The sequence below is a fragment of the Pavona decussata genome, unplaced genomic scaffold (assembly GCF_977016875.1).
Source record: "Pavona decussata unplaced genomic scaffold, jaPavDecu1.1 SCAFFOLD_195, whole genome shotgun sequence".
NCBI lineage: Eukaryota > Metazoa > Cnidaria > Anthozoa > Scleractinia > Agariciidae > Pavona > Pavona decussata.
Genome location: NW_028145604.1, coordinates 852616 through 993026, shown reverse-complemented (window position 1 = coordinate 993026; position 140411 = coordinate 852616). Strand labels below are relative to the sequence as shown.

General features: G+C 39.7%; 13 protein-coding genes and 1 non-coding gene across 20 annotated transcripts in view; 6 read left to right on the top strand and 8 right to left on the bottom strand.

The window, feature by feature from the left end:
* Positions 1-3065, bottom strand: part of LOC146461621 (uncharacterized) — a 5954-nt gene extending 2889 nt beyond the window's left edge. Inside the window, exon 1 of the mRNA XM_085086661.1 lies at positions 1-3065. This exon is cut by the window's left edge and continues 2889 nt beyond it. Coding sequence (XP_084942787.1) covers positions 1-2707 — 2707 coding nt within the window. The 5' untranslated portion in view covers positions 2708-3065.
* LOC146461620 (uncharacterized) overlaps positions 1-3815 on the bottom strand; it is a 13892-nt gene extending 10077 nt beyond the window's left edge. The window contains exon 1 of the mRNA XM_085086639.1: positions 3674-3815. Within this exon, the coding sequence (XP_084942765.1) occupies positions 3674-3695 (22 nt within the window). The 5' untranslated portion in view covers positions 3696-3815. The remainder of the gene's footprint in view (positions 1-3673) is intronic.
* A 113-nt stretch (positions 3816-3928) lies between these two features.
* LOC146461619 (uncharacterized) lies at positions 3929-9752 on the top strand. The gene is made up of 7 exons (XM_085086498.1): positions 3929-3950; positions 4091-4431; positions 4912-5112; positions 5670-5744; positions 6609-6774; positions 7688-7750; positions 9559-9752. The coding sequence occupies exons 1-7, from the start codon at positions 3929-3931 to the stop codon at positions 9750-9752; spliced, it is 1062 nt and encodes a 353-aa protein (XP_084942624.1).
* A 1940-nt stretch (positions 9753-11692) lies between these two features.
* Positions 11693-18367, top strand: LOC146461618 (uncharacterized). The gene is made up of 10 exons (XM_085086403.1): positions 11693-11833; positions 12676-12786; positions 12886-13015; positions 13667-13979; positions 14278-14478; positions 14832-14906; positions 15561-15726; positions 16259-16321; positions 16954-17241; positions 17853-18367. Exons 1-10 carry the CDS (start codon positions 11812-11814, stop codon positions 18047-18049), a joined length of 1566 nt encoding a protein of 521 aa, XP_084942529.1. The 5' UTR covers positions 11693-11811; the 3' UTR covers positions 18050-18367.
* LOC146461617 (tRNA-queuosine alpha-mannosyltransferase-like) lies at positions 17611-24189 on the bottom strand. 3 transcript variants are annotated; one of them, XM_085086405.1, is made up of 9 exons: positions 23617-24189; positions 23227-23394; positions 22792-23071; positions 22248-22330; positions 21653-21762; positions 20685-20829; positions 19493-19563; positions 18842-18933; positions 17611-18695 (listed from the first exon to the last, which is right to left on the bottom strand). In XM_085086405.1, exons 1-9 carry the CDS (start codon positions 23925-23927, stop codon positions 18606-18608), a joined length of 1350 nt encoding a protein of 449 aa, XP_084942531.1. In that variant the 5' UTR covers positions 23928-24189; the 3' UTR covers positions 17611-18605. The 3 variants fall into 3 exon arrangements, with proteins under 3 accessions (XP_084942531.1, XP_084942532.1, XP_084942530.1); XM_085086406.1 differs by having other exon boundaries at positions 18508-18695; positions 18842-18930; positions 22248-22333; positions 23617-24174; XM_085086404.1 differs by having other exon boundaries at positions 18508-18695; positions 22248-22333; positions 23617-24173.
* Positions 24190-24235: 46 nt separating this feature from the next.
* LOC146461615 (uncharacterized) lies at positions 24236-35348 on the top strand. Its single transcript, XM_085086407.1, has 8 exons — positions 24236-24394; positions 25582-25676; positions 26821-26901; positions 27217-27269; positions 27888-28059; positions 28420-28578; positions 29500-29551; positions 33970-35348. The coding sequence occupies exons 1-8, from the start codon at positions 24247-24249 to the stop codon at positions 34011-34013; spliced, it is 804 nt and encodes a 267-aa protein (XP_084942533.1). The 5' UTR covers positions 24236-24246; the 3' UTR covers positions 34014-35348.
* LOC146461616 (uncharacterized) lies at positions 30636-33945 on the bottom strand. Its single transcript, XM_085086408.1, has one exon. The coding sequence runs from the start codon at positions 31623-31625 to the stop codon at positions 30861-30863; it is 765 nt and encodes a 254-aa protein (XP_084942534.1). The 5' UTR covers positions 31626-33945; the 3' UTR covers positions 30636-30860.
* Positions 35349-44268: 8920 nt separating the features above from the next.
* Positions 44269-102351, bottom strand: LOC146461613 (uncharacterized). Of its 3 annotated transcripts, XM_085086412.1 has the most exons (16): positions 102210-102351; positions 100621-100647; positions 99872-100501; positions 90441-91070; positions 88379-89008; positions 87162-87791; positions 83853-84482; positions 75117-75743; positions 60668-61294; positions 52592-53218; positions 51136-51762; positions 49763-50389; positions 48249-48875; positions 46750-47379; positions 45383-46009; positions 44269-44697 (listed from the first exon to the last, which is right to left on the bottom strand). In XM_085086412.1, the coding sequence occupies exons 1-16, from the start codon at positions 102259-102261 to the stop codon at positions 44693-44695; spliced, it is 8253 nt and encodes a 2750-aa protein (XP_084942538.1). In that variant the 5' UTR covers positions 102262-102351; the 3' UTR covers positions 44269-44692. The 3 variants fall into 3 exon arrangements, with proteins under 3 accessions (XP_084942538.1, XP_084942540.1, XP_084942539.1); XM_085086414.1 differs by lacking the exons at positions 88379-89008; positions 90441-91070 and adding an exon at positions 82345-82882 and having other exon boundaries at positions 75117-75205; positions 102210-102348; XM_085086413.1 differs by lacking the exons at positions 75117-75743; positions 83853-84482 and having other exon boundaries at positions 102210-102348.
* LOC146461614 (uncharacterized) lies at positions 97083-99305 on the bottom strand (the record flags this gene model as incomplete). The annotated part of the gene is made up of 3 exons (XM_085086727.1): positions 97083-97815; positions 97922-98043; positions 98653-99305. Coding segments are annotated over 3 exons (801 nt in total), but the record flags the coding sequence as incomplete, so codon positions are not given.
* Positions 102352-105777: 3426 nt separating the features above from the next.
* Positions 105778-105851, top strand: Trnas-aga (transfer RNA serine (anticodon AGA)). The gene has a single exon. It is a non-coding gene; the product is annotated as a tRNA-Ser (tRNA).
* A 4941-nt stretch (positions 105852-110792) lies between these two features.
* LOC146461611 (uncharacterized) lies at positions 110793-111809 on the bottom strand. Its single transcript, XM_085086472.1, has 2 exons — positions 111600-111809; positions 110793-111427 (listed from the first exon to the last, which is right to left on the bottom strand). The coding sequence occupies exons 1-2, from the start codon at positions 111652-111654 to the stop codon at positions 111030-111032; spliced, it is 453 nt and encodes a 150-aa protein (XP_084942598.1). The 5' UTR covers positions 111655-111809; the 3' UTR covers positions 110793-111029.
* Positions 111810-115471: 3662 nt separating this feature from the next.
* LOC146461610 (Golgi-associated plant pathogenesis-related protein 1-like) lies at positions 115472-125521 on the top strand. Of its 2 annotated transcripts, none has more exons than XM_085086466.1 (4): positions 115472-115603; positions 122954-123153; positions 124164-124424; positions 124949-125521. In XM_085086466.1, exons 2-4 carry the CDS (start codon positions 122964-122966, stop codon positions 124978-124980), a joined length of 483 nt encoding a protein of 160 aa, XP_084942592.1. In that variant the 5' UTR covers positions 115472-115603; positions 122954-122963; the 3' UTR covers positions 124981-125521. The 2 variants fall into 2 exon arrangements, with proteins under 2 accessions (XP_084942592.1, XP_084942593.1); XM_085086467.1 differs by lacking the exon at positions 115472-115603 and adding an exon at positions 120579-120715.
* Positions 120623-134532, top strand: LOC146461609 (Golgi-associated plant pathogenesis-related protein 1-like). 2 transcript variants are annotated; one of them, XM_085086468.1, is made up of 4 exons: positions 120623-120715; positions 132071-132270; positions 133573-133833; positions 134254-134532. In XM_085086468.1, the coding sequence occupies exons 2-4, from the start codon at positions 132081-132083 to the stop codon at positions 134280-134282; spliced, it is 480 nt and encodes a 159-aa protein (XP_084942594.1). In that variant the 5' UTR covers positions 120623-120715; positions 132071-132080; the 3' UTR covers positions 134283-134532. The 2 variants fall into 2 exon arrangements, with proteins under 2 accessions (XP_084942594.1, XP_084942595.1); XM_085086469.1 differs by lacking the exon at positions 120623-120715 and adding an exon at positions 128108-128216.
* A 715-nt stretch (positions 134533-135247) lies between these two features.
* Positions 135248-140140, bottom strand: LOC146461608 (uromodulin-like). Its single transcript, XM_085086477.1, has 4 exons — positions 139783-140140; positions 138156-138311; positions 137462-137596; positions 135248-136823 (listed from the first exon to the last, which is right to left on the bottom strand). Exons 1-4 carry the CDS (start codon positions 140105-140107, stop codon positions 136450-136452), a joined length of 990 nt encoding a protein of 329 aa, XP_084942603.1. The 5' UTR covers positions 140108-140140; the 3' UTR covers positions 135248-136449.
* Positions 140141-140411: the final 271 nt, after the last annotated feature.

The following is a 140411-nucleotide window of genomic DNA, read 5'->3' as shown; positions in this document are numbered from 1 at the left end:
GTAAAGTAAAACTTGCGTCCTCGAATATTTCGATGGCATGCTCCTTGCGGTACTGTGCTTCCCCCACAGTCACTCCTCCCGACAGCAAGTCATCCACGTACAAGTTCTTTCGCAGCTCCGTCACCACCTCTGGCGCTCTCGTTTCCCATGTCTCTAGATGACACTCTATAACTCCCCCAAGCAGGAAGGGCGAAGACGTCAGCCCGAACAACGCTCTTGTGAATCTCAGTGTTTCAAGCTTAGAGTGTTCATCTTTCCTCCAGTGAAATCTAAGTGCATCCCTGTCTGATGCTTTGATGCGCACTTGCAGAAATGCTTTCTTCAAGTCGCCTGTCACTGCAACTGGGTAAGACCGCTGACGAACGAGCACATCCCAAAGCTTGTTCTGCAGCGGAGGGCCAGGGTTGAGACACTCATTCAAGGATGGGGCTGATGGGTGTTCCCGTGCTGATGCATCATGTACAATGCGCGTTTTGGTAGATTCAGCATCCTCTCTCACCACTGGCTTGTGGGGTATGTAGAATTCGATCCCTTCAGCTGGCTTATCTGCAACCTCGACCACGCCCTGCTCCCTTTGTTCTACAATGATGGTTTCGTATTCTTCAGTTTTCCCGGTACGCCGCAACTTACGTGTTAAGTTGCGTAGCCGCTGCAGGCTCCCCCGTTCATTTGAAGGCAGAGGTGGGTGGTTCTCCTTCCAGGGCAGTCCGGTCTCGTACCAGCCATCCTCGGTCCTGACTAATTGCTCCTTGAATTCACCGTACACAGCTTGCTGGTCATTGAGAAAGGTGTCAGCCAGCCCTAACACATCGAGTCTGCACAGTTCTTCATACTCCAGCTGGCTAGTTTGAGTTAGCATCATCGCATTTCGGTCGAACTCCTGTCCAGGAGACATAACAAACCAACCAAGTTTGGTAAGCTCAGCAATTGGTTCACCGTCTTTCCCGATGTGCGGTCGATTTTCTGTCTTGATTCTTGCGTATTCCCCGGCCCCAAGTACTATGTGCACTGGAAGTTGTGGTTTGGTGTCACGGTCACGCATTCTCACTCCCTTTAAGTGTGGGTACTTGACAATCACAGCGTCATAGTTAGGGTTGTCTAATGTCAACAGTTCTCCTTTGTTCACTTTAATTAACTTCACATCCATTTTGAAGTTTCCACAAACTGATTCAACACAGGATTGATAGGTTTCAAGGCGGGCTAATGATGTTCCCATTAGCATGTCTACTTGTTTAACTTTCACATCAACGGGGTTTATCTTGAGAAGTTCAATTAATTTCGCAGAAGCGTAAGAACTTCCCGCTCCGGTGTCAATCAACGCACGACACTCAATACCATTGACCTTCACATTCACAACAGGGAAAATGCCATCTCCTTTCTCTGAGGTAGTCAATACGACTTCTTGTCGTGGCCCCGATTCGTCACGTTCACGGTCACAAACAGAGGTGTGATGTCGACGACCACATCGCTGACATGAAGCTTTGCTTTCGCATCTGGAGGCTGGATGACCGCTGCGTGCACAATTAAAACAAAGGCGATGTTGAGCCAAAAATCGCTTCCTTTCATCGAACGTTGTTATCTTTGGGCACTCCCAGGAAAAATGCGATGTGTTATCACAATAAACACATGTACGTGGTTTCGGCTCTTGATGTCTGACGTTGAAGAGCTTGTCAGATCTCTCCCGTCGACGAGGGAACGGATCTGCTCTCTCGGCCGCGTTAGTAAACTCGATTGGGTTGCGTCTTGTCCACAGTTTCAAGGCTTCGCACAGCTTCACAAAATCCCAACTTTCCCAGGAGTCATCCGTACGTACGATATCGCCTCTAATTCCCGGTAATTTATCCAGTGTCATCGATACATTTCCGTTGACCTTGTCTAGTTTGCCCATTGTTTCCAAAGATTGCACACAATATGTCAAGCGCTCGTAGAATTCGTGGATCTTTTTGACATTCACTCCAGAAATGACTGGCAGCTCTAAAATTTCCTTGTTGTATGCTTTCACGATTTCTGATTCCTTGCCATACTTATCCTTTAAGATGCTTAGGGCGCGAAGATATCCTTCAGGTGTAAATGGAAGGGCTTCAATGGACGCTCTAACTTTCGGAGCCAACAGCTCTCTCAAATACGAAAACTTGGTTACACCAGCGATACTCGATTTATCGATTGCCTCACAGAATTGTCCCCAGAATCGTGGCCAATCTTGGAAAGTGCCGTTGAATTTAGTGATAACTAATTTTGGTAACTTCGCTTGCAACCCAGCCACAACATCACCAGTACCACTCCCTGAACCACTCCCTTGCGCTTGTTGCAACTTCCCGGCCTCTTTTAACTCGCTTTGAAATTGTAGGCGTGTTTCGAAAAGCTTCTGTTCGTACTTTAGCTCTTCGTCTCGGAGCTTCTGACTCTCTTCTTTCTTCATTGTTTCAGCCCATTCTCGTAGGCGCGTAACATCTTCTTCTGCCTCATCGATCCTGGTTTCAATTTCGTCGCTCCATTTCTTCACATGGTCCACATTTTCTTTTGCAGCGATCTTCATCTCTTCTAGTTTTCTTTTCAACTGATCGGCTTCGCCTGCCAATTCCTTTAACGCATTTTGATGTCTCTCTACTCTGTCCCATTTCCCGCTTTGGATGATTTTCTCTGTTCGTTCCCTTGAAAACTTCAATTGTGTAGGCTTTGTCTCCAATGCTCCCTCGACCTCTTCCATGTTTGCCGTCACAGTTTCGAAATTACTGCAGTAGAATTACTTCTGTTCTCGTCCCAGTGTTGCGTGTGTCCCGTCGGAGGTGCCAATTTGTCGCGAACGCCTCCGCGTGGCCTCAGAAATCCACGACAATTCTCAGCATAGAAGACGTTTTATTTCAAGTCCCTGGTCCCTGGTCACAATGTTCAATGTTTTCAATGCGTTCACTCTCTCCAGTCCATAGAGAAACCTAATCTTCACTTAACATATTTAATTATTTCATTCTTTGATCTTATCAAGTGATTTAGTTTGACAAGTAGGTAATTAAGTACGACCGATTCTGAAAGCCTTTTATTGCATGGAATCGATTTCCGACAAGAGTTCAAGACTGATTGATCAGTGCAGATTAATCTGCTTTAATTACCATTTTTGGCACATCGTTTTTTAACTTCCAAAAATTCTGGGGGGGCTCAAGCCCCCCCTGCCCCTCCCCCTGCTACGGGCCTGCCATCACAAGTAATCACCCCATGTTACAAGGCAGAGTGCTATATCACATTAAACATTACATTTTCTAAAACTTCTTTTCATGAGAACCAGTGATACTGCGATTGATGTAAAGAAGACTAACAAACAGCCCTAAATGGCGTGCATATTCAACACGATCGAATGTCCTATTGAGGCTGTAGGACTCTTTCTGTTGATGGCGTCAAACTTGGGTCGTTTTGCGATAATCGACAGAATTGACAATAAGTTTCAAAAGTGAAAATTTCTCAGACATGGGGGTCAAACATATACAAGATAATCTTTGATATTTTCTAGCTCTGCCAGCGGGAAGCTTCGTGCCCGACTGAAAAACCAAAACAAAGTCGAATTCTCGTAAGGTTCGTCTAGTTCATTTTAAATCGACTTCAGCATCGCCAGTTTCGAAACCTAAATCTGACTTGAGCTCGCTTCGAATTTACAGTTTGCTGTACGGTTGCAATTACTTACCTTGTTCGGTGCCTTCAGCCATAATGATCACGGCAGTCCGTCGAATAAAACTGGCGGAATAGAACGACGGAAAACGACCACCACCCCAACGAGTGAACTGAAAACAACAGGGTCACGTGTTTAATAGTCACGCGATGTCACGCTCTCCATAGGTGGAATATAGGGTTGTCACACAACTTGTGTCTGAGCGTTACGCAATTGCATCAAGCGTCGACTTCTGCCCTGGTATAACCTGAGTATCAGGCTAGCCCTAGTATGGCTAAAAGCAACACACAAGGTACGTGATTTCAAGTTTGCATCAAATTCCTGAGACAAAATTATTTCTGATAAGGCTGAGTTACATTCAATCACCGAATTTTTCGTAAAAACCCGGTCGCTTTTGTGTTTTGCTGTACTCGAGCAGAACATGTGCTTAAGTTGTTGTTGTACGTTGGTGTTTTTTGTGGCTCCATCGGTGGGAGCCAATTGGAGCATCAAGCGGTAAACTTCAGGGTAAACCAGGGGCCATCAAAGGTAACACATGTGTAGCAGGAGTACCTATGATGAATGCCTCCCTCATTATGGAGGGGTTTGTCCCGGATGTTGACGCCACAGTAGTGTCCCGGATATTGGACGCTGGTGGGCACATAGTAGGTAAGGCTGTCTGTGAGAATTTGTGCGTCAGCGGAGGAAGCTTTACTGCTGCTACGGGTCTTACAGTGAATCCACACAATAAAACAAGGATGGCTGGAGGATCTTCTTCGGGATCTGCAGCTTTGGTGAGGGAAGCACGCTATAATAAATCATATACGGCAAGACTGATCCTTACGGCAGTAAAAGAAAGACGAAAACACAGTGAAAAGATATGTATAGCAATCGCTGATTTTCGGGTTGGAAAACAAGCCTTCCTAGAGAGCCACAATAACGAAATGAGAAATACGTTGTAGGTCCGTTATACATGAAAGTTTCAAGTTGATTGGAATTAATATTTTATAGATTATGAAAGAACAATAGCTAACTGATAGATTAGTGTCATCAATGCAGCTCGTGGTGTCTAGTTTTCTTGCCCAAGCTACTCCAGTGTCTTAGCTTAGCGGTGTCAAATATCTCTGCAAAAGATCCGTCATGTCTCAACGCGTTTTTTCGTGATGGCATGTGCGTTGTTCGTGCCAAATTTTTGGATGACCCCAGTGCCTTTTAATTGAATTATCAATGAACACAGATACTGTATAATATATATCTCTGTATTCCATGTGAAGGTGGCTGGAGGACACGTTGACATGGCAACTGGCGGAGACCAAGGAGGCTCTATAAGGATTCCTGCCGCGGCGTGTGGCATTGTGGGATTGAAACCCACGTACGGATTGGTGCCATATACGGGCATTATGCCAGTAGAGTTCACTCTGGATCATACGGGACCTATGGCGAGGACAGTTTACGATACAGCTTTGATGCTGGAGGTAAGATGTTAGACCAGAAGTTACTTCTTTTTATGTTGAATGAAGGAGGGATGTAGAAACGACAAGTTTACTACTTGATAACATACGCCATGGCTTGAGGTCTGAACTAGCTTCACTTGTGGGATATCCAGGTCCTCCGTCTAACTAGTAACTCATTACCTCTTGTTATAAGTGGATCGACCAAGAGCTTTAGTACAGTTGAAATGTTTACCTAAGTGCTTTCATCGAAGGAAAGACTAAGTCTGGAGGCCTTTCTGGTACGATGATTCGCAACGTACTTCGCAATAGACCATTGCCGAGTTGCTTTGAACCTCATTGTGAAAGCGACGCTAAATGTGAAGGTTTTCATGTGAAAAATTTTTTTGTTCAGTTGTCAGTTGCATATGAACAACTAATTTTCAAACTAAAACTGACTTTTTCCGATGCCTCGCTTTCATAATGAGGCTGAAAGCAGCTCAGAAATGGCCTATTTGCAATGCTCCCGTGAAAACATGATGCTTAGTTAGCGTGAAACGAAATTGTTCTATTGTTTTACACCAATGCAATTGTCTCGATAGGTTATGGCGGGATATGATGAGGGACTGGATCCAAGACAACCACGTGACCTGAAAGTTCCAGAGTATACTGCATCGGTGCGTCACTGATTTCTTGTTTGCTCTACATTGTGGATAAATTTATTTTACTGATTTTATACAACGTATTTTCATATTAGAATAGTACTAGGAAGTACGACAAAAACTTGATTCGTTTCCAGTTACGCCTGCAGATCACTATCTTTTAAAAATACATTTTGAAAGCAGTTTTCTTTGAAAAATTCATTTCAAGTTGGATATGCTTTTGTGTTATGATTTGCCCCATTGACTCTACATTGTGCCGGAGTGAGTTGCTGCTTTCCGCGGAGAGCATCGATATGAGAGTCTGGCTATTCTTCGATATTCTCTTTCGTTTCGTGGTGTAAAATGAGCTGTGAAGTAGGGTGTTGTATCTAAATACTACAAAGTGTGTGAGCCGCGTAGCAACCATGATGTTTTATCTACAATCCTGGCCAATTGGTTTTGGGACACTTGACGTTTTTTTTTTACAAGTTTTGTTGTGAAATTACACAACTACCTACAGTTTAAGGTCCCAAAAAGAATCTTAGAAACTTATTTATCCCGTCCCCCCCCCCCTAAACAATGTTGAAGTTGATAAAATGTACAAGATTTTCGAGCCATGTCTGACTCCTGACTCTCAACATTGTTTAGGAGGAAGGGGGAGAAAGAATTTTCATGTTTTTAAGTAAAAAAAAGTCAAGTGTCCCGAAAGTTTTGGCCAGGATTGTAGATGATATGCCTCAAAATTAGAGGCTTGCTAGTTGCATGTTGGACTCCTTGAGTAACATTGCAGGTACTTTAATTTTAGTTAACTTTCACACAAATACACCGACCATACACCTGATACATCAGGTATAATTTGATTCCATTGGAAACATCTACTTAGAATTTGTCCTTTTGCAGCTCACAGGAAAGATAGAAAACATGAAGATAGGAATCTTGAAAGAAGGGTTTGGATTGAAGAGCTCTGAACCTGATGTCGACAAGATGGTGAAGGAAGCCGCTAGACTGCTGGGCAGCGAGTGCGGCGCAGTCGTCGAGGAAGTCTCAATCCCAATGCATTCAGATGGTAATTGATCAATTAATTAAACACTGGGGAACGCTGGGGGAAGTCACTGATTTTAATCTCAGCCCTTGAACTGGGATTTTTTAAAATTCTAAAATGGACCCTGCGTGTTTTCTTGACCTGGCATTAAATTTTAAAATGCAGTAGGGCATTGCACTAGATAAACCGCGAGATATGATGGCGTTGCAAATTTCACACCAAGTCTTACGTACACACGTTCATAGCAAGGCTACTCTAAGCCAAGCTAGTTTTCTTTTGTAGGTTTCTTAAAAATTGCTGGCATGCACTGTTTAGACAGAGAAACTAACACAAGGTGTTTATGCACCGAAGAAGCAGATAGTCGAATATCACCCCATAGAATAGAGTGTGCTTATCTCCGGGAGTGGGGTTTCACTGAACTACAGTAGCACTGTAGTACTTCGAGAAGGCAGTAGTTTTCCGGCTATGTAAACAACTAGGCCAACAGTAATTACTGTTCACCCTCATTATCTCTCTCGCCGGTAGCGATTAGTAAATTACTGTAAACAGTATCTAAAGGTTATGGCACAGTGGTGAGAGCACTTGCCTCCCGCCAATTTGGCCCGGGTTCGATTCCCGGACTCAGCGTCATATGTGGGTTGAGTTTGTTGTTGGTTCTCATCCTTGCTCCGAGAAGTTTTTCTCCGGGTACACCGGTCTTCTCCTCAAAAACCAACATTTCCATATTCCAATTCGATCTGGATTATTGTCAAGCACTTTATCATGAACCTCTGGCTCGGGAGATCGCGCAAGCACTTCCCGCGCTATTGACATTAAACTTGAACTTATTTTTAGGAAAGACGTTTTTAATAGAGATCTAGATAGCGCGGTCTACTTTACAACCGTTACCAGTACTTCTCAGACTTCAACATACCTGTTTGTATCTATTCCATCGTAGGTAAACAAATTTACATAGTCGTTGGTCAGCTTGGTGGCTATCGAATGATGTTCCAAGGCGCTGGTAAGGCTGAATCCAGTGCTCCCTCTCTAAATAGGGAATTTACAGTTACGGCCAACTTTCCAATTGTTGTATTTTTGATGATTGAGCCCTTTTTGGTTATGGAAAAAATAAGCTTAATTTATGTCTTTGTTGACCATCCACCGTTTGGAAAAAGATAGTGACTCGGACTGGTGCATTTACGCATAATTCGTGGCGTAGGAAAACCCCAAATACGCTCATAAAAACGCACAGAAAACTTCAAAAAAACTTCAAAGCTAGCATATACCGTATATACGCAATGTTGTTGGGACATTGACGAATTTGGGGGGAAAAATATGTGCTATTAGCTGTGTTAGGTTCACAAAGTATTGTGGTAAAATGTACAAACGCCATCTTTTCCGTACCGGTACCGTACGTACGGTGAATAGTGGGCAGATTATAATTTCATAACTGATCTTAACACTTGTGACTCAGTGTTTCCTTGACAACTAATTTTCATGTAAATAAAAACTTTGCACTTTGCCTCGCTTTGATAATGAGGTTCGCAGCAACTCGGAAGTGGCCTATTACATAAATCTCGAAGTTTTTTTTATGAGCGAACCTTCATTACCTAGCGGCGCTGAGATATAGCCGATTTGGGACTTTTCCCTCCACAAAATAACAAATTTAAGAATTATCTCTAATTGCTTTGACTGTCCTGTCAAGTTTCGGTTGTTCTACGAAAATGTACCACGACACAACTCTCCAAGAAGCTTTTTCCCGAGGCCTGAAATGCCACTCAAACGACTCGTCGAAAACCTGTCAAACCACCCGGCTGATTGCAGAGTATTTGAACCAAGATTACAACGGCATTTTCTACGGAAAGGCGCAGAATCTGGGTCGAGTACTTTGCAAGGCTTATGACGAAGCACTCGAGAAGTGTGACCTGCTGATTCTACTGACCATTCCCAAGAAGGCACCAGTCTTCCCGCAATCCTCCTCTGGAAGGTAAGGATTTACCTCATTTACAAACAGCTATGTCACGTTATGGTTGCAAGATGCTTTTCAGGTCACTCCGCGTCGGTGCTTTTGTATGCATAACTGGTTTGAGACTATCAACGAAGTCCTTCATTTGCCTGTGGTGGTGTTTATCTTGGAGAAAAAGATGATTTTGGTTATTTTGTGTATGAAATGATCTGAAATCATGATCCAGCTCAATCCTACCGTGTGACCATTCAAATGTAGCCTGGTACTGTGCAAGGTGGTCTTTTGACTTCGTGGTTAAAACCCTCAGACAAGGACCTGCACTATAAAAGGGACGGCTGCTCCAGTGAGAAAGAAAGATTTAAACGGTGTAGAATTGGTATCTCAATAAAGAAAGCCAAAGATGCCTTTCAAAAAGCTTATTAAAAAATATATTTGACAAAAAAAAAATACAGCAACTCAGGTGCAAAAACTCTTGCTTTTTTGAGTAAATCTTTATGGCGCCTTTCCACGATGCAAATTTGATTATCACTTTCAAATTTCAATATTCTTTGATATTGTGCCGCACGGACTCCGCGATGTTTACAACTCAGTATCTACTTGGAAATAACTGACTGCTTGTGCCAGACCAAGGCTCGTGTTAAAGTATGAGAATGTAGATGGCAGTCACTGAGTCGTACTTTCTGGAAGTACTGTTCCATTTTTAAATTTATTTTTTTATAGAATGGACACTTCGAACCTCCGCTTACGGACACCTCCCGTAGGCGGACACCTCTCTTAAGCGGACACTTCTTCTGGTCCCAAGGGTGTCCGCTTACGGGAGACTCGACTGTATTTTATTTGAAAATTAAACGGTTTTCTTGCAGAGTATCTGGCAAAGGCATCTGTAAGTAGCCCAAACACACGTCCGTTCAACGTGTCAGGTCACCCAGCGGTGTCGATCAATGCAGGCTTCAGTGAGGGCTTACCAGTTGGTATGATGATTGTGGGAAGGAAATTTGATGAAGCCTCGGTTCTTAATGTCGCCTACGCTTATGAGAAGATCAGAGACAACTGCTGACATACTAAACAGCAGGACAGTCAGATTCATGAGTAGGTTGTCTATCAAAAGCATACAAAGGACATTATAATGACGCCATATATATAGTACTAATCACATTAATCAGTAGGAGATCGGAAAAACTTTGGAATTTGTTGCCTTTTGCGGTAAGGAGTAGCCCCTTTGTTACCAATTTTAAAATCTCAATGCTCTTACAATGTACAACAATTTAAGAATACAATATCAATAAAAGCAAATTTGATAAAAGAAGATAATGGGGCAACCATGGAAGGTCATGGAAGCTCAGCTCGCCTGGTAACATAATGTACGATCGTTTCAATCATCTGGATTGCTTCAGATACAAGATCCAAGCCAAAACTCTTAGTGCTGATAATAGTGAGGAACAGGAACTACTGTTGGAGTCCTTCTACAATGTGCTAACTGTTTGCTCAAACCGGCAACAGGCAAATTCAGCGACACTTACTAAACACCTACTGCCTTGCTCAAGTTTACTTATCTGTTTAATTGACATGTGTCTCACCAGGAATTGCAAGGGTTTTCTTCAGATATTTCACCAGTAGCTTCAGTGGGGTCTGGTAACTCGTACAGCTGCTGGCAGGTATCGCCCAGGGTCTTGGCGATAGCCTCTGTTGAATACAACGTTCAATTACAGTGTAAAATAAAGTAATTTTAATAGAACTCTTAAAAATGCTTCTTCAATTTATCAAAACACAAATCCAACCGCGGTAGGCTGTCACTTCAGTTTCTTCCATCTCTAGTCCTAGGCCATGCGCATTTCAGATAGGCGCTGAACGCTTGGTACCCGGACTGCAGGCTCTTTGTATAGGAAGACCTTAGACTGAACAAGGACTGGAACCAAGTTTCGGAGCCCAGTGGTTTTCGCGAAAACACGGGTTTGGTGGGGGTGCCCATTCTCGCGGGCTCACAAACCTGGTTCCAGTCCTTGTTATTTAATGATTTTTGTTTTTCTTTGTACAGCTTTTCTGTAGACGGTCGTAGACGGGAGAGAGAAGATTTGTGGTTCCAGTACAGGCAGAAAACGTCGACCGACCTGTTCGCCCTATACCCCACTTCGCAGCCTGTTCACAGGTTAGGCATAATGATGGGATTAGGTGTATTGCAACTGGTTTACAAACAATAGAAAATTTCCAACCATCAGCCCAAAAAGTAGTCGCGGTAACTTACGAGAGGTGCCAACTAAAGTGAATTGACTGAGAAAATGTTGGCATTTTGGAAAAGTGGTCGCTGAGGTGATCGTTTACCAGGTTAACGGGGGATGGTCTCAGGTGGTCGCACGGGGAGGTTCGACTGCATTTTAATGTATACAAACAGTCATTGATGCGTTTCCAAAATACGATGCAAATTTACATCCCATTCCGACCACTGAACGCTTAACTGAACACTGAACACGTCTACTTGGAAGCCACCACGGGAGACTCTGCTTCATTAACGCCACATATACTTTGCTTGCGACTTGCTGCATGGGTTGCGAGTCTGGATTTACAAAGTGTAGCCCCCAACATTTACCTCGGGTCACGCATATTTAATCAGTTAATCAGTCCACACAAATGGAAATCATCTACCGTGATTCCAATTTTACATTGATTTTAAAGAAAACGATTTTCAAACCCACAAGTGGTCCATCAGGACTGCGAGCAGACATCCAGTTTTCCAATTGGCTCCCACCGATGGAGCCACAAAAAAAAAAACACCAACAACAACAACAACTTAGGCGCATGTTCTCCTCGAGTACAGCAAAGCACAAAAGCGATCGGGTTTTCACGAAAAATTCGGTGATTGAATGTAACTCAGCCTTATCAGAAATAATTTTGTCTCAGGAATTTGATGTAAGCTTGAAATCACGTACCTTGTGTGTTGCTTTTAGCCATACTAGGGCAGAAGTCGACGCTTGATGCAATTGTATAACGCACAGACGCAATCAAGTTGTGTGACAACCCTATATTCCACCTATGGAGAGCGTGGACTATCGCGTGACTCTAACAGGTGACCCTGTTCGTTCTATTCCTCCAGTTTTATTCGACGGACTGCCGTGATCATTATGGCTGAAAGCACCGAACAAAGTAAGTAATTGCTACCGTACAGCAAAATGTAAATTCGAAGCGAGTTAAAGTCAGACTTAGGTTTCGAAAAGATGGTGAAGTCGATTTATAAAAATGAACCAGACGAACTTTACGAGAATTCGATTTCGTTTTGGTTCTTCAGCTTCCCGCTGACAGAGCTAGAAAAATATCAAAGATTATCTTGGATGACCCCGATGTCTCAGCAAATTTTACTTTTGAAACTTATCGTCGATTCTGTCGATTATCGCAAAACGGCCAAACTTTGTGGCCATCAGCAGAAAGAGTCCTACAGCCTCAATAGCACATTCGATCGTGTTGAATATGCACGCTATTTAGGGCCGTTTGTTAGTCTTCTTTACATCAATCGCAGTATCAGTGGTTCTCGTGAAAAGAGGTTTTAGAAAATGTAATGTTTAATGTGATATAGTACTCAGCCATGTAACATGGGTGATTACTTGTGATGGGCTTTCAATGAATTTATGCATGGCCTTTGTTTATACACGCTGTACTGACAAAATCATGTAAATTTATTCCCATGGATATCATGGTCACTGAAATGCGCGTGGCTCTTCTATTTCCTATCGTTCAAATAATATGATTTCGACAAATAACCTGTGTGCAGTACACAATAATAGCCTCTACAACAGTAATGGTCTTCGATAATTTGTAACCGCCTGCTGGAAAAAAAAACCTGTTGAGAAACAAAAAATACATATTCTTTTTTTCTAGGGGTATTCTTATTCAGTATGTATGGCAAAACGTATCTTTATTTGCTGTACATTTGATCGTCTTTTTTGATCAGAAATATCATTCCATCTTCCTCTCTCCCTACCCCCTCACAGAGAAGCTCTACAAAGAGCCTGCTGTCCGGGTACCAAGCCTTCAGCGTCTATCTGAAATTGCGCGTGGCCTGGGACTAGAGATGGAAGAAAGTGAACTGACGGCCTACAGAGGTTGGATTTATGTTCTATAAACTGAATAATGGAAGAGACTTTTTATTATGAAATGAAAGTTTCCGTGAAAACTTAAACAGATTCATTTGTATTCAACAGAGGCTATCGCCAAGACCCTGGGTGATACCTACCAGCGGCTGTACGAGCTACCAGACCCCAAGCTACCGGTGAAATATCCCCGCACACCGGGTTACAGGCCGACGCCTGAAGAAAACCCTTGCAATGCTTGGTGAGAGACACACGTCAATCAAACAGATAACTAAACTTAGATAATAGGAATTAATTTCGAGATAAAAATCAAGGAGACTTGGCTCCAGAAATACATATATTAATTTCATTTTAAGATGTTTATTGAGGAAACAAGACTTGCTTCTGATAGGAAGTGTTGCTAAAATTCTTCAGCTAGTTCAACAAGAACGAACGTTTTCACGACCAAATGAGTAGACATTGTGGGAAAGAATTGTTCAGTGTACTCAAATATAGCCTACGTTAGCCTTCCACGCACTCGTTTCTAGCGCTATGGAAATTAATCGTATCCAGAGCTGCTTTTCACTCAATCTTTCTCCTTTGAAATTTATTTTGGACAAGATTATAAAAAATGTCCAAAAGAATCACCGCAAACACCTTCGATACACTGTGAATCAGTTCCTCCCTTGCATTTTCTCCAGATTGACTGACTCTAACATTGTCATCAACCGAACTAAAGGAGTCATTCTGACCAATGCCAACGGACATAAACAATATCGTAACTTCAGCCATATACATGCAAGCGATACCAAGCGCGGGAGAGAGCGCGCTAGCAAGTTACTGCTGGTTTTAGTTTTACATCTCTGTTGCTTCAACGTTCTATTGAAAGCAGGCTAATAACTTGTTTAAACAGGTACTGGCGGTGTGATATCAAAGGAGCATCAAGTGGTAAACTTCAGGGTAAAACAGTGGCCATCAAAGATAACACATGTGTAGCAGGAGTACCCATGATGAATGGCTCCCTCATCCTGGAGGGGTTTGTCCCGGATGTTGACGCCACAGTAGTGTCCCGGATATTGGACGCTGGTGGGCACATAGTAGGCAAAGCTGTCTGTGAGAATTTGTGCATCAGCGGAGGAAGCTTTACTGCTGCTACGGGTCCTGTGGTGAATCCACACAATAAAACAAGGATGGCTGGAGGATCTTCTTCGGGATCTGCCGCTTTGGTGAGAAGATATTTCAACGATAAGTCGAAAGAAAGCCTGTTGTTGACTGTCTAATGACAGCTCTCAAAACAAAACCTTTCCAGATACATAGGTTTTTGGCCTCTTCCAAGGGTATTTAAGTGTGATTTCTGATAATCAAAGGCAAATGCATGGATATTCACATACATCTGAAGGGCTTGGACGTTTTCATAAACAAAATGAGTTTTCTCTCTTTTAAATGAAGTAATGCATTCTCTTTTTTTTCTGCTTTTTTCCGTTATTTGCAAATATTTTCCACATTACTTTTTCTATTTCTAAGGTGGGTGGAGGACATGTTGACATGGCAACTGGCGGGGATCAAGGAGGCTCCATAAGGGGCCCTTCAGCCGCATGTGGTATTGTGGGATTGAAACCCACGTACGGACTTGTCCCATGTACGGGCATTATGCCCATAGAGTTCACTCTGGATCATACGGGACCTATGGCCAGAACAGTTTATGATACAGCTTTGATGCTGGAGGTAAAATGTTAGACCAGAAGTAATACCTGACGTTTTTGTGTAAATAGAGTGAACGCTAAAAAAAGACAAACGTGCTACTTAATAATTGTACGATCTTAAATATCATAGGATTTGATTTGGTGCGGCCCGCTTAGTACTCCACGAAATAAAAGCTTGCGAGATCTTTTGATAAGTAGATGATATCAAGTGTTTTCATTGAGGGAGTGGTTGGGAAAGGAAGTCTCGATTATCATGGCCGTTTACACAAGTTGCCGCCCAATTTTGCAATGTTCCAGTAATAGCTATTTATAATCCTAATTTTTCTACAATGTGAGACGAAATATTGGCAATATGCTTTTTCAATGTTCTGGTAGGTTATGGCAGGATATGATGGAGGACTGGATCCAAGGCAGCCACGTGACCTCAAAGTTCCAGAATACACAGCCTTGGTGCGTATCTCTTGTCTTCAGTTCTTGTACAAACTTACTCTTTGTAGGGATGGGCCTGATTTGCGTAGCAGTTGTTTCTTTTCCGAGAACTTGGGAGACTCGTGAATGTACAAAGCTAGAAAAGGGGAAAATCTTTCTTTTCGGAAGCTTTCCTTCGCTTTTCGCGAAGACTGGGAAAGAAAACGACCTCGAAGCATGCTACGTATAGGCCCTATTTTGTAGTCTCGTTTCTTTCTTCGGAGCATGTTGAATGGGCGCGCGCGGTCTTGTACAAAATTGTAACTAGAATTATTAATGCCAGAACTTGATACCACGTATCTTGGGAACGTAGGATTATTTCATGGGATCCCATCAGATATGTACTTTTGATACTGGTTAGTTCAACGTTTTTACTAACGTTAGATTAATCTACGCTTGCTCGTGTACTATTAGGAATTACTAATCAACCTTATTTTAGCCCTGGCTTTTCATAGACAGGATAACTAGTGGAATTAATGTAGATTAATTTTGTCTAATTAGCGTTTTACTGATAGAAATTTACTCGCTTTTTAAAGTTATTCGCGCTTAAACTGACCACGGATATGAGAACGACAAAAGTATATTGGCCCATTGAAAGGGCAATTGAAACCTGTTTAAAATATGTTTTTAAATCAGCTTACAGGAAATATAGAAAACGTGAAGATAGGAATCTTGAAAGAAGGGTTTGGATTGGAGAGCTCTGAACCTGATGTCGACAAGATGGTGAAGGAAGCCGCTGGACTGCTGGGCAGCGAGTGCGGCGCAGTCGTCGAGGAAGTCTCAATCCCAATGCATTCAGATGGTAAATGATCTTTTACAGTATTGCATCAGTACTGTGCTAATACAGTTACTTCTCTCTGGGTGAAAGCTCCAGTTACAACAGGGCAACTTTGATGAAACCGAGATTAAATCAATTATGATATTTATCAGAGTCGTAACGGCTCGATTAAGAATCTCTTTTAACATCTCCAGTGAGCGACTTTTTATCTGTTTCCATGGTGATCACGTACGAAGAATTCAAGTTCACTGAAGGTCTTAGGTTCCACTGCTGATAGGAGCACTCCGATGTCCTTTTTCCGAGTTTGCCTGGGTCACTCACTGAATACTACACCATTCCCATGCTTTAATATTGTTTCAGTAATTCAGTGGCCGACTTATTTTCTCTCACAAAGCCAAGGTTTTGCGGTTGCTTGGTAACAATGCCGCATTCTGACACGTCAGATGACGATGTGGCAGGATCCGGAATGTTTCTCACGACAAATGTGGGAAAATTTTGTATTTCTAGGAAAATTGTTAAACCAAGATGTGTGCTTTTATTTTCCTTTTCATGCAAGGTTTTGGAATCTTTGGCGCCATTGTACAAATTGGAGGCGATCGAATGATGCTGGAAGGGGCCGGTGAGAAACTGTTGCCATAGTAACAATAAACATTGTCTATGATGCTAATAGTTTTGCTATACAACGGTTTACTTTTATTTTAGAGGATTTTAGAACATTTGCGATAATCCACTAGTTGTACTAGTTGAAATATTGTTCCAAATAAATTACCCCTGCCGTAGTGTCAGCCCTGCAATCCGTTTGGTTTATTTACACGTAACTGAGGTGACGTCTGGAACGTGCATTTCTACTAAAAGAGATCCAGCAACGAAACGTATTCAGAAGTTTATTTGTGCGTTGTGTGGCCCCCTGTATTCAAAAGTTTCGTATTAACATAGCTTATACAATTTTAGCGCGGTAGGCTGCGTTCCCACGGCAGAAACGGTTGACATTTCAATTTAAATATATTTTTTTTGAAAACGATCATTTGCCAACCGTTTACTGGTGTTTTACTGCAATTTCATTAAAAAAATTAATATGCTAACAGCTTAGCGTTAAATCTATACAGTTCCTTTAAGATTATTTTTGAGTGTGTTTGTGTATGTGTGTGTGGATGGACCAGCTGTGATTAGAAAACGACTTCAATTTGCGATTCGATTGTTTCCGTTTTGTTTAATTCTGGTCCACTGATTTTCACTTATTTACCCTGTCAGGTTTCGGTTCTTCTGCGGAGATGTACTACGACACAACTCTCCAAGAAGCTGTCTCGCGAGGCCTGAAATGCCACTCAAACGATTTGTCAAAAACCTGCAAATTCATCCGGCTAATTGCAAAGTATTTGCACGAAGATTACAACAGCATTTTCTACGGAAAGGCGCAAAATCTAGGTCGAGTACTTTGCAAGGCTTATGATGAAGCACTCGAGAAGTATGACGTGTTGATTCTACCGACCATTCCCAAGAAGCCACCAGTCTTTCCACAAGAGAATCTTCCCCTGGAGGGTAAGGTTTTACCTTATTTACAAAATGCAGTAGAAATACCCTGCAATCGTGAATTTGGTTGGTTAACCCATAACCTTTCAGTCAGTGCTAGTAGGTTTGTCCAATAGATCCCCACTTTTTTGGGGCTAATAAATCAACCTTACAAGAGCTCATTCAGCCTTCGTCAACAAACTGATTTTAAATCGATTAAAATCTATTAACTTTGGTTCAATTCAGGGATTAGGAGTGAGCTTAAAAATACTGGGAACCAACGAAGGCGCAAGAAAGGACTCTGAAGTCGGCCAAAAGTTAGCTGAATCTAATTTCTTTAAGTAGCCTTCAGATAAATCCTAGTAAGGTGTCTAAAATTTCACGATACGTTTAATCCCATTGTTACCAGTTTATTCATTGATAAAGTTATTTATTTTGCATCAATCAAGTACAAAGTCAACACCTTATGCACAAGTAAGCAAAAACAAGTTTGCGTGTGAAAACGTGACCAGCAAAATAGCGTAAAGCACTATTTTGCCTGGTGAAGACGTATTAATTTCATAATATTAAGCCTGTTTGAGAATAGAACAAGCTACCTGTCTGATATTTCTTATATCTTAAACATTCGCCTCTGTCTGCAGAATACATGGACAGAGCTTTTGAAAACGCCGAGAACTGTTCGCCTTTCAACGTGACAGGTCACCCAGCGGTGTCGATCAATGCAGGCTTCAGTGAGGGCTTACCAGTTGGTATGATGATTGTGGGAAGGAAATTTGACGAAGCCACGGTTCTTAATGTCGCCTACGCTTACGAGAAAATCAGAGGTGCTCCAAGTTGATAAAAAAGGATATCTGGCTCAGTTCCAGTGAGATCCCATGTATGTAGGGCGCGGATGGCGGAGTTAAGACGCATGACTAAACTGGACAAAGCATTTGCTATCATGCGGACACCGACGGATGCACAATTTGGTTTCAGTGACTTAAGCTCCGTCAAATGAACACGAAAAAGTTTCGATTCGTTTATGTTTGACAACAGAGTTTGTTTTAAAGCGTGCCTTCATTTATGTTTGTAGTAACGTGTGTTAATGTATCGTCCCCGTGTCCGAAAACGTCAAATCGAAAAAAAAAAAAATTAAAAATTAAGAAGACGTGTCATACTGAGTAGTTTTGCAGTCCACAAGTTAACGAACAATCTCCTGTTCCAAAACTGATTAACACACTTGAGTTTCTTCAAAGAAAGCACCTGGGGCCGGTTGCCTAAATGCTGAATACCTGGGACAATTATCGGCAGGCTGCAGTGCTCATCGCATCCCTGATTGGCAAATTAGAATCGGAAACTCTTCGGGTGTTTTACGAAGACATACCGAGGAAACACTCGACCCTGATGGTGAAGCTTTAGGGTAGGTGTAGTTCTGTTTCAAGTGGTGAAAAAAGTTCATAAAATTGATCCTTAAGTTTGTCCCAACAAAACTTTCTCCAGTCGACCTGGAAAAATAAAAATAAACTAATTTGAGAAATACTATAATCCTAGAGTGTTGTGATAAATCAAGTTTAACGTACAATGTGCTGGACAAAGATATGTGATCCAAATCCTCGTCAATCTTTGCTATATGATCATGTTATTTACTTACTGATGCTTTGCGCGTCCTCACATGTCGAGGATTTCTACAAAAATATCTCAGCTTCTTGGCCAACTGCTGCGGTGTTGAGTACAAATATTCTGCTAGAAAAGCAAGAAAAAGAGATACCTTAAGGTATTCTTTGTATACAACAGCAAGACGAGACATTTATTGCAATTAAGTGGCAATAAAAACGTACAGTCATACACGATGACCTGCTGTTTACTTAATAAACTCAGACAGAGGTTAGAATTAATAACGAAGCTTCGAGCCTTTTCTTAGCTGATAATTGCGAGAAAAAAAAAATAAAAAAATAAAGCAAAGCACACGAAGCTAAGCTACATGTAAGAGTTGCACCCTCACCTCCCCGGGCAATTTTTTTTTGTGCCCAATTCAAGATGACAGATACTTATCGTGGCAGACTGGTAACTAACAAAATTACACTAATTTAGCCTAATTTAGCTTAATAGGTAGCTTAAGGTTAGCCTAAATAGCTCTCCAGTTAGCCTAAATAGCTCTCCGGTGAGCCTACATAACACTCCATTTAGCCAAATATAGCTGAGATAGCTTGTGGTTAGCCTTTATACAAAAGTATTTGAGACTGGGATGGGCACTGCCGGAAAGGACTGGCACATTATTTCAAAATAATAGTTACCAACTTACCAGGAAATATCTCAGGGTAAACAAGCTTATTTGGACAGAGTGGATAACAGCCATATTGCACTGCCTCCAGCCTGGGATATATAAATCACGATATAACAGTTTAGCAAACAACATACTGTACAACGTCCATAAACCTTTCCCACCCAGAGATAAACCTTACTTAAATCTTGTAACGTGATCATAAATGTTTGAGACTACAGATGAAATCTTATGGGGAGGTTATTCACCTTGCACCTGAATATAGGTTGCGAAATGTATTATAAAACAATCAGATGTACCAGGTGTAACTACTGTACAAGAAATCCTAAAATGTTACTTCTCAACACTCAAAAGCTATTTATTTGAGCAGTACAGTGTACTATGATGTGGGCTTTTTATTGTGGTTTTATTATTTTGACTCGAGCCTGTGGGTGACTGACCATTCAAGTGAAAGCAACCGAGTAAAACTTTCCTGTGGTGTTTTCGTTGTTTGCAATTTAAATATTAAAATAGTCTGTGGATAAAATCCTTACATGTGATCATTCAAATGAAAGCTACTGAGCAATACTTTCCGTGGTACTAGTATGAGTACAAGTATATAAGTCTTTATTTTTTGTCGAAACGTGGGAAGTGGTCGCCCAGTCTCCCGAGCCAGGGGCTCATGTTGAAAATGCTCAACTAAAGAAAAATAAAAACATAAATTATTTAGGTACTGTCTTTTATGCTTTACAAGGTGGTTCTAACTTTAGAGTCTCAAGGTGAAAATTATCCTAAAGTGTGACCATTCAAATGAAAGCTACTGAGTAGCACTTTCCTGTGGTGTTGTTTATTATGCTGTACATGTACAAGGTGGTTCTAACTTTTGAGTCTCTGGTTGAAATCCTAAGTGTGACCATTCAAATGAAAGCTACTGAGAAGGGTGATTTTTCACTTTTTGTTGCGGTGGTCGGCTTGACATGGGTCCCAGCGGTGTGTGAGAAGTACTTTCCTGTGGCACTGTCTATTACATGTATATATAAGCCATAACAAAACACACACACACACAAGGTGCATGGTTCCAACTTTTGAGTCCAGGGATGAAATTGCATTTGTGTCACCATTTAAATTCAAAGTGTAACCATATGGCACCCTCATTTTTCCAGCAAGGAACTTTCATGGAACCCATATACATCAAATGTGGACTTAATCAAATTTCAACAAATTTCAAACTTACATTGAGACGCCAAAGAACTCATGTTCAGCAGTAGACACAGCCACATCAGCCGTCTTGAGCACCTCAATGTAATCCTGCCGTGTTTCCTGGTAACCCCAGTGAAGAATGTGATCACTGATTCGTGCAAAGGCTTCTTCAAAAACATCTAGTTAAAGTTAGAGATTGAATTTAAATGTTTGCTTTTTACTTGATCTGCAGCAGAGTTGATAACTAAGGTAATTTGGCCCCCATAAAGAAGAGGGGATAATGCTTCAACCATCAGCACTTGAATCCCTTAATGGTGGCTAATTAACCTTATAAACTCTGCTGGTAAAACCAACCATTTGTTTCGACTTTTCCACTGACACAGCACCACAGTTTCTTCAGAACTTACCCTCTTTTCTATTAAATTTAAATTATACAGCTGTAGCATCTTTTATTGTTTATTCGATGAATTTGTCCATAATGAAAAAAGCATGGCATTGAGATGAGTTTCCACTAGCAGCAAGCTCTTCAATTTCAGTGGAACTTCTTCACAAGCGTACAACTAATATTATTAGTCCTACACTTGTGTTGTATATTATTTTGTTGTGCACAATGCATACCCATGGTATAAGTATCATGCACTTTCCCAGTTATTAATTAGCCGAGACGAGGGGGAGAAAAAAATAACCATTTTTCTTATTGAGTCAAGCAGGAAGAGAGAGACATTAAGTGCGAAGCGCGACTCGCGAGCGCAGAGCGCAAGACAAGGGGGGAGAGAAAACTAACCTCCCCCTCATCTTGTGCTCTGCGCTCGCCAGTCGTGCTTAATGTCTCTCTCTTCCTGCTCGGCTCAATAAGCGCCTGTTATGCAGGCTAGTTATTAATCTTCAAACTTGCCAGAGGGCTAATTACAAAAACTATATTGAACTGGTTTTACTAAAATAATACATGATTGCATGTATTAGTGGAGTTCTCTGTTTGAGAGTTTACGGCTCCATTCATACCTGGGACTTCAGAGAAAGTCTCTCCAATGACCGACATCTTGAATTGCAATCCTTGATCAGCCAGCTGATAAAGTGTGTGGAAGAACAATTCAGGGCCCTTGTCATGCTCCCTGGTAATTAACAAAGTAACAGCAGTGAATAAATTTATGTCACATTGTTAAGAGTGAAGAACTCTTGGGAACTTAATGTAAGACTTCCTTTAGTCTCTGATTGGCTCCTTTCCTTGTGATGCTATTTCTATAAAGGCCAGTTTACATGCTAAAATTTTTCAGCTTAATATGATCAGGGCACAATCATATGTATATTTAGATACTGGATTTTGATTATGAAATAAAATTAATTTTAATTTCCTTAAATTGAATAAAATTTAATGTCCTTTTTTTTATATGCTGGATTTTAATTATGAATTTTGATTGATGTGGTTGTTATTTTGAGAGTGCTGGCCAGTCACAGAAAAAAAAAAATAAACATTTTTCTAAATCAGGTTGATTTTCATTTAATGAATCGGTTCCATTGATCAGGTGTCAAAAATATACACATAAAATTTGCGCAAAACGGTGAAACAAGAGCTGGAATATAATTGCAGGTTACTTACCATCTATGAGCCCATACAATATGCAGAGGACTTGCAAATTCTGACTCTGATCTTCTACATGATGTTTTGTCATCTGGTGAAGTCTGCTAACATACGAGAATAAAATAATAATTATTATTGCCAGTACTGTATAATAAAATGAGGCTATACTGGCACTTGTCATCAATATGTGCAATACCCTAAGGGTAAATGGGGAGTGGTTGGAGGGTGGAGTGGTTGAAAGCAAGGAAGGGTTCTTCAGTGTTTTTGGTGAGAGTGTGCTGTCCAGTTCACAAAAATAATAGACTAACAATGCATGACTCTTTTCCATCATGCAATGGATGGTTCACAAGTAATTAGTGCACCCGGTTAAGTTAGTTACCTTGGATTTGTCATGTCTGGGAAAAAGTTGGTTTAAAGATTGTTAAGCAAAGTCGTGCTCACTGAAGTTCAATTTGCCTGGTGCTGGCACTTAATGAAACCTGTGAATTTTGTCCTAGTAAATGCATTTCCAAAGTGTGTGTAATCAAAGAATACCTGTTGCAAGTGTGATGCCATAACAAACCTTTTCACTACAATTATCATTTGAAAATGGTTCCCATTTAAACTCCTCATCTGGTCTTTGATGGTCCTGTGCATGTACATGTACATCTTTCCCACATGGATACTCTGGCATTTGATCAGTTGCCATCAAAGGAAAGTATATCACCGTACACTTTGGCCTGATTATCTGATCCAGTCCCTTTGGCCGATAATCAGGCATTAACTTTAGAAAACTGTTGATTGATGACAAGAATGACTCCATGTTGAAGTGAGAGTTGAAAACCACAACATCAGCCACCAAACTGCAAGAAATGTGGAGAATGATTGATCCTGGTAATATAAATAATATTGTTAATGTTACAAAAGACGTAAAGTTGTCACTAAACTATATACATGTGACAGTTGTTCCAGTTACTGGACTAAACAAGGAGTTTACCTCCATGAACCTGAACCTTACCATGATAAAATCTGGTTGTAGCCATACTGGAAGTCTCTGTCTTGTTGTTTTCTTACAGGATAAACAAGCTGATTTTCATGGAAGTAAAGGATCTTCTTCAACTGTGCGAGGTCTGGACGCAGGGCCACTAGTTCAGCTAAATTCAACACAGAGCTTGCAAACAACACCCTGAGAAACATAAAACATTGAAAGTACAAGGCTCTGAAAATTGTTATTTTATAAAGTCTTCAATCATCTCCAAAACTAGCAATGTGCACCTCCAGAAAATAATTATCCATACTGTACTCCAAGTTCACAAAAGACGAAGTAGATGTAGTGTCAACTAATATAGTACATGTAGATGAGACTCTGGTAGCTTGGGAGGTCTGCATTTTAGTGGCACTAACGTACCTGTAACTTTTCCCATATGGAATCTTCTGAGAGAAATAAAGTGCACTTGTTCTCATTCTCCAGTGCCATTTCTTTGCAGGTAAACAGCACAACAAGCACTCTGAAATTTCCCTCGCAATTAAATCGACTAGTTGCTTGTGTGATCCACCGTAAAAGGGCTCAACAAGAAGAATAGATGCCTTCATAACACTCCCTGCCGGCTGCAGTGCAAGATCCTTCCATGCAAGGTTTTCACCCAGTTTTACTCTTTGATCAACTGACTTCACTTGGTCTTGTGAACAAGATATTTCACCGCTACACCCAAGCTCCATTCCTCAGATATCAACAGGCAAGTTCATCGGGAACCAAGGCTCCGAGCTTCATCTCACCACTGATGAAGACAAATGAATTTTCGGGCACTATTTACACCGCCTTTACGGGTCTAAATTTCAGACTCCTTCAGCTACTCCTTTCTAAGTATAGTCGGAGATTGGAGACATGCATAACTGTATTTTCTGCAACTTCTACATGTATTTGTTTTTGTTGTTCCGTAAGTTGCAGCAACCTCTCAGCCGCCATATTGAAAGTAAACATGCTGTGCGCGTGCGCAAGCTCTTTAAATGAAGACACTTCAAACTGTACTGCAGGCTCATGTTATTGAAATCTCTCAACATGGCGGCTTCAAGTGGCAATAAGGAATTAGAATTCCCTTTTAACAGTGATCGTGAATACGAACTGAGACTCGGGAATAGCTTTCATTCAAAAGGAGGACCGAAGACAGCCTTTCACACAATACGATGTAAGATTGAATTTCCGTGCTATTTATTATTTTTGCGGCTAAAAATAGTTAATGTTGTGCACGTATTAGCTTTTCATGTAAGCTGATATAAGTCTTACAGCTGTTGCCGAAGAAACCCATTACATACAGCCCCAAGTTAAAGATTATAAGCTTCCTAATTCTTTGGTCTGACTGCCATACTTTTTTGGTAATTTTTGTCTTTGGAATGAAGGACAGTACCCTTTAGTTCAGAATATTTTTGTTTTATGTGTGAATGAAAGAAAATGAAAGAAAGTTGAAAGAAAAGGGGGCTGCAGATCACCGGTGGTGGATCCAGAACCTCACATAAGGTGGGGCCATGGAGTGAACAAGATCAAAGCCCACATTGAAAATATATCAGAGTTTATTGAAATGTTGCATTGTGAGTCTTAGTGTGTGCTCCTTTGGTTCAGGATCAATGATCCAAGATAACTCGGGTCACGCTGCATCAAAGGAACCGTCAAATCCTTGCCCAGAGCAGATTCATTGGTTCCTTTGATCACTGTGATCTGAGTGATCTTGGATCTTTGATCCTGAACCAAAGTAATGAACCCTTATTTTTGCTCACAAAAAAGTTGGTCCCAGACCCCCTTCCCCTTGCATGGCCACTAAAATTGCAATGCAAGTGTTTTGCTGTTGAGAGCTAAATAGCTGAAGCCTAAGTCAGTGATACACATAGCTGGAGTTTTCAAGGGTTTGTTCAAACTCTTGCTGTCAAAACTCTCTTACAGTTTTCATATACTATATGCAATGAATTTCAGTGCATAATGTTTCAAGAAAAACTAAGGGGTTACTGTTGATTGGTTTAATTATTTTGCCTTCCTGGCATTGTTCACCTTAGACAACAATTAGTTATTTGGGTTGACCTGATTGAAATTGGTGTAGACTCTGGTTTTGTTAAACAATGTCTTAACCAAGGTTGTAGTATTTATACAAATCTGTAGTACCTACAGCTGTAAATACAACCCCAAGGGCTAAAAGTACTAATAGAATTAATGTCTTTTCTATTAAACCTATAAATTTCCTTTATAATTTGATATATTGACTGAGCTATAACAAATGCATAAAGATGTCTCCTCTCTTTTCAACATGATTATTTTTGTCAATAATTTATCATTTTAGTTCTTTGTTTGTTATCAGGTATATATTTTGTTCTGATTTCTTAATAGATGATTTCAAGCCAGCATCAGTAGACACCACAAGACCAGCTGAACTTGTGGTGGGTGAAAAGGATGAAATCGCAGTGACTGTTCCTCATGTCCAGGTAATCATACAATGTAAACTTATCTCCAGTAGCAATCGAAAATGTAATACAACATATGTGATGGATCAGAGAATTTACCTTGTAGTGCATGTTGTAGTGCTAGTCACGTAAGTGGCCCTCTGAGCATTAGCTCTAGTGAGGAAATGGGAGACCACATAAGGCAAAGACCCATCAGCCGGAATCGAACCCATGACCTCAGGATTGGATCAACATTGCTTTACTGACTGAGCACAGTTGGCCCAAGCTCATGTTATGAAATAAACGTGACTGGTAGCGATCAGTACCGGGCGTAATTGTGTTCCTTTATATATTTATATTGGAAGCAATTTCGGGGAGTTATCGTTTCTGTTGACATCCACTCCTAAGAGAAAGACAAGGCGAAACTCAAGATCTCGGGGTGCTTGCCCGCTCGAAGCCATAAAATCCACTGAACATATCCTACTGCCCCAATTCCTTCACAGAATCAAAGTAGAGATAATTAACTGTCCCCTCAGTTTGATCGAACTCAAATCCGGACACATCGCGCGTCTTGCGCGGGCTTCAAGCGGGCGAGCACCCTGAGATCTTGAGTTTCGCCTTGTCTTTCTCTCCAATCGACTTGAAAAACAGACAAGCAACAAAGAATACAACAACGAGTCAAGGTAAGTCAATTTTATTGAGAAATCGTTCAAATTTCTACGGTTTTAAACAAAGCAGTTGGTTTCACATATAAACCTAGTATATAAATTCAAATTTAACACAATACGTCCGGTACTGATCGCTACCAGTCACGTTTATTTGTTAACATGAGCTTGGGCCAGCTGTGGACTGAGCTACAAGGCCGGACGGGAGCAAGTCGCTGGTAATTCTGTTGGTAATTGTGGCTATGTGAATGTAAAGGGTACAAATAAATGTTGTGCTGCTAGCACTAAGGACACAAATGATGGATAAGAGAATTAACTGAGTCTGTGCCGGTAGTGTACTCAGTAGTACTAAGTGAACCCATGAAATTCCCACTGAGACATAATAATAACAATGATACAGATAGATAGATAGATAGTTTATTTAAAAATCACTTCGCAGCCTGAAGGCTGAATTACGTAATTATTTACAAATATTTAAAATTAATACATGACTGTGGTATATGATTTGATACCAATTTCAGGATTCTGGTACTACTGTTTATCGGGGTTCTAAAAGAAGCTGCACGAAGGAATTTATTTTGGTGGTTGATAAAGACAAAAAGGTAAGTGTATTGTGGAAATTCATGCAACTGGCCATAAAATATGCTATAACTGCAAATTCTAAAGTTTGTAAGCAAATGAGCCTCTGCACTTGTGAAAAAATTGATGGATGTTGATACATCCCTAGGGATGCAACTCCCCCAGGAAGTAAACATTTTGTATGTTCACTGTACCTCAGTCAAGATTTCGTTTTTGTAGTAGTAATTTTACCAGGATTTAATGAAGTTGTTCAAACTGTTTACAACAGTGTAGTTAATTACCAGTGTAGGTATATATTTACTGTCTGCAATAAAAGCTTTCAATAAAATTGATTTCAGACATTTACATTGGAAAGAATTGAGTCAAATGTTCCACAGCTAAAGAAAGTGAGGTGTGTGTAAACTTTTGTTGTTATAATTTACATGTTTGTTGTGGTTGTGCTCTTTTAACATACTGTAGTTATTGTAACAATTTAACAATATTTTAGTGCAAGGATGATTTTTCATACACTGTACAACATATTTGTATGTGATCTCAATAATATTATATTGTTACTTCAAAACTGTGGTAAATATTGCAGCCCCGGTATTAGTGCAAACCTAGATGTACCTATTTTACCTGTAGTTCAGTTATTTAGCATTAGACTGTTCACAGTCCCCTATTTTTCTGTGGGATTTTCAAGACTCGTACAGTGTACGCTTCGATCAAACTCCCACCATCTTGGTTTAACAGCGAAGGCAACCTGGGGAGAGGGTCAAAACTACCGAGGGGAGCGGGAGTGAGGAGGCAGCAGAAAAATGCTCCTCTTCCCCTGCTCAACATACCCTGACAAGAGTTCCCCTTGGTACATGTAGTTCAGACACTCTTCCCAGGTTGCGCTCCCCTTTACAAATTGATGGCGGGAGTTCAACCGAAGGGTACAAATCTCGAAAATACCATGGAAAAATAGGGAACTGTGAACAGTCTATTTAGCATTTGACTGTCAATTTTTTGTTGTGATATTGTTTAGGTCTTCAAATCAAACATCCAAGCCAGTGAAGGTCCCCGTGACCCCTTCAACAGCAACTCTATCAAAATCCCAGAAAAACAAAACCAAGAAGAAACCAGTGGAAAAGAAAACATCAAAACAGGCTTCACCTGTTAAGAATTCCAGCCCAGTGCCTTCTACCCCAAGCACTCAGGTATCTGTTCTTTACATGTAACAGTAAATAAACGGCTGACTTAGTCTTAAGATCTAATTTAAGTTTCTTAAAATAAGCCCAGAATGGGTGTTCTGACTGGTTTTGTGCAGTTAAATTTAACTAAGTTAGCAACAAAGAAAAGCTGGCATTCAATGGGTGGTCAGCAGCTCTTAGTGGTTAGCGCATGCACAGAGCACCCCATTGTGGCATCATGTTTGAGCATGGCGGTGCATAGCGGACTTTGTGGAATTTCTGGTTGGTTTGTCTCAGTCCTTGAGTCTGCGTATGACTTTTGTTTGCCAGAAATTTGTTTGGACTGTCTTACTTACTTCTTAGAAAGACTTCATATTCATTTGATAGGAAACAAGCTCCAAACTGGAAAATCCTGTTCCTGTTGCTGAACCTGAGTCTAGTGCATCATCATCCAGTGATAGCTCTGATTCAGAGAAAGACGAAAATGAAGATGGTGATGAGTTTGACGAGAAAGATGTCGAAAAGCTTAACAGCTTAATGGCTAGCGTAAGTTTAGTTTACTTTTCTTTAATAGTTAGCAATATTTTAAAGATTAATCTGTATACATAGTCTCTTGTAATAAGTTGTAGCTTTTATATTAAATTGTTAATGCCTGATGTATTTACTGTGGCAGTGTTTTTAAATAAACATGGTGATGATGATGATGATGATGATGATGATGATGATGATGATGATGATGATGATAATGAGGAGGAGGAGGAGGATGATGATATTGTAGACATGTTTGCAAAAATACTCAGCATTTTTCTTGAGCTGTAGGAATGTTAGGAAAGAGCAAGGATTATTGTATTCGGTTGTATTCAGCAAATACAGACTTCTAAGCATAGATTAAACCTGTTACCTTCAATGCCCCCACATTGTTAAAAAGAAAAACTTGGGCCCCCCTTTGATATCGGTCTTTTTTTCACTTACTGGGTTATAACTGAGTTTCATTTATTTCGTTTAACTATCTGCGGGAGAATCTGGTCTTTTCTTTACTGTAGGTTTCTAGTCTACTCTTTCACCTTGGCTCTCATTTACTTGTTAATGTCGTTTAATAGATACATCAAAACATTGTCATGCAATCATTTTTTGTAGTTTTACTCCTTCAGTAGCAAGTATTTCGACAAGCATTTAGTGATTCTAGTCTATCTTCCTGTTGAAATTTAATACAACCTGAAAAGAATAACAACTGAAGTCATAACTGCAATTTCGGTAGTAACAAATTTATGTTGGGATATAGGAAAGTATTGCATGTGGTTTGTCACAGTACAATACTTTCAGTAATAGTAAATTAATGTTGGATATAGGAAAGTATTGCATGTGGTTTGTCACAGTACAATACTTTTCCAATCAATTGGAAACCAAGGAGTCTGAAAACTGACATCATGGGGAACTGACTTTGTACTAATAATTATTTCTTGTTAGATGGTTGAAAAAGATCTTTTAGCCAAAAAAGAAGAAGGTTTCAACACGCTCTGTAAGTATAAGTCCTGTTTCTTGGAGGAATTCCCTTGGTACAGTACTATTCAGACCTGACCCGGGAGCGTCTTTTTAAATTGCTGTTTTTTGCAGGAAATTTTAAATGCCTCATGAAGTTAATGCAAATTTTTTAAAAAAATGCGTTATTTCGTTTGAGCGTTAATTTCACTGACCTTAATGAAGTGGAGAGTTTATTTCCACGGCTTTATTGATTCAGTTGTTATTGGTTGTTTGCCAAATTCCTTAGTACTGTAGAAGCAATTCAAAAGTAAAACAGCAACTCTCTTTGTGTAGCAGAAGTTTTCAACGTCTGAATATGTTGTTCAGAATACTTTAGGTTAACTCATACTATGATCTTTTCTGTTTGCTTCATTTTTTTGTCTTTCTTTTTTCTTTTTTAATTCTTGGCTGCTTGTTTCAGTGTACTTAGGACGAAATGGTCATGAAAATGGCTTTTGAAACATGAACGTTTTTTCTTTAACAATTAGATTATTCGCTCTCGATTTCTATCGCGTGATAGCTGATGAGGGCGCAGCCCGAATCAGGTATCATGCATAGGAATCGAGAGCGAATAATCTAATTGTTCTAGTATAAATCTACTTGTCGTTCAAAACTAAACAAGTAAATTATCTATTTCCTCATCGCAGACACTTCGAAAACGCGAGGAAGCGGCCGCCATTTGTTGAAAACCGCTACTCACTATCTATTACAGAATAGATAGCGAGTAGCGTAGCCAATCAGAGAACGGCATTCGTGATAGAACACTAGTAGATTTGATGGTAGTAGATACTTGATAGAATACGAGACCTCCGCGCTTGCATTTCTTTCCTGCATTTGGAAATTGAGCCTTCTCGCTTGGGTGAATTTTCATTATTTCAAACTAAATTTCCCCCTTAAATCGCGTTTATTTCAAACACAAGCGTTAATTTCCTGTAAGAAAGGTAATTTTATGCAGTGACACATACAAGTAAATATCAAGAAGTTACGACATTGTAATTCTCTTCCCCCAAAATGCAAACAAAAAAAACTGCTCTGTTTTCGATCTGGATAACATATTACAAAACAGAATAATTAACACAAACTGTTTTTAAAGTTATTTTATTTATAGGCAGTTATAATTTATAGGCAAGACAAGAAGCAAAAACAAAACTGAGCTTTTCAACGATAACGCATGCGCACGTGCTAGTGTTCAAACGATGACAGCCAATCAGATGCTCGTATTCCAGTTAGCAAGCGTTTCAATGGGTTTTGCGCGTTTTTCGCTGTTTGAACGCGCGGACGCTTACAACGCATGTAAGTTTCTTCAGTCACGAGTGAGAAAACAAGAAACTCGCCAGAATTCCCAAGAGTATCGAGAGTACAAGGCATATCATGGGACATTTATCAAGAGTTTTAGTTTGGGTTTCTTGGTCGTACACGTGCAGTTCTTCTTGAAAAGGTCCGGTTGTATCGATACTTTCTCCTTGCAAACGCAGTCGGCGTTTTTCCAATTCTCGGAAGATTTTCAATCCAAACCACGCATCTAGGGCAGCGTACTCAATCTGCGATGGCTCAAGAGGGACCTCTTCCCAGTCGCTCATTGCTTCACTTTTGTCAATCTCGATTCCAAGAAGGTGTTTCGCTAGTGATTTTATTCCTGTTCTCTGTAATCCCGGACACAGTTCTTTTGCCATCCGTTGGATGTCAACCAAGTTCTTCATGACCAATCCTGTATCTCTTTCGAGTTTTAAACCATCTTTCTCTACACCACTTCCAACTTTGACGATATTTTCATCTGAAAGAAGCAAAGCAAGCGACCTTGGCAACGTTGGCATGTGACAAATATGTAGAACTAAACAAGAAGCTTCAACCGCTAACTGAAGGACGGCGGTTTCGTTTTCCGTGCCACCGTTTTTCTTGCTGACAAATTGAGGTTGCCACTCGATATCAAAGCCAACGGCCGCAACAGAGCAATCTAAGATATGAACTCTCAGCCATCTTTCAGCCTCGGAAACATCTGTGGTGTACGTAATCCGTATTCTTCTAGCATTGAAGGGAGATGACAGTTCTTGCCTTTTCGTTATTGGAACCATGTCGCAGTTACACGGGGGTACCTTTTGAGCAAACTGAACTATTTTGCTGAGAAAGAGATGTGATGTTATGTCTTCGCTGGGCAAAGTTCAATCAGTCGTTCCCTTGTGGCTCGGTGCTTTTATCTCGAAAAACGGGGCGTGAACAAACTTGACATGTACGCGTGTGCACGTGTGCTACCTGTTCGCCACATGTGCACAGGGCCCAGAGAAGTCAAATTTGATGTAAATTCCGGCTAAATTCCCTGGAAAATTGCGGTGCAAACCGATTTTGTTGATGAAAACACAAGAACGTGATCGAGCAAAGTGTCATGGGATATTATTAAGCGTCTGTTGAAAGATTATCTCCAAGATAATGTTACATTTACTTGTTATATTTACATTTCCTCGTAATTTACATTTACTTGTTACAGACGCATAATAAGATCCCGTGACGCTTTGTTCGATCAGTATTTTAATCAACAAAATCGCTGCAATTTTCCAGGAAATTGAGCCGGAATTTACATCAAATTTGACTCCTCTGCGCCCTGTGCATGTAGACAAATGCTTACATTTGGGGCAACGTGGCACGAGGAGTTCCTGTGTTTTTTTTCCCAACTCGAAATTTTACCCACTGATAATTTCTCCCCGAGTTTTAAATAAAAATTGCACTTCTTGATATGGACAGTGAGAAAGAAAAAAAATATTAGGCCAAGCTGGCCAGCACGATAGCGAATCTTGTATTGCACTAGTAACACCAGGGTCGTTTTTATACGTCGAACCGGCCGAGTGTAAGTGGACTGAACAATCTTCAATCTGCTAGACAGTTTTCTTTGCTGAAAAAGAAACCTTGATTTAACTTATGATTCACGACAGGTTTTGAAAACTGAAAACTAGTCTGATTGGTTGGTATATTTTTAGAGAGATGGCGATGGTCAAAATTATGACATTGCTGTTAACTGGGGGAAAAAATTTCCGTTTCGGTGGACAAAATCTCTGGCATCCCAGACACTCTTCTTTATCGAGGCCTTAATCGATCGATCTAACAGACCACTACACGGCGTTAGTGTTAGTTTGTCGGAATAAAAATTAAAAATTACACATAAAGAAGATCCTGGAAAGTTACCAGACGGTTTGAGAAGATTAATATGTGTACATGAAATTGCCATCTCTGCGGCTTGTCAGAAGTGTCAGTGAGTTTATTCTGCTTGGACTTCTCAGAAAAATTACAGTCAATTTTTGAATTCACGATGCGACCAATGGAAGAAATGAAACAGGCTGCGAGTTTCTTTGTATTGTACAGTTGCTAGATAGAAATTCGCACAGCAGCCGTATTCCTAGGGGTCCTCCTTGTCTCGCTCAACGGGCGAGCGCGAGGTACGCGCGGGGGACTGAGAACAGCTCCGGAAGCCTTAGTGCTTGGCTATAACAGAGGTTTTTGTTCTTTCTTTTAATCGATAACGAAGCGTTTTCAGTTTTCGAAGCCGCAAGCGTTGATTGTAGTGCACCAGGGTGACTTGTTGATGCAGTCATGTTAGAGAACGGGTCAGCACACGCAAGGAAACCGTCTGAAAAAAGACTCACTTTCACAATGATCGCGTATTTTTCTCTTCCAGGGTGCGAAAAATACAAAAAATAAAAATAAAAAAATGAGAAAGAAAGAAAAAGCGGACAGAAATCAATCGTCAAACTGCAAATCGCTTTTTTTTTTAACTTTTCTCTGAAGACTGATACAAAAAAAATCCCCGACACAGCTTAATCGTTTATGTCCCAATATGAACAAGCATATTCTCCATGTCGTTGGCTTGCTACACGAATCGGTCTTAATGACTTTCTGTCGTTCTCTAGAGAAAGAGAGTGAGCTGAGAGAGAAGATTTTTTTTTTACCATCAATCGTCAATTGAGGAGAGTCACTGGCAACAGACAAATGCCGGGAAATTGTTTATACAGTGTATTTAATTACCATTTAAGGACGGTGCTTCTTTCTACTACTGCGCATGTGTTCTGTGGCGGGATCTCGGGATACTCCGAGAAACTCGGGTTTCAGTCTTATTTCTTATTTTTTTTTTTTTAAAGCCGGTACTTCCTAACACAAACTTAAGGCATTCTTGTGTGGCGTATGACTAAGCGGGAAAAGAAGATCTTAGTAAAAGCTGTGGTATGATAACCTCGGGTTTTTTTTTTTTTTCAGAGATAATCAAGCTTCATTTCAAGTAGTCATAAACTGCGCAATAACCCCCCCTTGTATTAGGGAGCACCGTCTTTAGGCGTCTTATCTATTTTCGACCCCAGAGCCGGGTCGAGAATGCGTCTTATCCCTTTATTTCGGAGAAAATTCAATGCTAGGATTTTTTTTTCTTCCACACAGGTGAAGATCTTCAGCTGAGTGAATCAGGAAGCGACAGCGATTAACATTCAGTCACGTGGCTTAGTAATATGATTTTGTAAATAGAAATTCAGTTAAGGTTATTTAGGTTTAATTTAAGTTTATAAGATGTATAATATGGAATGTATGAAAAGGAAAATTTAATTTAATTTAGACTTTATCAGTCTCATTTCTTTTACCTCCTTGAAGAGGTTTTAAGTTATATTTATTTCCTTGTTTTAGGTGAATGCAATACTTTCATCCTTTTTGAACCATTTCAATCATTTTGAGCCTTTTTTTTTCGAGCTGTCTGGAAGCCGAGTGACTGTAGTCCGGAAACGAGAAATTACGTTCTCTCGTCTCAAAGAATTCCCATGCCTCTGTAGTTATATTCAACTGATTATAACTCAGTGTGTTTGTGTTTTGCACGTCTGAGTGACACTTTTCCGTGTTTTCTTTCCTAATCACCACATTTGACGCTTTTGACATTCTGACTTGGCCCCAGGCTCCAACGCATTTCGTGAAAAGGGCGGGAAAATAGTGACGTGTGGCCTGACGGGACGCGAAACGCAACATTTCCACAACACCATGCGCACTGCGTTCGACTGAAAAGAAACGCCTTTGGACGAGGCAATTGTCGTTGCCGATTGGTATCGAATACACCTGCTATGTATCACATAGCCTAGTTTCATACTTTCCATCTTTCTCTTTATTAAATTAAAAAAAAAATTGTACACAAATGTCATTCGTTATACAGGAAGTCATACGAGAAAATAATTGTCATCATTATTTGGTATCGATTGGCTTTATTCGGAAATAGTGAAGAATACTTAGAATAAAAAAAAGGATAACAAATTGTAAGAGTCTAATGTATGAATTGATGAATTGATTTTTAACGCAAATAGTCTGAAATTTTTATAATTTTGTAGATTGAACTGATGTAAAGTTACGAAAACTCGATAAAAAGCGGATTTGAGAATATACTTGTCGAGCGCGAAAAGTTATTGGGACTTTGGAGAAACGGGCTCAGCTTACTGTTGCTGCATCCATACATGATTAACACGCATATTCTCCTGACGGTCCTCCATACATTCCTTATGGTGCTAGTAAAGAGAATTTGCTTAAAGATCAAGACATCTTGTATTTGGTGATCATTTCTTTTTTTCTCGTGGTCTCTGTGCTTTAATTAGTTAAGTACCGTTATGGTTAGGAGAAATTACAAGCTAGTCAATACTGGAGCTCAAAGGGTTAAAAAAAAAAATACTGCATAAATGAATATAACTCTTTATTGGAGGTTCCATTCAGCCAGCAAGCTGACAATTAATTTAAAACAATTCATTGTATATATTTCAGCGAAGTGTAAATAAAGATTATTTCATGCACGTAGTTGTTGCTCGTTCTTTTTTATTTTAGTTTGTGGTTCAGGTACCAGGGTTTACAGAGCGGGAATTTGCGTTATTAATATTTTTCCAGATTGATTGCAATGTGAGTTGGAAAGATTTCGTTGTTGCTGCGAGCAGCATAGCTGATATCCCGAGTTGTTGGCTTTTGCCTCGCTTTCATGAATGTTTTCTTTAACAACACCGCTGTACACTAAAACTGCGTTTTTCTCTCACGTTTTTGATCCACGCTTGTCTCCAGAATTTCAGGATTTGGTGAGTAATTTTCCAATTAATTTGCTGTTTCTCACTGAAAGTAATTGTCCGAACGTTTTACTGGAGTGCCAAGAAGCTAAATATATCGAAAATAATGCTTACGAGTGTGACAAACGAACTGAAACCGGCCAAATCACACTCATATTATGCATGCATGCACGAGGCTGTCTCACGCCTGTTGATCGAAAGTATCGATCTCACGAATACAGAGCCATTATGGTCAGTGTTCAATGTGGCAAACTGCCGGTTGGCGGGTCATTATGGTCACAAATAATCTAAACTGAGCGAATGTTGTTTTTGGCTAACGTATTAAATCAAACCAAATTAATATCTGGTCCAAAACCCCGGAAAACCATCAAAAACATGAACTGAGGAGGTACTAGTGTCCTTGCCTGCATTTTTTTTTTCGTGTTTTGTCAGTCATTTTTTCTTTAGGAGGATTTTTCTCTCTTCAAGTTCGTGTCACACTATGTCACGCTCGTTGATAGCCTGCCAGCAAGCAGGCTAGCTCGTTGAAAGTGTCTGTTGTGTCAAACAAATGTACGTGCATGTGACAGCCACACATGACACACCCGCTTGCAGCTCTTAACCTTCTGCGAGGAACCTCTAGTTCATGTTAAATGTCATGATCAGGGCTTGCAGAGTGGGAATTTTCGTGATTTTGCTGGTCATTGCAATTTGAGTTCGAAAGATCCCGTTGTCAGTTGACTGTACATGTAGGGGATTGCACTTTGGCGGATCCTGCAAGTTCTGCATTTAAGAGCGCAAAATTAACAATTATTCCACGAACGTGCGTTGGAGAGTTGGCTATAATAATCATCTCATATTAAACAAGTACGAGTGGAATAATTTTATTAAAAAGACTAAAAACAATCAAGAAATATTGCTAAATCTTGCTGACAAACAGAAGACAATTTAATGGTCGCTGTTTCTCAAGCATGGTATAATGGCTCATATAACATGGTGGTTGAGCCAATCAAATCCCTGGAATTACATGCAATGATCCAGTTTTTAATACAAGCATAGACACTGTATAGTAAGTACATTTTGTGCAGGGAGATCACCGTGAAATATTTGAAAAGCTTGGTCGAAAAGTTTGCTGAGTGAGAATTTATAAAATCTGAAAATTTTAACTACTCCAAGTAAGTTCTATTTTGGCATACAGATTGATTACCACGACAGAGTAATCATAGTTTTGTATTTATATTTTGAACATAACCAAGAATTTGACCTGTTCGGTTGCTTCTAGCAATTTAAATAGCTGACAGTAGAATAAAGTCATGAAATAATTCGAACTATGATGTGTTTCGCACATGATAATAAGTCTGCCAAATATGGCTAATTTCGAGTTGTTGTGAACCTCATTATGAATGCGAGGTCAAAGCTTTTAAAATTAGTTTTGTTTGGATAGGAATGGGAACTAATTAACATAATAAAAACTTTGCACTTGCCGTATTTGCTTCACAATAAATTGAACTTAATATTGATCAGAGCGAGGTCAAATGAGGAAAAAATATCAAAGATTTTAAGAGCGAAATTATCAATATTGTTTGAGTCTCTACAGTGCCAGGGAGTTTGACAAATTTAGCCTGGGGCAGTTGCGCGGCGCGCATGTTTTTCCCGCCATTTGTGCCCCTGTCCACTGGTAACTAGGACTCGCTCTAGCCGCACGCCGGCACTAATGATAAAACAATTGGAAATGGACTAAACTAGTAAACTGTAGCTAGTTAAGGATCTAAGTAAGAAACCCGTTGATGAATAGGGTTTTATTCGTTCCTAACAAAACATTCTATTATTTTATTGAATAGTCCTCGTTTGTCGTTCGTACCCCATTTCAGTAATTGTTGAATCAAATATTAATGACCGTGAGCACGTTTTTTGTTTGTAATCAAAACTATTCTCGCACTCCCCATGGGTACAAATTTACATATAGTCCTTAAGTCACAAAATAGAAACACTTGAATGTTTTTTCCGTATGATTAAGTTTAGCGCTTAACTTAAAAAACCTTCAGCAATGGAAACGCACCTGTCTCCACCACAGAGAAAGGTTACGAGAGTTTCGAGGAAAGTTTCTTCGACGAATAAAGGATTCTTGGCCCATGCTGCGACCAGAAAGGCGAGGAATGCAATCGATAGCTTCGAAAACTTAATGCGCGACCGCCTCAGAGATGCTACGAAGGAGCAGATTGTTGGAGCGTGCGTGGCAATTGCTTTAACTTTATTTATATTCTTTTATTCCCTGTACGTTGGAAATTATCTTGTGCCGTTGATTGTGATCGCTGTATGGGTTACTACGTGAAACAACGGTTTACAAACCTTCACGGAGGTTACAGGTTTGTGGTCGAGTGACGACGCAGAATTTGACCCTGATTACAGAGAGTGTGGCCAAACATATATAGTGAACTGACAATATTTACAAATGGACAGAAATACGCGGTGGATGAAAGAGAGCAAGTTGTTTATCAACGATAGAGTCCGACATAGTATAAAAACACTTGTAAACATGGACAAGGAGAACACTGCACAGAATTTGTATTCCCATAATTGTTTGTATCGTACTACTATTTTCTCTTGTGCATTTGTGGCAACCATACATCTTTCTTATACTTTGATAAACGCGTGAGTCAATATGAACTAATATGGATCGGATTGAGACGAATTTTGCATAGAGTTGTTTGGAGAACGAAACAATGACATTTGTGCAACGAGAACAACTCTAGCGAATCCAATCGCGATTTGAATTTTTAATTTTTAAGGTGCAATATCTTAGATAAAATAAACGAATTGTCTTTAGTTTACAGTCCACGAAGCGGCTCAAATCATTGTAAAAAGGGCTGTCTGAGCAACGGTTTTCAAAGTGTGTATTAAACTTATTTCGCACTGGAAAATAATTGGGATAAAATGGCTGAGTGAGTGAGGGAACAACCCTCATTTGAAGTCGATATTGATCAGTGATCATAATTATAAATGTGACTATTTTGAATAAATCGGCCAAAGGCCTTGCCCACAGAACATGAAAGAAGGAGGAGTAATTATTATTACTTTTCCAATTTACTTCAGGGCATCTATTAAAAATAGAATGCTTTAAACTGAGTTAGCTAATTTCTTGATGCAAGTGCGATTTTGAATGAGTCCTTCATTGCTCCGATCAGCTTAAATCGTGACAGAAGGGTTCAGTCTTAAACACTGCAAATGACGTTTTACGTCTCTTGAAACGTCGCGTTGACTATATTGAAAATTTTCTTAGAGAATACCGACTTTGTTGTTTTTTTATTATTATTATTTTCAACGGGGATTTGCACCTGCAAGTCAAAAGGATTAATTATTAATTTGGGGTTAGAACGGCAAATGATAGAAATGCAAATACCCTATGCTTAAACGTCACATATTTGGAAGAGGTATTGATATGTAGGTCACTAGCGACACTGAAGAGCCGATATGGACCTACAACTAATTAAACCTAACTAACTAATATTATTTACAATTGGTCAAAATAACATAACAAAACCGAAAATACATTTTGAACGAACAAGTTAATAATAGACTGATATAATTTGTAAGATCCTTATTATAATTTGTTAAGGGGCCTTTATTGAAAGAAACGTTGTCCAGTTGTGTTTGTTTTGCTTAAGAGCTGCTCTGAAACACGCTAGCTTTTCTGAGCTCTAATGCATGTTATATGCATTTGTGGAATTTTCAGCGACATGCCTCTCGCTTTGAACGTTAAATGTAGGTAGACTAAAAATTGAAAAAACAAAGTGAAAACGAAAAACTTTTTCAGTGGCGTGAAATCTTCGTTTTCCGGTTTTGATTTGGTTTATACACCAGCTGGATTCCTGTCCTTTTTGTTAACGTACCTTTTTCCTTTTATCCCTGCGCGTGTGGGAAAGAGGTGGTGTTATAACGATTTTTTGTGGTGTTTGATACGTCGATGAGCTTTTTTTTTGAGACAATCCAATTTCCTTGTCAGTGTAAATCCAAACTGATTCGAGGGCTGACAGGACGGTAAGGGGCTTATTTATTTGGGCCAATATTTCAACTAGTACAACTACGTAGTCTTCTTCAGGGCCAGAGTTACAATGACAAAAACTAACGGCTCTTAAAAGTTTAAATTTGAACGTAACTAGTCTACATGAGGTAGCGTATATAACAGTACATAAGATGCATATAGGTTAAAAAATAACGGCTACAAAAAGTTTAAATTTGAACGTAAACAAAAATGGTGAACGGTAGACAAGAGTACATATAACTATAAACATGGTCCATATAACGAGCCATAGGATACATGTAACGTATACATGGAACGTATTCAGAATAGTTTTTTTTTTTTTGCGCCGTGTGGTCCTCTGCATCCAAAAGTTTTATAAATCCAACGTACCGGAAAAAATGGCGTCTGGTACGTTTACAGAATCCAAAGCGTACGAAAACCCTTAAAACGCCATAAAAAAGCACAGAAAAGTTCTAAAAACTTAAAACAAAGCATACACAATGTTGCTAGTACAGGGACCGGAATTTCGCAAAAATATGGCTTTCTATGCGTTAGGTTCGCAAGGTTTTGTGGTAAAATGTACAGCCGCCATTGTGTACTGTAAGCTTTCCCTATAATCGTTTATGGACGGTTGTAATGTACGAAGTTGGTGAGTTGATCCCGACAGCCGGCTCCTCAAGCACACTCGTTCCCTACAAGGTTGTTTCATTGTGCAGAGAAGTTTCGTTAACAACTCGGACCATTCTAGATCAACATTTAAGATTAAAAAAAATATATATATATAGCGAAATTACAGTACATGACTCTTGTTCCTATTGATAAGCCATGAAAAGCCAACAACAATTCAGCCCTTTTCTGTAATTGCAGGAAACCTCAACCTCCGTACTAACCAGTTTAAGTTTAAGTTTATTCAAAAATTCAAAAATTTAGCAAACAAGAGAGACTGGCCCGCAGGTAGCGAGAGCTAATATAGGCGGGCCAGACTTACAACTGTTTAAGGATGAAATTAATATCATTACAGTTATTGCAATCAAAGACAGAACAAATAGAATTTAGGGGAGGTAGGGAAATCACGAGTAACACACACACAAAAAAGGAAAAAAGTCGAAAAATTAACGAAAAAAAAACAACTAATTGGCGAGACCTATTTTCTGTACTATGATAGGCGTTTCCAGTTGAATGTTGATCATCCATTTATTTATTTTTCACGCCAAATGATCATATGTGATTTCGTTGTCCCAAAGATCATCCAACGAATGACTATGTAATGGCTTACAAACATTTTTAAAATGATACTTTCTTCTTCCAGCTCTACAAAAGGAAATGATAAGTAAAATTAAATAAGAAAGGTGTAGCTATACGGCAGTAATGGCACTTAATGTAACTTACCTTGACTCACCTGGAAAGAACGTGCAACAAAGGATCCCACAAGTGGGATAGTGAGTAATATCACAGTTTACATAACTGGGAAACCCGCTGTTGAAATGGACTGCTATACTAATTAAAATGATGATGGATTATTTTGCTACTTATTCATACAATATGTCAAAAACTGTCAAGATTATCTCTTCATTTTCTTGCTTCTGATTAGAACTAAAATAAAAAAACTCAGGTGTATGGAAGGCAATATCTGTCTATCTTGTTTTAAATCTACATCATGTTATATTTGTAATGCCTTAGCGCACTTTGGATCTTTTCTCCAGTTCTCTTGTTATTTGACGAGCAAATAGCAACATGCAATTTTGAATGACAATCAACCAACACTCTATCAGAAGTCATTTCCAGTTTTGTTTTTCTACACACTCCATCAATATTGTTAAACACAATTTTACATGAACATAGCAAACATAAGCAAAGATTGTGTCTGACTGGACAAAATATCATTCACTGTCAAAAGTTCTGGAATTATTACCTGCAAAGTTTATGAATATGACTACGCGTCATACCATTTAAAAGAACGACAGCTTAAATTTTGTCACGTTCGCGATCCATCGACAAATACAGTATCCGGCTTACTCTTGCCGCACACTTAGCGTATGCGCATTAGAGCCCAATGAATTGCACTTTTGAGACTAAAGAAGAAATTGGGCTCTACAGGACACCCAAGTAAAGAGTAATTTCTCCGCCAAAGCGCATGTACATAAGTAACCTGGTCACCTGATTAATCCGATACTCCATCACGTCTTATTTTATAGCTGAGACGCACGGTGTTTTTGCCTAAAGGTCTTTGTAGTTTTCCATTCAGAACAAAGAAAACTTTAATTTAAATTTAAATTTTGTTATTTAGGAATAAACATTTAATTTTATCGTCCTTTTGAGCTCTTGGACTCATCGGACTCGCTACGCGGGAACTCCCCAATTTTATCCACTTCACAAATTAACGACACGATTAGCGTTAACTGTTTTTTTTTTTCACTTTGGGTAGGCTCTAGAGCAACATAGAGAAATAAGACTCGTTTGAGACTTAGTTTGGTCTGAATTAGAATGAAGTTCAGCCCAGGAACGAATAAACCACCTCATCTTTTTAGCTGTATCGTGGGGCATTTGAACAGCTTTTTGTCCCCGCTGTGAGGCATTTTCCGGTTTGCTTTCCAAAACTCTTAATGCCCGGGGGTATGGGCACTGCTGGCAAAAACTGATGCATTATAACCTCATTCAGAAGTGTTTTGCGATATTTTTTTCAGAACTGTACTTTGTTCAACTTTGGCTTGCGATTCACACGTGAGCCTACTTGCCCTGGCATGGACTGTAAGCTATCGCTGGAGATTCTCGCATTACCGGCAACTTTAGTGCAACGTCAACCCTTACTTAATCCAGAGGCGAGTGTTTTTCTCTCGTTAGATAGATAACAGTCCGCGAGCAAGGGAAAGAAGTAATACAGTTACTGATAAACTAGTTGATAGAGCGCGGTCTGAATTAGTTTTCCTCAGTAATGCTAAGGCTTACTTGCTTGAGTTCCAAGGCGGGAAAAGAAACACAATGAAAAAGCAAACATTATGGCCCAACATAATGTAATTTATATTGAGGCGTGGTCGTCACATGATACACTGTTGTAGGTGGGATGAGCCAGCACAGGTTCCCCAAGCTCTATGAGTGCCTCTTAAAACCTTTGTAATGTCTCGTTGTAATTTAAGTGCCACGATGAGTGTTACGCGATGGCGAAAATTGTAAGGGTTTGTATGGGAATTTGCGAACATGTTTAGGAGTCGAAAATAAAGAACATGAATTGAACAAGAATGCTTTACCTTGTCCTCTTGATACCTTGTCAGTGTTTGTGTGGCGTATTTTGGCCGTAACAGCGCGATTCCAGTGGCTCAGTTTAGGTTTGCTGTTTTCCTCTCTACTATATCTCTCATAATCGCGCTGAAACGGCCAAAATACGCCAAACAAACACTGACAAGGTATCAAGGAGACAAGATAAGACATTTTTGTTCAATTCATGCCCTTTATGTTTTACTCCTTAACACGTTCGTAAATTCCCATACCCTTATAATTTTCGCCATTGCGTAACTCATCGACACTCAAATTACAACGAGATGTTACTAAGGTCTTATGAACACTCAGAGAGCTTAGGTTACTTGTGGTGCCAGGCACGGATAATAGCACAAGTCTAACCAGTGAGTGAGGTTAGAAATGGTGATAGCGTGAATATAATCTTTGCCGAGGTAGTCTTCCTTCTCCTCGCCATCCGGATTGAAAATAATGAGAACATGCCTCGTAGTTATGTTCTATTTTTTCCAAAGTCACTCCCCATAATACTGTTCAACCTTTTTTCCTGATCAGAAGACTGAGGACTGTATAAGCTATACCATCATATTTGCTTGTCGTTTGAGTTTGTTGCTGAATATAATAAATTAGAGTTATAAGAGATCTAAGCTGCCAACGAGCAAAGAGAGCAGATTACCTAACGTGGATCATATATAAACAATAGCCGCTATTTGGCGCGAAAATATGCTCAGATATTTGTCCGCGGACATTATCTGTTCCGAGAAGCGAACAGTTTTCCGAGAGCGAAGCTCGAGGAAAACTGTGAGCTTCGAGGAGCAGATAATGTCCAAGGACAAATATCTGAGCATATTTTTAAAGCCAAATGGAGGCTATGGTGGTTATTATCCTTGTAATATTTTTCGCAACATGTAGCAACGAGCTTGAGTATTTGAACATTTCGTTTAAGAGCAGTTTACTGTCAAAAACGTTTAGAGCATATGTTGTTTTCTGATACTGCTTTATCGACCAGCAGGTTTATCTCTCCTTCTGTCACAAAAGCGAGCAAACCGTTCCCCCATTTTGACATTAATTTTAATTGTAAACAAGACGCGCCTCGAAGTTTTTGAAATTGATGAATATCACTTGGGGAATATCATCGGATATTCTCCAGTTTTAGCTGGGGTATATTCGGTCAAGTGAGGCGTTTAGACCAATCGCGTGCGAGCGAAAATATTTGATGGATTATAAATAAACAATAGCGTCTTCATTTGATCAGAGCTAGATCAGCATTACACTAAAAAGTATTTTTAAATAGAAGGACAAACCATTGAACTTTTTAATATTTTTATCCCTTTGATTCAAATATTCCCGTAAATAAAGCATATATTGTATCGTTTCCCGACACCGAACAATTAAAAACCCAAGAAAACCAATGATAAAATATTACAAGTGTGAGTTTCTACATTGATCGTATTTTTATTGTTTACAAAAGGTCCAGAAATTACCGAAGTTATTTTTATTTACGAATGTTTCAATTTCTGAAAACCTGCCTGTCATTACCCCATCACAACAAATTCCTACAAAGCAATTTCACGAATAGTTGCCAAGTTTAGTGGCGTTTGCTCACATATTAAACAAAGTCAGGAGGACTTATTGAGAGAACTCGGATTTCTTTTTTCTTTTTTTTTTTGTATGGTCGTGCTACTGACTGAATAACACATTCTCAACAGGAAAGTTTTGTCTCACAAAAAAGTACAACAAATATTGAACAGTATTGAAATGAATTTATTCTGCGATTGACATCTAATACAAGTTTTGAAGCCAATACTTTCAGCTAGTTTGGTGGTTAACTTCTGAACTGGTCTTCTCTGCCGGCTCAGGCTGTAAAGACAAGTAAGAATAAATAAAGAAAAAAACAAACAAACAAACAAGTAATATTACACTATAATATCTATGGTGAAACTTACGCGGGAAATCTGGGTACCACATAAACGAAGATGACGTAGAGAGGTATTACGAAGTAGCGCACATTCAATACAACCGATGTCATCATTCTTTTACGCAGGAAATTTGTGTGCCATGAAATCTTTCCACGTTGCGTATTGCAGTGCTTACTTATAGTACCATTACAGTATTATTTACAACACTTGTGAAGCTCTTTCTCCCAACATCAGAATGGAGGCAATTTGGCTTTTCCTTTTCACAAAAAGAGCGGCATTCAATGCTTTTTAAGAAAATGCTCTATACCGCATTCGCGCAAAGCAGAATTTTTTTCTTTTTCAGGTAGTTTAAAAATCTAAAAGGAAAAGTTTATAGATAGTGTGTTTAATTTTAGATTCATCCAAACTCCGATAGCCATGCGTCATGTCTCCCCTATTGTACTAACAGTCCAATTTAGTGCTCGTATTGAAAAACAATAAAGTAAATAAAAAGATATACCATGATCTTAGCTTAGGGTCTGTCTTCAAGAGACCGTTGGTCAAAAATTCTCGTTCGAAAGACGGTCAAAACACTGTGCCAAAATAGAACGGTTTTCGATTGAATGTTGAACAACCAAAACACGTACCTTGCATCCTTTTATAGATTGCCTGTATTTGATCCTGCCTCAAGGCGCTGTTGTACACCTGCATCTGGGCGATTCTTCCTTTAAAGTACCTCCTATTTCCAGTCTTCACTCCCATTCTGATGTTATCCTGTGTGGCTAGATCAAGACCCGCTCCGATGTTCAATGTCTGAACCACGGCTCCATTGACCCACAGCTTTGCGTCACCGGAATAGCCGTCATACGAAGCACCAACAAACTTCCATCCACCAGCGAGAGGTGTGTGGTGTAACAAGGTCGTAGAAGTGTAATCTCGTTTTGTAAAGAGGACAAAAAGTTGGCCACTGGCCACCCACATGTGCACTCCCCAAGTTGCACTCTTCTCGTAGTTAAAGAGAGGTCCGTTTTCGCCGTTATAGTACACCCAGCATAGCAGCGTCATTGAGTAGCGCACATCCAAAGGCCCTCCTTCAGAGTTTGGAAACTCGATATAACTGTTTGCGGTTCCGGAAAACTCATAAGAGCCGTTAACTTTACCATCAGGGCCTGGAGCCAGACTTACCCCACTGGGGACCCCTTGGGCTACACGATTCTTGATCTCCCTAGTGCCATGCGCGCCATCGAGCGGGAAAAAGGCAACAGGATCTAGAACTTGATTAGGAAAGTAATTTTAAAATTCAGTACAAGAGGTTTTGATGTTAAGAAATTGCAGGCACTTCCCACTCTTCCTTGCGTCAAATCTGACATCACTCGTTGCATGAGCTGACAAAACGCTAAGTTCGCTCGATAAGTGTGTAGGGATCTGGGAAAGAGGCTGTAGTTATTAACCTGGAATGTGTTTAGGATTACAGGATTCACGCTAATTCTTCAACCTTTCGGTCAGATATCAACGGTTTTCATTACGAAAGCGATGTTTTCTCTCGATGCCACCCACCCTTTTCCTTCCAAGCGTTTTCTATTTTAGCATAAATCTCAACGTCTATTTCTCTTAATAATAATGATGATGATGATGATAATGATGATTATGATGATGATGATAACAACAAAACCATTTATTTAAACCGATTAGATTAAAGCATAGCTAATGTGGTCGTTTCTAAGTGTAAATTACAAATACGAAATTCAGATTAAAACAATAGGTTGAATATATAAAAAACTGAACAGGCGAAATAAACAAACACATAAATATCATATTTGGTGTCATTTTAAAGGAAATTTCGTGCTCCTACCTAAAAAAACAATCAAGTAGACAAAAAGAATCACTTAATCTCAGCTTAGAGCATGTCTTCAAGAGATCCTTGGTCAGAAATTCTCGTTCGACAGACGGTCAAAACACTGTGCCAAAATAGAACGGTTTTTGATTGAATGTTGAACAAACAAAACTGACGTACCTTGCATCCTCTTAAAGATTGCCTGTACTTGTTCCTGACTTAAGGCGTGCTTGTACACCTGCATCTGGGCGATCCTTCCTTTGAAGTACCTTCCATCACCAGTCTTCACTCCCATTCTGATGTTGTCCTGTGTGGCTAGATCAAGACCCGCTCCGATGTTCAATTTCTGAACCACGGCTCCATTGACCCACAGCTTTGCGTCACCGGAACGGCTGTCATAGGACGCACCAACAAACTTCCATCCACCAGCGAGTGGTGTGTGGAGTAAGTTGGTCGTAGAAGTGTAATCTCGTTTTGTAAAGCGGACAAAAAGTTGGCCATTGACCACCACCCACATGTGCACTCCCCAAGTTGCACTCTTCTCGTAGTTAAAGAGAGGTCCGTCTTGGCCGTTATAGTACACCCAGCATAGCATCGTCATTGAGTAGCGCACATCCAAAGGCCCTCCTTCAGAGTTTGGAAACTCGATATAACTGTTTGCGGTTCCGGAAAACTCATAAGAGCCGTTAACTTTACCATCAGGGCCTGGAGCCAGACTTACTCCACTGGGGACCCCTTGGGCTACACGATTCTTGATCTCCCTAGTGCCATGCGCGCCATCGAGAGGGAAGAAGGCAACAGGATCTAGAACTTGATTAGGAAAGTAATTTTAAAATTCAGTACAAGAGGTTTTGATGTTAAGAAATTGCAGGCACTTCCCACTCTTCCTTGCGTCAAATCTGACATCACTCGTTGCATGAGCTGACAAAACGCTAAGTTCGCTCGATAAGTGTGTAGGGATCTGGGAAAAAAGGTAGACTTGCTTACAAGTCCAGCTTAGAGAGCGCGAAGCGCGATCGTCAGAGCTCGAGCGAGCGAGCGCGGAGCGCGAGCGAGCGCCAAGTCCATTCAATGAGAAGCGAGCGAGCGACTTTCAGAAAGTCTAGGAAAAAAGGCTGTAGTTATTAACCTGCAATGTGTTTAGGATTACAGGATTCACGCTAATTCTTCAACCTTTCGGTCAGCTATCAACGGTTTTCATTACGAAAGCAATGTTTTCTTTCGATGCCACCCGCCCTTTTCCTTCCAAGCGTTTTCTATTTTAGCATAAATCGCAGCGTCGATTTCTATCAATAATGATGATGATGATGATGATGATGATGATAACAATAAAACCATTTATTTAAAACGATTAAATTAAAGCACAGCTAATGTGGTCGTCTCTAAGTATTATAAACTACAAATACGAAATACGGATTAAAACAATAGGTTGAATATATAAAAAACTGAATAGGCGAAATAAACAAACACACAAATATCATGTTTGGTGTCATTTTAAAAGAAATTTCGTTCTCCTACTAAAAAAACAATCAAGTAGACAAAAAGAATCACTTAATCTCAGCTTAGAGCATGTCTTCAAGAGATCCTTGGTCAGAAATTCTCGTTCGACAGACGGTCAAAACACTGTGCCAAAATAGAATGGTTTTTGATTGAATGTTGAACAAACAAAACAGACGTACCTTGCATCCTCTTAAAGATTGGTTGTATTTGTTCCTGACTTAAGGCGTGCTTGTACACCTGCATCTGGGCGATCCTTCCTTTGAAGTACCTTCCATCACCAGTCTTCACTCCCATTCTGATGTTGTCCTGTGTGGCTAGATCAAGACCCGCTCCGATGTTCAATTTCTGAACCACGGCTCCATTGATCCACAGCTTTGCGTCACCGGAACCGCCGTCATAAGACGCACCAACAAACTTCCATCCACCAGCCAGTGGTGAGTGGAGTAAGTTGGTCGTAGAAGTGTAATCTCGTTTTGTAAAGCGGACAAAAAGTTTGCCATTTACCACCCACATGTGCACTCCCCAGGTTGCACTCTTCTCGTAGTTAAAGAGAGGTCCGTCTTGGCCGTTATAGTACACCCAGCATAGCATCGTCATTGAGTAGCGCACATCGAAAGGCCCTCCTTCAGAGTTTGGAAACTCGATATAACTGTTTGCGGTTCCGGAAAACTCATAAGAGCCGTTAACTTTACCATCAGGGCCTGGAGCCAGACTTACCCCACTGGGGACCCCTTGGGCTGCACGATTCTTGATCTCCCTTGTGCCATGCGCGCCATCGAGCGGGAAAAAGGCAACAGGATCTAGAACTTGATTAGGAAAGTAATTTTAAAATTCAGTACAAGAGGTTTTGATGTTAAGAAATTGCAGGCACTTCCCACTCTTCCTTGTGTCAAATCTGACATCACTCGCTGCATGAGCTGACAAAACGCTAAGTTCGCTCGATAAGTGTGTAGGGATCTGGGAAAGAGGCTGTAGTTATTAACCTGGAATGTGTTTAGGATTACAGGATTCACGCTAATTCTTCAACCTTTCGGTCAGATATCAACGGTTTTCATTACGAAAGCGATGTTTTCTCTCGATGCCACCCACCCTTTTCCTTCCAAGCGTTTTCTATTTTAGCATAAATCTCAACGTCGATTTCTCTTAATAATAATGATGATGATGATGATGATAACAATAAAACCATTTATTTAAAACGATTAAATTAAAGCACAGCTAATGTGGTCGTCTCTAAGTATAAACTACAAATACGAAATTCAGATTAAAACAATATTTATTTATTTAGCTTTGTCCAATATGGACAGGGATATCGCAACAGCTAAAGCCAATTACTGCGGACCCGGGATATACGGAATATACGCACAAAGACCAGACCACAACACCGGGAACTACGTCCCCTACTCTTTGCGAACAGTGAGTGGGTTCTTTAGTACCCAATAGGTTGAATAGATAAAAAATTGAACAGGCGAAATAAACAAACACATAAATATTATGTTTGGTGTCATTTTAAAGGAAATTTCGTGCTCTTACCTACAAAAAACAATAAAGTAGACAAAAAGAATCACTTAATCTCAGCTTAGAGCATGTCTTCAAGAGACCCTTGGTCAGAAATTCTCGTTCGACAGACGGTCAAAACACTGTGCCAAAATAGAACGGTTTTTGATTGAATGTTGAACAAACAAAACAGACGTACCTTCCATCCTCTTATAGATTGCCTCTATTTGTTCCTGACTTAAGGCGTGCTTGTACACCTGCATCTGGGCGATCCTTCCTTTAAAGTACCTTCTATCACCAGTCTTCACTCCCATTCTGATGTTGTCCTGTGTGGCTAGATCAAGACCCGCTCCGATGTTCAATTTCTGAACCACGGCTCCATTGATCCACAGCTTTGTGTGACCGGAACCGCCGTCATAGGACGCACCAACAAACTTCCATCCACCAGCCAGTGGCGTGTGGAGTAAGTTGGTCGTAGAAGTGTAATCTCGTTTTGTAAAGCGGACAAAAAGTTGGCCATTGGCCACCCACATGTGCACTCCCCAAGTTGCACTCTTCTCGTAGTTAAAGAGAGGTCCGTCTTGGCCGTTATAGTACACCCAGCATAGCATCGTCATTGAGTAGCGCACATCCAAAGGCCCTCCTTCAGAGTTTGGAAACTCGATATAACTGTTTGCGGTTCCGGAAAACTCATAAGAGCCGTTAACTTTACCATCAGGGCCTGGAGCCAGACTTACCCCACTGGGGACCCCTTGGGCTACACGATTCTTGATCTCCCTAGTGCCATGCGCGCCATCGAGAGGGAAGAAGGCAACAGGATCTAGAACTTGATTAGGAAAGTAATTTTAAAATTCAGTACAAGAGGTTTTGATGTTAAGAAATTGCAGGCACTTCCCACTCTTCCTTGCGTCAAATCTGACATCACTCGTTGCATGAGCTGACAAAACGCTAAGTTCGCTCGATAAGTGTGTAGGGATCTGGGAAAGAGGCTGTAGTTATTAACCTGGAATGTGTTTAGGATTACAGGATTCACGCTAATTCTTCAACCTTTCGGTCAGATATCAACGGTTTTCATTACGAAAGCGATGTTTTCTCTCGATGCCACCCACCCTTTTCCTTCGAAGCGTTTTCTATTTTAGCATAAATCTCAACGTCGATTTCTCTTAATAATAATGATGATGATGATGATGATGATAATGATGATTATGATGATGATGATAACAATAAAACTATTTTAAACGATTAAATTAAAGCATAGCTAATGTGGTTGTCTCAAAGAATAAACTACAAATACGAAATTCAGATTAAAACAATAGGTTGAATATATAAAAAACTGAACATGCGAAGTAAACAAACACGTAATTAAATATCATGTTTGGTGTCATTTTAAAGGAAATTTCGTGCTCCTACCTAAAAAAACAATCAAGTAGACAAAAAGAATCACTTAATCTCAGCTTAGAGCATGTCTTCAAGAGATCCTTGGTCAGAAATTCTCGTTCGACAGACGGTCTAAAGACTGTGCCAAAATAGAACGGTTTTCGATGGAATTTTGAACAAACAAAGCAGACGTACCTTGCATCTTCTTATACATTGCCTCTATTTGTTCCTGACTCAAGGCGCTGTTGTACACCTGCATCTGGGCGATCCTTCCTTTGAAGTACCTTCTATCACCAGTCTTCACTCCCATTCTGATGTTGTCTTGTGTGGCTAGATCAAGACCCGCTCCGATGTTCAATTTCTGAACCACGGCTCCATTGACCCACAGCTTTGCGTCACCGGAACCGCCGTCATAGGACGCGCCAACAAACTTCCATCCACCAGCCAGTGGTGAGTGGAGTAAGTTGGTCGTAGAAGTGTAATCTCGTTTTGTAAAGCGGACAAAAAGTTGGCCATTGGCCACCCACATGTGCACTCCCCAAGTTGCACTCTTCTCGTAGTTAAAGAGAGGTCCGTCTTGGCCGTTATAGTACACCCAGCATAGCATCGTCATTGAGTAGCGCACATCCAAAGGCCCTCCTTCAGAGTTTGGAAACTCGATATAACTGTTTGCGGTTCCGGAAAACTCATAAGAGCCGTTAACTTTACCATCAGGGCCTGGAGCCAGACTTACTCCACTGGAGACCCCTTGGGCTACACGATTCTTGATCTCCCTTGTGCCATGCGCGCCATCGAGAGGGAAGAAGGCAACAGGATCTAGAACTTGATTAGGAAAGTAATTTTAAAATTCAGTACAAGAGGTTTTGATGTTAAGAAATAGCAGTCACTTCCCACTCTTCCTTGCGTCAAATCTGACATCACTCGTTGCATGAGCTGACAAAACGCTAAGTTCGCTCGATAAGTGTGTAGGGATCTGGGAAAGAGGCTGTAGTTATTAACCTGGAATGTGTTTAGGATTACAGGATTCACGCTAATTCTTCAACCTTTCGGTCAGATATCAACGGTTTTCATTACGAAAACGATGTTTTCTCTCGATACCACCCACCCTTTTCCTTCGAAGCGTTTTCTATTTTAGCATAAATTGTAGCGTCGATTTCTAATAATAATAATAATAATAATAATAATAATAATAATAATAATAATAATAATAATAATAATAGTAATAATAATAATAATAATAATAATAATAATAATAACAATAATAATGATGATGATGATGATGATAATGATGATGATGATAACAATAAAACCATTTATTTAAACCGATTAAATTAAAGCCTTGCTAATGTGGTGGTCTCTAAGTATAAGCTACAAACACGAAATACAGAGTTAAACAATAGGTTGAATATATAAAAAACAACAAGCGAAATAAACAAACACATAGATATCATGTTTGGTGTCATTTTAAAGGAAATTTCGTGCTCCTACTAAAAATAACAATAAAGTAGACCAAAAGAAATCACCTAATTTTAGCTTAGAGCATGTCTTCAAAAGATCCCTGGTCAGAAATGCTTGTTCGACAGACGGTCTAAACACTGTGCCAAAATAGAACGGTTTTTGGTTGAATGTTGAACAAACAAAACTGACGTACCTTGCATCCTTTTATAGATTGCCTCCATTTGTTCCTGACTGAAGGCGTGATTGTACACCTGCATCTGGGCGATCCTTCCTTTAAAGTACCTTCTATCACCAGTCTTCACTCCCATTCTGATGTTGTCTTGTGTGGCTAGATCAAGACCCGCTCCGATGTTCAATTTCTGAACCACGGCTCCATTGACCCACAGCTTTGCGTCACCGGAACCGCCGTCATAAGACGCACCAACAAACTTCCATCCACCAGCCAGTGGTGTGTGGAGTAAGTTGGTCGTAGAAGTGTAATCTCGTTTTGTAAAGCGGACAAAAAGTTGGCCATTGGCCACCCACATGTGCACTCCCCAAGTTGCACTCTTCTCGTAGTTAAAGAGAGGTCCGTCTTGGCCGTTATAGTACACCCAGCATAGCATCGTCATTGAGTAGCGCACATCCAAAGGCCCTCCTTCAGAGTTTGAAAACTCGATATAACTGTTTGCGGTTCCGGAAAACTCATAAGAGCCGTTAACTTTACCATCAGGGCCTGGAGCCAGACTTACCCCACTGGGGACCCCTTGGGCTGCACGATTCTTGATTTCCTTGGTACCATACGCGGCATTGAGAGGGAAAAAGGCAACAGGATCTAGAACTTGATAAAGAAAGTAATTTAGTTCAAGAGATCAGTATGCTCAGTAAATGGAATCCAAAACAGTTAGGACTGAAATATTCTTTACTGTTAATTTTTAAAGTGGCTTTCGGTCAGCTTTCAAAGGTTCGATGTAGTCAACCCCAACTTGAAGTACATCTCAAGGCAAAGTCCAACTCTATTGAACTCGCTAATCCCAACTTGACTATTCCTTGCTCTCTGGAGCTTGAGTTTCACTTGAATTCACGTAAATCTCTTAATCTTTGTTTTACACGCCCAAAGACATCTTGGTTTGCTTCCTCCCATCATTTTTCAGTATTTCAAAAAGAAATCGCTTGAAAGCGGAGATGGTGTCCTCTCGCGGCATTGCAAAAAAGGATTTCTGGTGTGAGTATTAAACGTAGTTGCTGGTCTGTGAGTGCTTTTACCGCGAAAAGCTGACACAACTTAAACTTTGTCACGTTCGCGATCCATCGACAAATTCAATATTGGGTTTACTCCTAAGGCTTACTCTTGCCCCACACTTAGCGTATGCGCATTAGAGCCCAATAAATTGCACTTTTGAGACTTAAATAAGAAGAAAACCGTGTGGTCCGGGGAAAAATGGTTCTTGGATAGATGACTGGACACGGAATTGTATAATCTTTAATTTTAGTTTTATTGGATCTGTAAGAAACAATACATAATTCTATTGAAATCTAATAGCTAGCGATTCATGAAAATTGCGTGCGAGAAATATAAAATTACAACACTCAAAATCCAATCGGTTACAAAACATAATACTTTTTTCTGTGGCGTCACCAGTCAAAACTTTCCAGTATAAAGCAGGTCGGCAAAACCGGTCAGCAGAACAGGTTAGCGTGGTAAAAACAACCACTGCTCTCTAACATGGAAAACGTGTTGGAACTCAAAGTCAACTGTACTTAGCGCTTGCGCCACCAACTGTCAATGACGCAGTTAATTAATAAATCAAATGTCAATCAACGAATTACACTAAGAGGAAACACTTATTTTAGCGAAACAGCTTGTCTCCACATGAGACTTCCCGCCAAAGCGCGTCTACATAAGTCACCCGATTAATCCGATACTCCATCACGTCTTATTTTATAGCTGTGACGCGACGCACGTTGTTTTTGCCAAAAAGTCTTTGTAGTTTTCCATTCAGAACAAAGAAACCTTAATTTAAATTGACATTTTCTTTTTTAAATTGCTGCCAAAACAATTTTATTGTCGTTTAGAGCTCCTGGACTCATCGGACTTGCTACGCGGGAATTCCACAATTTTACAAACCTCACAAATTAACGACACGATAAGCGTTAACTGTTGTTTTTCACTTTGGGTAGGCTTCAGTAAAGAGGAGGTAAAGATGATCGAAAACGGTCTTACCTTTAGTTTTATGGCAACAATCACCAAGAATTGTGCTATGTTCCTTCACTTTCTTTTCCAATCGCTCCAGTCTTTTCAAGACGTTTTCCAGCAGTCCGCGTAGGCTTTTAACCGTACCTTGGTGCTGGTCCGACTCATTAGGATTTGTCCCTTGAACAATTACCACCAAAACGATACACACGACAAAGGAGGCGAAGTGATGCATTTTCTCAGCGCTCAAGATCTGTTCCTGACCACTGAAATCACCAATATTGATCAGTATCAGAGAGTCACACGTTTTTATCCCCGGATAACAATCGGATATCATTGACGTTTTCGTTTTTATTTGATGCTCCAATCAGATGTTAGCTTGAGTGCTTAAGCGCTGATGAAAAGATTTGAGATTTTCTTCCCCATTTCCCTCATTGTCCGTCCCGGGGGCAGACATTAGTCCACCCCGAGGTATTTCGTGGTCTCATGATTTACACCTCACAGTACTGTCACTGATAAGTTCATCGGCAAAGACGATAAACTTTGTGATTAACTTTGTTTAAGAGGACGAAATGAGATGGTAGAGTACACAAGGAACGAACTCTGGAGCAACATAAAGAAATAAGACTCGTTTAAGACTTAGTTTGGTCTGAATTAGAATGAAGTTAAGCCCAGGACCGAATAAATCACCTCATCTTTTTAGCTGTATCGTGGGGCATTTGAACAGCTTTTTGTCCCCGCTGTGAGGCATTTTCCGGTTTGCTTTCCAAAACTCTTAATGCCCGGGGGTATGGGCACTGCTGGCTACAACTGATGTATTTTAACCTCATTCAGAAGTGTTTTCGATATTTTTTCAACTGTACTTTGTTCAACTTTGGCTTGCGATTTACACGTGAGCCTACTTGCCCTGGCATGGACTGTAAGCTATCGCTGGAGATTCTCGCATTACAGGCAACTCCAAGTGCAAAGTCAAATCTTAGGTAATCCAGAGTCGAGTGTTTTTCCCTCTTTAGATAGATAACAGTCCGCAAGCAAGAGAAAGAAGTTTACAGTAACTGATGAACTAGTTGGCAGAGCGCAGTCTGAATCAGTTGACCTCAGTAATTCTAAGGTGGTGTTCACACCCAATGATATTTATGATGATCTTACTTGCTTGCGTTTGCAAGGTGGAAAAAGCAACACACTGGATAAGTATTTATTAGTGATATTCTTTTTCCCAAGCACTCCTTTATGTAATACTGTATAACCTTTTTCTTGTTCAGGAGACTGAGGCCTGTGTGTATAAGCTGTACTCTCATATTCACTTGATGTTTGAAAATGTTAATGAATATTATAATAAACTAGAGGTATGGCTATCTCTAAGCTGCCAACGAGCTAAGAGAACAGATGTTACCTCATGTGGCTCTTTTTTTCCCTTTTTTTGAAAGAACTATAATACATTGGTTAGTGAGGTGTGGGGGTAACGTGGGCGTTTTGAATATATCAGCCGAAGGACTTACTTAATATGCACAGAACATGACTGAAGGATTGGCCATTATTATTAATTTTACCTTTCCAATTTACTTTAAAACATTTATTGACGGTTTAGAAGAATGGTTTAGTCTGACTTGGCTAATTGCTCGATGCAATTGTAATTTTAAACAAGGTAGGAAATTGTTCTGATTATCTTCAATCGTGGAAGCGGAACATTTCTGAACACGTATTGGTTTGGTTAAGAACGATACATCCTGCAACGTCGCTATGAAGCGTTGCCATTTACGAAGAGATTACCGCTATATCTTCTTTCAGGGAGCTTTTACACCCGCAAGTGAAGAGTATTATTAATTCGAAGTTGAACGAGCAAGGATCTGATGTACACGAATATCGTCTTCTTTTAAATTAAACGGTAGAAATTTGATAGAGATGTTTATGTAAGTAAATTAAGTTGGAATGAAACTTAAATTACTTCACGTTTCCTTTTTAACTCGGCCCAACCTATATCAAGCTTTTTATGGCCCTCAATCTGGGTTTAGGGGATGGGCATAGCGTAGGAAGGGAAACTTTCCTTTGAAGCCTAGTTAGCTGACGTAACGCGCGAATTACGTCATAATTTTCAAACGGTCGCCGTCATATCACATGGCGGATCAACCAATTTATATTTTTTATTCCCCCGCATTCAGAAATCAACCAAATCTGACCTCAAAATTATCAAAACCAATAGCAAAAACACCAAATAATCTAGTGGTACAAAAATCACCGTAGGAGATTTGTCAGTTTTAATTCAAAAATGGTCCAATTTCTGAAAACCTGCCTGTCAACGCCATTTAATTAACATATAATATAGTTTATGTCAACGCCATTACAACAAATTCCTTACAAAGCAATTTCACGAATAGCTGCCAAGTTTAGTGGCGTTTGCTCACATGTTAAACAAAGTGAGGAAGACTTATTGGGAGAACTCGGATTTCTTTTTTCTTTGTATGGTCGTGCTACTGACTGAATAACCCATCATTCTCCACAGAAAAGTTTTGTCTCACAAAAAAGTACTACAAACATTGAACAGTTTTGAAATGAATTTATTCTGCGCTTGACATCTAATACAAGTTTTAAAGCCAATGCTTTCAGCTAGTTTGGTGGTTAATTTCTGAACTGGTCTTCTCTGCCGGCTCAGACTGTTAAGACAAGTAAGAATGAATAAATAAATAAATAAATAAATAAATAAATAAATAAATAAATAAATAAATAAATAATATTACAGTGCTTAGTCTATGGTGAAACCATTCTCGTCCCCAGAGCCTCCTGTCCCTCTTAGCCGGCGGGGCCTTCGCACGAGGGAAAGGAGGCTCTGGGGACACAGGATTTGATTGGCTAGTTCTCAACAATAGAAATCTAAAACGGAAGTGAAAATGTTAGCGACAGAGCGAGGGATCGGCGACTGGCGGCCTGGCGCGAAAAATAAAAGTATCGTCAAAACGATGGCGGACGATAAAAAATCGCTAAAGATTCTCCGAAAAAGCCGTTGGTAAATGTTTTAAACATCTGTAGGTGTTATAATCAAACGGGTTTTAATTAGAAACCACTGATCTGTCAATAGTTTCGTGAAGGAAACACGGTGTGGAGTCTCAGTTAGAGTATCGGGAAGGGAAGTTTCGCTCGATGATAATTTTCCTTAAAAAAACTCCATCAACCTTGCTTTCACAAAAAAAAACATTTACGAATTGCAGTCTTTCATGAAAAATAGTCTATCTTCGCAGGAGCTTTCGTTGGCTGAGACAAAAGTGAAAGAGCTCGCAGTTCTACGCCAACTGAATGGCTAAATTTCCCGAGCCTATCGGTGCAAACTGCTTCTCGCTCAAGCGACGATCACAAATGGCTGGAGCGCCGTTCCCCACAAATTTCTAACCTGAATAAAGTACAGTACTGAAGGGAAATCTCTCTCAGCTCCTTTAGCTTTGCGATGTAAGGCAGCAAGAAGGCCTCTATTTAATGTTTGTGATATCTAGCAGCAGTGTAAAATATGTACTTTCTGTTTGAGTTCCCTTCAATGAGATGATGACAGGATCCACTATCTCAAAGGAATTTGAAATTATATCTCTTGTTTTCTCTGTTGCTGACACTGTCAGTGCAACTATTGGTACATTTGGAAACATGGCACTTAGCATACCAGGAACAGATCTAAAAAATAATTATTTCCCTATAATATTATTTTTTTTTTCGGGGGAGGGGGAGGGGGTGGTGGTGGAATTTGGGAAATTACCTACTTGAAAGTGGAAGAGGGCAACACAATTAATTTACATGTGCATTATCATCCCTTAAAATCTAATACTAGCTAAAATTATCTTTGAGACATAAAAAGAGTGTCACTGAAAATATGAAAATTCCTTAAAATTGTATAATAGAAAAATTGTCAGAATAGAAATTGCATTCAACATTTGGTGTTTTTTAGAACAACTTTTAAATTTACTTAATATTTGGAACACTCATTGAACCCAATGAACTCAAAATAAGTCTATTGAAGGCTACATAACATGATTAAACACGCAAATGGTCAATGTGTAATATAATAAGTGAATGAGTTAAATAATGCTGAAGTCAAAATGGGTGAATTTATAGCAGAGATGGATAATCCAATCCGATGAATCTGTATGGTAGTTAATTTGCAGGCATAAATACTAAAGATGGAGTGCTAGCGTTACTAGTTTGTCTGATAATAATGAGTCATCTGTATAACAGTATGGGCACAGATTATTCTTCTTATGGCATTCATGTATTAAAATTATTAAAAGCATAATTGTTAATTAATAGAACTGAGTGGAGTGCAAAGTTCAATATTTAGTAATTTATTACACCCATTTTGAAATCGCTTTTTTTTTTGTCAATGTTATAAGAGGCTGCTTCAAGAAACCCGTTTTTTAAGTGGTTCTTATTATTTCATTTTATTTTCATGGGCTAAAGGGAGCGATTTGCGGACAAAAGATAGTGATTCGCGAATAAATCGCACTGTTGAGAGCCAATCGGATTGCAAGATCACCAGTGATTTTAAAATAGGTGTAATAAACATAGAAACACCAGTCCCATCCTAAAAGTGCGAACGTACTGTAGTCATTTTCCCGTTAATGATTTGCATAACATTATACAACTTTAATATAATGACAGATTAACCCTCACAGGTTTGTATAGTGTGATTTAGGCTGATCACAAAGTATATAGTTCTAGAGTATCTATATGTTTATTGTAAAAAGAAGTAGAATAAAACTTGTTACCATTCTGCAATGAGACGTGCCTCATCATCTATAGCTGCTTTTATCTTTTCCCTAATCTCAACACTGACCAAAATCTTCCAATTTTTTTCCCAATAAACTTAAATACACTTAATATTCCTTCCATTTGGGATACAGAGAAGTCTAACGATTCGCCTCAAAGAATCATTGCAGATGGTAGTTTCATGCTGTTAAGTTTGATATCTGATCCCGCATCAGCGCATTCAACGGCGATGCGACAAAAATGATGGAGTCACTGACCTCCAGCCATGAGTCAAAACAAAGGGCAAAGCTAAAGGCAAAGCAAAGCAAAGCTGGAATATCAAGGATTTGTCGAAGGCAGAGACATCTGACACATCCCTCCTTTTTTCGACAATAATTCTAATTGCGTTCCCAAGCTGCTCACGAAGAAGAATCGATTCCAAAATGAGAAGACGCAGAACATTCGCCAGTATCTCAATAAACTTTTTTCGCCCCTAGCAGCCGCCATGTTATCCTCTCTAAATTTAATGACATTTCAAGACTTCATACATGAATACCGGAAGTCCTAGAATCTAGGACTTCCGTAATCCTGTGTCCCCAGAGCCACTTGGTCTTCGTGCCCAGCCTCCAGCGGCTAAGAGGACCAGGCGGCTCTGGGGACGAGAATGTGGTGAAACTTACGCGGGAGATCTGGGTACCAGATAAACTAAGATAACGTAGAGAGGTATTTTGAAGTAGCGCACATTCAATGCAACCGATCATTCTTTTACTCGGGAAATTTGTGTGTCATGAAATCTTTGCATGTTACGTATTGCAGTGCTTACTACCATTACAGTACTACTTACAACACTTGTAAAGCTCTTTCTCCCAACATCAAAATGGAGGCCATTTGCCTTTTTTAGACAAAAAAACGGCATTCAATGCTTTTCATTCGCACAAAGCAGAATTTTTTTCTTAGTAGCTATTGACGATATTAACTTTCTTTTATATTGTCAAACACTTTTATCATGAGCCTGTGGCTCGGGGGACTGGGAGACCACCCCCTGTATATTTGACATTAAATAAATTATCTTATCTTTTCTTTTTCAGGTAGTTTAAAAATCTAAGAGTAAAAGTTTATAGATAGTGGGTTTAATTTCAGATTCATGAATCCAAACTCCGATAGCCATGCTTATGTCTCCCCTATTGCACTAACAGTGCAATTTAGTGCTCGCACTGAAAAACAATAAAGTAAACAAAAAGATATACCTTGGTCTTAGCTTAGAGTCTGTCTTCAAGAGACCCTTTGTCAAAAATTCTCGTTCGACAGACGGTCAAAACACTGTGCCAAAATAGAACGGTTTTCCATAGAATGTTGAACAAGCAAAACACTTACCTTGCATCCTATTATCGATTGCCTGTATTTGCTCCTGACTCAAGGCGCTGTTGTACACCTGCATCTGGGCGATCCTGCCTTTGAAGTACCTTCCATCACCACTCTTCACTCCCATTCTGATGTTGTCTTGTGTGGCTAGATCCATACCCGCTCCGATGTTCAATGTCTGAACCACGGCTCCATTGACCCACAGCTTTGCGTCACCAGAACCGCCGTCATAGGAAGCACCAACAAACTTCCATCCACCAGCTAGATGTGTGTTGAGTAAGGCGCCTGTAAAAACGTAATTTCGGTGGGTAAAGCGGACAAAAAGTTGGCCGGCTACCACCCACAGGTGCACCCCCCAGGGTCCACTCGTCTTGTAGTTAAAGAGAGGTCCGTCTTGGCCAAAATGGTACACCCAGCATAGCATTGTCATTGAGTAGCGCACATCCAAAGGTCCTCCTTCAGTGTTTGGAAACTCGATATAACTGTTTACAGTTCCAGCAAATTCGTAAGCGCTGTCAGGTGTACCGTCAGGGCCTTCAGCCAGACTTACCCCATTGGAGACCACAAGGGCTACACGATTCTTGATTTCCTTGGTACCATACGCAGCATTGAGAGGGAAAAAGGCAACAGGATCTGGAACTTGATAAGGAAGGTAATTAATTCAGTAGAAGAGGTTTTGATGTTTAGAAATTGCAACCACCCCCCCCCCCCCCTCCCTCCCTCACTCGTCATTGGGATGCATCTGACGTCACTCGTTGCATCTCAAGGTGACAAAGAGCATGGTTCTCTCGGTAAGTGTTTGGAAATCTGGGAAAGAGGCTGTAATTATTGGCCTGGAATGCGTTTAGGATTACAGGATTCATGCAAATTCTTCAACCTTTCGGTCAGATTTCAACCGTTTTCGATGCCACACCCCTCTCCCTCTTCCTTCCAAGCGCTTACTACTTAGCAAAAGTCTCAGCGTCGGTTTCTGGTATAGAAAACTGAACAAACCAAATAAGCAAACACGTAAATATCATGTTTGCGGCCATTTAGTGAAAATTAACTGCTCCTACCGAAAAAGCAATAAAGTAAACAAAAAGATCTATCTTGATCTTAACTTAGCCTGTCTTCAAGAGGACTTTGGGTCAACTATTCTTGATCGACAGACGGTCAAAACACCGTCAACTAATTAGAGCGGTTTTCGATAAGGTGTCGAAAAAAGAAACAAACAAGTAATTACGCTGGTGTAATGGAATAGATCGTCCTTGTTGTTTTTTAACAGGGAACTTAATCTCCTGAAAATGAAACGGGAAATTTCGTGATTAGGCAAAAAAAAAAAAAAAAAAACTGTGAAAAGGAACTAAACAAAATGGCGTTCTTAAGACTGGCATATGAATTTTGTTTAAAATTTCACAAAGCAATGCTTTGTTATGATACTGAACAAAACGAAATTTCCACGATGACATGTTTACTTGCTTTCCGATTTCTTGAAACGCGTCTTTGGAACGAGAGTTGACTCGTCTTTCAATAGCTCGGTGACCCTTGCTTTCTCTTATTCTACCACTTCGTCATTTACGAACAACGAAACTGAGATTGAACAAGGACAAAGGGTAAAAATATCATGATAATCATGTAAACAGACGTTGAAGTCAGTTTATGAAAGGATTTCATACCAGGGCTTTAAATTTATTTGCGGGTCTTTAATTTCGCGATTTGAAATCATTAAGGTAAGAAAGAAAGTAAAGAAGATTAAGGTAAAAGCGTAATGAAGCAAATGCGTGTAACCGGTGTCAAGCGCAGGAAAACGCGTGCGACCAAGACACGGTTAGTTTTGGGAAGACCTTAGATAACAAGGCCCTAAACCAGGTTTCAGAGCCCAGCGGTTTTCGCAAAAACATGGTTTCGGCGGGGGGGGGGGGGGGGGGGGGTGCCATTCTCGCGGGCTCACAAACCTGGTTCCAGTCCTTGTTATTCAAGGATTTTCTTAGTTTTGGTTTAGCTTCGTTCGGTCGGGAGAATGGCGCGAGCTTTGATAACTAGTATGACACGCGGTATGAAAACCGCACTACCGATTCATCGATCGGTGAAAGGCAACTAAATCCGTCGAAATTGTTCCGCATTGTGCTGAAAATCGCTCTAAAACCATGGATGTGCTGTCTGTAAGTGTGTTACGCAATCAAAACTTGAAATTCCGAGTACATGTTTTGACGACAAATTCGAGCAAAAACATCCAATTTCCTTCAAGAAGATAGAGTTAGTTCCATGCGACACCATGACAGGACGCAGGCGGGCTCGACTGTAAGTTCCGCAAAGGAATGCTAGTAGAATCTACTAGCATTCCTAACATTCCTCAAATTAAGACTCACCCGGTTTCTTTTCTTTTGGGACTTCCAAGGTGTCGTAATCTGTTTTTATGTCATGGATGATGTAATTAAATCGAAAACAGACCAGGCAGGGTATAGGAATATGATATGGTCTACATGTCACATCAAGAAGTGCCAAGAAATAAAAACGTGATGTGAAATTAGAGTAAATGCAAATGTACAATGTAATTGCGCTAGTCGAAATGGCGGACGCGGCCGACTAAAATAGCTCCCAAAGGCGGGCCATTTACTGGCGCAGAGATACTCATGAAGAAAGGTTAAGGCAGAAGAGAGGAAGGAAAAAGAGAAGACGTGAGAGGGAAAGAGAGGCAAGAAATGCTGTAACGGGATCCTGCAAATGATTTGATAGTGTAAATATACGGTTTCGATTACGAAACAATCACGCGCATAACAGGACACAGGCGTTCTCTACCGTGAGTAACGTGGTGCAGAATTTATTAGCATAATTTCCTAGATTATTCTGTTTTGAGACCACAAAATTGTATGCCGAAAGAATATGATCTAAATTTAATCATCGAGCAAATGATACGTTTCCTGAAATGAAGTGAAACATTTTCCCGGAGTATATTCAAGAGGGCAGACATAAATCAAGCGCGCTATTAAATCACCTTGAGACACGGTTAGAAGAAACATAAAAAAAGACATCGTGAGCTTGGGAGTGAAATCCTGAAAAAAGTGATCGCATGAGTGGAGTGTTATTGTCAACACAGGACAATGACAAATGCATTAATTATGGTGAATCTTGAAGAATATGCATATTCATGGCACTACCATAGTAAACAGTTGCTCTCTATTAGTTTAAATTTACTTTAAAGCATTATCATATTTGTAAGAAAAAAAGTTGAGCCGGGTAAGGGAGTCTTATGTGGACAAAATTATCAGATCCCATGGCATTTGGCGAGCGGTCCTGTTAATGTTGTGACTAGCTGTCTCTCTTCACTTATAATCTGCGATACCAGATACACTAATTGTCTCGCGATTTTTCGAAGAGGCTAAAAGAACCCGAAAATTGAGTACGATATTTGCACCGGAAAAAAAGTTAACTTTTAGACGAAAGCAAAATGCACACGCACTTTTCCATAGAAGAAACACCAGACTGGCCCCGCAGAACAAGCGTTATTTTTCGTGTGTGTTTCGCGGGCGAGCGCAAAACGCGAGGAAAACGGGCACTTCAAGACACGCGCGACAGGAGTTGTGAGACATGTACATGTATATGCATACCTCTGTCTTGTTCCATCATATTAACGATGCTATAGTAAACTGTACAAGGAGAAACAACCTTCAGTCTTGTGGAAATATATTACTTCATTTTATTTTAGAGCGTGTATGTAAAGGGGGAAGGGGGGGGGGGGGTATCCACCATTCTGATCGATATCAATTGACCGATGCCTGGCTGTACTGGTGACTGCATTGTCACATCATATCATGTAAAATTAAAGGCTGTGTTTCTGTATTAGCGTTTTTTTACGTTACACCAGACCGTGTCAGCTAGGTGGGTCACCCGCCGTTCTGATGGATAAAAAAATAAAGGCTGAATAGCTGTATTAGCGTTTTTTACGTTACATCAGACCGTATCAGGTGGGACACCCGCCGTTCTGATGGATAAAAAATTAAAGGCTGAATTGCTGTATTAGCGTTTTTTACGTTACATCAGACCGTATCAGGTGGGACACCCGCCGTTCTGATGGATAAAAAAATAAAGGCTGAATTGCTGTATTAGCGTTTTTTACGTTACATCAGACCGTATCAGGTGGGACACCCGCCGTTCTGATGGATAAAAATTTAAAGGCTGAATTGCTGTATTAGCGTTTTTTACGTTACATCAGACCGTATCAGGTGGGACACCCGCCGTTCTGATGGATAAAAAATTAAAGGCTGAATAGCTGTATTAGCGTTTTTTACGTTACATCAGACCGTATCAGGTGGGACACCCGCCGTTCTGATGGATAAAAAATTAAAGGCTGAATGCTGTATTAGCTTTTTTTTACGTTACATCAGACCGTATCAGGTGGGACACCCGCCGATCTGATGGATAAAAAATTAAAGGCTGAATGCTGTATTAGCTTTTTTTTACGTTACATCAGACCGTATCAGGTGGGACACCCGCCGTTCTGATGGATAAAAAATTAAAGGCTGAATTGCTGTATTAGCGTTTTTTACGTTACATAAGACCGTATCAGGTGGGACACCCGCCGTTCTGATGGATAAAAAATTAAAGGCTGAGTTGCTGTATTCGCGTTATTTGTTTTGTTACACGAGACCATGACACCGATATCTTGCCGATATATTTTGCATTTAATTATTTTTACGAGTTTGCTTCATAGTCACTTCCTTCATTACTTCACCAGCTATATAATTGCGTGTTTTTTGTTGCTTTTTTGTAAAATACTGACCTCACTGATAAAAGTGTTCTACATAGTCCCCTTATTATGGTTTTGTCTGGTGTTAAAATACATCTACAATTTGGACATTTCGAGCACAAAGTGAATTTGTCGTGCCCTCTGCTCTGAAAGTGAGTATGGATTGTTCCATTTCATTGTAAGTTCAGGAGTATAAATTTTAAGGGCCGCTCTGCTACACTATGAATGTTATGGCGCCTACCCCCGGAACAATAACCCGGATGATGCACAATGCAAGATCATGTTGGTCGTGTTTAAGCGTGAATATTCAAAATTGTGGTTGTCTAGGCAAATGCTCTTCTGTGATAACTTACGTCTTCTTGACTAAGCGAGACTTACCTTGGTTCTGTCCCTTGTAATTCCTTTGTTTCAATGCCTACCATTTCGCATAATTAACACGCGCCAATTCCAAAGCAGAAGAATACGTCTCTCAGGTTTTGTCTTCGCATCTGTCCGGCTTCGCTTTCATTAGCGGCTCTTAGCAATCGCTTCCTTTTTTTTTTTTTTTTGCTTTGCGCATCTTCCTTTTTTTTTCTCTAATGAACTTCCACGCGACTTTCGTGGCATGATCGCTCACAATTTCGGAAGGGCGCGCTTCCTTCTCGTTCCCGCTAAACAGTGCCGTAATATAATTACGCGATCGCATTTCAAGATGCTTGTATATGTGCCCGCGTTTCCACACAGTGATAGTTATTATCCAAATTTAAAAAGCCAGCGGCTTATCGCAAAACAATAGAAACATTAGCTGGGAATGTTGTGTTCCGGAAGTGAATGTACAACCAGTAGATCTAAAGGCCCCGTCCAAAAGGATGGCGATTAGTTTCCGAGCTTTGTGCACAGGACGCATCGTACGAAATTCAGGCTAATATTTTTTTCACCATACAATTGCAGCGAAATTCTCGCAAATCGATCTTGTTGATTCATTACAAAACAAAGTACGTGGCCAAGCAAAGCGTCATACAATCTTGGTATTTTGCCGACGTGTCCCTTTTCTATATTAAAGGTAATATATTTTGATCGGTATGATCAACAATTGCTTGGTACCTTTCATTAGACGGTACGTACATAAGCACTGGCAGGCCACATACTTATTTAATTCGAATTTATCCTCGCCATCTTCTTATATGAGGAGTAATGCGGTAATTTTGTATCGAGTTACGATATTCAAAAACACTGTCCAGATCGCAAAGAAAGAAGTGAGAATAACATGAGCCGTTCATACTCTGTCATATTGAATGAGATTAGAGACGCCTCAAGGAACCACAAAGATTAAATCTCTGCGTGACGTCGTACTTACAGTAGACTTCCACTGCGTCCTCTCATGAAGCCGAAAGAAATCTATTGACTACAATATGAGCATAGAAGCGTTCAGGACGTTTACCATTATTTTTGGTTGAAAAGGAAAGGTTTTTTAAAGGTACCCTGATATAATAATACCTAAATAATAAATAAATGATCTCATATTAGCCTCTTAGCAAGACATTTTCTTCTACAAAAAAGATTATTGTAGGTTTTCACTAACCTCCCAGTTCACCTTCACATTCTTCAACTGTTCGGGTGTAAAACAAACGGTAATTTAGTTCGACGGTCTCATGTAACGTTCAGTCGACGTTTGACCAGAGGCTAAATCCTCCAATGAAACTTAATAAAATATAGATGATAACAGTGACTGCAAAATATCTGAAGAAGGAACAAAGCGATTAGGTCTCGGCGTGTCTGATATCTTGTCAGTCCTAGTTTATCTTGTTGCTTATCACTCCCATTTATCACAAAACTCACGATGTTCGTGATAATAGGACAGCATACGCAATACAGGGGCGCTTACTGAAGAAAGCCCTGAATTTAAATTAGGCTTACGCTGGCAAGTATAGTCATCATTGTTGCTAACACAGGTGGAGCCGTTTTGGCAAGGCCTGCTTGCTTGACATGGGTCCGTTGTGCATAAAGGGATGAAAACTACGTCAATGTAGTTATTTCAGAAGTTCTCACGAGACACTATCCGCGTTGTTACTTGCCAATTATCTGTATACTGCTGATACGAATCTAGCGAATAACTTTAGAAAGGTATGAACAAGAATTTTCTCCTTATAAAACCCACGAAAAAGTAATAAACGAAACGTCTTGAGATTTCTGACAAAAAAAGTAGAGAATGGAGAGGACACTGAATCACCAGAATTGTGGGAATAGCCTGGATGAGGATGGCTAAAGACAAGGGCTTTATAAAGGTATATTTCGGTGGGGGGAGGGTGGCGTACATTCCTACTGGTTTGAAAATACATATATGGGTATTGTTTTCACTATTTGGTTCACGTAATCAATATTTTCCGCCGTGAGAGGATTGTTTCCTCGTAACACAATATAACATTATTTTGCTTACCAAATCCTGCATTTCCACAATATCTCAGGTTACATACAGGCGTTCTTGCCAGTTTGTAAACGTAAAATCCATTGCACTTCTTTATCTGGATGTTAGCTTGCCAATGGCAACAACCTTGACTCCAGTGAAAACAAACTGTCCTGTCGACAACTTGTCCAACTCTTGTTGGATGTAAACCGTTCAGCCATCCAGGTGCGTGAGTCCCACAGTACTGTTTTGGAACGCAGGAAGTTGGCATCTGAGTACCAGCGGCTCCACTAAACCTGTACCATTTAGGGGTGGTCAGGTCGTGCTGGTCACATTTCAGGGTGTTGCCTCTATGGACACCTGCAGCCCGCTGTCGGTCACTCAGTGTCTCGTAATGCTTACACTCATCGAAAACTGAAATAGAGGCAGAAAAACACCAACTTTCCTCAGTGGCTTCAATGCTGGGTGGGGAGACAGGTACTCCTTAAATTATTTGGTGGGGGTGTGCGGCCCGGTTCTCCAAACCATGACCCTATTCGGCATTTTGTGCGAGTGATATCGATAATCAAATTTTCTGCTTCTCTTTAGTTTTTGCTTTATAAAAAGGTTGGCTTCATAGAGTGTTTGATAATTACGTATCAATTGATAATAAATTAAATGTTTTGTTAAAGCCCTGGTATGAAATCCTTTAATCAACCGACTTCAACGTCAGTTTACATGATTGTCATTAAATTTTTACCCTTTGTCCTTGTCCAATCTTTCCTTGTTCGTGAATGACGAATTGGTAGAATAAGAGAAATCAAGGGTCACCGAGCTATTGAAAGACGAGTCCTAGCTTATCTTGTTGCTTATTACTCTCATTTATCACAAAACTCACGGTCAGTTTGTGATAATAGGACAGCATACGCAATACAGGGGCGCTTACGGCTAAAGAAAGTCCTGAATTTAAATTGCAAACATGACACTTATTAGTAAGGAGGTTTTAGCTTTAAGTCAAAATTGTAAATTGGTGTTATGAAATTTGGTTTAGTATAACATTAAAAATGATTTAAGCTGAGTATGGGAAATCTGCCCAGCAACGATCGCGCGATATCGCGCTACAACTTGGCCTGAACCTCACTTTAATAAATGCAAAATATTACATTTACATTGCCTCGAGAGAAGAAGACCCTTATTTCTTTGATACCTTCCTTGCTGTTCTGAGAAGCAAACTTGACCGAGAAAAACACAATTCAAAATTACAAATCAATCTTTAATGCCATAGAACGAAGACCTACCTTTTTGACCTTTTGCCTATTAAACGTAAGCTGCATTTTGGGTATTGTAAATTGTAATCAAACATCTTTTTTTTTTTCTATTAGATTGTTTTAAGCTAACTCTTATAATGTATTTTCTTAGCTTGAATGTATGTTTGTAGCTATCCCTCTGTAACTCTTTATTGAAATTGAAATAAAAAACCCCGGTCGATCCGAGATAAAGGATCTGTGAATCATTCTCTCCTCTCGCCTTTGAAGTCTCAGCAAGCGCTTGAAGGCCTAAAAACTAGAGAAGTTTTACGATATTAACGTCTTTTTGTCGAACATTGTAGATAAGAAGGAAATACTGTATTTCAGGAATTTAGCAAGTTGGTGCTTGAGCTGGAAATTACTTTCAAGCGAGAGTTAGCGTTTTAATTTAATCAGCTTTATAAACAAGTGTTACGGAAAATAATGAGACGCGAATCATCATCAAAACAACCAAATTTGCTTTCTGATATTTTGCACGAAAAAAGAAACACATGTTCAAAGTTACACATATTACAATGTGTAATGTTTTATTATTAAAACGTAAAAGTCAAGTAATTTATCTGTAAGTGCGATCTTTTCTTAATGCTGCATCATGTATCTACTAAATTCTATTCAACAGCCTGAACTTACTTTTATGAGCCCATTTCGGCAACATTTCTATTTGTTTGCTTAGGGAAAAGATCATTTACACGAAAGACCATAAAATCTTTTTTTTAAATTAACTTGATCAAGTTTGTTCCGTCTTATTTGTAACAGCACTACCATGCAGAAGCCTTATTCTATAAGCACTATGGTTTCTCCTAAGGCTTCCTCACCTCTGTAATTTTTTGTTTTTCGCTTCATATTTTGCTTTTTTGTAACGTGTGTGGCGAAATAATAAAATAGGAAATGCTGCGAAAAACAGATGCAATTTTCCGTATTTATCACCACTTAACTGTGAAGTTGTGTATTAAATTGAAAAGGAGTATTTAACTTCTACACTCATCGTCGTCGATTCCACCGAAAACACTGACTTGTTTCTCGTTTCCTGAAAAAACAAGGTTAATTGGATAACTGGGGCGCAGGAATGGTGAGAAAACTCGCCTCCCACCCAGACTCGCGTCATATATGGAGGGCTGATTCTCGCCCTTGCTCCGAGAGGTTTTTCTCCGAATGCTCCATTTTTCCTCTCGCGTCAAAAATAAATATTTCCAAATTTCAATTCATCCCCAATTAGTGGTTGGTGCTAAATATATGCCATTGGGACTTAAACGAAGTCATTAATTTATTTTTTACTTGACAAGGAATTTTATATTCCCGAAATTCGATTTTTTTTATGTAGAGAAATTTAAAATTCCAAAGGCAAGGCAAGCCGGCCGAACAGTTTTCTAATAAAAACAAAACGCTTCGTGCTCCTAAAAGTAGGAAATCATACTGAACTAATAATACCATACCTTGTGCCTTCAACTCAACAGCAGTCAGCAGAAGTAAGCATAACGCGAACATGATAGATGGATTAGAGCCGCAAAACTCACACAATAGAATGGCGAGCAAACTCAACTGCGTAATGCGAGAGCTCAATTACTTCACCTCATAATTATCGGTTCAACACACTTGTTTAAATATTTGTAATCGGAACGTCTTAGGTTCGACTCCTGATAGGCCCACTCGGATTTTTTTCCGAGTATGCCTGTGTCATTTGCTGATTAATACATCATTCTCATAAACATTTGTTAATTCTAATGTTCACCATTAGTGATATTTTACACGAATTTTATTCACTTTTAGTTTTGAAGCTGAGAAAAGAAACACAGACGACTATATTATACAGCTGTAACATATACCTTTTATTTCCAATAAACATTCGCCAAAAGATAATTTACCTTTTGCGCGGTCAGAGGGCTAAGGACCGTGTAATATGCTCTTTTATTGTTCACCACATGAAACAAATATCTCCAAATATGGTCATGTTGCACTCAATATTTGTCTCCTGTACACAACAGGTTTTCTGTGATATACGTGATATACTGCGAGAAACGATATACGTGATTCGTGTCTTGCTTAGGAGAAGAATAATGTAACAAAGAAAGACCAACTTCAAATTTTCTGCGGTAAAACTGTACTTTTTTTTTTATCAACGTGTTGAATACGAAAAGAATTATCCTGGTCAATGTAGCGGAAAAACTGTGAGACCAACAGCTGCAACGATACGACTTTGCATAGTCAGAAATGCATAAATTTAACGTCTTCATTAATTTTTAGATAAGACAGTAGAATATATAATTCATTTTAATAATGGAAAGTAAGTGAAATAACTGCGGTTCATCCTAGACCATCTTATGATACCAGACTATGGGGAGTTACTTATTATTGAAACAGAGATAGATAGATAACAGTCCGCGAGCAAGGGAAAGAAGTAAAAAAGTTACTGATAAACTAGTTGACAGAGTGCGGTCTGAATTAGTTTATCGGTCAAACCTGTATTGTGCGGACCCCATATTAAGCGGACACCCTCTATTAAACAGGTTTTGTCCACGTTTAAATAGATCGGTCATTTAACTTTGCCGAAAAAAAAAAAAGATTTGTCACATCTTTGAAGACACCTAACAAACAGGAAATACGTACTATCTCTGTTGGCAAAAGTGATCAAATTAGTAATACGTGACTTCACCGACAAAACACTTGTGTGGCAAACAGGAAATTCGTGTACCAAGAGACATGTCTGTAGAACTACTGGCATAATACAAATCCTTCATCAATTTCTGTCTTAACCAGTTACATGAAAACGTGTCCTCTTGAAAAATGTACTCGCAGGGTAACTCCTACCCTGCGAGCAGTGGTTTCTCCACCGGACACTACGCCACGAAAGGGCGATAACCCTTTCGTGGTGTAGCTTCCGGTCGCAGGGTAGGTAGATCCAAACGATACCCACCTATTTGCTCACCCTCTTTCCAGTAATTGTCACTTTTCCTGGGTTTGTTGGGTGCTTTAAAAGCTTGGATAACCACATGGTAGCCTACGTGTAGCCGTACCGGGGAGTGGGTACGGCTACACGTAGGCTACCACATGCCATGAGCTTTGGAATCCCGGGGGGGGGGGGGGTACTCCCTTATTTGGGCTATATAGGTATGTGCTGCGCCAAAGGGTATGGTTTTTCGGCTGTTTTGGTCATAAATAGGGTATCGCTTTTGGCCATTTTGCCGCCATTTTGGTAATAAATAGGGTATAGATTTTTGCACTCTAGTCCTGGGTTCGATTTTTTTTAGAAGAAGCTACTTCAGGTCATAAATAGGGTATGGAAAATCGCAGATTTTGGTCATAAATAGGGTAAGGGTTTTGGGAAGCGGGCCGCACACCCCTACCCAATTTTTTTTGGAGTAACCCCTCCCCACCCCCCACCCCCCGCGTTTGGAACGGGCCCAACTACTTCAATAAAATCTGTTATTTCGTTTTGGTGTTCAGTAGGTTTTTCTGCTGGTGAATAAATGCGATATGGTTTTCGGTCTGTCAAACACCTTTCCTTTCACGGGAATGGTATTTGATCCTTTCAAGGCCTTATAACACTGAAGGATATTAATATGACCGTTTTAGGACGAATTCTAACGGAACCTGTTTTCAGCGGACACCCTGTTTTAAGCGGACACTAGCAAGGTTCCCGAGGGTTTCCGCTTAATACAGGTTTGACTGTACCTCAGTAATGCTAAGGTGTTGTTCACACCCAATGATATTTATGATAATCTTACTTGCTTGCGTTTGCAAGGCGGAAAAAGCAACACAGTGATGTTCTTTTTCCCAAGCACCCCTTTATGTAATACTGTATAACTTTTTTCTTGTTCAGGAGACTGAGGCCTGCGTGTATAAGCTGTACTCTCATATTCGCTTGCCGTTTGAATATGTTAATAAACTAGAGTTATAGCTATCTCTAAGCTGCCAACGAGCTAAGAGAACGGATGTTACCTCACGTTTTTTTTTCTTTTCTGAAAGAACTATAATACATTGGTTAGTGAGGTGTGGGGGCAATGTGGGCGTTTTGAATATATCAGCCGAAGGCCTTACTTGTGCACAGAACATGACAGAAGGATTGGTCATTATTATTAATTTTACCTTTCCAATTTACTTCAGAACATTTATTGACGGTTAAGAAGAATGGTTTAATCTGACTTGGCTAATTGCTCGATGCAATTGTAATTCTAAACAAGGTAGGAAATTGTTCTGATTATCTTCAATCGTGGAAGCAGAACATTTCTGAACACGTATTGGTTTTCAGTAAGAACACTGCATCCTACAATGTCGCTATGAAGGCGTTGCACATTATCTAAGAGATTACCAACTGTATCTTTTTTCAGGGAGCTTTTACACCCGCAAGTGAAGAGTATTATTAATTCGAAGTTAAAAGGGCAAGGATCTGATTTACACGAGTATCGTCTTCTTTTAAATTAAATGCCGGCGGACATTTGAAAGAGATGTTTATGTAAGTAGATTAAATGAAACTTAAATTACTTTTCGTTTCCTTTTTAACTCGGCCCAACCTATATTTGGCTTTTTATGGCCCTCGATCTGGGTTTAGGGGATGGGCATAGCGTAGAAAGGGAAACTTTCCTTTGAAGCCCGCAACGGAAACTAGTTAGCTGATGTAACGTGCGAATTGCGTCATAATCTTCAAATGGTCGCCTTCATATCACATGGCGGATCAACCAATTTATATTTTTTATTCCCCCGCATTCAGAAATCAAACAAATCTGACCTAAAAATTATCAAAACCAATAGCGAAATACCAAGTAATCTAAAGGTACAAAAATTACCGTAGATTTGTCAGTTTTAATTCAAAAATGGTCCAATTTCTGAAAACCTGCCTGTCAACGCCATTTAATTAACATTATTACCCCCATCACAACAAATTCCTTACAAAGCAATTTCACGAACAGTTGCCAAGTTTAGTGGCGTTTGCTCACATATTAAACAAAGTGAGGAGGACTTATTGGGAGAACTCGGATTTCTTTTTTCTTTGTATGGTCGTGCTACTGACTGAATAACACATCATTCTCAACAGGAAAGTTTTGTCTCACAAAAAAGTACTACAAATATTGAACAGTTTTGAAATGAATTTATTCTGCGATTGACGTCTTACAGAGTTTTAAAACCAATGCTTTCAGCTAGTTTGGTGGTTAATTTCTGAACTGATCCTCTCTGCCGGCTCAGACTGTGAAGACAAGTAAGAATAAATAAATAAATAAATAAACAAACAAACAAATAATATTACAGTGCTAAGTCTATGGTGAAACTTAAGCGGGAGATCTGGGTACCAGATAAACTAAGATGACGTAGAGAGGTATTTCGAAGTAGCGCACATTCAATGCAACCGATCATTCTTTTACGCAGGAAATTTGTGTGTCATGAAATATTTCCATGTTACGTATTGCACTGCTTACTTATAGTACCATTACAGTACTATTTACAACACTTGTGAAGCTCTTTCTCCCAACATCAAAATGGAGGCCATTTGCCTTTTTTTTTTTTTTGACAAAAAAAACCGGCATTCAATGCTTTTTAGCACGGAAATGCTATATACTGCGTTCGCACAAAGCAGTCTAATTTTTTTCTTTTTCAGGTAGTTTGCAAATCTAAGAGTAAAAGTTTATAGATAGTCTGGATAAAAGCAGTGATGAAATTAATTTTAAGAAAAACACGACACTCCTGAGTTTTACAGACTTGTTTCGGCAGTTGCCTCTGCCATCTCCAGTGTGAAATGAACAGCAAATTTCAGTGAAATATAAACGCTAGAGAAATTACAATAATAATAATAGCAATGACTCAAACTATAACAATAGTAATTCAAAATAGATAGTGTGTTTAATTTTAGATTCATCCAAACTCCGATGGCCATGCTCATGTCTTCCCTATTGCACTAACAATGTAATTTATTGCTCGCACTGAAAAACAATAAAGTAAACAAAAAGATATACCTTGGTCTTAGCTTAGAGTCTGTCTTCAAGAGACCCTTGGTCAAAAATTCTCGTTCGACAGACGGTCAAAACACTGTGCCAAAATAGAACGGTTTTCGATTGAATGTTGAACCAAAACACGTACCTTGCATCCTTTTATAGATTGCCTGTATTTGCTCCTGACTCAAGGCGCTGTTGTACACCTGCATCTGGGCGATCCTGCCTTTGAAGTACCTTACATCACCACTCTTCACTCCCATTCTGATGTTGTCCTGTGTGGCTAGATCCATACCCGCTCCGATGTTCAATGTCTGAACCACGGCTCCATTGACCCACAGCTTTGCGTCACCAGAACCGCCGTCATAGGAAGCACCAACAAACTTCCATCCACCAGCTAAATGTGTGTTGAGTAAGGCGTCTGTAAAACCGTAATTTCGGTGGGTAAAGCGGACAAAAAGTTGGCCGGCTACCACCCACAGGTGCACCCCCCAGGCTCCACTCGTCTTGTAGTTAAAGAGAGGTCCGTCTTGGCCATAATGGTCCACCCAGCATAGCATTGTCATTGAGTAGCGCACATCTAAAGGTCCTCCTTCAGTGTTTGAAAACTCGATATAACTGTTTCCAGTTCCAGCAAATTCGTAAGCGCTGTTAGCTGTACCGTCAGGGCCTGGAGCCAGACTTACCCCACTGGAGACCACAAGTGCTACACGATTCTTGATCTCCTTGGTACCATACGCAGCATTGAGAGGGAAAAAGGCAACAGGATCTGGAACTTGATAAGGAAGGTAATTAATTCAGTAGAAGAGGTTTTGATGTTTAGAAATTGTAACCACCCCCCCCCCCCCCCTCCCTCACTCACTCGTCATTGGGATGCATCTGGCGTCACTCGTTGCCAAAGAGCATGGTTCTCTCGGTAAGTGTTTGGGAATCTGGGAAAGAGGCTGTAATTATTGGCCTGGAATGCGTTTAGGATTACAGGATTCATGCAAATTCTTCAACCTTTCGGTCAGATTTCAACCGTTTTCGATGCCACACCCCCTCCCCCTCCCTCTTCCTTCCAAGCGCTTACTACTTGGCAAAAGTCTCAGTGTCGGTTTCTGGTATAGAAAACTGAACAAGCCAAATAAGCAAACACGTAAATATCATGTTTGCGGCCATTTAGTGAAAATTAACTGCTCCTACCGAAAAACCAATAAAGTAAACAAAAAGATCTACCTTAATCTTAGCTTAGCCTGTCTTCAGGAGGCCTTTGGGTCAACTATTCTTGATCGACAGACGGTCAAAACACCGCCAACTAATTAGAGCGGTTTTCGATAAGGTGCCGAAAAATGAAACAAGTAATTACGCTGGTGTAATGGAATAGATGATCCTTGTTGTTAATAATTTAACAGGGAACTTAATCTCCTGAAAATGAAACGGGAAATTTCGTGAGTAGGCAAAAAAAAAAATGTGAAAAGGTATTAAACAAAATGGCCGTCTTAAGACTGGCATATGAATTTTGTTTAAAATTTCACAAAGCAATGCTTTGTTATGATACTGAACAAAACGAAATTTCCACGATGATATGTTTACTTGCTTTCCGATTTCTTCAAACGCATCTTTGGAACGAGAGTTGACTCGTCTTTCAATAGCTCAGTGACTCTAGCTTTCTCTTATTGTACCACTTCGTCATTCACGAACAACAAAAGATTGGACAAGGACAAAGGGTAAAAATATCATGACAATCATGTAAACTGACGTTGAAGTTGGTTGATTAAAGGATTTCATACCAGGGCTTTAAATTTATTTGCGGGTCTTTAATTTCGCGAAAGAAAGTAAAGAAAATTAAGGTAAAAGCGTAATGAAGCAAATGCGTGTAACCGGTGTCAAGCGCGGGAAAACGCGTGCGACCAAGACACGGTTGGTTTTGGGAAGACCTTAGATAACAAGGCCCTTAACCAGGTTTCAGAGCCCAGCGATTTTCGCGAAAACATGGTTTTGGTGGGGGTGCCCATTCTCGCGGGCTCACAAACCTGGTTCCAGTCCTTGTTATTCAAGGATTTTCTTAGTTTTGGTTTAGCTTCGTTCGGTCGGGAAAATGGCTCGAACTTTGATAACCAGTATGACGCGCAGTATGAAAACCACACTACTGATTCATCGATCGGTGAAAGGCAACTAAATCCGTCGAAATTGTTCCGCATTGTGCTGAAAATCTCTCTAAAACCATGGATGTGCTGTCTGTAAGTATGTTATGCAATCAAAACTTGAAATTCCGAGTACATGTTTTGACGACAAATTCCAGCAAAAACATCCAATTTCCTTCGAGAAGATAGAGTTGATTCCCGGCGACACTTAGCCGAAAGAAATCCGGTGACTACAATATGAGCATAGAAGCGTTCAGGACGTTTACCATTATTTGTGGTTGAAAGGTTTTTTAAAGGTACCCTGATATAATAATACCTAAATAATAAATAAATGATCTCATCTTAGCCTCTTAGCAAGACATTTTCTTCTACAAAAAAAGGTTATCTTAGGTTTTCACTAACCTTCCAGTTCACCTTCACATTCGTCACCTGTTCGGGTGTAAAACAAACGGTTATTTAGTTGGACGGTCTCATGAAACGTTCAGTCGACGTTTGACCAGAGGCTAAATCCTCCAATGAAACTTAATAAAATATAGACGATAATAGTGACTGAAAAAAAATCTGAAGAAGTAACAAAGCGGTTAGGTCTCGGCGTGTATGATATCTTGTCAGTCCTAGTTTATCTTGTTGCTTATCACTCTCATTTATCACAAACTCACGATGTTCGTGATAATATAGGGCAGAGCATACGCAATACAGGGGCGCTTACGGCTAAAAAAAGCCCTGAATTTAAATTGATAACATGACGCTTATTAGTAAGGAGGTTCTAGCCTAACTTTAATCAAAATGATAAATTAGTGTTATGAAATATGGTTTCAGTATAACATTAAAAATGGTGTAAGCTGAGTATGGGAAATCTGCCCAGCAACGATCGCGCGATATCGCGCTACAACTTGGCCTGAACCTCAGTTTAATAATTGCAATATATTACATTTACATTGCCCCGAGAGAAGAATATCCGTGTTTCTTTGATACCTTCCTTGCCGTTCTGAGAAGCGAACTTAACATAGAAAAGCACAATTCAAAATTACAAATCAATCTTTTATGCCATAGAACTAAGACCTACCTTTTTGACCTCAGGTTTTGCTTATTAAACGTAAGCTGCACTTTGGCCATTGTAAATTGTAATCAAACATCTTTTTTTTTCTATTAGATTTTTTTAAGCTAAGTCTTGTATTGTATTTTCTTAGCTTGCATGTATGTTTGTGGCTATCCCTCTGTAACTCTTCATTGAAATTGAAATAAAAAAGACAAAACAAAAAAAACCATCGATCCGAGATAAAGGATCTATGGATCATTCTCTCCTCTCGCCTTTGAAGTGTCAGCAAGCGCTTGACGGCCTAAAAACTGGAGACATTTTGCGATATTTGCGTACGCGTCTTTTTGTAGAACATTGTAGAAAAGAAGGAATAATGTATTTCAGGTATTTAGCGCGTTGGTGCGTTAGCTGGAAATTACTTTCAACCAAGAGTTAGCGTTTTTATTTAATCAGCTTTATAAACAAGTGTTGCGGAAAATAATGAGTCGCAAATCATCATCAAACAACCAAATTTGCTTTCTGATATTTAGCTCGAAAAGAGCAACACATGTTCAAAGTTACACATACATTAACATTGGAATAATACTAACAATGCGTAAATGTTTTATTATTAAAACGTAATGGTCAAGTAACTTATCTGTAAGTGCGATCTTTTCTTAATGCCGCATCATGTATGATTTTCTCTACTACATTCAATTAAACAGCTTGAACTTGCTTATGATCCCATTTCGGCAACATTTCTATTGGTTTGCTTAGGGAAATGATCATTTACACGAAAGACCATAAAATGTTTTTTTAAATTAACTTGATCAAGTTTGTTTCGTCTTATTTTTAACCGCACTACCATGCAGAAGCCTTATTCTATAAGCCCTATGCCGTTTCTCCTAGGGCTTCCTCACCTCTGTAATATGTTGTTCTTCCGTTCATATTTTTCTTTTTTGTAACGTGTTTTGTGAAATAAATAAACTAGGAATTGCTGCGAAACACAGATTCAATTTTCTGTATTTATCACCACTAAATTGTGAAGTTGTGTATTAAATTGAAAAGGATTATTTAATTTCTACATTCATCGTCGTCGATTCAACCGAAAACACTCACTTGTTTCTCGTTTCCTGAAAACACAAGGTTAATTGGATAACTGGGGAGCAGGGATGGCACAGTAGTGAGAGTACTCGCCTCCCACTCAGACTCGCGTCATATATAGAGGGCTGATTCTCGCCCTTGTTCCGAGAGGTTTTTCTCCGAATGCTCCATTTTTCCTCTCGCGTCAAAAATCAATATTTCCAAATTTCAATTCATCCCCAATTAGTGGTTGGCGCTAAATATATGCCATTGGGACTTAAATGAAGTCATTAATTTATTTTTTACTTGACAACGACTTTTATTCTCCCGAAATTCGATTTTTTTATGTAGAGAATTTTAAAATTTAAAAGACAAGGCAAGCGGCCGAACAGTTTTCTAATAAAAACAAAACGCTTTGTGCTCCTAAAAGTAGGAAATCATACTGAACTAATAATACCATACCTTGTGCCTTCAACTCAACAGCAGTCAGCAGAAGTAAGCATAACGCGAACATGATGGATGGATTAGAGCCGCAAAACTCACAAAATAAAGCAACAGTTAGCGATAAAGTGATAAATGGCGAGCAAACTCAACTGCTTAATGCGAGAGCTTAATTACTTCACCTCATAATTATCGGTTCAACACACTTGTTTAAATATTTGTAATCGGAACGTCTTAGGTTCGACTCCTGATAGGTCCACTCGGATTTTTTTCCGAGTATGCCTGTGTCATTTACTGATTAATACATCATTTTCATAAATATATGTTAATTCTAATGTTCACAGTGAGTGATGTTTTGCACGAAGTTTTATTCACTTTTAGTTTTGAAGGTGAGAAAAGAAACACAGACGACTTTATTATACAGCTGTAACATATACCTTTTATTTCCAATAAACACTGGCCAAAAAAATAATTTACCTTTTGCGCGGTCAGAGGGCTAAGGACTGTGTAATATGCTCTTTTATTGTTCACCACATGGAACAAATATCTCCAAATATAGTCAAGTTGCAATCAATATTTGTCTCCTGTGCACAACAGTTTTTCTGCGATATACGTGATATACTGCGAGAAACGATATACGTGATATACTGTGAGAAAAGATATACGTGATTTCGTGTCCTTTGGCGAAGAATAATGTAACAAAGAAAGACCAACTTCAAATTTTCTGCAGTAAAACTGTACTTTTTTTAATCAACGTGTTGAATACGAAATGAATTATCCTGGTCAATAGAGCGGAAAAACTGTGAGACGAACAGCTGCAACGATACGACTTTGCATATTCAGAATAGCATAAATTTAATGTCTTCATTAATTTTTAGATAAGACAGTAGAATATATAATTCATTTTAATAATGGAAAGTAAGTGAACAGAAATAACTGCGGTTTATCCTAGACCATCTTATGATAACAGACTATAGGGGGTGCTTATTATTGAAACAGAGGGCATTTACCGGAATTGAAGCACTAATGAAATGGGGGTGCTTAATGCAAGAGAGCTTAGAATCGGAACAAATCCTCATTCGAAAAAGAAGCGCTTATTACAAAGGGGAACGCTTGTTGAAAGGAGGACACTTAATCAAATCATTATGGCACTTCATAATTTAGCCTTTCTTGCTCTGGAAACCATTTTATTTTTCAGGTTTTGACCTGTTTCAACGTTCGCTACTCCAGTACTCTCAGTATTCTCCAAATAGAAAAGCAGTTTTTCAATCGGAGTGTGTGGAGGGGAATATTCTCGTATTTGCGTTTGATTCCGGTATCTCGTATGCACTTGATAGGAAACTGACTTGGATAATTGTTCGATGAGGCGAGAATCCCTTGTTCGGATGAGCGTAAATTGGGACAGAACATTTCTTATCGTCTATTGTTTAGTTGAGAAAAGCGCGTCCTAAAATGTCGTGTTGAAGACATTACAAATTTTTTAAGAGAATACCAACTGCATTTTTTGTACTTGCGAGCGAAACGGATTATTAAGAGCGACTCTCTCTAAGATCCTCATATTCAATTTGCATCTAAAAGATAGATTTTGCTCCTCCATCAACTTCTCTTGGTAATTAGGTAAAAACTGTGAAATACGAACGAAGAAATTCAACTTTCTTAAAAATTTTCTGATGCGAGCTTTTCGCACCCCAGGCTAACTCCCAAATAAATTACGGAAACTACAAAACTGGGCTGCTCGAATTCTAACCTGTTCCACTTATGGCACTAATGCTGAAGATTTATTAATCGAACTTGGATGGAGAAAATTAAGTACTCATGCAACGAAAAATGCTAAAAGCCTTTAATGGTCTTTAAATCTTTACATAGCCTTCGTCCACCTGAGTATCTAATCAAGCTATTTATCAACCGTTTTGACAAATATAACTGAATGTTCTCTGAGAGACTTCATGAACAAACTTACAGTTCTTTTGCCCCAGCTCTAGTTACAGTGGTGCGGCACTTTGGAACAGCTTACCCTTCGATTTGACTTCTACCCTAAGCTATATTCGTGCAACCTCTTTAGTGACTAATTTCATTTCCTGAAATTCACGACATTCATGTAAAGCAGTATTTTTCTTTCTTTTTTTTTTTTTTTTTTAAGGTAGTTTGTAAATCTTAGAGTAAAAGTTTATAGATAGAATATTTAGGATAGTTCGTAAATTTTTATTCTTTACTGATGAATTTACCATGTTAAAATAAAGTTATTCAATCCAATCCAATGTCCCTGTACGAGGGGAACTGACAAAAGGAAGCATCTGACAGTGAACTCGCACTCGTGGCATTCCTTTCAAAAGACAAATAAACAAAAATAAACCCTTAACAATGAAATGTGGTCAATTTTAGATTGCTCCAACCTAGAAAAATGTCGCTTTTAATCTGTCCTTCCCTGTTGCACTAACGGTGAAGTTAATGTTGTATTGAACGAAATGATTCCTATTTTCAATTTTAAGTCTGTGGATAAAATTGAAAAAGTGCTGTTCAGCAAAAAATGTTTCTGTCATGGTTTATTTGACAACTTGTTATTAAAATTGTTGTGATTCTCAAGACTGAAAAAGATAAACTGCATTCTAACCTACACAGCTTGTATCCTCTTATAGATTCCCTCTATTTCCTTCTGACTCAAGGCGCTGCTGTACACCTGCATCTGAGCGATCCTTCCTTTGAAGTACCTTCCATCACCAGTCTTCACTCCCATTCTGATGTTGTCCTGTGTGGCTAGATCAAGACCCGCTCCGATGTTCAATGTCTGAACCACGGCTCCATTGACCCACAGCCTTGCGTCACCAGAACCACCGTCATAGGAGGCACCAACAAACTTCCATCCACCAGCTAGATGTGTGTTGAGTAAAGCGTTTGTAAAACCGTAATTTCGGTGGGTAAAGCGGACAAAAAGTTGGCCGGCTACCACCCACAGGTGCACCCCCCAGGGTCCACTCGTCTTGTAGTTGAAAAGAGGTCCGTCTTGGCCACTATAGAACACCCAGCAGAGCATAGTCATTGAGTGGCGCACATCCAAAGGTCCACTTTGAAAGTTGGGAAACTCGATATAACTGTTTGCGGTTCCAGCAAATTCGTAAGCGCTGTCAGCTGTACCGTCAGGGCCTGGAGCCAGACTAACCCCACTGGGGACCCCTTGGGCTACACGATTCTTGATCTCCTTGGTACCATACGCGGCATTGAGAGGGAAGAAGGCAACAAGATCTGGAACTTGATAAGGAAAGTAATTAATTCAATACATGAAGGTTTGATGTTCAGAAATTGCAACCACCTCCACACCCGTCCTTCGGCATCATATAACGTCACTCGTTGCATGAGCTGACAAAAAGCTTGGTTCGGTCGATAAGTGTATGGGGATCAGGAAAAGAGTCTGTAGTTATTAGTCTAGAAAGCCTTCAGGATTACAGGATTCGTGCTAATATTTCAACCATTCGGCCATATTTCAATGGTGTTTATTACGAAAGCGAAGTTTATCTTTGCTGAACAAGCAATTCTTCTTTAACCATTTTCTTTCCAAGGGCTTATTTTTTTAGCGTCAATCTCAGTGTTCATTTCTGTTACGGAAAACCGAACATGCGAATTAAAGAAAGCACCTGAATATCAGATGTGGTGTCATTTTAAAGAGAATTTAGTGCTTGTACTGAAAAAACAATAAAGTAAACGGAAAGATCTACCTTGATCTTAGCTTAGCGTTTGTCTTTAAGAGGCCTTTGGTTAAAAATTATTGTTTGACAGACGGTTAAAATACTTTTTACAATAACTGTCCAAATTCCCGCGCGCTGATTGGCTCGTAGCTATTGTCTATAAGAGTACAGACAATAAAAATGACGTCAGATGTAACGCGCCCGCTTTCTCAACGAAAAAATAGCCAATCCCGCTCGTACTTTTTTCATGTTATTGTAAAAAAACAAATCGACGGCAGTTTTCTATGGTCTATACTCTTATAGACCATAAAATGACGCCATAAAATGTCCAAAACTTGGCAGTGAAACCACTCGCCTGCGGCTCGTGGTTCCACTTGAGTTTTGAACATTTTTTGACGTCACTTTATGGTCTATAAGAGTATAGACCATAGAAAACTGCCGTCGATTTGTTAAGTGGAAAATAGAACGGTTTTCGATGGAGTGTCGAAGAAACAAAAACCAAAATAATTACTTTGTTGTAATGGCAACAGTCGTACCTTTAATCCTTTTGTAGATTCCCTCTATTCGCTCCTGACTCAAATCGCTGCTGTACACCTGCATCTGGGCGATTCTTCCTTTGAAGTACCTTCCATCACCACTCTTCACTCCCATTCTGATGTCGTCCTGTGTGGCTAGATCAAGACCCTTTCCGATGTTCAATGTCTTAACCACAGCTCCATTGACCCACAGCCTTGCGTCACCAGAACCGCCGTCATAAGACGCACCAACAAACTTCCATCCACCAGCTAGAGGTGTGCTGACTAAGGCGTTTGTAAAAGAGTAATCGCGCTTGGTAAAGCGGACAAAAAGGTGGCCAGCGCCAACCACCCACAGGTGCACCCCCCAGTGTCCACTCGTCTTATAGTTAAAGAGAGGTCCGTCTTGGCCATTATAGTACACCCAGCAGAGCATTGTCATTGAGTGGCGCACATCCAAAGGCCCTCGTTCAGAGTTGGGAAACTCGATGTAACTGTTTGCAGTTCCAGCAAATTCGTAAGCGCTGTTAGCTGTACCGTCAGGGCCTGGAGCCATACGTACCCCACTGGGGACTCCTTGGGCTACACGATTCTTGATCTCCTTGGTACCAAACTCGGCATCGAGAGGGAAAAAGGCAACAAGATCTGGAACTTAATAAGGAAAGTAATTAATTCAGTACAAGAGGTTTTGCTGTTTAGAACTTGTAACCACCTCCACCACCGTCCCTGGGCATAATATAACGTCACTCGTTGCATGAGCTGAGAAAAAGCTTTGTTTGCTTTGCCTTATCGCCTAATGAGTGTTTTGGGATCAGGTAAGGGACCGATCGTTTATTACGTCCTGGATTTTGAGGGGGGGGGGGGGGGTAATTTTTTTAAAAGAGCTCTTTTTGAGGGGGGTAAAATTTTAAGACATACAAAAGGTACCAACTAAATGTATTTAGCAATTATTCTTCTCATCAATCATAGAGTTGGTAAAATCGACTAGAAACGTCTCCATATCGCTACTATTCTCCAGAGCGACAAAGATCTTGCACGTAATGGGTTGAGTAATGACATAGACAGGCAAACCGTGTATTCCATCAAGCAGTTTATCTCTGAAGGCTTGTTTATCTGGGCAAAAAATTTGACTAGAAGACGAATAGAGATCAAATGCTCCTGTACTGCTCTCAAACCCCGTGCTGCTTTACCTTCTGTGTACCTTCTTTTGACGACTGAAGAATAGACTCCAGCAATAACAAAACATCGTTATTTTCAAGACATTGAAGAGATGATCTAAGGTACGTGAATTACCTTACTTAACTTAAGTAAGTACCTTAAGTAAGTTCAGTGCACTTAGAAGTTAATTAATTACCTTAATTATTTTTTTTTTGCCTGTACTTAATTTCGCCTAACTTCTGATTGTTTCTCTTGCCAGTTCAGATTCAGAGAGCTAGCGATTTCCTCATGTAACCTAGCGTTGTGCCCAGGAACTTCTCAACAATTCAACCACCAGGCCATTTATGGGAGGGGGGGGGGGTAAAATTTTCAAACTGTCATTGCAGTGAGGGGTAAAACTTTTGTTTGAAAGACTTTTTTTAGGGGGGGGGGGTAAAATTTTCATACACTCGATTTTTTTTAGAAAACCACCCCCCCCCCCCCAAGGACGTAATAAACGATCGGTCCCTAAAGAGCCTGTAGTTATTAGTCTAGAATGCCATCAAAATTTGAGGATTCGTGCTAATTTTTTAACCTTTCGGCCAGATTTCAATGGTTTTCATTACAAAAGCGAAGTTTTCCTTAGTCGGACACGCAATTTCGTCTTTAACCAATTTCCTTCCAAGCGCTTACTATTTAGTAAATAAACCCCTTCAGGCAGCTGGTATGTCGGCTGATAATGTCTGCGGCTGAGAGATTGTCCGAAAAATGAATATTTGGCCAAGAAGCGAAGCTTCGAGGGCAAATATGAAATTTTGAGGACAATCTCTCAGCCAAGGACATTATCAACCAATACCAACAACCAGAAAGGGGTTTATTTATTTTATAACCCTCCTATTCATTTTTACATCGTGCGAAAACCGCTCGTAAAAAAGCCAGTGCTGGTCTGATGGCAGATGCGCGCGATTGACGTAAACAAGGACCACAATGTGACAAACTGACTCAGTCTGCGTAGGACTAAATCTGAAAGTCTACTTGTAACTTTCGTCACCTTCAAAGACGTTGACAGCATGTTTCGTTGACATTTTTGTACTTTCCAGAACAGCATTTGCAGCAAGCTTTTTGTTGTAAACATGACTGGAAATCTACAAAACGAGTTTGTTTTTCTTCCATGTAAAATAATAAAGATGAAAAGGTGAAACTTTAGAGCTGGCTTTTTTCCGCTGGCTTTGTTTCTTTTCAACGGAAATAATAGGAGGGCAAATATCGACGCAGGTGGGGGTAATATAAACAATTGCCTCCATTTGGCGCGAAAATATGCTCAGATATTTGTCCGCGGACATTTTCTGTTCCCAGAAGCGAACAGTTTTCCGAGAGCGAAGCTCGAGGAAAACTGTGGGCTTCGAGGAGCAGATAATGTCCAAGGGCAAATATCTGAGCATATTTTTAAAGCCAAATAGAGGCTATTGTGGTTATTATCCTTCAAATATTTTTCGCAACATGTAGCAACGAGCTTGAGTATTTGAACATTTCGTTTAAGAGCAGTTTACCGTCAAAAACGTTTAGAGCGCATGTTGTTTTCTGATACTGCTTTATCGACCAGCAGGTTTATCTCTCATTCTGTCACAAAAGCAAACCTTGACATTAATTTTAATTGCAAACTTGACGCGCCTTGAAGTTTTTGAAATTAGGGAATATCACTTAGGGAATATCATCGGATATTCCCCAGTTTTAGCTGGGGTATATTCGGTCACGTGAGGCGTTTAGACCAATCGCGCGCAAGCGAAAATATTTGATGGATTATAATGCGTGATAACCGTCCTGTGAATTTGCACCACATGACGTAAAGTAGCCAATTAAGTCACGCAAAAATTAATGGGTGGGTTATAATTTAGCATAAATCCCAGTGTCCGTTTCTGTTATAGAAAACCGAACAAGCGAATTAAAGAAAACACATGAATTTCATATGTGGTGTCATTTTAAAGAAAATTTAGTGCTCAAACTGAAAACACAACAAAGTAAGCAGAAAGATCTACTTTGATCTTGGCCTAAAGTTTGTCTTCAAGAGGCCTTTGGTCAAAAACATTCTTCGACAGAGGGTCAAGATACTGTGAAAAATAAAACGGTTTTCGATGGGGTATCAAAGAAACAAAAACAAAAATAATTACTTTGTTGTAGCGACAACAGTCGTACCTTTAATCCTTTTGTAGATTCCCTCTATTTGCTCCTGACTCAAGGCGCTGCTATACACCTGCATCTGGGCGATCCTTCCTTTGAAGTACCTTCCATCACCAGTCTTCACTCCCATTCTGATGTTGTCCTGTGTGGCTAGATCAAGACCCGCTCCGATGTTCAATGTCTGAACCACGGCTCCATTGACCCACAGCCTTGCCTCACCAGCACCGCCGTCATAGGAAGCACCAACAAACTTCCATCCACCAGCTAAAGGTGTGCTCACCAAGCCGTTTGTAAAAGAGTAATCGCGCTTGGTAAAGCGGACAAAAAGGTGGCCAGCGCCAGCCACCCACAGGTGCACCCCCCAGTGTCCACTTGTCTTGTAGTTAAAAAGAGGTCCGTCTTGGCCATTATAGTACACCCAGCAGAGCATCGTCATTGAGTGGCGCACATCCAAAGGTCCACTTTGAAAGTTGGAAAAATCGATATAACTGTTTGCGGTTCCAGCAAATTCGTAAGCGCTGTCAGCTGTACCGTCAGGGCCTGGAGCCATACGTACCCCACTGGGGACCCCTTGGGCTACACGATTCTTGATCTCCTTGGTACCATACGCAGCATTGAGAGGGAAGAAGGCAACAAGATCTGGAACTTGATAAGGAAAGTAATTAATTCAATACATGAAGTCCTTTGGCATAAAATAACATCACTCGCTGCATGAGTTCAGAATAAGCTTGGTGCGCTCGATAAATGTGTGGGTATCGGAAAAAGAGCCTGTAGTTATTAGTCTAGAAAGCCTTCAGGATTACAGGATTCGTGCTAATATTTCAACCATTCGGCCATATTTCAATAGTATTTATTGCGAAAGCAAAGTTTTCCTTTGCTGGACACGCAATTTCTTCTTTAACCTTTTCTTTCCAAGCGCTTATTATTTTAGCGTTAATCTCAGTGTCCTTCACTCACATAGTAAACCAAAAAATGCGAATTAAAGAAAACACATGAATATCATGTGTGGTGTCATTTTTGAAGAGAATTTAGTGCTCGTACTGAAAAAGCAACAAATTAAGCAGAAAGATCTACCTTAATCTTAGCTTAGAGTTTGTCTGCAAGAGGCCTTTGGTTAAGAATTATTGTTCGACAGACGGTCAAGATACTGTGCGAAATAGAACAGTTTTCGATGGAGTGTCGAAGAAATAAAAACCAAAATAATAAATCTGTTGTAATGACAACAGTCATACCTTTAATCCTTTTGTAGATTCTCTCTATTCGCTCCTGACTCAAGGCGCTGCTATACACCTGCATCTGGGTGATCCTTCCTTTGAAGTACCTTCCATCACCAGTCTTCACTCCCATTCTGATGTTGTCCTGTGTGGCCAGATCCAGACCCGCTCCGATGTTTAATGTCTGAACCACGGCTCCGTTGACCCACAGCTTTGCGTCACCAGAACCGCCGTCATAAGACGCACCAACAAACTTCCATCCACCAGCTAGAGGTGTGCTGACTAAGGCGTTTGTAAAAGAGTAATCTCGTTTGGTAAAGCGGACAAAAAGGTGGCCAGCGCCAACCACCCACAGGTGCACCCCCCAGTGTCCACTTGTCTTGTAGTTAAAAAGAGGTCCGTCTTGGCCATTATAGTACACCCAGCAGAGCATCGTCATTGAGTAGCGCACATCCAAAGGCCTTCGTTCAGAGTTGGGAAACTCGATGTAACTGTTTGCAGTTCCAGCAAATTCGTAAGCGCTGTTAGCTGTACCGTCAGGGCCTGGAGCCATACGTACCCCACTGGGGACTCCTTGGGCTACGCGATTCTTGATCTCCTTGGTACCAAACGCGGCATCGAGAGGAAAGAAGGCGACAAGATCTGGAACTTAATAAGGAAAGTAATTAATTCAGTAAAAGAGGTTTTGACGTTCAGAAATTGCAACCACCTCCACACCCGTCCTTTGGCACAGTAATATAACATCACTCGTTGCATGAGCTGAGAAAAAGCTTGATTTACTCGATAAGTGTGTGGGGACCTGGGAAAGAGCCTGTAGTTATTAGTCCAGAACGCCTTCAGAGTTAGAGGATTCGTGCTAATTTTTCAACCTTTCGGCCAGATTTCAATGGTTTTCATTCCGAAAGCGAAGTTTTCCTTAGTTGCACACGCAATTTCTTCTTTAACCTTTTTCTTTCCAAGCGCTTATTAATTTTGCGTTAATCTCAGTGTCCTTTTCTATTATAATAAACCGAAAAGGCGAATTAAAGAAGAGATAGATAGATGGATAGCAGTTTATTGTGAAAATACGCTTAGCTTTTGTGAGACCAGCAAGCTAGCCTCACCTGCTAGTTTACAGGTATTACAGGTATTTCACACTAAATGATTAAAATAACTAACACATATTAAAAAAAACATCAAATGGCATACTAGGTAAAGTTTAAATTTCTAATACAAATTAATCATCATACGTAAAGCAAAAATTACAATAAAAAAATAAATGGATATAAAAACTACAATAATTCGTATTATGTGAAAAGCTCACTCGATCATAATAGACCTGCCAGATCTAGTGTTCTGATACTGTTTTTAAAAGCCTCGTAAGTTTGAACTGTTCTGCTTGAGTCAGGTCATGAGTTCCAGAGTTTTGGTGCCGTAAACCTTCACGATTTAAGGCCATAAGTTGTAGTGCTGGCCTTTGGTCGCTTTAAAATGTCACTTCCTCTAAGATTGTATTTATTTTTTCTAAGACCGATCAGTTCTTTTATGCATTTTGGTGCATGTTCATTATTAATTGCATTGAAAACTGTGCAAACTATTTTTGCGAGGTGTTGATTCTCAAGTGATGGTAAACCTATTTTGTTGAGTAGTTCAGAGTAGGGCCTTTGTTTTTCGTTAAAGACAAAACCGAGGGCACGCTCTCTAACTTTTTGTAGCTTAGCAATGGCACTTTTGTTGCTGAAATGCCATGTCTCTGCGAGCAGTAGTTAAAATGAGGGATGATAAATGCGAGGTAAAGACACTTTCTTGTTTCGAATGGAAGAATCTTTTTCATTTGCTTAAGTACAGCAATCTGCTGGGAGACTTTTCGGCATATTTTGCCTATGTTCTTCTCAAATTTCATTTTGTCATTTACTGTAACTCCCTGCATTTCAAGATCTTCAGTAATTGGAATAGCAATGTCTTCGCAATGGAACTGGGGCTTAACCTGGGTCTGACTGTGGTGTCATTTTAAAGAGAATTTAGTGCTCGCTGACTAAAAAGGCAATAAACTAAGGTTAGCAGAAAGACCTACCTTGGCTTAGAGTTTGTCTTGTCGTACTTTTAATCCTTTTGTAGATTCCCTCTATTTGCTCCTTAGTCAAGGCCCCGTTGTACACCTGCATCTGGGCGATCCTTCCTTTGAAGTACCTTCCATCACCAGTCTTCACTCCCATTCTGATGTTGTCCTGTGTGGCTATATCAAGACCTGCTCCGATGTTCAATGTCTGAACCACGGCTCCATTGACCCACAGCTTTGCGTCACCAGAACCGCCGTCATAAGACGCACCAACAAACTTCCATCCACCAGCTAGAGGTGTGCTGGCTAAGCCGTTTGTCAGAGAGTAATCGCGCTTGGTAAAGCGGACAAAAAGGTAACCAGCGCCAGCCACCCACAGGTGCACCCCCCAGTGTCCACTTGTCTTGTAGTTAAAAAGAGGTCCGTCTTGGCCATTATAGTACACCCAGCAGAGCATAGTCATTGAGTAGCGCACATCCAAAGGTCCCCCTTCAGTGTTCGGAAACTCGATATAACTGTTTGCGGTTCCATCAAATTCGTAAGCGCTGTCAGCTGTACCGTCAGGGCCTGGAGCCAGACTTACCCCACTGGGGACCCCTTGGGCTACACGATTCTTGATCTCCTTGGTACCAAACGCGGCATCGAGAGGAAAAAAGGCGACAAGATCTGGAACTTAGGAAGGAAAGTAATTTAGTACAACAGGTTTTGAGGAAATGGGTTAAGGTACGCTGATGAAATAATTACCCTAAATAATAGATAAATGAAGTAATCTTGGCAATAGATTCATCTTAGGTTTTCACTAACCTTCTGGTTCATTTCCACATTCATCACCTGTTCGAGTGTAAAACAAAAATAACCTTAACTTTAATTAAACAAAAACTGCTTGTAAGAAATAAAGTTTAAGTGTAACATTAAAAGTGGTGTAAGCTGAGTATGGGAAATCTGCCCAGAAACTTGCAAAAATTGTCGGGGGCAAGATCCGACATAAAGGCGGATCTATAAATCATTTTCTCCTCTCGTCTTTAATATTTAAGGTATTTGCGCCTTTTCTGTTAAAATATCGTAGACAAGAAGGAAATAATGTATTCAGCGAGTTTGTGCGTGAGCTGTAGATTACTTTCGTTTATTTTCTGTTTTCATTTGATGAACTTTAGACTGACAGGTCTGGCAAGTGTTACGGAAAATAATCGGTCGCGTCTTATAATCAAAGGCACAAGGTATGGTACAAATTTGTTTTGTGATATTTCGCACAGAAAGAGAAACAGGTGTTCAAAGTTACGCATACATTAACATTAGAATGATACTAACAATGCGTAATGTTTTATTTTTAAAACGTAAAAGTCAAGTAATTTATCTGTAAGTACGATCTTTTCTAGATTTGCATCGTGTATGAGCAATCTTGTAAAAATTCTACATCGTGTATGATTTCCTCTTCTGTACATGTGTGGCTTGTGTTATTACACGTTCAATTAAACATGCTGAACTTCCGAAACAGCCCATTTCGGCAACATTTCTATTGGTTTCCTTAGGGAAATGATCATTATCATGAAAGACCATAAACCTTTTTAAATTAACTTGATCAACTTTGTTTCGGCGGTCTTATTGGTAAGGGAACTTCTGCTAAAAAACAGTTGCAATTTCCCATTATTTATCACCACTAAATTGTGAAGTTGTGTATTAAATTGAAAAGGAAGATTTAACTTCTACATTCAACGTCGTCACGTATTCAACCGAATACACTCACTTGTTGCTTGTTTGATGCAAAAAAAGTCAGTTGTTGAATAACTGTGGAGCAGGGATGGCGCAGTGGTGAGAACACTCGCCTCCCATTCAGGATCAGACTCGCGTCATATGTGGAGTGTTGATTCTCGCTTTTACTTGAGAGGTTTTTCTCCGGATACTCCGGTTTTTCGTTTTTTTTTAAACCTCAATATTTCCGAATTTCAGTTCGTCCCAGTTAGTGCTTGGCGTTAATTACGTGCCATTGACAATTAAATACGATGATTAATTTAATTTGTACTTGTCAAGGACTTTCATTTTCCGAGATTCGATTTTCTTATTGGAGAGAAATTTAAAAAAAAAAAGGCAAACCAGGCCAACGAACAGTTTTCTAATAAAAACGCTTTGTTTTCGTAAAACTGAGTAGGAAGTCACAAATAATAATAATACCCTACCTTGTGCCTTCAACTCAACAGCAGTCAGTAGAAGTAAGCATAACGCGAACATGATAGATGAATTAAAGCCGAAAACCTCACAGAATAGAGCAACAGTTAGCGGTTAAGTGATTTATGGCGAGCAAACGCAACTGCTTAATGCGAGATTTTAATTACTTCACGTCATAATAATTGGTTCGCCAGACTTGTTTAAATATTTGTTAATTTTAATGTTCACAGTTAATGATATTTTCCCCGACTTTAATTCACTTTTAGTTTTGAAGGTGAGAAAAGAAACACAGACGACTATATTATGCAGCTGTAACCTGCAGGAGAACATATACCTTTTATTTTCAATAAGCACTCGCCAAAAAATGTTTTACCTTTTGCGCGGTCAGAGGGCTAAGAACCGTGTAGTGTGCTCTTTTATTATTCACCACATGGTAACAAATATCTCCAAATATGGTCATGTTGCACTCAATATTCGTCTCCTGTACACAACCGTTTTTCTGCGATATACCGGATATACTGCGAGAAACGATATACGTGATTTCGTGTCCTTGGGCGAAGAATAATGTAACAAAGAAAGACCAACTTCAATTTTTCTGCAATAAAAATGTACTTTTTTATCAACGTGTTGAATACGAAAAGAATTATCCTGGTCAATGTAGCAGAAAAACTGTGAGACGAACAGCTGCAACGATATGACTTTGCATAGTCAGAATTGCATAAATTTAATGTCTTCATTAATTGTATTTTTTTAGATAAGACAGTAGATATATAATTCCTTTCAAGAATGGAAAGTAAGTGAAATGACTGCGGTTCATCCTAGACCATATTATGAAACCAGACAGTGGGGTACTTGTTATTGAAACAGAAGGCACTTAGCGGAATTGGAGCACTTATGCAATGGGGGTGCTTAACTGGAAGGGTGCTAGGAATAGGAACAAATACTCATTCAGAGAGGATCGCTTATTACAAAGGGGAACGCTTATTGAAAGGAGGGTGCTAAAACAAATCATTATGGCACTTCACATTTTCGGATTTCCTGCTGTGGAAACCATTTTATTTTTCAGGTTTTGACCTGTTTCAACGTTCGCTGTTCAGTACTCTGCAAATCAAAAAGCAGTTTTTCAATCGGGATGTGTAGAGGGGGAACATTCTCTTATTTGCGTTTGATTCTGGTATCTTGTATGCACTTGATAGAAAACTGACTTGGCTAATTGAGGCAAGAATCCTTTGTTCGGATGAACGTAAATCGTGACAGAACATTTCTCATCGTCTGTTGTTTAGTTAAGAAAAGTGCATCCTGAAATGTCGCGTTGAAGACACTGCAGTTTTTTTAAGAGAATACCAACTGCATTTTTGGACTTGCGAGCGAAAAGGATTATTAAGAGCGACTCTCTCTAAGATCCTCGTTTTCAATTTTCATCTAAAAGATAGATTTTGTTCTTCTATCAACTTCTCTTGATAATTAGGTAAAAACTATGAAATACAAACGAAGAAATATAATTTTCTCAAAAGTTTTCTGATGCGAACTTTTCGCACCCCAAGCTGTGCTCGAAACCCAGTGCGGAGGACACGGTGAATTTGCAAGTCTTGTAGCTGTTAGTTCTGGAGAATACAGATTATTCAAACCTCCTAATACGCTAGTTATAAACGATAACCCTTCACTTTCATAATATGATAAGTTGCAATAATAACCTTTAATTACTGTAATAAATCTTAGGAAACAAAGTTTATCTACTTTGAGCTCTCATCGCAAAAACGATTTTGCCCAACATGTGATTTCGCCCAAAAAGTAGACAAAAAAAGCTCCCTTGATCTTAGCTTAGAGTCTGTCTTCAAGAAAGCCTTGGTCAGAACTTCTCGTTCGACAGGCAGTCAAAACACTGTACCAAAATAGAACGGTTTCGATTGACTGTTAATCAAACAAAACAGACGTACCTTTCATCCTGTTGTAGATTACCTCTATTTGCTTCCTTTGAAGTACCTTCCATCACCACTTTTCATTCCCATTCTGATGTTGTCCTGTGTGGCTGGATCAAGACCCGCTCCGATGTTCAATGTCTGAACCACGACTCCATTGACTCACAGCTTTGCGTCACCGGAATAGCCGTCATAAGAAGCACCAACAAACTTCCATCCACCCGCGCGCGGTGTGTGGAGTAAGTGGGTCGTAGAAGAGTAATCACGCCTAGTGAAACGGACAAAGGGTTGCCCGGCTATCACCCACAGGTGCACCCCCCATTGTCCTCTCGTCTTGTAGTTAAAGAGAGGTCCGTCTTGGCCATTATGATACACCCAACATAGCATCGTCATTGAATAGTGCACATCCAACGGTCCACCTTGAGAGTTGGGAAACTCGATAAAACTGTTTGCAGTTCCAGCAAATTTGTAAGCGCTGCCAGCTATACCGTTAGGGCCTTGAGCGAGACTTACTCCACTTGGGACCCCTTGGGCTACACGATTCTTGATCTCTTTGGTGCCAAACGCGGCATCGAGAGGGCAAAAGGCAACAAGAAAAGGAAAGTAATTAATTCAGTACAAGAGGTTTTGATGTTTAGAACTTGCAACCACGTCCCCCCCCCGTCCTGACTTGTCATTGGGGCGCATATGACGTCACTCGTTGCATGTCAAGGTGACAAAAAGCTTGGTGCTCTCAATTAGTGTTTGGGAATCTGGGAAAGAGGCTGTAGTTATTGACCTGGAATGCGTTTAGGATACCAGGATCCTTGCTAATATTTCAACATTTCGGTCAGATTTCAACGGTTTTCGATGCCACCCGCCCTTTATCTTCCAAGCCCTTACTGTTTAGCACAGATCTCGGCGTCAGTTTCTAGTATAGAAAACTGACAACAACAACAACAACATTAACTTTATTTTTACAAAACTGAAAAAAGGTCTTTGTAACCCGCAGTTAGCAGAGCTATTCTAGGCGGGCTACTTAAACTGACAATATAGAGTTAATAAGCTTGCACACACACACACAATTAAATAAATAAATGAGTGAATAAATAAGAATAAATAATAGATAATAGTAGTGATAATTAAAGGTTATAACTAAGCCAGACGTAACTGACTCAGGCATTGTAGAATGGTTGTACAAGAAAACGAAAGCACACACAACAAAAACAGCAAACATGTAAGAATACGAAAAAGAAAATATTAATAAATATATAGAAACTTAGCGGAGCTCAGAAATCCATAGGCATCTTGGTCAACATCCGCTGACCGCGCTCAGCGGTCAAAACTAAACAGTCGAAATAAACAAACACAGAAATATCATGTTTGATGTCATTTAAGGGAAATTTATTGCTCGTACCGAAAAAGCAATAAGAGAGCCTTGGTCAAAAATTCTTGTTCGACAGACGATCAAAACACCATGCCAAAACAGAACGGTTTTCAACTGAGTGTCGAAAAAATAGCAAAAACCAAAATAATTTGGTCGTTGTAATGATAACCGCACGTACCTGGTTGTCACTAAGTTTACATGGAACTTAATCTCGCGACAGTGGAACAGGGAATTTCGTGATTAGGCAAAAAAAAATATGTTAGAAGGTACTAAACAAAATGGCAGTATTAAGATTGGCATATGAAACCTCCGCTCTTAAATAAATTAACGTAAAATTGTTGAAGATACAATCTAATTTCATATTTCGATGGAAAACAAGGAAATACTCTTTCCGTGTCGGACGAAACAGAATTTGGATTATCGCCTATTTTTCATTTTAAATTTCCCGGGCGCCGCCATCTTGGATTTCATGACGTAATACGGTTGTTCTATTGTTTCACACAAAAGAAGTTCTGCTTGCTCACAATAGCGGCAACCGTATGACGTCATGAAATCCAAAATGGCGGCGCCCGGGAAATTTAAAATCGAAAATAGGCGATAATTATATCTATTTTTTAGCGCACTTGAATGTTATTTCTACTTTTTAAACTAAAATTTATAATTTAGACACTATTTCCGACAATTTACCGTCAATTTGTTGTCGGAGTTGAGGTTCCCTTTAAAATTTCACAAAGCAATGTTTTGTTATGACTGAACAAAACGAAACTCTCAGCTTACAATTTCTTCAAATTGAGGTCTTTGGAACAAGAGTTGTCTCGTCCTTTACTAGCTCGGTGACTCTTGCTTTCTTTCCCTTCGTCATTCACGAGTAACGAAAAAAAAAAGGACAAGGTACACAGAAGGACAAATTATCGTGATAATCATGTAAATTGACGGTTAATTTGAATAAAGGATTTCACACCAAGGGCTTTCGCAAAATTTTTTTGCGGAATTTTGATTTGGCGATTTAAAATCCCGAAAATTAAAACAAGTCCCACGAAAATAAGGAACAATAAAGTAAAAGCGCAATGAAACAAATGCGTGTAACCGGTGTCATGCGCGGGAAAACGCGTGCGACCAAGACACGGTTGGTTTTGATTTCGCTTCGTTCGATGCAATTGTAATTTTGAACAAGGTAGGAAATTGTTCCGGTTATCTTCAATCGTGGTAGCGAAAAATTTCTGAACACGTATTGGTTTGGTTAAGAACAATGCATCCTACAACGTCGCGATAAAGGCGTTGCACATTTTCTAAGAGATTACCAACTGTATCTAGTATATCCGTCTTCAGGGAGCTTTACACCCTCATGTGAAGAGTATTATTAATTCGAAGTTAAAAGGGAAAGGATCTGATTTACACGAATATCGTCCTCTTTTAAATTAAATGGCAGACATTTGAAAGAGGTGTTTATGTAAGTAAATTAAGTTGGAATAAAGCCTAAATTACTTCACGTTTCCTTTTTAACTCGGCCCAATCTATATCGAGCTTTTTATTGCCCCTCGATCTGGGTTTAGGGGAAGGGCATAGCGTAGGATGGGGAACTTTCCTTTGAAGCCCGCAACAGAAACTAGTCAGCTGACGTAACGTGCTAATTACGTCATAATCTTCAAACGGTCGCCTTCATATCACAGGGATCAAATAATTTATATTTTTTATTCCCCCGAATTCAGAAATCAACCAAGTGTGACCAAAGAATGATCAAAACCAATAGCGAAATACCAAATAATCTAAAGGGACATAAATTACCGTAGGAGATTTATTTTTCATTCAAGAATGTTTCAATTTCGGAAAACCTGCCTGTCGATATAGTTTATGTCAACGCCATTTAATTAACATTACTTCCATCACAACAAATTCCTTACAAAGCAATTTCACGAACAGTTGCCAAGTTTAGTGGCGTTTGCTCACATGTTGAACAAAGTGAGGAGGCCTTATTGGGAGAACGTAGATTTCTTTTTTCTTTGTATGCTCGTGCTACTGACTGAATAACCCACCATTCTCAACACGGGAAAGTTTTTTCTCACAAAGAGTACTACAAATATTGAACAGTTTTGAAATGAATTTATTTTGCGATTTATAGCTAATACAAGTTTTACAGCCAATGCTTTCAGCTAGTTTGGTGGTTAATTTCTGAACTGGTCTTCTCTGCCGGCTCAGGCTGTAAAGACAAGTGAGAATAAATAACTAAATAAATAAATAAATAAATAAATAAATAATATTACAGTGCTTAGTCTATGGTGAAACTTACGTGGGAGATCTGGGTACCAGATAAACTAAAATGACGTAGGGAGATATTTCGAAGTAAATGTAAGTGAAGCGCACATTCCATGCAACCGATCATTCGCGCAAGAAATTTGTGTAACATGAAATCTTTCAGTGATCGATAATATTGCAGTGCCTACTCATAGGACAATAACAGTGGTTTTGTCAAGGTCTCTCTTCTTCTCAACTTTAAAATGGTGGCCATTTGCGTTTTTCTTTGGGCAAAGCAGCCGTTCAACACTCTTTACGGCCAATTATAAATTAGTTTTCTATACTGCAGTTTAGATTCTTCCAAACTCCGACAGCCATGCTCATGTCTTCCCTGTTGCGCTAATCATGTTGAATTGAATGAAGTGATTCCGATTGTTAGTTAAGTTTATGGATAAATTTAAAAAAAGTGCTGTTCAGCAAAAAATTTCTGTCATGGTTACGTTCGTTAGACCGCTTTTTATTTCAATGGATGTGATTCTTAAGACTGAAAAAGATGAACTGCATTCTAACCTACGCAGCTTGTATCCTCTTATAGATTTCCTCTACTTCCTTCTGACTCAAGGCGCTGCTATACACCTGCATCTGGGCGATCCTTCCTTTAAAGTACCTTCCATCACCAGTCTTCACTCCCATTCTGATGTTGTCCTGTGTGGCTAGATCGAGACCCGCTCCGATGTTCAATGTCTGAACCACGGCTCCATTGACCCACAGCTTTGCGTCACCAGAACTGCCGTCATAGGAAGCACCAACAAACTTCCACCCACCAGCTAGATGTGTGTTGCCTAAGGCGGTTGTAAAACCGTAATTTCGGTGGGTAAAGCGGACAAAAAGGTGGCCGGCACCAACCACCCACAGGTGCACCCCCCAAAGTCCACTCGTCTTGTAGTTAAAGAGAGGTCCGTCTTGGCCATTATAGTACACCCAGCAGAGCATCGTCATTGAGTAGCGCACATCCAAAGGTCCACTTTGAAAGTTGGGAAACTCAATATAACTGTTTGCGGTTCCATCAAATTTGTAAGCGCTGTCAGCTGTACCGTCAGGGCCTGGAGCCAGAGTAACCCCACTGGGGACCCCTTGGGCTACACGATTCTTGATCTCCTTGGTACCATACGCGGCATTAAGAGGGAAGAAGGCAACAAGATCTGGAACTTGATAAGGAAAGTAATTAATTCAATACACGAAGTCCTTTGGCGTAATATAATGTCACTCGTTGCATGAGCTGAGAAAAAGCTTGGTTCGCTCGATAAGTGTGTAGGGATTAGGAAAAGAGCCTGTAATTATTACTCTAGAAAGCCTTCAGGATTACAGGGTTCGTGCTAATATTTTAACCTTTCGGCCATATTTCAATGGTATTTATCACGAAAGCGAAGTTTTCCTTTGCTGGACACGCAATGTCTTCTTTAACTTTTTTCTTTTCAAGCGTTTATTATTTTAGCGTTAATCTCAGTGTCCTTTTCTCTTATAGAAAACCGAACAGGCGAATTAAAGAAAACACATGGATATCATTTGTGGTGTCATTTTAAAGAGAATTTAGTGCTCGTACTGAAAACGCAACAAATTAAGCAGAAAGATCTACCTTAATCTTAGCTTAGAGTTTGTCTTCAAGAGGCCTATGGTCAAAAATTATTGGTCTACAGACGGTCAAGATTGTGTGCGAAATAGAACAGTTTTCGATGGAGTGTCGAAGAAACAAAAACAAAATAATTACTTTGTTGTTATGACAACAGTCGTACCTTCAATCCTTTTGTAGATTCCCTCTATTTGCTCCTGACTTAAGGCGCTGCTATACACTTGCATCTGAGCGATCCTTCCTTTGAAGTTCCTTCCATCACCAGTCTTCACTCCCATTCTGATGTTGTCCTGTGTGGCTAGATCAAGACCTGCTCCGATGTTCAATGTCTGAACCACGGCTCCATTGACCCACAGCCTTGCGTTACCAGAACCGCCGTCATAAGACGCACCAACAAACTTCCATCCACCAGCTAGAGGTGTGCTGCCTAAGGCGGTTGTAAAAGCGTAATTTCGGTGGGTAAAGCGGACAAAAAGGTGGCCAGCACCAATCACCCACAGGTGCACCCCCCAGGGTCCACTCGTCTTGTAGTTAAAGAGAGGTCCCTCTTGGCCATTATAGTACACCCAGCAGAGCATCGTCATTGAGTAGCGCACATCCAAAGGTCCACTTTGAGAGTTAGGAAACTCGATATAACTGTCTGCGGTTCCAGCAAATTCGTAAGAGCCGTTAACCTTACCATCAGGGCCTGGAGCCAGTCTTACCTCACTGGGGTCCCCTTGGGCTACACGATTCTTGCTCTCTTTGGTACCACACGCGACATCGAGAGGGAAAAAGGCGACAAGATCTGGAACTTGATAAGGAAAGTAATTTAGTAAAAGAGGTTTTGAGGAAAACGGTCAATGTACGCTTATCAAATAATACGCTAAATCGCCAATCTTGGCAATAGATTCATCTTAGTTTTTCACTAACCTTCTGGATCTCTTCCACATGCGTCACCTGTTCGAGTATAAAACAAAAATACCCTTAACTTTAAACAAAAACTGCTTGTGAGAAATAAGATTGCTGAGTATGGGAAATCTGCCCAGAAACTTGTAAAAATTGTCCGCTGCAAAATCTGACATAAAGGCGGATCTATAAATCATTCTCTCCTCTCGTCTTTATCATTTAAGGTATTTGTGCCTTTCTGTTAAATATTGTATAAAGGGAATTTGTGCGTGATTTGGAGATTACTTTCGTTTATTGTCCATTTTCATTTGATCAACTTTATAAACAAGTGTTACGGAAAATAATCGGTCGCGAATAATAATCAAACAACCAAATTTATAATTCGATGTATTTTTCTCTCCTTTTCATTGGCCGAGAGCAAATCACGTGACCTGCAAATAACTGCCCACAAATAATGGTCTGCGCATGCGCAATACTGTCCAACTCTGGTTTGCTTACTATTTTGAGTCAAATAATATTTTGCTCATGCGTAATTGAAACCACGCACTTGCATAAAAGTGGCAGATCGCTTCATGAAAAACAAACTCGGTGATCGAATGATACAACAATTATTGAACTTGGTTATCGCAAAATATCGTGATTTGCAGTGTCTCTGCTCGCCACTGACAAATCACAATATTTTGCTTAACTTCCTCCAATAATTGTTAATTGTTTTGTGATATTAGGCACGGAAAGAGAAACAGGTGTTCAAAGTTACGCATACATTAACATTGGAAGAATACTAACAATGCGTAAATGTTTTATTATTAAAACGTAAAAGTCAAGCAACTTATCTGTAAGTGCGATCTTTTCTAGATTTGCATCATGTATGATTTCCTCTACTGTACATTTGTGTCTTGTGTTATTAGAACATTCAATTAAACAGGCTGAACTTTCGAAACAGCCCATTTTGGCAACATTTCTATTGGTTTTCTTAGGGAAATGATCATTATCATGAAAGACCATCAATCTTTTTAAATTAACTTCATCAATTTTGTTTCGTCTTATTGGTAAGGGAACTGCTGCTAAAAAGACAGATGCAGTTTCGAATTATTTATCACCACCGACTAAATTGTGAAGTTGAGTATTGAATTGAAAAGGAAGATTTAACTTCTGCATTGAACTTCGTCACGTATTCAAACGAAAACGCTCACTTGTTGTTTGTTTGATGCAAAAAAAGTCAGTTGTTGAATAACTGTGGATCAGGGATGGCGCAGTGGTGAGAGTACTTGCCTAACACTCAGGCTCGCGTCATATGTGTTGATTCTCGCCCTTGCTTGAGAGGATTTTCTCCGCATACTCCGGTTTTCCGCTTTACTAAAACCTCAATATTTCCAAATTTCAATTCGTCCCCAGTTAGTGCTTGGCGTTAATTACGTGCCATTGACAATTGAATACAGTGATTAATTTAACTTTTACTTGTCAAGGAATTTCATTTTCCGAGATTCGATTTTCTTATTGGAGGGAAATTTAAAATTTAAAAGGCAAACCAGGCCACTGAACAGTTTTCTAATAAAAAACGCTTCGTAATCCTAAAACTAAGTAGGAAGTCACAAATAATAATAATACCCTACCTTGTGCCTTCAACTCAACAGCAGTCAGCAGAAGTAAGCATAACGCGAACATGATAGATGGATTAGAGCCGCAAAACTCACACAATAGAGCAAATTGCGAGAAAACTCCAACTGCTTAATGCGAGAGCTTAATTACTTCACCTCGTAATTATCGGTTCAACACACTTGTTTAAATATTTATAATCGGAACGTCTTAGGTTCGACTCCTGATAGGCCCACTCGGATTTTTTTCCGAGTATGCCTGTGTCATTTACTGATTAATACATCATTCTCATAAATATTTGTTAATTCTTATTTTAAACTTCGCAATTAGTGATATTTTGCACGAATTTTATTCACTTTTAATTTTGAAGGTGAAAAAAGAAACACAGACGACTATATTATACAGCTGTAACATATACCTTTTATTTCCAATAAACATTCGCCAAAAAATAATTTTGCGCGGTCAGAGGGCTAAGGACCGTGTAATATGCTCTTTTATTGTTCACCACATGAAACAAATATCTCCAAATATAGTCATGTTGCACTCAATATTTGTCTCCTGTACACAACAGTTTTTCTGCGATATACGTGATATACTACGAGAAACGATATACGTGATATCCTGCGAGGAACGATATACGTGATATACTGTGAGAAACAATATACGTGATATACTGTGAGAAACGATATACGTGATTTCGTGTCTTGGGGAGAAGTGTAAGTAACAAAGAAAGACCAACTTCAATTTTTCTGCAATAAAACTGTACTTTTTTATCAACGTGTTGAATACGAAAAGAATTATCCTGGTCAATGTAGCGGAAAAACTGTGAGCAAACTCAACTGCTTAATGCGAGAGCTTAATTGCTTCGCCTCGTAATTATCAGTTTAACACACTTGTTTAAATATTTGTTAATTCTAATGTTCACATTTAATGATATTTTGCACGAATTTTACTCACTTTTAGTTTTGAAGGTGAGAAAGAAACACAGACGACTATATTATGCAGCTGTAACTTATACCTTTAATTTTCAATAAACACTCGCCAAAAAATAATTTACCTTTTGCGCAGTCAGAGGGCTAAGGACCATGTAATATGCTCTTTTACTATTCACCACATGGTAACAAATATCTCCAAATATGGTCATGCTGCACTCAATATTCCGTACACAATAGTTTTTCTGTGGTATACTGCGATACATAATCTACGTGATAAACGTGATTTCGTGTTCTTGGGAGAAGAACTGAATATGTAACAAAGAAAGACCTGTACAGGCCCGCAAATGATCCCGGCCCGCAAATGATCCCCGGACGGGAAATGATCCCCAAATTGTACCGCAAATGATCCCCGGACCGGAAGTGATTCTAATAAAATGTACTGCAAAAACGAAGGAATGGCCTGGACACCATGCCAGTTCACGGATATATGAGGAAAAGACAAATTTCTCAGGCAACAATAAAAACCGGTAAACGTACTGTGCTAAAAGACAAAATTAACCTGGCAATATTTACTTTTTGGACAAAAAATAATTGCTATTGATTTTAAGGGTACTTCCTGGATTCGATAGGGTGAAAAAGTGAAAAAAACATTTTTTTCGACCAAATAGAATTTGGGGATTTTATCTAACATTTACTGAAAAAAAAATTGAAAAATATTAAAAAAAGCGCGAGATATTTAGGAAAACGTATTTCCATATAAAAGTAAATAAATAAAAAAGGTGTCATAATCTTCTTAGTGCGAGACGCCCCAGAGGAATTTTCGCGGCAAAACGCTTCATCCGGCAGCTCTTATTTCAGAAATAAGCATATTTTGTTTACATCTCGCCTGCAGAAAATTTCTCACTTCGAATTTTATATTCTTCGCGCTTCCCACATGGAAAAGTCATCAAAAAACGAAAAGAGCCTGTGGATAAAATTCCGGAAGAAGCCAGGGCCTAAGAAAAGAAATCTCAGTTTCGGAGATTATGAAACCCTTGATTTGAAAATACATTTTCCTTCACAATTCGCTCTTGCTTCAAGATTTTAAAACTCTGTTTTAGAAATGTTAGATAAGATACTTAACTTTTAAAACGAAATTGAATTTTTCTCCCTGATCTAGGTGTCGTGCCATTAACAAACTTTATCGGAACCCTTTCGACAGTCCAACATACGCTTAGGTGGCCCAACCTCAAGCTGTGAGCGATTATCACTTGTGCAATAGCTGTCACTGCGAAAATATGACAGTTTGTATGGGAATATTCACGATCGGGTTTACGAAGTAGAAATACTGTAAAGTTCTTAATAAAAGTGACATCCCTTGCTTCTAAGAACTTTACAGTAATTCTACTTCCTAAACCCGATTATAAAGTGCAATAGTGGTCACGGCGCAAGTATGGGAAAACATTCCCATACGTGCTTGGGCCGTGACGCTATTGCACAAGAGACCGTCACAAGATGATCATCGCTCACAGCTTGAGCTGGGACCACCTGTGCACGTGGGATTCACTTGCGAAAGCGACATAAGTTCGTAATTCAAACGAGGTTTCTTTGGGAAAATGGTGCGGTTGAGTTCGTTGTTTGCCATTCTGAATCATCATTAAACAGGCAATTCAATTTCAGTCTTCTTTTTAAAAAAAAAAAAAAAAAAACTTGCTGAAGTCATCAATAACCCGCTTCTTAATGTTTGTTGTGTTTGCATAGAGGACTATTTAAATTCTCGTCTCCGCTTGTTCTCATTTGATCATGGGTTTCACAGATGTATCGAAAAAATAACCAAAACAAAAACAGTTTCAATGGACTTGTTTAATATTTGTTCCAGTTAACGGCCTTTCGGTTGCACGGTTTAGATTCATTTCGTATTTTTAGGCCTATTTAAAAAAATATATATAGGATTTTCGTACAATTCGTACCCATTTTTGGCGTTGTAATCGTTCAAGTAAAAAATATACATGTATGTTCCAGTTTATAGGACAATTGTTTTTTTTTGTTGTTGTTGTTGCACTAAACAGCTACATTGTAATTTTTAAACTAGTAAAATTTGTATGCAAAGCGTTTTAAATAAAATGATTGTTGCGTTATAAGAAAAAAACATGAAGTATATAAAGTTTAAATGCAATGTCCAAATTCCCGAGTCCATTCCATTCTATAATTATTCATGAGGCGACCAAATCCGGTCGGGGATCATTTGCGGTCCAATTTGGGGATCATTTCCCGTCCGGGGATCATTTGCGGTCCAATTTGGGGATCATTTCCGGTCCGGGGATCATTTGCGGGCCGGGATCATTTGCGGGCCTGTACAGACCCACTTCAAATTTTCTGCAATAAAACTGTACTTTTTTTATCAACGTGTTGAATACGAAAAGAATTATCCTGGTCAATGTAGCGGAAAAACTGTGAGACGAACAGCTTCAACAATACGACTTTGCATAGTCAGAATAGCATAAATTTAATATCTTCATTAATTGTATTTTTTTTAATGTACTAAGGGACAAACAACAACAACAAGATATAAATGTGAATAAGGGAGAAACAAAGACTCGGAAAAAATGCGAGTCCCAGATGGGATTTGAACCCACGACCCTCCGTGATCTAGACCCTTGCTCACCATAGAGTCTCCAGTAGCTCAGTGGTTAGAGCATCCGACTAGATCACGGAGGGTCGTGGGTTCAAATCCCATCTGGGACTCGCATTTTTTTCCGAGTCTTTGTTTCTCCCTTATTCACATTTATATTTTTTTAGATGACAGTAGATATATAATTCCTTTTAGTAATGGAAAGTAAGTGAAATGACAGCGGTTCATCCTAGACCATCTTATGAAACCAGACTATATAGGGGGTTACTTATTATTGAAACAGAGGGCACTTACCGGAATTGGAGCTCTTATGCAATGGGGGTGCTTAATTGTCTTGGAGCTTAGAATCGGAACAAATACTCATTCAGAGAAGAGCGCCTATTACAAAGGGGAACGCTTATTGAAAGGAGGGCACTTAATCAAATCATTATGGCACTTCATAATTTCGGCTTTCCTGCTGTGGAAACCATTTTATTTTTCAGGTTTTGACCTGTTTCAACGTTCGCTGTTCAGTACTCTGCAAATCGAAAAGCAGTTTTTTCAGTCGGGGTGTGTGTGTGTGGGGGGGGGGGGGGGGGGAAATACAGATTATTCAAAACCTCCTTATACGCTAGTTATGAACGATAACCCTTCACTTCCATAATATGATGAGTTGCATTAATAACCTTTAATTACTGTAATAAATCTTAGGAAACAAAGTTTATCTACTTTGAGCACTGATCGCAAATGCGATTTTTCCCAACATGCGCCCAAGTAAAAAAGAGAAAAAAAATCTCTTGATCTTATCTTAGAGTCTGTCATCAAGCGACTCTTGATCAGAAATTCTCGTTCGACAGGCGGTCAAAACACTGTGCCAAAATAGAACGGTTTTCGTTTGAGTGTTAATCAAACAAAACAGACGTACCTTTCATCCTGTTGTAGATTACCTCTATTTGCTTCCTTTAAAGTACCTTCCATCACCAGTCTTCACTCCCATTCTGATGTTGTCCTGTGTGGCTAGATCAAGACCCGCTCCGATGTTCAATGTCTGAACCACTGCTCCATTGACCCACAGCTTTGCGTCACCAAAACCGCCGTCATAGGAAGCACCAACAAACTTCCATCCACCAGCGCGTGGTGTGTGGAGTAAGTGGGTCGTAGAAGAGTTATCTCGCCTGCAAGAGTTGGCCGGCTACCACCCACAGGTGCACCCCTCGTGCGTCCACTCGTTTTGAAGTTAGACGTCCGTCTTTGCCGTTGTGGTACACCCAGCATAGCATCGTGATTGAATAGCGCACATCCAACGGTCCACCTTCTCAGTTGGGAAACTCGATAAAACTGTTTGCAGTTCCGGCAAATTTGTAAGCGCTGTCAGCTGTACCGTAAGGGCCTGGAGCCAGACTTACCCCACTGAGGACCCCTTGGGCTACACGATTCTTGATCTCCTTGGTACCATACGCGGAATCGAGAGGGAAAATGCAACAAGATCAGGAACTTGATAACGAAAGTAATTAATTCAGTACAAGAGGTTCTCTCGATAGATGTTTGGGAATCTGGGAAAGAGGCTGTAGTTATTGACCTGGAAGATTCACGCTAATTCTTCAACCTTTCGGTCAGATTTTAACGGTTTTCCGTGCCACCCGCCCTCTTCCTTCCAAGCGCTTATTATTTAGCAAAAATCTCGGCGTCGGTTTCTGGTATAGAAAACTGAACAGGCGAAATGAAGAAACACATAAATATAATGTTTAGTGTCATTTAAAGGAAATTTAGTGCTCGTACCGAAAAAGCAATAAAAAGGAGTACCCAACGACAGTTTTAGAGAAACTTTATTGTATGTTGCATTAAACACTAGATGAGTGTCCCCACGTCAATCTTGGTTACTATTTAACGTTCCTGGATAAAAAAATACCCGCTCTTCACTGCCAAAAGCAAGACTTTTAAGAAATGAAAATCCCAGTCAGCTGTAAGTGTGATGTCTGTTAACTACTGTAGCCAGCAAGCAAGTCAGCTTGTAGGTGCGCAGCATCTTGAGACTTAATTTGTTTATATTATCTTTGTGTCATCGGCAAACATGGCTCGTCAGGACCGAATCGGGCAAGTTAGTTGCATAGATGAGAAATCATATCGGGCCTAAAATGGAGCCCTGAGGTACTCCGGAGCTGACAAGCAGAGGATCAGAGGTTTCACCCAGCACTGCTTGTTACACGTTGGTAGCGACCCATCAGGTAAGAGCCAAACCACTACAAGAGGCTGCCTCCAAATCCGAACTCGTGCAACTTTTGCAGCATGCAGGCAGCCATGGTTCACCTTATCGAAGGCCTTAGACATATCCATCCATATAGAATCATGTCCACATGCTTTCCGTCGTCTAGTAGGTAGCGCACGTGGTCCAAAACGTTCAAAAGATTGGAGGTGCATGATTTGCCCCTAAAGAATCCATGTTGACAATCTCTTACCACCTCGTACAGCCTATGTTTGAAGTGTTAAATACACATCGCTCCAAGACTTTGGTTACCAGTGACGGTAAGAGGCAGGGCCTGTAATTCACGTTGCACTCAACCTCACCCTTTTTAAAAACAGGAACGACGTTAACTTCCTTCCACTTCTGCGAGAAAGAACCAGTGCTTAATGACTTGTTAAAAAGCTTACAAAGAGATGGTGCAGTTATAGAGGCTGTTTATAATAATAAGTTTCGCTGGGATTTCATCAGGTCCTGTGGCTTTCGTGACATTTAGGCCTTCGAGCACGGATTGGACTTCGCTAACCGTGAGCGTTAATTCCGACATATCAGGAGAGGCTGGTGCATTGGCAGCGATTCCAGATGAAGGGAGGGGGAGAGAAAGGGTGTCATGGGCGAAAACTGATGCGAAGTAGGAGTTAATCAGATTGGCTATTTCCCAAGGATTTTCAGCTGAAGATCTGTCGGCTGTATTTTTCTCTCTTTTTCAGCCATTTTGATATTAAAGGCATTAAATTTACGAAAATTTAAGGTGGCTCTGAACATGTTCCTACAATGGAGCTCAGAAAAGTCGTTTTTAACTCGTGAATGCGCGTAGCGCAATGAACGAGTTATAGCGATAGGTGACTTTTGACTTGGTCGGTCGGTCGGTCGGTGTCGTTAACTTTCGGGCGTGCGCAGTGAATGAGTTTTAAATTCAATTAGTGGAAAAAAACACGCGAACATTTGTTGTTCACGGCGCATCAGGAAATTCTCATTCAATATGTAGAGAATAATTTGACGATCATTCAGTGCAAGAATGGAGATTTTTCGTTCAATCTGAGCAAAGTTACAAGTTTTTTTTAGTTTTTCAGAAAGTCCGGGGTCGTAAACTCAATTAGTGAAAAAAAAAAACGTGAAAATTTTTTTTCACGACGCGTCAAAATTCTCTCATTCATTCTGTAGAGAATAATTTGACAATCATTTTAGTGTAAGAATTGAGATTTTTCGTTGAATCTGAGCAAAGTTATAGGTTTTTTCGTTTTTTTCTACAAAGTGCGGTTTCTTTTCAGAATTAAAAATAATTTAATTTAGAAATAATTTAATTAAAAAATAATTTAATTTGTCAATTTCACGCGAAAGTGGAACGTGCCATGTCACGCATCATTGACGTCGTAAACAAAATTATGCAAATGAACACTTTAAGATCTTGTCAGCTTTCATAGAGGTTTCAAAGGGAAAACATGTTTCATTTTCGAAATTTACAACTGGTAATTTATGGGAAAGCAAAAGGACGCGGTCGATAAATAATTCTTATTTAGCAAGAGCTTGTCATACTTCATTATTTTTACTTGACGATTGCGTGGACTGAACTCCAAAGGAAAAATTTCACGCATTTATGTCGGGCATGAAATGTAATGCGATACTTTGTTGAACATATTTCCCTTTGTGAGATCGGCTTGCCCTACAGTAATTTTGTAATTTTAATTCCCAAAAAAACTTCACTTGCCGGGCAAGTGATGGTCAGAATCCACTAGCCCGATCGCAAAATCCAGTAGCCCCGGACTATCGGGGACACGAATTTGCATGACGTAGCTGCACATGGCGTGCCTCTATGAACTTTGAGAAAAAAAAAAGACACGTGATTTTTTTTTAATCGGCGCATCAAAATAATCTTATTAAATCTGTAGAGAACAGTTTGACAATCATTTTTATAGTACAAGAATGGTTATTTTTCGTTACATAATCGGGCAAAGATATAATTTCTTTTAGCTTTCAAGGAAGTTTCCGTAGCCGTCTAAATTTCAATTACTATGTGTCATCTGCATTCACGAGTTGGCTCACAGGAGCCTTTGATTATTTTTAAGTTATATCCACCTAAAGCTAAAATTAAGCCTGTTTTAAACAGGTTTTACTGTTGTTATGGCAACCTGTTAATGACGGTTTACGCATTTATTTGATTCTATAATTGTAGTATCATATCCACTGAGAAAGGGTGGTAGTATTGATCGATTAAATTATAACTGAAGGGAAGTGTTAAAAAACCGTTGTTGGCTGAGCCACCTAAAAACAGCCAGATACATGAAGCCAGTTTAAATCGTATAAGGTAACTTTCAGGCCACTTTACTGTTTGCGACCATCAATTTAAGCGAATTTGTATAGCGATGTAGTTTTTGTGCCACTCGTTGTTGATTTGTTGTCTTACTATTTGATTGAAGAGCCCTCTGTGTCAGTGACGTTTGTTAAAACTGACAATTTGCATCTATCCGAGTTGTTCACTTGTCAAATTATACAATCAAGATTTTCTCACCTCAGGGGAACTCTTGTAATCAAAAACATCCAACAAACCTTAAATCAATTACAATTGTCGACTTGCTACTTGGTTTCACAAACTGCGGCATTCTTTGTCATTACAAACCGTGAAAAGTTTTATTCAAAACACAGCGTCACCGCCCAATTTCGCTTTAGCTTCATCTGCGTTAGAGCCATCCTGACCACAAAGGCAAGTTTTGCAACAGGGTTCGGATCTATCTTAAATTTTCGAAAATTAGCGTAAACAGCTGCTGGGTCTAAAAAGAACAAGAACCAATGTCGTGCAGTACTCATCTCACAATCAAACAAAAACAAAGCCTTTTTCACATTGAAATGCTCACCTTTTATTATTTCTTCAATCTCGTTATCGAAACAAGAACTGAAATGTTTAACTTTTTAAATCAGACAAACGATAACTATTACCACCCGCTAGGATCTACGTTTTGTAGCAGGTAGATTTTCATTTACAAGGGTTAAATGTAACAGCGGTACTTATAAACTAAGAAACCTGCTCTTGCGACTATCAAAGACCTATCGAGACTTCCAGTTTTTAACCTTTTAATCATCCCCTGTATCCAATGACGAACACTCCACTCCATTCCGTGTCACCGTCTTCTCTTTTGCCAGCAATGCTTCTTTTCTTGTCTTCGCTGGAGTGAGACAGCTTCATGGTGAACTTGCCATCTCCAACAGGGAACCACAAATTGGCGGAGTTGACGGCCATCACACCCAATCCCGTAGCCACGTTCATGAACTGGGTAAATTTCGTTTTTCCGTGACTAGTGAAAAGCTCGTAGTAGCCTCTCTGAAACGGGCCGTCTCCACGCGTTGTAACAAACACGTACACAAACACCTCTTTTGCTCCGAGAGGGATCCCGCCGTCCATCCTTAAGTCATACGTCTTGGCCTCTTCATGGAACTCTGGCAAAGTGCCCAGTGTAGTCAGCATTGGAACGTAGGCTGCAAAGAGATAAACATTTTTTTCAGTTGCGGGAATTAGAAGGTGTTTCAGTTCATGGTGAATTCAGCAATTTAGGCGCGAATCAAACCAGATTAACAGACTCTTATTAGAAGCATTTCATGTCCCTAATAGCTCGTTGACGATGAAAAATAGAAGTAATTTAGTACATACGTTGGGCCTTAAGCTCAGAAACAGCGAACAGAAGTAAGAAGCAGACGAACAACATGGTGGATTGATGAATAGCCCTGAACTCTAACCATAACCCAAACCTTGAGTTAAAAAATCAAAAGAATATTTTACCTTGAACGAGGCTAGTGGGGCTAATTTGAATACAAACAAAAGAATATTAAACTGTCAACCCATATCTAGAGCATAAATTACGTTCTCGTACCAAGTTTGCACGCAATATAATAACAAACCGTTTTATTTCAAGCGCAATATTCATCAATCCATCATATTGGTGATCTGTTATTTTCTTCTGTTGACAAGTGGATCCACCCACAACAAACTTAGCCTATAATTGTCTATACTAACTTTTAGATGACATGTACTGAAGTTCTCTTATTCAACGATTCGCGTTTTTTCCAAGATTGTTTCAAGGAGAAAAATGGAAGAAACACTTGTACTGAAAGTGATCAATGAATTGTGTTTGAGCCGAGATGTGAAGTTACTGCCTTAATCTCTGCTCCCCCTCCCACCACGCCCCTTGATCTCAACCCCTAATCTAGTTAAATGAGTGGTGTCATTCGTGTCTAAAACCATTGGATCATTCATCACCACTAGCTTTAGCGCATATAAGGCGTAGAACAAAGTAATTTAGTAAATAGTCAAAGTACCTCGTCGTGATGCAGGCTAACATTGTTATAATTACTGGCCGATAATAACAAATGACAGGAGATCAGTTCACTAGGGTAACGATCTTATCATACCAATTAGAAATTTGCTTATTCATTGACAATTCACCAATGTACAAACACCAGGTGATTAAACAGTGTTCATCACAGCTGATTAAACATTGTTAACTGGCTTCACATCTCCTCACAGTAATCTATTCCAAGCAATCGATCAGCCTTAGAAACTTTGTAATGAAGAAAGATGGATAAGATTCAGGATTTTCAATCCAGTCTTCTTGGGGACATGTGAATACTTTGAGCTAGCAACGCCTTCTATTGCTTGAAAACCCCTTTCTCTTATGATTTGGGTAGCTTTCTCACGTTTTAGCCCAGTCCCTATGCGTTCCCGGCTCATTTAGGCATGGATTTTTCATTCGCATCGTGACGTCATAATGGCCTCGCTTCCGGCTTCGCACAAACAATGAGGCAAGGTCCTAGCAGTCACGTTGCGTTTTCACTGCAAAAGTGAACAATGACACAATGAAGCGACGATTTAGGAATGATCTAATTTCCAACTCAAGCGGAACTGCGCATGCTTTAAAAAAATTAAAACCATTGTCCACCCCAGAGGGTGGATATTCAGATGTATTATTGTGACTTCCCAAATATGGTACATTGAATAGGGGAATCTTTGCTGACGTCATTGTTTACATTTTTCCTCATTAGCATACGACTTAGCTCATAGAAGCCGTGGCCGTATGTATGAACTAAATGCAAAAGTTGAAAGAGCTGATTAAGTTGAGCAATTTGTGTAATTTTCAGCTCTTTGCAAGCAATATTGAATGAAATATCAGCCATCAAAAACTGCGAAATTGCTGGGTGGCAAAAAAGTTAATGAGCCATACATTCTCTGTAAAATTTCGAGTTTTTAGAAGAGAATCTCTCTGAAACCATTCGATGTATTGGGCGCAAATTTTCAGAGAAAACTGAAACTGTTAAGTCCTTTCAATATTCAGAGTTTTTATTTTATTAGCGTCATCAGATAGTGATAAGCATATCTTAATGAGGCACAAAGTGTAAACAAAGATTCGCCTATATTCGTCGTCCTCAGTCTTCGATAGACGTAATTTTGTGTGTCGGGGAGAAAAATGGCAAAATAAAGATCATCTCCGACTTTTCTGCAATAAAAACTGTGCTTTGTTGTCAACGTGTTGAATAAAAAACCAATTATCCTGTTCAATTTTGCGGAATATCCCCCTGATTTTAGTCAACTCGGCTCACGGCCTCGTCGGCTAAATATCAGGCGATATTCCGCGCGATTTTCAAGGATAATTGTTAAATAACAGCAACAGGGAGCAGAAAAATTCTACACTTAAAATTTAACGACCCAAAATATTCCAAAGAGTTCTTAAATTTAGGAGTTCACGCAAAGAATAAAAAAAAAGTCTCTCTTTCTCTCTTTATATATATCTGTAGTGACTACCCCATGCAGGGTGATCCAAACTGCAGAAAAGAATAAAATGCTGGATTCCTTGTCTATGGATTGCAGACTATTATTTTTCGCGCTTGATGCACTAACTGATTAAAGTCTAGAGGGCGCCTTTTTAGCGATTTTTAGAATATTTAGGATACTCTTGGCTTTTAAATTTCAAAAGTGCAGAATTTGTCTAGCCTCAGTCACTGCTTCGAGAAAGTCTAATTGAACGCTGCATAGTGCCCACAAGATTATGTCAGATATAAACACGCCATTGTTGACCTCAGAGGTCTGTCCCTTTGCGCATATTTGCGCAACTCAGCCACAAGGCTCTGGGTTGAGAATGTCGGCAAATAGGCGTGGGCAGTAGAGGTTTTCGCGAACTGGTTCGCTGAACACCGATCAACGACTAACACTGGAATTCGCGCGTGATCTCGTAAGCGAGAGACACCTCTCTAAATTCCCAGCCTTGAAATATTTGTTGCCAAGTAAATGAAAACTGAAAAAAAAAAACCTTCCCCCACACACCCCACTCACTTTTGAGTTGATTATTTGCTTTCTGTTAATAGATGTTTAATCTGTTATTATCTCTTATTATCATTGTAATTGATGTGGCGAATGCTTTAAACCAAACTAAACGATAATTCGAGGCCGAGTTGCTCAAACGTGGCATCAATTAGCTAGTAAAAATTAGCGTTATATCATCAAAATTGCGGTGAGGGTAAAAGGAGGAATAAGTTAGCGGAATGGCATTTGGCATGACGTGCGGAAGGCATAATTATGCGAATACCACTGATGAGGAATAATCTAAATGAATCGAAGTAAAATAATTAAGGAGCGCGTCCTGTTTTCGTGCCAACCAAATTATAAGCTCGGAGCAGCAGCATTTTTGATGCTGCGGAATCTAGCCGAATGTTTAACAACTAGTCAGCAGAGCGAGATTAGAAAATACAAGCCTGGGAAACTGAACATGTCTGATCACTGGTTAGCAAAAAGTGAGGGTGAAGAAATCGATGAATATTGTTTATTGTTTTCGAACTATGAGTAAATTAAATATCTTGTTCACTTTTCATCTTGCAACTCCCATGTAGTTTACAAAAAGAACGTGGCAGCGTGTAGTCTTATCGAGAGGTAATAACAGACTGGAGGAACTGCTACAGCTCTTATAGAATTGCGCGAAAACAGGACGCGCTCTTCAGTTAATTTATTTGTCATTCCACGTAAACAGTCGTACTTCGTATAACTATTTCACTCCGAAAACTCATTCCTCATGCCTCAGAATAGATTCTTCGATATTCTTCCTCAGGAGTCACTAAATTTGCTAAATTCTGACATAACTAGTTCTCCCTCCTCCGCTTCTTTTAAAAGAAAGCTCAAAGAATTTCTTCTCTCTGGGTATTAACTTCAGATCTGTAAGGCTGTAATTTAATTAATTTAACTAACTTACTTATTGTGTGCGCGGTCAAAGTTAATTACCATAAGTCCACATTGTAATTCTTATATTAGATTAGTTACTTTAAGTGAGGAAGCCTGACTTCTTATAAGCCTCGTGGTTTCTTTTAGGTTTTCTCGCCATTTATCTTCTTTCATCAATTTTCTTCATTTTTTTTCCATCTTGTGCCGTAAATGTTGTGTATATGACAAAATAAATATTGTATTGTATTGTAATGCGTCATGGTAATGTATGAACTGCAATTTGTCATAGGTGAATACTTCTCCTCACATTATTTAGGGGGCTCCCTGCGGCTATGCGATCCCTGAATATACAAAATATTTGTTGCGCAGAGGAGTATCCATTTGTTTGTTTGCATTCTCTGGACTCTGTTAAACTGTACAGCAACAAAGCTGCGTTCGGCAGACAATTGAAGGTGAGTGTGTCAGAACTGGCTCTTGAGACTGTTTATTAAGACAAAGGCTCACTTCAGTGCAAGTACCGAATAATCGGGCCTATTTGGTCCAATATAAACAGAAAATGCGCCTGAGCGGGTGAAAATCGCCAATATGTGGAAGTGCTACAGATGTTTATAGGTCTGGTTGATTTTTACCTCGCGCGACACCAACAGGAAAAGAGACCCAGGAATTGGCCGATAAATTGATCAGAAGCTCCGTTACGACTTGAAGTCCATTTTGTTTTTTTAATTTATTCGTGATCAACACGTCTCGGGAATTCATAGCTGTTACACAAGACACCGCGATCTACTGCGTGTTCCTCTGGTAAAGACTACAAAATGTCTGAGGGTAGTTTTCGCATAAACAGCAACCGTCAGTTCAGTTCGCTTCCATCGAGCATAAGGAAAAGCGATGAATTAAGTAAGTTTAAGAAGCAGGCTAGACGCTATTTGATGCACTAAGTTAGTTTCTATATCTGTTTATTCCGTTTTCTTCATTCTTGTCAGTTGGGTAACGTGATTCTGTATTTATTTTAGTATTGTCATACAGGACTCCATTAAAACTAGCCGGCTCTGCTAAACTGCAGGATGTTCCTGTTTACTTAGTAAACAAATTGCAACGTAATTTGCAGTAATCGGTACATGTAAATTAGCTTTCACTAAGCGTTTCTTTTTAAGTGCTTATTATTAACAGGAGTAAGGGGCACCCAACAGTTCATTTCGGTGAACACCTAACCTTGATAGCCTCAGAATTTCGGATTTTGCACTGGGAACTTGGGAAAACAGGAGACAGCATTTTAATTGTTTTGCTTTAATATTCTGGTTGCCGGCCCCCTTTAGAGTCTTAAGCAATTTCTCGCCGATCCTTTATTTGTCCATTGTGTACCCGCAGGCGTGTTGTCGTATTCTGTTCCAGAAATTGTCGAAACTGCAAGCATAGGTCTTGTTCTTTTACTTTGTACACTTGCACACCTTAGCTTTAATGTTCAAAGATGAGCTAGTAACACAAATTCAAACAATTTACCAAGAAGTCGCAATTCGTGAGTGCCATGAAGCGAATCCGGTTGAAACCTTTGTCTTGTGGTCTTCGAACCATCGGTGAGGGTAAAGGGCGGAATGAGTTCAGTGCGGAATGGCACGCAGAATGGCATAATTATGCGAAGTACGATTTATGCCGAATAATTTAAAGGAAATAAATTAATTGAAGAGCATGTCCTGTTTTCACGTCAATTTGATGGAAGTTGCAAGTTGAACATGAAATCATAGTTCCTTGAATGCAAGAACTATAAACAGTCATTCATCGATTTCTTCACCCTCACTTTTTCCTAATCAATGCAGCGATGAGACATGTTTTTTTCCAGGCTTGTATATTCTAATCCTCGATCTGTTGTTTCGTTGTTTGATGTCCATGCCATTCCGCAAACCCATTCCTACTTTTACCCTCACCGCAAAAATTGCGAAAATCTTTCAAAATCAAGCTGAAACCATAACACCAAGAAAACGGATTTCAGCGTTCTTTTTTTTCGCTAAAGATTCAAGTCATCTCAACTGAGTCTACTCATTTGTAAATCGCCTCTGTGTAGTACTTATAATTATCTTCCTGTTTGATGAACGCAGACACTGTAACCAGCCACTGTCTGTGTAAAGCTCATACCGAAACCTCAGACCATCCATATTGCAATAATCAGCATCATCACCAAATAATTTTTCGTGTAATAAGCATAAGCAAATATAAGTACGTTGTACATTGCAGCCACCACCAAACCAGTTGTTGTGTGTGCCGGTTTCTTCGCCTCTCGATCGCCAGCATCCACCATGCCGTCGTTAAATTGCTGTTTTTTAGCTTTCTTTTTCTTTCCACTTGCTGAAGAAAGCTGTTCAAGCGACTGGACCATATTCATCTTGAAAGGCTTGGATGTGTTTCCTTAAAGAAACGTGTGTCGTTTTCTGAAAATTCTAGGATCGCAAGAACCTCCGGCGTTGCTTTGGGGCTCAGTCAGTCTTGATGGATGTGATTTTTAATTTCAGAACACTTTTAGCTCGTGAAAAATTAATTGATGGTTTCAGCCCGAAAGATAAACCAGATTGATAACTTTAATATTCGCCCTGTCAACAACTTGCTTTAGACATTTTTTACGCTTTTTGCTTAAATAATTAAACTTAATAACGCATTTATTTTGTAGGAATTACCCAGAAATATACCCAGCGGCCTAAGAGGTTACTTGAAAATCAAAACAAAACAAATGGTCTTAGGTTTTGCATATGGATAGACAGATGTCTTTTGGAAAAATCTGACCGCAAGGCTAAAAGTTGATATCCAGTTGTGACAACAGCATAATTTCACTCCGGCAATATTAATAATGGTAATAGGATTGAGTGGAGTTCGATTTTTTTTTATTTATTTATTTATTTATTTACTGATTCATACGAGTGACCACAGTGCAGCAGGGTCGAGTCTGATTTCTCGTATGATTACAGATCGAATCAGACGAAACAAAGTCCTGTTACCAATTAATCATAACCATGAGAATTTCCGACAACAAATGGATGTAACAAAAAAATACAATTGGAAATGAAGGAGGAAAAACTTTGACAGCCATTTTGACAAGGCTTGTGAATTACTGTTGCTATAGAAACTGTAATCACTATTGTGATTCGGTGGATTTAGTGCAGAGCTTTTAATGTGATTGGCTCATAGAACTGTCTGATTACACTCTCCAATTACAACTTTGCGGGATAATTAGTGCAAAATAGAGCAGTTTGTGAGCCAATCACATTCGATGAAATTGCAATGGTTTTGATTAATACACCGATTACCAAACCGTACTTGGCAAGTTCGCGATTCATTCCAATTCGTTCAACTTGTACAATTTGAGTGGCTGTACTATCCAGGAACTAAATTGGGTCTGTCAAGCTTAGAAAGGGAATGAATATTCACTGTCACGTCATTCAAGCCCCCCCTCCCCCCTTCCGTCCTGTAGTACACAACACAAATTTCGTAATTTACTCTCACATCCCCCGTACTACACCACAAAAATTTCGTCACGTCAAGAGAAAGTACTTGAACCTAATACAGAGGTATTTTCGCGAAGTTTATGACTATGTGGGAAAAGCAGATCTTAGCAAAAGCTGACTGGAATTCAAAACCAAAATTGTGGGTAACCACGAATTTTTACAACAATTCTGAAAAGCTGTCAAATAAATAAAAATCTTTGGCAAAAGGTTTCTTGACAGACCTACCCATCTTCCCTCTGCGGTGTTGTGGTTGCCGTGAGTTACTAAAAATAAATAAAGAATGGTTTCAAGCAGTGGCTGATTTTGGATTAAACTCCATTTTTGCGTCAGTATTTGAATAAGGTCAGGCATTCCTGGGTGGTATGTTGTGACGAATGATAGGATTTTCTCGTGAGTTATTTGTTGTTGTTGTAGTGCCGACTGCCTTCCGGCAAAGGTGACCTCAGATAGTGTTCGCTCTACAGGGTGTTTCGGATTTAACCTCGAGTTTCAAGCCGTGTTTTAAATTTGGAGAGTGACTCCATGAACGTATTTTCTACGGCGTTGGTTTGTAGACGTCTGATAGCCTAACCTTTAATGAAACCTCTCCTACCGTCGCCACCACCCCCACCCCCCCCCCCCAGCCACCACCACCAACACCCCCCGGTGAGTGTCACGAGGTAAAATGGTTGTACTGGAAGGTTTCAGTCGGCTTGTAATGGGTTGTAATGCCGAGAATAGATTTTATAAGCAAAGGCTGACTGGAATTCAAAGAAAAACTAGGGGATAACCACGCATTTTTACAACAATTCTGAAAAGCTGTGAAATTCATGACAATCTTTGGCACTAGACTTTTCTCCAAATTGAAGCTTAATTATCTCTGCCAAATTTGTCATGACCCCTTAGTTTTGTATTTGGATTCCAACAACCCTTGCCAAGATCTTCTTTTCCCACACAGTCATAACCCTTGCCAAAATATTTTGTTTGAGTTGGGACCGTCCCAAATTTGGAAACGACCATATCCCAAGATGCGCAGAACGCATGCGTAGTAAGAAAAGAAAGCACCACCAAGTGTAAGTCAAATAACGTTGTTCAAAGGTTTTCATTAATTAGATTAGAGTTTCCTTTGACATCAGGGACTTCCTTAGCTCGACGGGTTTTGAGATCGTGCATTTACATTGCCTTTGTCTGAACATAGACCTGGAGTTTATTTAAACACGGTAAACTTATGGGCAAAATTTGTTGGCATTTGAAAAATAGTGTTGTCTTTTGTGGCCAAAAATTTCAAACATACTGATCATGCAATACTCAGCGAATTTATAAACCTAAGATATCACGAAAAGGATTTACTGAACCTGGTGTGTTGAGGAGCGAACTGGTGAGAGGGGTGGGGCGGGGAAGTTTAGTGTCCGTTTGAGGGTAAATGAAACTACGACAGCCACTTGAGGGAAGATCAGATATTTGAAGCTGGTTTCAAACCAAAATCCGGCGACCCCCTCGACCCAGGCAATACATAATGACCAGTCCCTTATCTCGACAAATGTTTACGGCCAGTTATTTAAACAGAGTCTAACTTAGGCCCCGGATTAAGACAATCAGTAAGGCTTCTTGATACCGTCGACAGTAGACAATGTTAAGATTTGATTGTTGGCAAAATTGAAAATGGCTTAGAGCGTGGTTTTGTTAAACACCGTCTAAACTGTCTTTTAATAACTGACCCTTAATGTTTTCCCCCAGTCTTACTAAACTAACAGGCCGCAATACCAGCCAAATCAAATTTAACTCTGAAAGCTCAGTTTTCCGAATTTGTCTGGCTACTGTCTGTTATGTTATTTATCATTGCGTGCGCTGTAATCTTTATTGTGATTAATCCTCTTATTGATTAACATACATTCCTCGTACATGAAAAATGAGACCTCGTTTCCGTCCCTGATAGCCAATCAATTTCCACAAATCAAAGTGAACCCGCAATCTTAGACAGACCTTTAATGTTCGTGCGGTAATTGCTGCCATAATCGCTGTACTTTGCGCTATTTTAATTCTCTCAGCCAACTGAGCTCGAAGAATCGTTGTGAAACCTCTAAGGACGGAACTGAGGTAAGCTCGAGAACTTCGTTATTAATATTGTAGCAAAGCTTTGCTTAACAATATGAACAGAAATTCGGACAAAAACATTCACAAATTGCGTCTTGTTTCGATGTACCTAATTGCGCTAATTTTTTTCTCCGTCTAAGTTTGCACACAGTAGTGACAGACTTGAAGGTGAAAAAAGCCCCAAAGTTGAAGAAAAAAAAAACAGAGCAGGGGAATTAAAAATACTGCTTTGAATGGCCGCAACATAGGAATTTATCCATAGTTGCAAAAGTAAACTGAATCACATGATATATCCACAACAGTTTCATCATGATCATCATACTTCGGCCTTAAACGAGATAGAATTCATCGCACCGCGCCAGGAATCTTTGTTGTTCATTTGATTTCGTGGGTCGTTAGTTTCTTGCTGGGCGTCCCGTGCAATAGGATCCATCCATTAGACATGACAGTCTCCAACAGACAACCAATGTTTGGTTTATCAACGAAGTTGGTAATTAGGGTAAATTTTTCAGCTCTAACGTTGACAAACCAAACATGCGTTTCTACTCCCCACGGACGCATGAGACGCAGCCCAGCACGTTTCTTTAGAAACTGGCCCCCTTATCCGACAGAGTACGTTTGAGATAACTTCGGTCCTCGGCACGTAACCAGTGGCCGGCTACTCAGGGTATGGAAATTATTTCAGCAGCCATTCTCTAACAATTCAAGTTGCTTCCATTTTAAAAATCCGGAATAGTGCGTATTAACAGACGCTTGGCGATACGTGCCTGCGCGATTTCGCAGCCATTTTGAATTGGGGCAACGTGGCGCAAAATATGGACATCCGGTTAGATATAATTTCTGTGAAAAAATTTTCGTGAAAATTCAATTCAATTCAAACTATATTTGCCGATTAAATTAAGAACGGAGCAAGTTTGGTGGAAAGTGGGAAGTGCGTTCATTTATCTGTTTGTCTGTAAAGTTCAGAAGAAAATTGACAGACATGTTCGTGAAAAAGACAAAAGTTATGACGTCTGACGTTAACGGGACATTACGGTAGTCTGAAATGTCCCGCGCCCCCTGCGGGTTAGGGGGAGGAGACGACTGACATTTCAGACTAGACATTACGAGATCTTTGAACGAAATGTTTTAGGGATACGGCCGACAGAGATATGGGAAATTGAAAATAAAGAGCCTGGGAAAGCCAGATTCGCGAAGCTCTGTCTTGAGTTAGTATTGTTTCTGAAAAAAATAGTCCGTTGACTGCATAACAAATGTTGCGTGTAGATAAGCTATAGAAATATTTTGTGTGAAAGGCATGTGTGCATGATACGCACACGTGAGGGAGAGAATAATAAGAGCGGGACTGGGAAGAGGCTGCCTTGTAGAAGTCAAACTACCTAGCAACAGTCAAGGATGGATCTAATTATTATGCCACAATATCGAGTCTTACGTGGCTGCTCGTCTCATTATGGCTTAGAGTTCACTCATATACAAAGAGATTCGGAGTAGAACAATATAACTCAAAAAAGCCCTTGGATTTACGACAGAAAACAGAGTGGAATAAACGGAAGGAAGCTTCTATTTATAATACCTTTAAAAAAGCGGGCTTTCTATATAAAGAAGAGCTGGTATATTTATTTGGGTACGAAATAATCAGATTAGGGAATAATGCACTTTCCTCAGGTAAGTATATTAATATATTTAATAGGATAACATGCGGTCAAGATTGGAAATAATTCAGACGAGAAAATTCCGAGGACAAATAATATGCGGCCGAGTCCAGTTTCGCAGGCAGAGGAATGTTTGAATCCAATTCTCTTTTAAGTTTCACAAGCATGTTTTGCTTTACTTGATAGTTTTACTGTGCGGTTAATTTAGTTAATGTTAATGTTTCATATCCAGTTTTTTTTCCAACGTGGACAGGCGTGTTGTAGTGGTTACTTGTTAATTATACTGTACAGGAAGAGTACAAGAGCATTTTGAAGAGCCTTTCCCCATTACATAATGACACATATTGCAGAAAATACAATTTTAAAAATAATCTGGTTTTAGAAATAATCCTTGTTATGAACTAACTTGCAAAGGAGGATCGAAAATTAGCAAGTAATACTATGAGTACCTAAATGAGCATAATATTTTAGCATGACAAAGTAACGTACGTGGATAATTTGACTCGATTTGCATGATCTCTGTTTAACCAAGTTTCTTCAATTATAAACTTCAAGTGACAAATTCCTGATATTTTTTTTCATTACAAAGGTAATCTATCATGCCAGACAAATTCCAAAAGGAATGCCTTGAGGCCCATAACAAATATCGCGCCGAACATGGCGCCCCACCGCTAAAATGGTCTTCAAAACTCGCCGCTGACTCAGACAAATGGGCAAGAGAGTTGCTACGCAACAACAAGCTGCAACACAGCTCTGGGGAATATGGAGAGAATCTCGCTTTTGCTTCTGGTGTGTGGAAACCTATCCAACGAGATGTTGAGTAAACTTGTGTGCAAGGCTGTAGAGGATTCGTGTGGACGTTTGTGTGTAAGACGAGGGGGGGGGGGGGGGGAGGAGGGGAGGAGAATGGTAGGGGGCGTGAATGGAACTTAAACAATTCCCAACTGGGAGCTGCAAACTGACTTGTGTGTCAAGAGCATGTATTTAAGGACGGTGCCTACTATTATTACTGCGCATACGTTCTGGGCACCTCAAGATACTCGGGTTTCCTATGGGTGGTGCTTACTAATACAGGAATATTTTTGCGCAGTTTAAAACTATACGGTGAAAGCAGAACCTAGCAAGTGCTCTTGGCATCCCAAACGAAAATTGGGAGTAACCACGCATTTTTCAGAGATATTAATCTTCAATTTAAGAAAAAGTGTTATACATTGCTTTATATTTTGGCGCTTTTTAGAAATGTTGTTGCTTAATTATCTCTGAAATATGCGCGGTAACCTCCAATTTTCTTTATTGCATTTCAATAACCCTTGCTACGATCTGCTTTTCCTTCGGTATTAGTAGGCACCGTACTTAAGCTGCAACTGTTTAAGTTCAAAGTTTCCCCAAACTTCCACAAGTGATATCATACCGTCAACTTCCGAAAATAAGCTCCGGCCTAAAACCATTTTGAAACACAGAATCACTCCAATGAGACATTAGACGGAATTACTTGTGTTTAGGTAAGAATTTGCGCTGCCTATCATAAGAAGCTTGGATCTCATTAGTTTGGATTTCTAAACATACATCTCATTCGGTGGATCCCCAGTAAACGCGCAATTAAAACTGAGCTTTTCTTGTATAACTGCATTAACTATCTCTCAATTATCACATGGCCTCCATCTAGTGGCCACCCGGCGTTATCCACCCAGTCCTCTTTTCACCCCAACCATCCTCTCTCACTTTTAGCTTTCGTAACAGGGTAAAATAACTTGAAAGGTCGTCGGAATGTAAACGCTTTTTTTCTTTGTCGAATGTAGGTTATGAATTAACCGGGGCCAAAGCCACACAGATGTGGTACGACGAGGTCAAGGATTACAACTTCAAAAACCCTGGGAACTTCGGCGGCACGGGGCATTTCACTCAAGTAGTATGGGTAGCTTCTCAAGAAATGGGCGTGGCCAAAGCTGGCGAGGGAAGCGGAACACAGTTCGTGGTGGCCAGATATAACCCTGCAGGGAACTTCAGGGGTCAATACCCCGAGAATGTTAAACCCAAGGGTACTAAAGGAGGAAAGAGCGGTAAGCTACTTGGCTTTATTTAGTTTTTGTTGCGGCGTTGTAAAAAGAAGATCTAGGTTTCGTTTTCAGGCTCGTTGGTTGTGTCTGAGCGTGTTATGCGTTGGGTGGCAGTTGAACATGGAGCTAAAGCCGTGAGTGAAGGATGGGTCGAGAATTAACAGTGACGGGCGACCTGTGCCGTTTGCAACGTCTTACATGGTTGGTCGATGAAACAAAAGAACAAACAACAGTGCAATGCTCCCAACCCTAAAAAAATCAATGCAGTTGCAGGTTATCAGGGTCCAGTGAAAATAGAGCTTTTGAAATGTGCAGGTCTACTGAACAGTGTGACCAAGTGTGAAGAGCGACTAAAATATACAAACGTAGGCAAAACATAAGATTCGTTAAATGTCGGGAAACCAAATAAAGCAGAGTATTTCAGATGCTAATTACAGCTGAAATGATTTAACCCCACCTCGCGTGCCCTCCTCTCCATTTTACGGAAAGTACCACAACTAATGGAAACTTTGTGTTTATATCAACAGGAGGAGGAAAAAAAGGCTGCATCATTCTATAAACAGCGAGGAGAATGGAGCCGCTTAATAAGATCCACTCACACGCACAGAGACGCAAACAACAACTTTTGATCACTCATTAATCTTTTTATTTGCACTAACAAGTTTACTTAGTTTATTTACTTGTGAGCTTATAAGCTGCATGAAAAGCCGAGCAATGGCTACTGGGTGCGGGGAAGAATATTGAAAAATAACTCAGGCTGGTGAACGAAAATTTAGCGTCCTATCCCTACTATAAGGAGCAGTGCACTGTCTTATTTATTCCCTTTTTTCTGTTTTAACAGGGTATAACAGAGGGGTGCTGATAGCCAAACGATAGTAAGCCGTTAAAGGGAGTGTAATAAAAGTCGATATTCGTTGCTTGAGTTGCTCTACTCTCACACGCGCTCTGGCAGCTGGTTTTCAAAACAATTTCCTCTTGAATTTGAATCAACGAGGTTTGACATTAAAATCACTCTTGTTTGATTCTCAGTTATTGATATATCGCGTTCCTGTTGAATTGTTGCCCTTTACTTCATTTAACTCTTTTCAACTTTAGTCGAATATTGCTCTACTTTGTTTTACACGTACTTTTTTAAATCCCCTTATTACCACTCGTTCACGTCACACCAATACTACTGAATAGGAAAAGTGACACGAGGACGGAGTTAAACTCAGTTTCTGTAGCATGAATGCTAACCTACACCGGTTGCAACGTCTTATGGTTGGTCTACAGGACAAAAGAACGAAACAACAGAACAATGCCCCCAGTCTTAAAAAAATTCAGCTTCAGGTTATCAGAGTCCAATGAAAATAGAGGTTTGAAAGATGCAGGTCTACTGCAGCATGAAGCCACAAGGAAAATAGGTACTCCCCCCCCCCCCCCTGGATGGGATGCTAGTCCACCGCAGGGTACCCCCAGTAGTACGTCGCCGGTAGCCATTTATACAACTGGGTGAAGAGAGAGACACACACTTCGATATACTGCTTTTCACATGGCCGGAAATCATGTTCTAATTCTAAATCTCCCTTTTTTTAAACATATTCAAAAGCACTGAGGTTTGTATCAAAACAACCTCACTTCCATTCAAAGACCAGATTAGTAAGGACATATCTGTAAAACGGCAAGCTATTGCTTAAATATAATTTGTTTTTCCTTAGTACTAATATATTACCAACGCCTCTTGGGCAGTATTTCTTGAGGTGTTATTTATTATGCTTTACAAGGTAGTTCCAACGTTTGCGTTTCTTGATGAAGTTTGAAAATGTGACCATTCTAATAAACACCAAGCAATTCTTTCTTCAGTAGTAAGATAATTCCACAGAAACTTTAACATAGCATTCTAACTCCTATGTCAAACTAAATCAACACTACAGGACGTCAAAACTCGGATAAAATCCCTTAGCCTTAACTGTAAGTTCTTTTGTGTGAAACAATAGGGCAACCGTATGTGGTCATGAAATCCAAAATGGCGGCGCACGGGAAATGTAGAAGCAAAAATAGGCGATAATCAAATCCTGTTTTGTCCTACACGGAACTATTATTTCCATGTTTTCCATATTTTCAACAATTTAAGGTTAGTTCATGCCGACAGTGGAGGTTTCCTTAAAGGTGTAGAGGTTTTTAATTTTATGTCGAAAACGTTTGTACATAAAAATCTGTCTTGTAGTGCTGCTTATTGTACTGTACATGGTCGTTCTATCTTTTGCGTCCCTTGATGAATTCTGAAGCGTTTAAAGCTACTGCATGAGCGGTACATTATGTCGTTTTGTTTATTATGTTGAACACAGTGGTTGTAACTTTTAAGTCTGTGGAGTGAAATCCTAAAGTGTGATCATTCAAAGCTACTGAGCGGTATTTTCCTATGGTACTGTTTGTAACGCTTTTACAAGATGGCTCTGACTTGTGGGCGCGTGAATGAAGCTATCCATCAACGAGTAGCGTATACTACGTTCCTATGAGCGTTCTTTCTATTCTACCAAGAGCCGTTACTGATTCTACTATAAACTGGTAACGTTTGAGGTTGTGACTAAAATCCCACAGTAGCTCCTTTTCAGTCAAGCTATTGAACATTGCAAAACAATATTCAGGAGTTTTTCTTCTTGTATGTACATTTTTCATTCTCCGCAATAGCGAAGAGAGCACCCAGGCTCGTAGGTGTAAAACGACCCACTTTGGCACTCATCCTTATCTGATTAGAAAAGAAGAAAATTTGATCAAGATAGTCTCAATTGGCTAGAAAGCAAAGAATGACCACAGCTCAAGTAATTTAAGTTAAATTTACTTTCATATCAAACTGGTGGTAAGGTGACTGGTGGCACTCGGCGTCACATTCAGTTTAATTACAAGAAGAGTATTGTACAAGCCCGCAAATGATCCTACAACTAACAACCAGCACTCTGGTGAATTCGACTATTCATTGACTGTCAACTGACGCTCAAATACTAATAAATTTAATACGATTAAAATTGAAAACAACCTCCTTAAATAAACATACTGATTATAAATTCAAATAGAAAAAAGATCCTCGCAGTTACTACGCAACTTAAGAAGTTGCAGAAAGAAAGCCTGAAAAAATTGAGGCTTGAACGGGATTTGAACCCATGACCTCTGCTATGCCGGTGCAGTGCTCTACCAACTGAGCTATTAAGCCAACTGGGAGCTGATCATATTATGAGTTCGTAATATACCCGTGAAGCATGAATAAGTAAATGTTAATATATGAAACATATAGTTTGAACTAAGGATGAAAGATCAAATAGAAGAAAGATCCTCGCAGTTACTACGCAACTTAAGCAGATGCGAAAAGAAAGCCTGAAAAAAGTTCAGGCTTGAACGGGATTCGAACCCATGACCTCTGCGATGCCGGTGCAGTGCTCTACTCAAGCCAGCTGGGAGCTGACTTTACGACTGACTTTAAGTCGTTCGTTTCTTCCCATTTCAATATTTGCTAATAGTCGTTTCTGAAATCCATTTGCCGTAAAAAAAAAAAAAAAAAAATCGCCAAGGAGATGAAAACGCTCTGTGAGCGAACTCGTCATTTGAACAGGTAAATAAAATGATATTTCAAATTACATTTATGTCACTAAAATTTGTTCGCTTCTTTCATTACGTGGCTAAGTGAATAAGCGGCTACCTAGCTACCTGGCTACGGGGTTTCAAGGTTAAAGAAAGAGGTATAAACACATTCTCTTTGTTGTTTGCCGCAAGCAAGTTACGAGTTATAGGCGAGGCCCCGCATCACGCTTAAAGAACGAGGTATGCGTACCATTGTTTTAGAAGTATATTATTGAATTTAGAAGTATCCCGTAGCCACTGTTTTAGAGGTATTTCCCGGAAACGGGAAAGCCTGAAGGTTTTTATGTCTGCCGCGTTTCATGTTTGCTGAAACGAGCAGTTCTGCGTGTCCAAGTCGAACTTTTGGAAAGAATATATGTCCAGAAAAGGAAAGTTTTGGTTAGTTTCGGTAAATGGAAGGATTAAGGTCTATGTTATCTTTTGTGCTAAAGGGTTGGGTTTGACTGACTATCACTCACTTTTAGATGAACACGATAAGAATGGTCAATGAAAGGAAACTTCTCAAACGTTTCCCAGTTTCAATTTCTTAACGAGGCGACTTATATATCTCTGAAAGCTGGCAAAAACTTTGGAGATTTAGTGAAATCAGTTTAATTGTATTGTGCCTTGGGTGAAGAAGATAGAAGATATTGTGCCTCGGTAAAAGATGGTTAAAATTTTTAAGATCGTTAAGGGTGTTTGCCTTTTAACCTGCGCAAGACCTACTGACCTTTTTTCTTGTTATTATTGATTCGAAAATACCCTAAACGTTGGTTTGAGCTTCAAAATAGAAACTCGGAGCAGTGATTTTATCATGGTGGTAATGTTTTTCCTGACTTGAAGTTGAAACTGTGGATTATGAAAGTCATATCGCGTGACTCTTGAGATCGTAGAAGTATTTCTTCAATTCGCAACGATCATAGCTTCAGATAACACCCTTAACTGTGACGACAGACTTGGCAAAAGACGTTTCCACTGATTGTGAAGCCACCCTGGTTAGGGATGAAGCAAATACCACTAAAATTACAGTTAATGTATGGAACTTTGGCTGATCTTGAGCCCCATTCTGTAATCAACTTCACTTAAAATTGATTGAATTTCAAAATTTAAAGTCATTTTGTAAAACCGTAAGACCGTTACAGGCGTAAAGACGTTCAGAAGAAATCTTTCGAGTCGCTAGTAATTTCGGGGTAATTTAATGAAATATTCTGAATGTTTGATAGTTTAATATCGTAATGTTTTTCAACAAGACCAGTCGGCAAACCGTAAGCAATCAAAGTTTTTGACTTTTTCGCACCTTGTTTTGTTTGAGAGATTTTATTGTTGTCATTGATAGTGACCCGCATTTTCTCTCGTGCGCGTCCGCTGGTGCGCGTCCATATTTTTGTGAAGATTGTGTTGCCTGAACTCGATAAATTGCTGAAAATAAGACTAACAATTAAATGCATACTGGAGTGTGAGTCAAGAGTGGCGCACGGAATTAAAAGCAACTGAAACTCTTATGGCAAGCATTGGTAACCAACAGACCGATTTTCTTACACCTTGTTTCGATCGAATGATTTCATTATTTTTTCCTGCTAGACAACCTCTAAACGTCAGAACATAAACTTATGTGTAAAAGTATTCCGCATGCGGGCGCGTGGATAACGATTGATGTTAAGCGGTTCGCGAGTAAACGGAAGTTAAAGTTTTGCACGATTTATTGCTCAAAGCGAACGGAACAATGGCGTGAAAATGGCGCAAACTTTGAAAGCGCTACGAGGAACAAGGCTAAATGACTCAGTTTCCGTTTCTCCCATCGCAATCGTGACAGTAATAATGGGCGTTGTACTAATTTGCTACGACTTTCTATGACAGCGGCGGTAGTTGGAAGCCATTAGAGATATTAACTTTTTTTCACTGTTACATTCAACGTTCTATAATGCCGAACTTTACAAAGCAAACCTTTGTTGTAAGTATTGCGTATGTGTTGGCGTTGGTAACAATTAATGTTGAGCGACTCGTGAGTGAATTTAAATTGAACTGTGCATGAATTAGTGCACGTTGCGAATTGGAAAAGTATAAAAGACAATAGCGTCATAAGGCGCAAATTTTGAAAGCAATTCAAGGAATAACGCTTTATGACTCAGTTTTGTTTAGTTCATCGCAATCGAGACAAATTATTTTGGGGTTGTTCGACTATTACCGTTTTCTATGATAGTGGTGGTAGTGAACGTTCTGACCTCTACAGGCCCTAGCGCGGAAGGCATGATAGCGCGTCGGATTTTTAGCGGCTGATCTGTCCGGAGGTGTTTCTTTTAAAATTTCTGAAAATTTTCTCGGCCGGAAACTGTGTGTTTATTTTTAGAGCTGACAATTTTGCAAACACTCGGTTAGTTTCCATGTTTAAAAATGCCTGAACAAAAACTCTTGGAAGTTTTGAGACAATAAATTGCACGAGTGAACCTGACTCTTCATATCCCAAATTCCCCAACCCTCTCCTGTTAGATTATTTCTGCCTCAAGAAATGATTTCGCACCCTACTACCCCAAAGGGGGCATTGTAACACTACAGTCGCTAACGAAGATATTTGAATTTTGCGGTCGGTGATTAGGCTACGCTTCGGTAGTCGCAACCTTTGTTTTACGAATAATAAATGCTCTTTCCCTTAAACGAAAAAGACCATAAAAGGAGCGAAAATGTGCCCTATTGTCAACCCAAAAAGTCAACCCAAAGTTTGATACGTTTAATTCAATGTTCTTTCGAAGTGAGCCCTCTCGATGAGTTTTTTTTACTCTTAGGGCAAACTTCGACAATAAAATATGTTTATAACAAAAACAAATCAAGATACTAAAAACCGCTTGCGCGATTTCGCCGCCATTTTGAATTGGGGCAACGTTGCGCAAAATATGGACATCCGGTTAGAAATAATTTCTGTGAAAATGTTTTTGTGAAAATTCAAACTGTATTTGCCTAACGGGGCAAGTTTATCTGTCTGTCCGCAAAGTTCACAAGAAAATTGACGGACTTGCTCGTGAAAAAAGACAAAAGGTATGACGCCTGACGTTAACGGGACATTACGGGATCTTTGAACGAAATGTTTTAGGGATACGGCCAGAGAATTAATCTGACAGGGATATGGGAAATTGAAAATAGAGAACCTGGGAAAGCAAAATTCACGAAGTTCTCCTGAGTTAGTATTGTTTCTGAAAAAAATAGTCCTTTGTTATTCCAACAATAAATTTTGTAAAGGAACAATACTCCATATCTGGCCAGATGAATTTTGCTCCCTATGCGGCCAAGTCCAGCTTCGTAGGCAGAGGAATGTTTGAATCCAATTCTGTCTTAATTTCACAAGCATGTTTTGCTCTACTTGATAGTTTTACTGTGCAGTTAATTTAGCAGCCAGAGTAGCTTTTTATATCCAGTTTTTTTTTCAACTTGGACAGGCATGCTGTAGTGGTTACTTGTTTATTATACTGTACAGAAAGAGTACAAGAGCATTTTGAAGAGCCTTTCTCAAACTCATTAATAATTCATGAAGAGAAAACAAAGGAAATCACTACCGTGAAGGAGGTTTGGGAATGTGATCTTAATTATCATAAAATTTTGTGAACTTTTGCTTCGAATTTCTCCAAGAATTATCAATAGTTTTGAGAAGCTATATCAAACACTCGAAAGAGTGTTTCCTCCTATTTCCAAACGCCTCGAAGTTGGTTAAAAAAAACTCGGCTGCACCTCGTTTTTCCAACCTACTTCTCGGTGTTTGGAAATCGGAGGAAACACTCTTCCTCGTGTTTGATATATTACTTCTTGTTTAATGACACACATTGCAGAAAATCCAATTTTAAAAATAATCTGGTTTTAGAAATAATCCTTGTTATGAACTAATAATAAGCAAGTAACACTATGGTTACCTTAATAAGCATAATATTTTAGCATGACAGAGTAACGTACGTGGATAATTTGACTCGATTTGCATGATCTCTGTTAAGTCCGATGGATATGCATCTTGACCAAGTTTCTTCAATTATAAACTTCAAATAACTAATTCCTGATATTTTTTTATTACAAAGGTAATCTATCATGTCAGACAAATTCCAAAAGGAGTGCCTTGAGGCCCATAACAAATTTCGCGCCGAGCATGGTGCCCCACCGCTAAAATGGTCTTCAAAACTCGCCGCTGACTCCGACAAATGGGCAAAACAGTTGCTACGCAACAACAAGCTGGAAAACAGCTCTGGCGAATATGGAGAGAATCTCGCTTTCGCTTCTGGTATGTGGAAACCTATCCAACGAAACATTGAGTAAACTTGTGTGCAAGGGATGTAGAGGATTCATGTGGACGCCTATGTGTAAGACGAGGGGGGACGGGAGGGGAATGGTGGGGGCGAGAATGAGACTTAGCAATTCACAACTTGGAGCTGAAAACTGACTTGATTGTCAAGAGCATGCATTTAAGCTGCAACTATTTAAGTTCAAAGTTTGCTCAAACTTCCACAAGTGATGTCATACCGTCAACTTCCGAAAATAAGTTCCGGCCAAAAACTAGCCCTCCCCCCCAAAACCAACCCATTTTGAAACACAGAATCATTCCAATAAGACGTTAGACGGAATTACTTGTGTTTAGGTAAGGATTTAAGGTAAGGGACGCTTTGCGCTGCCTATCATAAGACGCTTGGATCTCATTAGTTTGGATTTCTAAACATACATCTCATTCAGTGGATCCCCAGTAAAAGCGTAATTAAAACTGAGCTTTTCTTGTATAACCGCATGAACTATCTCTCAATAATCACATGGCCTCCATCTTAAAGTAGGCATTAGAAAAAACAAATCTTTGATTACAGGCAACTCTCTTGTAAAGCGACCATCCTTGGCGCACGACAAAATGGTCGCTCAGGAGAGGTGGTCGCTTACGGGAAAGATCAACAAAATAAGCCTAATGCTGGATTGATTAATTAATTACATAAAAATATTAACAGCTAAAATTAGACGAATAGAAACTAATTTATTCGATTTTTTCACATCTACTCACTCTTCTGATGAAACTTTGTATAACATTTTGGAACAGATCACTGTAATGTAACAATTAAGGGTGACCTACGGATCTAATTATAGCCATCTTTTCTGTCTGTAAACTGTTATTATCTGTTAGCAGTCCGGAGAAGCGTCATTTAAAATTGAACTTTTGTTACTTCTGAGTAATGATTTACTAACGATCATACGTGATTATGTTGGGTGGTCGCTTACCAGAAACAATAAGAATATGTCAATTTTCTGGCCTAAAAAGTGGTCTTGGTTCCTTAAGAATTTGAGATGTGGTCGCTTACGAGAGAGCTCTTGAAACAGTATTTAACTGAGAAACAAAACGGTCGTTCACGAAGTAGTCGCTTACGGGAGGTGGTCGCTTATGAGAAGTGGTCGCTATGAGAGAGTTGACTGTAATTTCACCGCCCGGCGTTATCCACCCAGTCCTCTTTTCGCCCGACCATCCTCTCTCACTTTTAGCTTTCGTAACAGGGTAAAATAACTTGAAAGATCGTCGAAATATAAAAGGTTTTTTCTTTGTCTAACGTAGGTTATGAATTAACTGGGGCCCAAGCCACGCAGATGTGGTACGACGAGGTCAAGGATTACAACTTCAAAAACCCTGGGAACTTTGGCGGCACGGGGCATTTCACTCAAGTAGTATGGGTAGCGTCTCAAGAAATGGGCGTTGCAAAAGCTGGCGAGGGAAACGGAACACAGTTCGTGGTGGCCCGATATACCCCTGCGGGGAACGTCATGGGTCAATACCCGAAGAATGTTAAACCCAAGGGTACTAAAGGAGAAAAGAGTGGTAAGCTACTTAGCCTTATTTAGTTTTTTTGGCGGCGTTGTAAAAAGGAGATGTAGGTTTCGTTTTGAGGCTCGTTGGTTGTGTCTGAGCGTGTTATGCGTTAGGTGGCGGTTGAGCGGGGAGCTAAAGTCGTAAGTAAAGGGTGGGTCGAGAATTAACAGTGAGGGGCGTCCTGTACCGTTTGCGACATCTTACATGGTTGAAGGTCAACTGAACAGTGTGACCAAGTGTGAAGAACGACTAGAATATACGATCATAGGCAAAACGTAAGATTCGTTAAAATGTCGGGAAACCAAATAATGAAGAGTATTTCAGATGCTAATAAGGGCAGAAATTATTTAACCCCACCCCGCGCGCGGGCTCCTCTCCATTTCGCGGAAAGTACCACAACTAATAGAAACGTTGTGCTTATATCAACAGGAGAAGAAAGGGGCTGCATCATTCTATAAACAGCGAGGAGAATGGAGCCGCTAAACAAGATTTACTCACACGCACAGGAACTATTAAACGCAAAAAACAGCTTATGATCACTCACTTATTAATCTTTTTTATTTTTCACTTACAAGTTTATTTAGTTTATTTACTTGTGGGCTTATAAGGTGTATGAAAAGCCAAGCTATGGCTGCTGTGAGGCTGGGAAGAAGATTAAAAAAAAAACCAAACAAACTGGTGAACGATAATTGTTGTATCTTATCCCCACTATAACATGCTGTGCACTGTCTTATACATTCCATTTTTTTTCTCTTTTAAATTTCTTTCAGCAGGGTATAACAGGGGGGGGGGGGGGGTACTAATAGCTAACAACGATAGTAAGTAGTGTATTAGAAGTCGATATTCGTTGCTCGAGTTGCTCTACTCCCACACGCGCTCTGGCAGCCGGTTCTCAAAACAATTTTCCCTTGAATTTGAATCGACAAGGTTCGACATTAAAATCACTCTTGTTTGATTCTCAGCTATTGATATATTGCGTTCCTGTTGAATTTAACATGTTTATTGTTGCCCTTTTCTTCATTAAACTCTTTTAACTTTTGTCGAATATTGTTCTACATTGTTTCAACGGAGTCTTTTTTTAAGCCCCTTAGTTATTTACCACTCGTTCACGCCACACCAATACTACTTAACAGGTAAAGTGACACGAGAACGGAGTTAAACTCATTTTCTCTAGCGTCAAGGGCGACCTGCGCCATTTGCAATGTCTTATATGATTGGTCGAGAGGACAAAAGAACGAACAACAGAACAATGCTCCCAATCCTAAAAAACAATGCAGCTGCAGGTTATCAGGGCCCAATGAAAATAGGGGTTTGAAAGATGCACGTCTACTGTAGCATAAAGCCACAAGGAAAATAGGTACTCCCCCCCCCCCCCTCTGGGTAGGATGCTAGTCCACCGCAGGGTACCCCCAATAGTACGTCGCCGGTAGCCATTTATACAGCATGGTGAAGAGAGAGACACACTTCGATATACTGCTTTTCACATGGCCGGAAATCATGTTCTTATGCTAACTACTAACTTATTTATATTTCCAAAAGCACTTAGGTTTGTACCAAAACAACCTCACTTCCATTCAAAGACCAAGTTAGTAAGGACATAACTGTAAAATGGCGGGCTATTGCTTAAATTTAATTTGTTTTTCCTCAGTATATATTATTTTTGTTATAAACCTGTTGAACGCCTCTTGGGAAGTACTTCTTGAGGTGTTATTTATTATGCTTTACAAGGTAGTTCCACCACTTGCGTTTCTTGATGAAGTTTGAAAATTTGACCATTCTAATAAGCACGAAGCAATTCTTTCTTCAGTAGTAAGATAATTCCGTGGGAACTTTAACATGGCATTCTAACTCCTTTGTCAAACTAAATCAACACTACAGGACGACAAAACTCGGATAAAATCCCTTGCCCTTAACTGTAAGTTCTTTTGTGTGAAACAATTGGGCAACCGTATGTCGTCATGAAATCGAAAATGGCGGCGCCAGGGAAATCTAAAAGCGAAAATAGGCGACAATCACATCGTGTTTTGTCCTACACGGAACTATTATTTACATGTTTTCCATATTTTCAACAATTTAAGGTTAATTTATGCCGAGAGTGGAGGTTTCCTTAAACGTGTAGAGGTTTTTAATTTTATGTCGTAAACTTTTGTACATAAAAATCTGTCTTCTGGTGCTGCTTACTGTACTGTACAAGGTGGTTCTATCTTTTGCGTCCCTTGATGAATTCTGAAGCGTTTAAAGCTACTGCATGTGCTGTACTTTATGTCGTTCTGTTTATTATGGTTGTAACTTTAGAGTCCGTGGATGAAATCGTAAAGTGTGATCATTCAAAGCTACTGAGCAGTACTTTCCTATGGTGCTGTTTGTAACGCTTCTACAAGATGGCTCTGACTTGTGGGCGCGTGAATGAAGCTAAAGTGTAACCATATCCATCGACGAGTAGCTTATACTGCGTTCCTATGAGAGTTCTTTGTATTCTACCAGGAGCCATTACTGATTCTACTATAAACTGGTGGTTCTAACGTTTTAGTCTGTGACTGAAATCCCACAGTAGCTCCTTTTCAGTCAACCTATTGAACATTGCAAAACGATATTCGGGAGTTCTTCTTCTTGTACGTACATTTCTCATTCTCCGCAATAGCGAAGGGAACACCCGGGTGTAGAACCAAGCTCGTAGGTGTAAAACGACCCACAATTCCTAAGCCTGATGTTAGTTTTGAAGTAACAGCACTTTTTGGACCACTGAAAACAAACACGTCTTGATACAATCCCCTCATGCACTTCGGGATGCGTTCCGTTCAGCCAACCTGGCGCATGCGTGTTACAGTGGTATGAAGGAATGCAGGTCGTTGCCATCTGGACGCCAGACTCGTTACCGAATCGGTACCAGGCCTTCTGTTTGATCACGTTACGGTCGCAAAGGATCTTAGGCGCCGAGTAATTACGGTGTCTATCGGCAGCGGTTAACCACTTGTACCCGGTACAACCTGCTAACAAGTCTACAAGATCAAAGATAGTGACAAATTACCCATCAAAAGAATAAAAAAAAAAGGCAATTAGGCTGCAGGACTTGTCTGTGCGTAGGCTGAACTTATTATTTAGTTAAGATAAGATAAGAAACCTTTATTTCAATAGGGTAACTCCTAAGTTCAGGGCTTCAATGTTTTCCGAACAAAATGTGACGTGGTGCTGCGTCGGTGAGAAAACGGACATAAAATCAACTGGGATGATCAGCAAACTTATCACCGTAAGGAGATTTAAAAAATGTGTTTGCGGGAGCTAGCCATTCGTCAGAGTGAATCAGTGAATTCTAGGTTGTGTGTGCAGTGTAAACCAAATAATGGCATTACGCTATTGGTGGAAACATGGTAATTCCATTAAAGTAAGAATAAATTTTAAAATTGAAAGCATGTTATGTTTGTTTAATCTTTCTGACTATTTTGACCAAAACATGACGGCCTTTCCCCCACACCAGTAGAACAAGAAAAAGCGTAAAAATTTAAAGCAAAAGTTCATCGTTCAAATCGGCAATCTTAAGAAAACGAACCGGCTTGAATGAATAAATCTCTTTCTTTTCCATGCTTAACTTTAAAAATCTTGTTTATTTGTTCTCTGGAACTAAGGTGTAATTACTTACCTAAGGCAATGCAGCTCGTCTTCCCGTCTCCGCCAAAGCCTTCTTTACAAACACACTTGTATGAGCCCACTGTATTTTGGCAAACCGCGTCGCTATGGCAACTATATGTCGATTTACTTTTGCACTCGTCCTTATCTGATTACAAAAGAAGAAAATTTAATCAAGATAGTCTCAATTAGCTAGAAACCAAAGAATGACCAAAGCTCGAGTAATTTAAGTTAAATTTGTAACGTGACTGGTCGCACTCGGCGCGGCGCTTAATGCGCCATCACCTTCAGTTTAATTACGAGAAGAGTATTGTACAGGCCCGCAAATTATCCTACAGAACTACTGCTGCTTCCTGTCTGAATGGGATGCTAGTCTATTGTAGGCCCACTCGTTCTCACTCAATCGGATGATTTAAAGCTTAAATTACCTGCTTACATCTATTTACTCTATGTTACGGTCCACCGCAAGTGACCTGGACTTTCTAAAGGGAACAACACGCGAACTCCGATTTTATTTTTAATTATGAAAGTTTTTTTTCTTCATAGTCTCAACCTTATCCTCTACGGTGTGGCGGTTCCGCCACTCTCTACTGTACCTTATCAAATTAGTTTTTCTAGACCCTGTTTTGTTCGGTAACCACCCTATACTTAATATATCCTCTCTCAGTCGTAAAAACTACCCTCCACACTTGAAGGACTGAACTCACCATCGATTAAATTGACGTCACAGTAAACCAAGCTCACTTCTCCTGGAGTGATGGATGAATGCATCCAGTAATTACCACTGACCATTTGTGCGCCTTCGCTACTTTTTATCTCTGTGCAGGACCAGGCAGGCAACTCACGAGTAGAACCGAGGGGGACTGGGAAGGAAGTCATATATACAAAAGGGTTAAGGGCATCAGCCAATCCCGCCTCACTTGAATCTTATTTGTAATTCTCTGGTTGGTTTTGGTCGTTCAGAAAATGGATGAATTGGCCTACTATGTAACTATACAGGTTTTTTTTTTTTTTTTATCCTTTATGCCTAAATGTAGATTAACACTCGTGTAACGCGCTAGCGGAATACATAGCGTGGAAGTTAGGAGCGCCAAGCGCGAATGTATAGCTCAGGCCCGTAGCAAGGCTAAAATAACTAGGGGGGCTGAGCAAAATGGTTAAACAAAACTACTTCCCCCCCCCCCTTTCCCGTCACCCCAAAAAACAGACAGATTAGGGAGTTTAAGATGCAACGAGAACATAAAAAGCAGTAGATTTAGTAAGCAAATCAATAACTTTGCACCTGCGTCACACCTTTTGGTACATTTCTTTGCAGTGTTTTTTTTTACGCGGACTACCGCGTAAATTCCTTATTTCTCGTTTGACGGAGGAAGTAAACAAACGAGGACAAATTTTTCTTCCTCTTTTTAAATTTGGAAGCTGGCAGTGAGAATCCGACTGTAGGAAAATTTTGCTCTTGAGAGGACATATTTGTGTAGCTTTCGACAACGCGCGAATACTAATTTTTTATAAACTAAGGGCATTTATATTGCTATCAATGAGCGGGTGTCTTAAAAAGCAAGCAGTTTATTTCAACAGCTTTCACGGTTTGAGATTGGTTGATTTCGATCCAAATTGGTTCTTATTTTCGATTCACAAGGTAGGAGTGCCTTCGTTGCTGGTGTATATAAAAACAAACTGTTAGCGAAAGAAACTGACAGGTAGTAAACAAATTATTGAAGGTTGTGAAAAGGCGCTTGCAGCATCAGAGTTCAAGACTGATTGATCAGTGCAGATTAATCTGTTTTAATTATCATTTTTTGGCACATCGTTTTTTAACTTCCAAAAATTCTGGGGGGGGGCTCAAGCCCCCCCTGCCCCTCCCCCTGCTACGGGCCTGCAGCTACGAAGTAGACTCGTTTCACACAATCAGCATGTACATGTATGCTCTATAACTAGTGCGGGCGTGGTTGCTGGTGTTTTGACTTCACTCAGGAATAAAACTGAGTCGGATATACGATTAATTGTTATACGGCCTGCAAGAACCGTTCGTTCGCTCAGCTGAGATTTCTCTACCTCAGTGAATACAGTATTCTCTTATTCGTGATCAACAGTAGGGTCAGAAGAATTCTGCTGTCTTTAAATTAAAAGAAATAACTTCTTTTCAACAAACTGTGAATTGAAGGCTTCTGGGCAACGAATGGTGGAAAAACTGATTCTTTTTAGAGCAACTGTAAAAAATCAGACAACGCATTTTACTGAGTACTGCTTGGTCAACAATTGATACTGATTTCACGGTTCTTTTCTCAGAAGACCTCAACCGCTGACGCATGCGCATTATAGTCCTTCACTTACCTCTTTTAGAAAAGCGCTTCATGTGAAGACGGTCTTTGTCTCCCACAAGATCCTCCGGCCTGGCCTGCATTGTGCGTTTATTCAGCTCACATTTGCCAGTGGATATGACAAAGTTTATACTTTGGCACTTGTCATCTGCATCGCACTCCCGCATGCATTCCCAAGGGCGTCCAGCGGTCTTCACTATTTTGAATACATGACCGCGGAGCATTTTGCCATACTGTGACGATTCAGCCTTCCCACAATGCTGAGCACTGATCATGGTGACGATCAAATCACACGTGATGAAGAAGACCAAAATGATTGGCCGCCGGTAACCGGTCATGTGTCAAATAAGATAGGCGAATTCCTTGCTGTTATTAGTCCGTGATTAAAAGCCTGAAGACAAATTAGACTATTACGAATGGATAGCAACGGGCAACACGCTTGGAAAAAATCTGAAAGAACGAAGCAAAAATAGATTTAAGTGAAATTTATCGAAGACACTGTTTTAATAAGATCTGTCACAAATCAGACTGTTTGCGTATCGGGTAAAGGGGCTCTGTCAGCTAGTTATAATACGAGCTTCAGCATGCAACAAACGAAAACGTCAAAAAAGCAATTGGCTTAATAACCAAAACAACAACTCT

What these genes read in the sequence shown, in the direction of transcription:
- LOC146461616 (XM_085086408.1), bottom strand. Translation starts at nt 31,625, where the DNA reads ATGGTTCCAATAACGAAAAGGCAAGAACTGTCATCTCCCTTCAATGCT.
- LOC146461618 (XM_085086403.1), top strand. Translation starts at nt 11,812, where the DNA reads ATGGCTGAAAGCACCGAACAAA. An exon ending in CTTCGGGATCTGCCGCTTTG is followed by an intron (nt 13,980 to 14,277) that starts GTGAGAAGATAT and finishes TCTATTTCTAAG; the next exon opens with GTGGGTGGAGGACATGTTGA. An exon ending in TTCCAGAATACACAGCCTTG is followed by an intron (nt 14,907 to 15,560) that starts GTGCGTATCTCT and finishes TTTTTAAATCAG; the next exon opens with CTTACAGGAAATATAGAAAA.
- LOC146461619 (XM_085086498.1), top strand. Translation starts at nt 3,929, where the DNA reads ATGGCTAAAAGCAACACACAAG. An exon ending in AATCCCAATGCATTCAGATG is followed by an intron (nt 6,775 to 7,687) that starts GTAATTGATCAA and finishes ATTCCATCGTAG; the next exon opens with GTAAACAAATTTACATAGTC. An exon ending in AATGATGTTCCAAGGCGCTG is followed by an intron (nt 7,751 to 9,558) that starts GTAAGGCTGAAT and finishes GTTTTCTTGCAG; the next exon opens with AGTATCTGGCAAAGGCATCT.
- LOC146461608 (XM_085086477.1), bottom strand. Translation starts at nt 140,107, where the DNA reads ATGACCGGTTACCGGCGGCCAATCATTTTGGTCTTCTTCATCACGTGT. An exon ending in GAAGCGCTTTTCTAAAAGAG is followed by an intron (nt 138,312 to 139,782) that starts GTAAGTGAAGGA and finishes CTTCCTTCCCAG; the next exon opens with TCCCCCTCGGTTCTACTCGT. An exon ending in TGACGTCAATTTAATCGATG is followed by an intron (nt 137,597 to 138,155) that starts GTGAGTTCAGTC and finishes TTTTGTAATCAG; the next exon opens with ATAAGGACGAGTGCAAAAGT.
- LOC146461609 (XM_085086468.1), top strand. Translation starts at nt 132,081, where the DNA reads ATGTCAGACAAATTCCAAAAGGAGTGCCTTGAGGCCCATAACAAATTT. An exon ending in GAATCTCGCTTTCGCTTCTG is followed by an intron (nt 132,271 to 133,572) that starts GTATGTGGAAAC and finishes TGTCTAACGTAG; the next exon opens with GTTATGAATTAACTGGGGCC. An exon ending in TACTAAAGGAGAAAAGAGTG is followed by an intron (nt 133,834 to 134,253) that starts GTAAGCTACTTA and finishes TTATATCAACAG; the next exon opens with GAGAAGAAAGGGGCTGCATC.
- LOC146461615 (XM_085086407.1), top strand. Translation starts at nt 24,247, where the DNA reads ATGTTATTGAAATCTCTCAACATGGCGGCTTCAAGTGGCAATAAGGAA. An exon ending in TGGTTGATAAAGACAAAAAG is followed by an intron (nt 26,902 to 27,216) that starts GTAAGTGTATTG and finishes AATTGATTTCAG; the next exon opens with ACATTTACATTGGAAAGAAT. An exon ending in CTTCTACCCCAAGCACTCAG is followed by an intron (nt 28,060 to 28,419) that starts GTATCTGTTCTT and finishes TTCATTTGATAG; the next exon opens with GAAACAAGCTCCAAACTGGA.
- LOC146461610 (XM_085086466.1), top strand. Translation starts at nt 122,964, where the DNA reads ATGCCAGACAAATTCCAAAAGGAATGCCTTGAGGCCCATAACAAATAT. An exon ending in GAATCTCGCTTTTGCTTCTG is followed by an intron (nt 123,154 to 124,163) that starts GTGTGTGGAAAC and finishes TGTCGAATGTAG; the next exon opens with GTTATGAATTAACCGGGGCC. An exon ending in TACTAAAGGAGGAAAGAGCG is followed by an intron (nt 124,425 to 124,948) that starts GTAAGCTACTTG and finishes TTATATCAACAG; the next exon opens with GAGGAGGAAAAAAAGGCTGC.
- LOC146461611 (XM_085086472.1), bottom strand. Translation starts at nt 111,654, where the DNA reads ATGTTGTTCGTCTGCTTCTTACTTCTGTTCGCTGTTTCTGAGCTTAAG. An exon ending in TTCTGAGCTTAAGGCCCAAC is followed by an intron (nt 111,428 to 111,599) that starts GTATGTACTAAA and finishes ATCTCTTTGCAG; the next exon opens with CCTACGTTCCAATGCTGACT.
- LOC146461613 (XM_085086412.1), bottom strand. Translation starts at nt 102,261, where the DNA reads ATGTTCGCGTTATGCTTACTTCTGCTGACTGCTGTTGAGTTGAAGGCA. An exon ending in AATCTACAAAAGGATTAAAG is followed by an intron (nt 84,483 to 87,161) that starts GTACGACTGTTG and finishes TTCCTTATTAAG; the next exon opens with TTCCAGATCTTGTTGCCTTT. An exon ending in AATGTATAAGAAGATGCAAG is followed by an intron (nt 50,390 to 51,135) that starts GTACGTCTGCTT and finishes TTCCTAATCAAG; the next exon opens with TTCTAGATCCTGTTGCCTTC.
- LOC146461617 (XM_085086404.1), bottom strand. Translation starts at nt 23,927, where the DNA reads ATGGAGCTTGGGTGTAGCGGTGAAATATCTTGTTCACAAGACCAAGTG. An exon ending in TACAACCAGATTTTATCATG is followed by an intron (nt 23,072 to 23,226) that starts GTAAGGTTCAGG and finishes CATTTCTTGCAG; the next exon opens with TTTGGTGGCTGATGTTGTGG. An exon ending in GACTTTCTCTGAAGTCCCAG is followed by an intron (nt 20,830 to 21,652) that starts GTATGAATGGAG and finishes AACTTTAACTAG; the next exon opens with ATGTTTTTGAAGAAGCCTTT.